This window comes from Myxocyprinus asiaticus, chromosome 19 (genome assembly GCF_019703515.2).
Source record: "Myxocyprinus asiaticus isolate MX2 ecotype Aquarium Trade chromosome 19, UBuf_Myxa_2, whole genome shotgun sequence".
Lineage (NCBI taxonomy): Eukaryota > Metazoa > Chordata > Actinopteri > Cypriniformes > Catostomidae > Myxocyprinus > Myxocyprinus asiaticus.
Window position 1 is genome coordinate 34,970,983 of NC_059362.1, and position 144,179 is coordinate 35,115,161.

The 144,179-nt window shown below is 41.4% G+C and overlaps 1 protein-coding gene, 1 long non-coding RNA gene and 1 pseudogene across 10 annotated transcripts; all 3 read right to left on the reverse strand.

Moving 5' to 3' along the window:
- Positions 1-12,517: 12,517 nt before the first annotated feature.
- On the reverse strand, positions 12,518-93,621 carry LOC127409770 (adhesion G protein-coupled receptor F5-like). Of its 9 annotated transcripts, XM_051644577.1 has the most exons (36): positions 93,503-93,621; positions 92,980-93,081; positions 92,572-92,630; positions 92,329-92,371; positions 76,367-76,513; positions 74,834-74,980; positions 74,499-74,645; positions 74,180-74,326; positions 73,566-73,718; positions 73,222-73,368; positions 72,916-73,062; positions 72,253-72,399; positions 71,917-72,063; positions 71,616-71,762; positions 70,997-71,149; positions 70,666-70,812; positions 70,359-70,505; positions 64,714-64,863; positions 64,440-64,592; positions 48,653-48,799; positions 48,390-48,536; positions 48,201-48,284; positions 39,858-39,974; positions 31,948-32,048; positions 18,294-18,358; positions 18,020-18,156; positions 17,563-17,754; positions 16,903-17,109; positions 16,628-16,771; positions 16,271-16,449; positions 15,993-16,163; positions 14,246-15,589; positions 13,977-14,018; positions 13,585-13,644; positions 13,397-13,457; positions 12,518-13,301 (listed from the first exon to the last, which is right to left on the reverse strand). In XM_051644577.1, the coding sequence occupies exons 2-36, from the start codon at positions 93,011-93,013 to the stop codon at positions 13,213-13,215; spliced, it is 5,649 nt and encodes a 1,882-aa protein (XP_051500537.1). In that variant the 5' UTR covers positions 93,014-93,081; positions 93,503-93,621; the 3' UTR covers positions 12,518-13,212. The 9 variants fall into 9 exon arrangements, with proteins under 9 accessions (XP_051500537.1, XP_051500538.1, XP_051500540.1 ...); XM_051644578.1 differs by lacking the exon at positions 48,653-48,799; XM_051644580.1 differs by lacking the exons at positions 72,253-72,399; positions 72,916-73,062 and having other exon boundaries at positions 71,917-71,994; positions 73,300-73,368; positions 93,503-93,619.
- Positions 93,622-112,647: 19,026 nt separating this feature from the next.
- On the reverse strand, positions 112,648-117,439 carry LOC127409966 (adhesion G-protein coupled receptor F1-like; annotated as a pseudogene).
- A 13-nt stretch (positions 117,440-117,452) lies between these two features.
- Positions 117,453-118,405, reverse strand: LOC127409781 (uncharacterized). Its single transcript, XR_007892044.1, has 3 exons — positions 118,196-118,405; positions 117,690-117,754; positions 117,453-117,551 (listed from the first exon to the last, which is right to left on the reverse strand). It is a non-coding gene; the product is annotated as an uncharacterized LOC127409781 (long non-coding RNA).
- Positions 118,406-144,179: the final 25,774 nt, after the last annotated feature.

Here is a 144,179-nt window from a genome sequence, read left to right on the forward strand (position 1 = left end):
ACCATACTGGAGCTTTAATATAGGAGAAACCACTCAGGACAACCGGGTAGGAGAAAGCCATTTAAAGACTCTCAGTCGCTGCTCACCGCCCGTCTTAGCAAGTTGTATGTACGTGACGAAGTGGCAATATCGTCTGGTTATGAGAAAAGCCAAACCAGACGATATTAGTTAACCCTACAACCACTGACTAAGAACAAAACTGGCTATCCATTTTCGGGAGGTTTATGTAATTTAATAACGGCTGGTGTAAGTCTCCAAAGATCAAAAGGACAATGAATAGAAGAGGATTTAGAGTAATCAATAACCTAAAAATGTTAAATTAAAGGAAAGATCAGAAATTAATTAGAGCTTAAATATAAATTAGAGGTCAACTTAAAATTGGAGTCAGATTAATATAAAATAGGAGTCAGATAAAATGAATAACGGAATTAAATGTGTGAATTAACAATAATTGATTTACTTCAGCGCTCAGAAAAGACAGAACAACGCAGAGACCTTCAAGGGCAATTTACTGAAGTTCCACTCCGGAATGGATAGAAAATTATCTATATCCCTCTTTATTTACACCTTGTTTTTATTGAAATATAAAATATTCAAAAATAAACATTTACACAGTTATGTGGGTAATTGATACGAAATTGTAAGAATTGTCATCAGTGTCCTGCTGTGTGACACTTTCTTCATCAGAATCAGAATGAGCTTTATTGCCAAGTATGCTTCCAGTGTACAACAATACAAAAACAATACAAAAACAGCAGCAAGACATAGCTAATAATAAAAAATATCAAATAAAAAATAATTATACACATACGTACAGACACACACATACATACATACACACATACACATAGGTAGTGCAAATCTAATACAATCTGTTATGTACAGTGCAAATGTTTTTTTTTTATTTTATTTATTTTTTTGTTTTTGTTTTTCAGAGGAATTAAATGGCAGAATAGGTTGGATGTGGTGGATAAATATATGAAAGACTAAACTGTGTATTGCACATAGTTATTGCTCAATGGGGCAATTTAACTGTTCATGAGATGGATAGCCTGAGGGAAAAAACTGTTCCTGTGCCTGATGGTTCTGGTGCTCAGAGCTCTGAAGCTTCGGCCAGAAGGCAACAGTTCAAAAAGGTAGTGGGCAGGGTGAGTGGGGTCCAGAGTGATTTTTCCAGCCTTTTTCCTCACTCTGGAAGTGTATAGTTCTTGAAGGGGGGGCAGGAGGCAACCAATAATCCTCTCAGCAGTCTGAACTGACCTTTGTAGTCTTCTGATGTCTGATTTCATAGCTGAACGAAACCAGACAGTTATTGAAGTGCAGAGGACAGACTCAATGACTGCTGAGTAAAACTGTATCAGCAGTGCCTGAGGCAGGTTGAATTTCCTCAGCTGGCGAAGGAAGTACAACCTCTGCTGGGCCTTTTTCACAATGGAGTCAATGTGGGTCTCTCACTTCAGGTCCTGTGAGATGGTAGTGCCCAGGAACCTGAATGACTCCACTGCTGCCACAGTGCTGTTTAGAATGGTGAGGGGGGTCAGTGTTGGGGTGTTTCTCCTAAAGTCCACAGTGATCTCCACCGTTTTGAGCGTGTTCAGCTCAAGGTTGTTTTGACTGCACCAGACAGCCAGCTGTTCAACCTCCCTTCTGTATGCAGACTCATCGTCATCTCGGATGAGGCTGATGACAGTGGTGTCATCTGCAAACTTCAGGGGCTTGACAGAGGGGTCCTTGGCATTGCAGTCATTGGTGTGGAGGGAGAAGAGTAGTGGGGAGAGCACACATCCCTGGGGGGCACCAGTGCTGATTGTACAGGTGCTAGAAGTGAGTTTCCCCTGTCTCACAAGCTGCTGCCTGTCCGTCAGAAAGATAGTAATCCACTGCCAGATAGACATGGGAACAGAGAGTTGGTGTAATTTATTCTGGAGTATAGCTGGGATGAAGATGTTGAAAGCTGAACTGAAGTCCACAAAAAGGATCCTTGCATATGTCCTTGGTCTGTCCAGATGTTGCAGGATATGATGCAATTCTATGTTGACTGCATCATCCACAGACCAGTTTGCTCAATAAGCAAATTGAAGGGGATCTAGAAAGGGTCCAGTGATGTTCTTCATGTGGGCCAACAGCAGTCTCTCAAATGATTTCATGACCACAGACGTCAGGGCGACAGGTCTGTTGTCATTAAGTCCTGTGATTTTTGGTTTCTTTGGGACAGGAATAATGATTGAGCGTTTGAAGCAGCATGGGACTTCACACTGCTCCAGTGATCTATTGAAGGTCTGTGTGAATATGGGGGCCAGCTGGTTAGCACGGGATCGAAGACACGCTGGTGAGACGCCATCTGGGCCTGAAGCCCTCCTCGTCTTTTGTTTCCGAAAGACGCGGCTCACATCATCTTCACAAATCTTAAGTGCAGGTTGAGTAGCAGGAGGGGGGAGGAGGGGGGTTGCAGGAGGTGTTGGTGTTTGTGTGAAGTGAAGGTCAGAGTGGGTGTGGGGTGTGAGATTGGGCCTTTCAAATCTGCAGTAGAACACATTCAGGTCGTCAGCAAGTTGTTGGTTCCCTACAGGGCTGGGAGTAGGAGTCCTGTAATTTGTGAGTTGTTTCATGCCACTCTATATTGATGCAGGGTTGTTAGCTGAAAACTTGTTTTTCAGCTTCTCAGAGTATCTCCTTTTAGCCACTCTGATTTCCCTGTTCAGTGTGTTCCTGGCCTGACTGTACAAGACTTTATCCCCACCCCTGTAAGCATCCTCTTTGGCCTGACGAAGCTGCCTGAGCTCTGCTGTAAACCACGGTTTGTCATTGTTGAACTTTAAATAAGTCCTAGTAGGAATGCACATATCCTCAGAGAAACTGATATATGATGTAACAGTATCTGTGAGATCATCCAGGTCTGTGGCTGCAGACTCAAAAACACTCCAATCTGTGCAATCGAAGCAGGCTTGTAGTTCCTGCTCTGCTTCATTGGTCCACCTCTTTACAGTCCTTACTACTGGCTTGGTGGATTTTAATTTCTGCCTGTATGTTGGAAGAAGATGAACCAGACAGTGATCAGAGAGTCCCAAAGCTGCTCTAGGGACAGAGCAATATGCATCCTTTATTGTTGTGTAGCAATGATCCAGTATATTTCCATCTCTGGTGGGGCATGTAATGTGCTGTTTGTATTTGGGCAGTTCACGTGTGAGATTTGTTTTGTTAAAATCCCCAAGAATAATAATAACTGAGTCCGGGTATTGTTGTTCCATGTCTGTGATTTGATCAGCCAGCTGTTGCAGCGCTGTGTTCAAACACGTGTTTGGCGCGATATACACACTCACCAGAATAAACTAGGAAAATTCCTGTGGTGAGTAGAAAGGCTTACAGTTAATATAGAGCGCTTCCAAATTAGGACAGCACATCCTCTTTAATGTTGTTACATCTGTACACCAACTTTCATTGATATAAAAGCATGTTCCACCGCCTCTCGTTTTCCCCGTTTACTCCGTGATGCGATCCGCTCTGAACAGCTGGAAGCCCGGCAGATATAACGCGCTGTCCGGAATGGCTTCACTCAGCCAGATTTCTGTGAAGCACAAGGCAGCAGAAGTTGAAAAGTCCTTGTTTGTGCGGGTGAGGAGATGTAGTTCGTCCGTTTTGTTAGGAAGAGCACGGAGATTCGCTAAGTGAATACTCGGCAGCACTGTTCGAAATCCGTGCTGACAGAGTTTGACCAGCGCACCGGCTCGTCTTCCTCGCCTGCGTCTCTTGAACAGCAGAGCTGCGCCTTCAACTAAAATGTCTAGCAAAATGTCTGAATATTCAAAAACCAGGAAAAGATTGTCTGGTACATGCTGTCTAATGTTCAGCAGTTCGTCTCTGTTAAAACTGACTGGAAAAAAGATTACTAAACACAGGACAACAAACAAAAACAACAAAAGAACTGAGGACCTTCACACCGAGGCAGCCATCTGCCGTGCCATCATGATGATTTCCCTAATTTAAATGATCATTTATAGCTAAATAAACATCAGTACTGTGTGTTCATTATCAGTCAGTTGCTGACCATTTAAATAAAGAATAAATAAAAATAAAATAAATAGCTAAACAAACATCAGTAGTACTGTTTAATATCAGCCAAATGCTGACTATTTTAATACTGCCAGTCAATTAGGGGAAGGTTGTAAAATGTCTCCGGTTATGTATTTAACCTCGGTTCCCTGAGATGTAGGGAACGAGACATTGCGTCGCTGACGCTTATGGGAAAAACTTTTCTACGATTTATGTACTCCTATTGGATCAGGGCAATTCAGATGCAACTGAATTGAGCCAATGGTGTTTGTGCCCGCTCAGCCAATGACACTGAGTGTGCAGGGCTCAGCTCTCTATATAATAATGGCATCAGTCAGAATTTAACGACTAAAAGCGGCGGCTGAGCCACCAGATAATGATGTCCAGTAGCATGGCTAGCTACGCGATGTCTCGTTCCCTACATCTCAGGGACGTTCCCTTTTGATCTCGGTCACTTACATTGCGATGCTGAATATAACATTCAAGAGTGAATCTCATTGTAACTACCCCAAGTGTATAGAAGGGGCATGACATGAAACTGTGTCGTACAGATACAATGCTTAGCTTATAGGAAGCATATAAGAAATCAACCTCACAATGACAGTTCTGTGGGGGCGAGGTAACAAGCACATACACATTGCTCAGTAGCGGGATGCTTTGCCTTTAAGAGGGCTTCAAGTGGACCTAGTAGATTACAGCCAGGAGCACAGTCCAGTAGTGAAACAGTTAACTGAGTTCCACAAAGGGAAGCACAGCATATATCTAACTTTTAACCAGAGAATGATTGTCTAAGGCATGACCGAGACACAAGTATATTAATGTATTTGTGTGGGAAACACAGTAAATATATATTCAAGTGGTATGGCCCGAGTGTTGCACCACTTTACATTCGAATATTCGAACAGCTGAGACATAAGAGATATTGCATGTAGTGTAATTAGGCAGTATAAACGAAGTATGACGGCATTTAACATGAAGGGCCGAGTATTGCATTGTTGAATAGAAAACACCTAGCGGATCTAGAACAGCACAGGCGCGTGCAGCCCTGAAGTGAAGTGAATTCATCGAGTTCTTGAAGCGGACCTTAGAACACAATGAATTAATGCTGCTGCTTAGACAATATCTATGAAACCACCAACTGCACGTCAAGGTTGTAAAATCATGCAAAGGTGCTGGGCAAAGCCCAACCCACCGCTAGGCAGATTTCTTGTATGGACACACCATTTTCCCATGCCCAAGAGGCGGTCATACCTCTTGTTGACTACCTGCGCCTTAAAGGGGGTAGAGAACACTTTGGGAATATAATCTTTTTTTGGTCTCAGTGTGGCTCTAGATTAGCTCAGACCGAATTCCAGACAGGAGCTGTACATTGAGAATGCCTGCAGATCACTCACCCTCTTAACAGATGCCAGGGCAAGTAAGAGAGCCGTTTTAAAGGAAATAGAATGCAGATCGATAGTTTTGATCGGTTCAAAGGGGCTTTAGTCAGCGCGTTCAGCACCGAGGCCAGGTCCCATGTAGGGATTGTAGCTGGGCGGGGAGGATTCAATCGCCTCGTGCCTCTTAGAAAGCTGATACGAAACAGTGTCTACCTACTGACATGCCCCTACAGCTGCATGATTTGCCGAAATAGCAGCTACAGATACTTTTAGCGTAGACAGAGTAAGACCTGCATCTAAGCGCTCCTGTAAAAATGCATACTTTCAACCCGCTGGCCATTTGTGAGCTAACACATCCACCCCCAATGGTGCCTGTCCTGTCATGGAATACCACAGGGAACAATGAGAGGTCTCCTGGGAGGCGAATAGATCTATCGTTGCTCTCCTAAACCTGTTCCAGATCTCCGTGACCAACAGGGGGTGGATTTTACACTCCCCTGGGATTACTCCCTGTCGAGAGAGCATGTCTACTCCGAAATTCAGGGCTCTGGGCACATGGGTTGCCCGTAGTGACAGGAGATGCTCGCTGCTCCATTTGAAAAGCTGCCACGTGAATGTCATCATTGCTGGAGATCGCACAACGCCCTGGTGATTGATGTATGCCACTACCGACTTGTTGTTTGGTGCGAATCAGAATATGATGCCCCATCACCTCTGACTCGAATGCTTTTAGGGCTAAAATAACCGGCAACATCTCCAAGCTGTTGATGTGCCAGGTCCGTTTCACATTCGAATGCCGGGCGGCCGACGCATAACACGCCGCAGCCTGTGTTGGATGCATCTGTAGTAACTACTTTGCATCTGGAAACCTGACCTAAGGTGACCCCAGGCTGATAAAACCCCGGAGCTGTCCATGGTGCTATCACAGATAGACAGTGTTTGGTGACTACAACGCGATGGTGCCCATAGCGCCATGCCCATTGAGGAACTTGGCGGTTGAGCCAGCATTGCAGAGGTCTCATGTGCAACAGAACAAGGGGGTGACCGCTGCTGCAGCTGCCATAAGCCCGAGGAATTTCTGAAAGCATTTCAGAGGCAGAGCCTTGCCCAATTTGAAACTCGCTGCCGTGCTGCATATCGAGTGTATTCTCTCGGCCGAGAGTGAAGCGTGCATTTTTACAGAGTTCAAACGCAACCCCAGGAAGGATATTTCCTGACTGGGAATTAATGAGCTCTTCCTCACATTGACCCTTAGGCCAAGTGTATTCCAATGCGTGAGCAGCCTGTCCTTGTGCGAGTGCGCCACAGTCCCTGACTGTGCTCAAATGAGCCAGTCGTCTAGGTAATTGAGTATGCGCAGCCCCTCCACTTTCAGAGGGGCTAAAGCTGCATCCACACATTTCGTGAATGTGCGTGGAGCGAGGGACAGGCCGAACGGCAGGACTGTGAATTGATATGCTGTCACCTCGAATGCGAACCTCAAGAAGCATCTGTGATGAGGAACGATCAAGATATGAAAATAGCCATCTTTCAGATCTATTGAGACAAACCAGTCATTCTGACAGATGTGTGCTATAATCTGCTATTGTGTCAACATTTTGAATGGGCGCTTTAACAGTGCACGATTCAGAAGCCTTAAGACCAGAATTGGACGCAACATGCAGTCTTTCTTTGGGACAAGAAAATAATGTCTGTAAAGGCCCTTTTGACGCTTGCTGAGCTCGACAGGTTCTATTGCCTGTAGAGCTAGCAGGCTGTCGATTTCTGCACACAGAATGTGAGCGTTTTGAGATGACATTGTGGATGGCATCATGCCATTGAAGCGTTGCGGCCGTCTCGCAAACTGAAGTGTGTGACCATGTTTTAGAGTTGTTAACACCCAATTTGATATGCCGGGAAGGGATTCCCACACTTTCATTTGCTCGGACAGCGGGGATAGCGAGATCACTCAAGAGCTTAACACGGCACCCAGCCCAGGGGCAGGGCTGACGGTTTGTGAGATGTGTGTGGGTGCGTGAAGAGGAACATAGCTCTTTTCATGAGTGTTTGTGTATTTTTTTCTTTTCACACTGCCGGCAAGGTGGGCAGAGTGCACATTTTTATACACTTTATTGACACAGATAAACAATTGCGAACAATCTCCTGAACAGGAACGGTGGGAGGAAGGAACAGGGATTCTGTGTGAGTCCGCTTGGGGGCGTAATACTGTAATACAGCCTGCTGCTCTTTTTGGGCTGTCTGGAAGTGCTCCGATAGGGCTTCCACAGCATTGCCGAAGAGACCAGTGGGGGATACTGGCACGTCGAGGAGGGCTGACTTGTCCCCATTGTGCATGTCGGTCAGCGTCAGCCAAAGGTGACGGTCTAGGATGACCAGTGTTCCCATGGAGCGTCCAAACGCTCTGGCGGTGGCCTTTGTTGCTCTTAGCACCAAATCGGTCGCGACGCAAAATTAAACATTGTCGGGTCGGGACTGGATTCATCCATTTTTTTATTTATTTTGGTCTGGTAGACCTGGAACACTGCCATCGTGTGAAGGCGGCACCAGCTTGCCCAGCTGTATTATAGGTGTGTCCCGCTAGTGTCGAATTAAGCCGGCATGGCTTAGATGGGATCAGTGGGTGGGATCTCAAGCCAGTTTGAGTCAAGGGACTGCTACCGCCTGTTCAACAGGGGAAGCGAGCCATATCCCATTTGGTCTCCGCGGTCGACGGATGTAAAGGCTGCTGTATTGGAGAGGTGCAGCCTCGCTGAGCATGGTGAACTCCGTGATTTGGAGAGTTCAGCGTGGACCTCGGGGAAAAATGGGCCAGATCTATGCGGGACGGTCTTAGTTTGGCGGCCAGGCAAAAACCACTCATCCAGCCGAGAACGAGTTGGCTCTAGCGGAGGTGACCATTCGAGCTCCAGCTTATCTATAGCCTTAGTGAGAATGCAGACAAGCTCTGCATCCACCATCGAAGAACGGTCTCCTCCTATTGGGGGAAAAGCAGCGTCCTCCATTGACGCGGACGAGGCGATAGTGTCTGAAGTCATGAGAGATACATCATCATCATTTTCCTCTTCTTTTCCATGTTTACCGCTGCTGAACTGCACGAGGGCAGAAGTTCTGTAGGGCGGGTAAAGACTTTTAGTGAACAGGACGGGGGAAAAAAGTGTGGGGGTGTGGGTGCATGCGGGACCTGAGCCGACGGTACAGCCTCACAATCTGTTTGCTCCATATCCTTGCCTTGAGCATCATCATTCCTCAGGTCCTCGAGGGACAGGGGAGGCAACAGAGCGAGAGCGTTCGGATCATTGAGCTTAAACAGCGCTATCCGAGCGCGGAGCATTTTGAGGCACATTGCCTAACAGTGTGGGCATTCAGCCTTGACCAGCACTGCTTCTGCGTGGGCGTGGCCCAGACAGAATACACAGCTCTTGTGGCCGTCAGACATGGGAACAGATTTCCCACATCTGCACTTACGCGATGGTATTTTGAAAAAGATGGTCCAGTCAGCGCAAGTGTGGAAATTATTAACTCTTTTAGAGCACCAGAGCATGGCAGGGGAGCAGTCGTCTTCAGGAAGGGAAGTACCATCCACTGCAGGTAAATGCGATTCAACTGTGAAATCCAGGAGTGGAGGAGATCAATTCTGACTGATGGCATTATGCCACCCTCTTATATAGAGAGCTGAGCGCTGCGCGCTCAATGTCATTGGCTGAATGGGTGTGAACGCCATTGGCTCAATTCAGTTGCATCTGAATTGGCGTGATCCAATAGGAGTTCAGAAATCTGAGGAAAGGATTTTTTCCCATAAGCGTCAGCAACACAATGTAAGTGACTGAAATCTAAAGGGAACTAGAAGCATTTACACCTGCCGAGTCAAGAGATAAACAGCGGCAGCTGTGTTACATCATATTCTGCTATACAAGTTCAGGGGAACTTTCAACGGTGGAAAACCAGACTTTTAAATATTACATTTTGTAAATGCAACGACTGGAATTGTTCGGTTGAAGGGGGTACCAAACTGCGAATGTTTACACATTAGCTTACACTCAGCTGAAAAGCAATGAAAGTAGCTACGTGGTTAGCTAGTTAGCTATAAGTTCGTTGTCATGGAGAGTAAAAGAAGGACTTTGTTTTTTTACTTTCCAGCATCGCGTCTCACCAACTAGGTAACAACGTAGCCTGAAATCAGCACTCAACAGACACAATCCACCACCGCACCATTGTCTGCTGAGCTGCAAAAAGATGCTCTGACAAACTATAGCTGGCTATAGCCTATGCTGTAGGTTTGACGCAGAAGTATAAACCAGCCTTTAGGATTCAGAGTCAGGATGTGAACAAAAGGGTATCCAGTGATGGGGTCAACTGCTCTGCAGGACACTTTGCCTTCTAAAAACATGCCTGGAAATGGTCTTTTCAGTTTTATCTGATGGCAAAAGGCATTTGCCTATGTAAGGTCTGACCACATTAAGTTTACACATTAAGTCCCTGTAGTGGATGAAAAGGCTTTTGAATGCTATTGTTTGGAATGCTATTGTTTGCTGTCCGATACAATTATATAAGGAACATACATAATATTTATCAGGTTAAGTATCAGGTAAATTTATTGATAACATCTACATGACCTTCAATTATTTTTTTACATCGTAAAGATCTCTGAAAATGAATAAGATATTGTAGCTTATCATTCATATTGAGTGGATTAAGATAATGGAAACATAACATCTAGTTTACCATTGGAGCAACTGTCAGACCTTAGAAATTCTGCAGCTATGCAAATGAATAAAATACAAGCAAGTCTACAATGTCAAGCTTAAGAAAACATCTACCAAGTAAATTCAGAATGAAGAGGCATTCCATTATTGGTGAAACTGTTATATTTAAAAAAAATTATATATATATATATATATATATATATATATATATATATAATTCAGATGGCATAGATTAGAACAACAGGATAGAAGTAATACACCAACAAATTGGACAACAAATCCTTAAGCAAAAACTCTTCTAGCTAATAAAAAAGTTAGTTTTAACAAAGCTGTACAATTGCTTCAGACCCTACTGATATCTTTGTTCTGTTATAAATTAATGTACTATTCTAGCATTATTAATGGCATGGCTTAGATGGGATCAGTGGGTGGGATCTCAAGCCAGTTTGAGTCAAGGGACTGCTACCGCCTGTTCAACAGGGGAAGCGAGCCATATCCCATTTGGTCTCCGCAGTCGACGGATGTAAAGGCTGCTGTATTGGAGAGGTGCAGCCTCGCTGAGCATGGTGAACTCCGTGATTTGGAGAGTTCAGCGTGGACCTCGGGGAAAAATGGGCCAGATCTATGCGGGACGGTCTTAGTTTGGCGGCCAGGCAAAAACCACTCATCCAGCCGAGAACGAGTTGGCTCTAGCGGAGGTGACCATTCGAGCTCCAGCTTATCTATAGCCTTAGTGAGAATGCAGACAAGCTCTGCATCCACCATCGAAGAACGGTCTCCTCCTATTGGGGGGAAAAGCAGCGTCCTCCATTGACGCGGACGAGGCGATAGTGTCTGAAGTCATGAGAGATACATCATCATCATTTTCCTCTTCTTTTCCATGTTTACCGCTGCTGAACTGCACGAGGGCAGAAGTTCTGTAGGGCGGGTAAAGACTTTTAGTGAACAGGACGGGGGAAAAAAGTGTGGGGGTGTGGGTGCATGCGGGACCTGAGCCGACGGTACAGCCTCACAATCTGTTTGCTCCATATCCTTGCCTTGAGCATCATCATTCCTCAGGTCCTCGAGGGACAGGGGAGGCAACAGAGCGAGAGCGTTCGGATCATTGAGCTTAAACAGCGCTATCCGAGCGCGGAGCATTTTGAGGCACATTGCCTAACAGTGTGGGCATTCAGCCTTGACCAGCACTGCTTCTGCGTGGGCGTGGCCCAGACAGAATACACAGCTCTTGTGGCCGTCAGACATGGGAACAGATTTCCCACATCTGCACTTACGCGATGGTATTTTGAAAAAGATGGTCCAGTCAGCGCAAGTGTGGAAATTATTAACTCTTTTAGAGCACCAGAGCATGGCAGGGGAGCAGTCGTCTTCAGGAAGGGAAGTACCATCCACTGCAGGTAAATGCGATTCAACTGTGAAATCCAGGAGTGGAGGAGATCAATTCTGACTGATGGCATTATGCCACCCTCTTATATAGAGAGCTGAGCGCTGCGCGCTCAATGTCATTGGCTGAATGGGTGTGAACGCCATTGGCTCAATTCAGTTGCATCTGAATTGGCGTGATCCAATAGGAGTTCAGAAATCTGAGGAAAGGATTTTTTCCCATAAGCGTCAGCAACACAATGTAAGTGACTGAAATCTAAAGGGAACTAGAAGCATTTACACCTGCCGAGTCAAGAGATAAACAGCGGCAGCTGTGTTACATCATATTCTGCTATACAAGTTCAGGGGAACTTTCAACGGTGGAAAACCAGACTTTTAAATATTACATTTTGTAAATGCAACGACTGGAATTGTTCGGTTGAAGGGGGTACCAAACTGCGAATGTTTACACATTAGCTTACACTCAGCTGAAAAGCAATGAAAGTAGCTACGTGGTTAGCTAGTTAGCTATAAGTTCGTTGTCATGGAGAGTAAAAGAAGGACTTTGTTTTTTTACTTTCCAGCATCACGTCTCACCAACTAGGTAACAACGTAGCCTGAAATCAGCACTCAACAGACACAATCCACCACCGCACCATTGTCTGCTGAGCTGCAAAAAGATGCTCTGACAAACTATAGCTGGCTATAGCCTATGCTGTAGGTTTGACGCAGAAGTATAAACCAGCCTTTAGGATTCAGAGTCAGGATGTGAACAAAAGGGTATCCAGTGATGGGGTCAACTGCTCTGCAGGACACTTTGCCTTCTAAAAACATGCCTGGAAATGGTCTTTTCAGTTTTATCTGATGGCAAAAGGCATTTGCCTATGTAAGGTCTGACCACATTAAGTTTACACATTAAGTCCCTGTAGTGGATGAAAAGGCTTTTGAATGCTATTGTTTGGAATGCTATTGTTTGCTGTCCGATACAATTATATAAGGAACATACATAATATTTATCAGGTTAAGTATCAGGTAAATTTATTGATAACATCTACATGACCTTCAATTATTTTTTTACATCGTAAAGATCTCTGAAAATGAATAAGATATTGTAGCTTATCATTCATATTGAGTGGATTAAGATAATGGAAACATAACATCTAGTTTACCATTGGAGCAACTGTCAGACCTTAGAAATTCTGCAGCTATGCAAATGAATAAAATACAAGCAAGTCTACAATGTCAAGCTTAAGAAAACATCTACCAAGTAAATTCAGAATGAAGAGGCATTCCATTATTGGTGAAACTGTTATATTTAAAAAAAATTATATATATATATATATATATATATATATATATAATTCAGATGGCATAGATTAGAACAACAGGATAGAAGTAATACACCAACAAATTGGACAACAAATCCTTAAGCAAAAACTCTTCTAGCTAATAAAAAAGTTAGTTTTAACAAAGCTGTACAATTGCTTCAGACCCTACTGATATCTTTGTTCTGTTATAAATTAATGTACTATTCTAGCATTATTAAAAAAATGTAGCAATGTTAAATAAAATCTGCAGATTATAACCCTATTTCTTTTGGAATTATATAGATCATAGAAACATTTTTCAGAAATCAGAGACAAAAAGTGCAGTTTACATATATTTGCACTGAAGGACACTTATAAAATGATTTTGTCTGTAGTTAATTAAGTTGTTGATTAAGTATTCGTAAAAGTATTTGAGGCACTGTAGTTGTTTGATGATGTAGCTGCTGAGGAAGCGCTGGCATCAGGTACGTTGTACCCTTCTGAAAATAGTAATTTGCATGTTACTCAAAGTAGTCTAGTGTCATTAATGGTGGCATATTGAATGTATTTCGACTATATATATTCATTTACTTACTTCTCCTCCGTATCCTATCAAAGAAACCCATTCCACTTGATGATGGTCCTGCAGTAGTGCTCTGTAATTAAGAAATTTCAGATGTTAACTAAGTACTTTTATAATCTGGCAACATAACTCTCAGAGTAAAAGCACAAAGCACTAATATTGAGCTCATGGGTGAGGTGCATTGTTTTGTTGTCATGTACCCTGGAACGGTTAGAGCTAATGTTCTTTAGTGACAGCTTTCCTGCTAGAGACTCACGAATCTGCAACAGTAGATGACAAAATTGTTTATAGCACAGTAAACATGTAGAAATGTGCTCAAAGCCTCTGATCATTTTGACAAGTCAGAAACCAAGCAATTTATATAACTGCAAAGTAAAATCATATTCCAAATTTTGTAATGCAGTGTTTGTTTGTTTTTTTATTTTATTTTATTAAAGAATAGGATTTGTTAGCAGAGGCAAAGGAGTAAAAGCATTAGTATGTGATCTAATACTTAGAATGTATATAAAATATACAGTATATGTGTAAGTTTGTTAAAGCCAGAGCAGTTTGCCAAATTACAAATAATAATTAAAAAAAAACATAATCATACCTTGCTGTCTAAAAGAGTTCCAAACACCAAAATAAAGAATCCCTGTAGAAGTGTTACAAAGAAATGCAACTTATAATACTAGTTGTAATACTGTTAAGTTTCAAATAAAACATTGGAAATAGCTTTGTTTTTGCATTTTAATGCATGATTTTTATTTGGTATTATTATTGAATAGTTATAATTAGAGTATTAAAGGATGCATTTAAAATAAGAACAAAATGTAACATTACTATAAGGTTAAAATACAGAGACAAAAGTTAGTACTGTACCTGCAATGAATTTAGGATTGCAAACACCACATGAATGCCTAAGGCAGATGACACCATGGTTCCAATGCCAAATCCCCAAGTAAGACCAAAGATAGGAGTCAGAATGGCTACACATCTGGCAATGACCACTAGGGCATGTTTCTCATCTGGTTGTGTTGTGGCAACAACTCCTCTAATCAACATCTTAAACAGAACCACAATCAAAACCAGAAGGTTGACGGCCACAATAGTCAAAGCTGGAATCACAAATGCCAGCAGGGCCTTAGACTCATTCCAGTTCAGCCAGCATGCATTTGTCTTTGTAATATATTTTTGAGGTCCAGCTGTCGATGCAACAGTAATGACTGCTATGAGCAAAGGTGCACCATAACCGACTATGAAGGCAATGGCCATCATTTTCCGCCTTGACATTTGAGACAAGACCATGACAGTGCGGTAAAAGAGCAAAAGTGCTGAAATTAACATCCAAAAGAAAAGAGCCAGATAAAAAAATTGCATGAAGAAAACTGCTGGACTGCAGCGACCCACTGAGGTAGGCTGCTCTTGTTCTGCAACTGCAGCTCCAATGATAAAACAGATGTCTGCAATCAGCAGAGACACAGCGATGTTGACTATGGAGACATGCCGCATGTAGCTGGTGTCATTTCTTGTCACTGAGTTCCATACAATAATCTCAATAATGAGACACAATATCAAGCTGGCCATTGAAATAGCTACACCAATGTAAGTTATATAGGCTAAGGCATCAATTTTAATGGCAAACGGTGACATCAGGATTGAAAAAGAGGTTGTGTGGTTGCATTCACATTTAACTTTGCCCGATTCATTCAAGGGTCTTACTTCACATCCTGTGGAATCCCATCCGTTGACATAAAAGTTCCAAAAGACACACTGAGGAATTCCCAAAGACTTGTTCGTAATGTCAAAAGTAAAAGAGATGTTGTTAATTGTTTCGTTAACCTTAATCACAACCACATCTCCATTGATCTGGACACCAGATTTGCCAGTCTCATTATTAATATTACGAGTAGGAAGGACATTGTCAAGGGTTGAGAAGACTATAATGGTTATGGCTGTCGGTTGAGGAACATCTGGTATCTCAATAAGAGTTGTTGAGTTTGGTAGTTGAGATGAGCCACTGAATGAATTGTTAATCTGAGTTCTATTCAACTGAATGGATGTTTCATTAATTGTAAAAACTTCATTTGAGAGACGACCACTTATAGTCTCAACAGCTTGCAGGAGTTTAATGTTGGTGTTTTCTGTCGTGTTGACAAGAGTCAAATTTTGCCATGTATTTTTGACTTTATCTGATATAATGTTATCCACTGTCTTTAGAAAATTCTGGAAATTAAAAAGAAAAATATGGTTTGTAAAAATAAATAAATAATAATAATTTAATCAGAAGGGACAGTGGATGTACAATTATTATAATGTGATTAAAATTGACCATTAAAATAAATACAGTATATACAGTACATATACAACATTTATTTTTATATCAGGTTAAAGTTGTGTAAATCAAGAAAGTGGATTTTTATGACAGATTTTTGTATAATACATCAATATAACTGATGAATTTAGTAAAAACTGAAAAGATTAGACTTATCTTTTTTGCTACAGTATTTACTAAGAAAACACAGCACACAATATGTTATAGACTACATGCATTATATCAGTGGATACAACATGCACAAGCATATAATAGCCTTAATTTAAATTTAGACAAAAACTTGAATTTACATACCTTCATCACAGGCTTATTGATTGTAATGTTTTGTGAAATATCAGCAATTTTGGAGAGCATGTCAACGATTGTTTTGACAGTCTCTGTAGACTGTGTTATCTCGTTAATATTCTGCACTGTAGCATCACTGAGGTTAGCTAAAAACACTGGAATATCTTCCACAACCAAGAACTAAATGTCAAAGTACAAAGAAATACAAATATTAGAAGCATTCATTGATACTTTACAAATGTTCCATTGATACTTTATTCTTTTTAAGTCAATGATAAATGGATTACCTTAGATTTTCTTTCAAGTTCTTTGATAACTTGAGGCACACAGTTCTCATGAATCTGTGTCCAATTACCCGACAATTGACATTCATAAGTTATGCTGCCTTCTTTGCCTTTTCCACAGGGTCCTGTCACAGTTGCACCTTGCTGTCCAAATCCAAGCGATTCATTTTTGCAATCAAATTCTGGTGTTGGCAAATATTTGAGTTTCAGAAAAAAAGAAAATCAATTGATTGTTCAGTCTTGCAGATATTACACTTTCTACAATTTGAGTTCAATGTACTGCTAAAAAACGATTAAACTAAAATCATCCAAAACAAACTTGCTGCTGTGTCATGCAAGAATGAGAAACTGAAAACTCACTTTCTGTGCTTGTCTTAACTGTGACACTCTTGCTGCTATAACTGTAGTCAAGTAGTTGTGGCAGATCCTTGAGACGGCAGGTAAAGGTTTCATTCTTACAATTTACCTTCTGTATTCCATGGTTTAATGTGATACAGCCTGACTCTGATTGGGTAAAATGAAAATACATTTGAGTGAAATACATTTAATAATAAACATGTATTATTGATAAACTTTTATTTTTATTTTATACAGTAAACAATGAATGCTCAATAACTTTTATAAAAATGTATTACCTATCACTGAATTTTGCACTGCACCATTCAGGACCCACTCAATATTGTAGGCTGCATCAATACAGCAGCTCAGATGCACAGTCAAATCATCACATGGGAAAAAGCGTACATTCTCACCCACATTGATAGTAGGGAGTTGTTCAATAGCAATGTTTTGCCACAGAATGTAAGGTATTGAATTCCTTTGTATGATACATGAGTATCTACCTGCAAGTGAAACAAATATAAACAAAATACATTTGTCTAATTTAAAAAACAAACAAACTCCAATATTATTTTCTGTTGGATTCTACTTTAATATTTTTTTTCTTAAACAAAAAAATAAAAAATAAAAGAAAACGTAGTAAATGAGTGTATGGTGTTAACTTCAATTTGTTTATGTAACTTCATGGTTTCATAATTATACTGTTGGTTCAATAATTTATGTAAAACCCGAATAAAATGTTGATATATAATAACAAAAATGCTGAAATATGTGATTAACAAAAGATAATGTAATGTCTTCTTTAAAAAGGTTGCAGACATCTAACTGAGACAGTTGGACAAATTTATGGAAGAATTTGACCTGTTATTTGAAACAGGACTCTAAGCTGCTTTTAGTAAATTTGTCATGTAATAAGATATCATAGACAGCAAAAATATAAATCACATGTGACTCACCACTGTCACTTTGACTGGCAGAATTCACAATGAGTGTCCTATTTACAATGGAATATTTTGTGCTATCTGCAGGATCTTTCTCATTCACTGTCCATTTTATTTCTCCCTGAACAGACTCTGGAGGTGCACAGTTCAGCTCCACCTTTTGCAGAGGATATAATTTACCAGTGATGGTTGACAAGGTTGTTTGTTCTGAAAGTAAATCCACAAAGAGCACTTTGAGCTCAAATCATCTTTCTTATCATTATTAAGCAAATGGTGATATTGTCAAGATTTTTACAAGTGATTTGCTTAATCGTAACAAGCAGCTCATGCTTCCTCAGTGAGGCAACAGAGTGATCCATGAATAATAAACCAAAGTGAAAGAAAGACACACAAAAAAGCAACCAGCAACATAATAAGTGTAACAGATTTAAGAAACGTGAATATTTTTGATATAAACACTGACTACACTTACCAGTTTGAGCAAAAGCATTCTGAGCTAATGTGATTCCTGCATTCTTGAGAATGTTGGAAACCTGTGCGTTTGCTGTTCCAAAATCAAGGGTGCTAGTTGTTGAACTAATTGTGAAGTCTGATATAATGCTACCAGCCCTATGGAGCACAAATGAAAAACCACACCATTGAGAAGACACTGTATTAAAACACAAGCATTAAAACAATAATGGAATAGGAACTTTTGAGAGAACCTTTGAACTTTTTTGAGAGAAAGATTAGATTCTAGACCATACCTGAAGCCAGTGACTTTTGCTGAACCTTTAATATAGTTTGGCATGGTTGAGTAACTACTTTCAATCTGTAAAAAGCAACAACACCCAATGTCTACATCAGAGCATACTGAAAATTATAGTTTTTTTTATGCTTCATTTATTTGGGCTGCTTTACTGCAATCAAAAAATGTATTTGTTCATAAAGTATGCACTTGAGATATATTCAAATAGCTTGTGTTTTTGGTGGACATTTCTCTGTTCTATGAAATAATAATTATTGTATTTACCGTATATAGCACATTTTAGCGATTTAGCACAAAGTGCTTCACAAAACGTAAAATCGAAACACACAAAATACAACATATTCACATAGTAATAAAAGCAACACACACACACAGTAAAACAAAATATACACACATACTGTAGCAATAAAAACAAGTCTATACAAATGAGTTTTTATCTGAGACAAAGACTGACCCAGATTCTGCAGATCTAATATTCCAGGGCAGCCTCTTCCATAATCTTTAGGCCTTCACTACAAACGCTTTAACACCTTTTTGCATATGGATCTTGGAACAGCCAACAGTTCACAGCAAGATCTAAGAGGTTTTAACTGTTTCACAAGGACTTAAAAGTTCTGCTAAACGTTCTGGCGCCAACCCATGTGTGGCAGTGGGGGCGTGGTCAAGCATCTCTCTGGAGAGAGAAAGCGGTAAGGGCGCTTACACCTGAGCTAAATTGTCTAACACCTGTCTCTAATTTCAGTGAGCACGGGGAGAGCGGCATAAAGAGAGCGACACAACACTCAGTGGAGAGAGACTGGATATGACAGAGCCGAGCCAGAGCAACGATTCCCGAGTAGTGAAAGTTTATTTGTAGAAACAGTGTGTGTGTTAGGGTTTAGAGAGTGTATAAAGGTAACTGTAAAGTGGTGTCGAGGAAGAGGGGAAATAAAGCGTCACCTGAAGAAGGAAAACTGCTTCTTGCGTCCTCTTTTACACCATGTAATGCCTTATACTATGCAATTAATAACTTTGAAAATCAACCCTAAAATGAATTGGGAGTCAATGCATAGAAGCTAAAACTTGAGTAATAGGATTAAATGACCTAGTTTGTGTCAAAAGTCTAGCTGCAGCATTTTGCACGGAATCTAGCCATGCTAAAATGTGTTGATTTAAAATTTAAAACAGGTAATTATGATAATCAAGGCAAAACAAAATAAAAGCATGTATAAGCTTCCTTGAAACTCAAGACATGTCTAACCTTGGAAATGTTCCTTAACTGATAAAAACAAGACTGAACTAACTTCCAGACATTATATTAAAAATTTATATTACTATCAAAATAGACCCAAATTTTTCACCACCTGCTGATTATTTGGGACCACCTGTATAAGTGCAGACTCAATCTGGCTTTTTATAGAATCATGACCGATTTTAATAATTCTTACTTGGAATTCTTAAAAAATAATTACTTGGGGACAAATCGGGACTGTAACTGTTTCACAGATAAGAGCGGACGAAGGACGGTGTGCAAGAGACAGGAAGCACAGCAGTGTTGAGCCATGAGTTTAGAGCCCACAAATCGTCACTGAGCACCGGAAGAGCCAGAGGCGCAGCAGCATAGTATGGACTGGGTAGCAGATAAGTCCGCTTCCGGTAGCTGTAAGTACTTTTCTGCTTGTGTGCGAGGGTGGGTGTAGACGTGGCTGGCTGTGGGTCCCAGCTACAACACGTGGTGTTGTGAAACGCGATGCGTTGTGGGTGGGAGTGGCTGTATATTTTTTAAAATTTGTAACTCTGCTCAGTCAGGAGCCTGATTTTGATTACTTGTCGGTACCCTTCCTGACGGCCCTTGTTTTTTGTGCCTATTCCCAGAGGCAGATTAGCAGAGCTGCTGTTGCCCTGGTGATCTCTATGCGCCGGATATCTTTGGTACCATTGTTGGAGGTTTCCCTTTTTAAAGACTGAGCCCCGAATATGTGTTTAACGGACTGCTGGGTGTCGCTTGTGCATCTTGTGGACTTCCTCTGAGGACAAAATAGACTGTTTTAATATTGTGTTATATTTAATAAAGAGTATTTTAATGCTTTAGATGTTGTGGATTGCTGTTGTTGCTCACCGCCCAATTATAAAGAACATATTGTATTGTTTGGGAGTTCCCTGGGGCTCTTAAAAACATCCCAGGTGGTGTAGTTGGTTAAAATCTTTTTGTTTATTTTAGCCTCTCATTTTAGGCAGGCTCTGGTGTTACATAATTTGGCGCAGTCGCAGGATTTGGTTTATGTGCAACATTAAGAAATCCACAGTGTTTACTTTTTGTTCTCTCTCTTTCTATTCTTGATTGATTAATCCTTATCGTGATGATGCCTGTCTTTGCTGGTGCACCTTGGTTGCCTAGATTTAGTGGGAAGGATGCCGATCTTAAATATGCAGACTGGAAAGAACATATATAAGGGTTGTTGGAGGTCGCTCAATAAACTGATGCAAAAAAGTTAGTATTACAATGGGAGCTCTTTTTGGGGTAGCAAAGCGGGAGGTTGGTGTGTTAGAAATAAATATTCTAAAATATTTAGTATTTAGATTCTTTATATGGTGATCAGGTATCTCTTCCAGTGTTGTGTTAACAATTTTTTTTTTTTGTAAAAACAAATCTGATAAATCCGTAAAACCTTATGTTTTGCGGTTGAGGGAGTTGTTTTGCAGGCTGCAGAGTCACAGCCCAGACGAAGCTCCATCAGATGCTCAGCTGAGAGATCAACTACTCCTCAGCCTCCGTGAAGATTCCCTACATCAAGCTTTAAAGACCTATGTTCGACGCAATCCAGATCAAACGTTTGCTGCTGTGCATCAGGAAGCCTTGCTGTTGGAAGGCGAATGCAGAGGCCAAAGTCCCCAGCGTAATACATGTGGAATGGTGAGTGAGTCTTATGTTGATTCTCATCCTGAGCATGAAGACATGCCATGAAAAGGGAGATCCTTGATTACCTTAAAGATCAGATAAAAGAATGGATTCAAGAGTTGCTTAAGGAGTTGTGACCTGTTCCAAGTCAACCTGTAGTGTCTGCACACCCGGCGAGTTGTCATCTGGTACAGAGAAGGAGAATTCTGTCTTTTTCCCCCAACACCTGGGACTCTGACGGTAAGCCCATCTGTCGCCATTGTAAACAGGCAGGACATATTACACAATAATGCAGGAGTGGTGTGAAACCTGAGGCGGCTTTAAACTAGTTTCCCCTGCTACTGAGGTCCAAGTGGTAGGGTCAGGACATAATCGAGTACTTGGGACCACAACTACTTCTATTGGAAACTGCCCCACTGTAGAAGTGTGTATTGGTGGTATCAAACTGAACAAACTTTTAGATACAGGCTCTTAAATTACAATAATCCAAGAGAGTACATTTGACCAATATTTTTCCGATTAGTAGAAAAGAGGAAAGACCCAGCTGGTCCTGACCCTTAAAGCTGCGAATGGATTAGAAATTCCATATGTAGGGTATGCCCAAATGGACTTTGAGATTGAGAATGTGAAAATACCAGCTCGGAGGCTTATAATTGTAAAAGAGGAGTTTCTCACCAGCTCTTTGATCATTGGAATGAATATTATATCTGCATGTTGGGATGATGTCTTCCACAGGTCGACTTCACCACCCAGCCATAAATAAGCTGTTAAAAAAGCTTGGGGGCAAGCCTTCGCAGTATTGTTTCTACAGAGCTTGATGGATTTTGGGGTTATGTATGGCTAGCCAGCCGTCAAGGCATTCGTGTACCAGCACAGAGTGAATTGATTGTATGGGGAAGAACCAGGATGGGCCCTCGAGGTAGTGATTACTGTGGACTGGTGGAGGCACTCCTGGGGCCTGATGCATTGGGCGTAGCAAGGACTGCTGCTTGGGTGAGACATGGAAGGATCCCAGTCCGTATTAGAACCCTTAACCCTTGTGGCCTCTTTATAGGTTGCTATCAGAAGCTAGCTCGCCTATGCAGGGTAAATGAAGAGGATATACATGGTGCTGTACTTGTGTTGTCAGTCTGATAAGGTGCTCTGAGAATGTGGTTGAAGTTCACTTCATGCGGCTGCTGAAAGTCAAGATGGCCACACAGAAATGAGCCAAATTCTACAGTGACCAGATTTGTCCCGGCAACAGCAAGAGGAGCTCCAAGCCCTCCTGACAAAGTAGCACAAGGTTTCCTCTATTGATGACGATGACTTCGGCTGCACTAGTACAGCCCAACATCGTATACCTAGTGGCAGTGCACCACCTGTGAGAGAACAATTCCGCCCCCTCCCTCATATGATGTATAAGTCCCTTTTGGCAGGTATGTTGGAGAAAGATGTAATTTGTGAAAGCTCTAGTCCTTGGGTTGCTCCAGTTGTATTGGTGAAAAAGAAAGATGGCAGTTAGCACTTGGTGTTGATTTACAAAGAATCCTTTCCCTTGTTTAGAACTGAAGATACCTTGACTACCATTACCAAAGCTAAATTGTTTTCCACTCTAGACCTTGCAAGTGGCTATTGACAGGTAGAAATGGACCCTTGTGATTGGGAGAAGACTGCCTTTGCCACACCCATTGGCCTTTATGAGTTTAATAGGATGCCCTTTGGGCTTTGTAATGCACCAGCCACCTTTCAAAGACTCATGCAACAGTGCATGAATGGTCAGCTAGCAGATTCTGTACTGGTGCATCTTGATAATGTTATTGTTTATTCTGCAGACTCACTTGCACCACCTTGACAGTGTGTTCGAGAGACTCTGGAAATTTGGTCTAAAGCTTTGCCCCGATAAATGTAAAATTTTTCAGCACCAAGTCAAGTTTCTGGGACATGTTGTGGGGGGCACTGGAGTACAGCCAGACCCAGATAAGATCACAGCTGTGCAAGACTGGCCAGTCCCAACAACAGTCAGGCAAGTCCGAGCCTTTCTGGACCTGGCTGGTTATTATAGAAGGTTCATTCAAGGATTTTCTAAAATAGTTTTATCTTTGCATTCCTTGCTCTCAGGTGTTCCAGTGCGAAAAATGTGGGGGACAAAAATGTAATCTGGACTGAGGCATGCCAGGAAGCCTTTGTAACACTGAAAGCCACCTTGACACAGGCCCCTGTGTTTGCTTATGCAGACTTTGCATTACCCTTTGTTTTGTATACCGATGCAAGTAATCAAGGTCTGGGGGCAGTCCTATCTCAGCTCCAAAATGACAAGGAGAGAGTAGTGGCATATGCCAGACAAAGTTTAAATCCCGCTGAAAGAAACTATTCAAATTATAGCTCCTTTAAATTGGAACTTTTGGCACTAAAGTGGGCTATAACAGAGAAATTCTGGGACTATTTGATGGGATCAAAATTTAGTTATGAATGACAACAACCCAGTTGCACATTTACAGACTGCCAAACTTGGGGCCACAGATCAAAGGTGGGGTGCCCAGCTTGCACCTTTTGACTTCATCAACAAGTATCATTCAGGCAAAGAGAATGCTAATGCAGATGTTTTGTCTAGGTTTCCTTTAGGACATGGTCTCAGCAGACAAGTAGCAGGGGTCAAGACTGTTGGCATAACCCAAGTAGGAATGATGCATCTGACTCTGTTGAATGGGTGAGTGAGGAATGGAGAACCTGCCAAAAGGAGGATCCTGACATCAGGGAGGTGAGGAGGTATGTGGAGAGAGGAGTGATGCCAGGGGGTGCAGAATGCAGATCGTTGCCTTTTGGAGTAAAACGGCTTCTGCAACAAAGGGAAAAGTTGACTGTGTCTAATGATGTGTTGTGCTGTAGAATTGTGGATCTCAACACTTACAAGCTAAGATTCCAGGTGGTGTGCCCAATATCCACAGAGGTTTCATTTATTGGCCCTGTATGGAGAAGGAAGTTCAGAGTTTACAGTCTGGGTGTACAATCTTTAGACTGCAGAAGGACAGGGCAGAAGTGAGCATGCCCCTAAACCCAGTCTCTGTATCCTTCCCCTTAGAAGTAGTGTTCTTAGATTTCCTTACCTCCCGGCCTGATGACTCCTTCAAAAATATTTTGGTTATGATTGATCTCTTCACCCATTATGTGTGCGCAGTGCCTACTCGTGACCAAACTGCTAAGACCACAGTTGAGGTGGTATGGACCCACTTAATTCAACCTTTTAGCTGTCCTATGAGGTTCCATTCTGACCAAGGCCCAAATTTTGAGTCCTCCTTAATTCAGCAATTGTGTGACTTGTATGGAGTTTCTAAGAGCAGAACAACCATTTACAACCCAGCAGGTAATGGCATGGTAGAGAAGCTAAATCAGATACTTTTGAGTATTTAGAATAAGAGAATCAAAATCGTTGGCCTGAGTATCTTCCTGAGCTGTTAATGGCTTATAATAACACTGTCCATACATCTACTGGTTCTGCCCCTTCTTACCTCCTGTTTGGTCACCATCTACATACACCTGTTGATGTTATTTTAGGAGTAAGTACCCCCCAAGAAAGACAGGATAGAGAGGTGTAGGGATTATGAGCAGAAGAATAAACAATTTCTGCGCAGAATGACTTAAATCCAGGATTTACACTGATATTTCCTTCCAAGTTATAAAAACTAAAACACAGAGGCCTGCAGTTGATACTGGATTTCCTCAGGGCAATACATTTAAAGACAAGACAGTGCCCTAAAGTCTGAATCAACCCTGTGGAAATGAGATGAAATGCACTACTCCCTAACCTTAACCAACTTGAGAACAAAAGTAGATCTATGGATGCACCAAGACCCCTCCTTATCCATGTTGTAAATCAGAAATGCCCTAAACGTTAATGGTCATCACATGACTAATATGGCCATCTTGGCCATCTCTGCAGGGAGACCCTCACCCCTAAAGGGCAGAAGTGATGGTCATTATAATCACCATGTGCTAAAAACTCATTACCAAGACACAGAGCTAAAGCAGACTCCTTCAACAAACTGCCTTAATTGCAACAGACAACACATAATTCCAACACTAAAACTTCTTTGTTTTGTTTCATAACCAATTTCAATGCTTAAAATTAAACTAAGAGGAATCATGAGACATCCTCTCTGATTGTTATTCTGCAAACAGCAGCTAAAAGGATCTATGAACTTTGACACAATTGCTGGACTCACTCAAATCTGACTTTACACTTCACAACGCACATAACCAAGTTTTATGGATATGCTAACATGCATCACATGATGCCTAACTGTGGTTAGAATCATAGAATACATTATTTTGACCTTGTGCATACATGATGCACACTTACCGTATACAATGTATAATGATGTATATTCAGATTTTAATGTGAAGCGCAGTAACCACAAACAGGAAGTAAGTCATGTGTCATATGTAAATGCTTGTCTGTTTATGTAGAGAATGTGTAGACGTGGCTGGCTGCGGGTATAACACGTGGTGTTGTGAAATGCGACGCGTTGCGGGTGGGAGTGGCTGTTTTTTTGGTTGGTACCCTTCCTGGTGGCCCTTTTTTGGTGTACCTATTCCCAGAGGTGGATTAGCGGAGCTGCTATTGCCCTGGAGATCCTCTGTGCCCTTGCTATCTTTGGTACCATTGTTGAAGGTTTCCCTTTTTAAAGACTGAGCCCCGAAATTGCATTTAACAGACTGCTGGGTGCCGCTGGTGTTTGTCGCCATCTTGTGGACTTCCTCTGAGGACAAAATAGTTTTAATATTGTATTATATTTAATATAGAGTATTTTAATGCATTATATGTTGTGGATTGCTGTTGTTGCTCACTGCCCAAATATATTGAACCTGTTGTATTGTTTGGGAGTTCCTGGGGCTCTTAAAAATATCCCGGGTGGCATAGTTGGTTAAATTATTTTTGTTTATTGTAGCCTCCCATTTTAGGCAGGCTCCGGTTTTACACATTCACTGTACTTTTGTAACATGGTTAGAAAGTGTAGTTTATTTAGGGTATCAGTGCATTAACATGCACCTTAAAAGTTCAATTTCAGTCATACTAAAGCAATAATTTTTCCTTGCAAAATGTCATGTAAACTCTATAGTCAGACTAAAATCGTACCAATCAGTTTTTTGTGAAACAAGACCTAGATAATGCGATTGTAGCTCGGCTTCGTCCAGCATGTATATACATTAATAAGACCACAACTAGCCTTGGGGTTATGCACATTATCTGAAAAAGTACTTGTCGCTTACCTTGCAACAAGTAATTAACCTGGAATTCGAATGCAACACAAAGCAGAGAAGGATACCAACAACAACACAAAGATATCATGGTGAACACTAGAATATTTTCACAACTGTGGCACACAGATGTGCATCTATTTATTATGCTTTAGTCTGTTTTCTGCCCATTAACCAATCCTCTTATCTATCTAACAAAGTAACACCCATATCACCCACTACCCATCTTTGCAGTTGCATCAAATGTCTTAATTTCAAAACAAGTATAAAAACCTTTTTCATTATCTTACGTGGACTATTTTCACAAATTTCTAGAGTTGGGGTACTCGAGTTCAGACTCGAGTCCGAGTCACGAGTCCAATTTTAATGGACTTGGACATGTCACGGACTCAGATGCATTTTTACTCAGACTCGGGTCTTTGGGACTATGAGTCCAGCCGAGTCTATGGCATTTGTGATGCAATGAAAAAAGAAATTATGAAACAGAAATAAATGAACACATCTCTGTCTGCATGAGGCTGTAGCACCCCTTGATGTTGTAGAGTTGTTTCACCGTGTTTAAGCAAGCACACATGCATATGCATATGCACATGCACAGTCACACTCATTCGTCAACCAATTTGCTTGAATGTTTCTATGGAGACTAATGTATAACATTGATTACCGAAGTGACTGGCACGACGAAAACATAAAGACAGGTATATAGCCAATGTACTAGAAACAAGGCAGTTTCACACGGCCCAGGACCTGACAATTGGTAACATTGCACGTGCTGTTTGTGCAGCCAAGACAGTGCTTGCATCGCAGTTTCATCGTGGTTAAGAACTTCAAATCAAGAACTTCACTTAGACAAGTCACCCACATCATGTCTCTCACAGTTTACTAAACATAGCATTTTGAAATAAAAATACAGAAAGATAGTATTAATATTGGATATGGATATTAAGTCTTTTTAGGCGTAATTATCACACATGTAAGTTTCTGTATTCTCTTTTGGTCCATGCAGTGTTATCAGATTGAACTGGTCCATAATAGCTTGATGAATTAACTGTGTAACTTTTTAAATAGTTGGGGAAAAAAATAATTATTGCTAAAGCAGACAGCAACTCTAAACAGATAAACAGCACCTATTTATTATTGAATTACTATTTTCAGAGCGTTGATGAGCTGCTTAATATATGCTATTTTATAGCATTTGTCCACCATTCACAATATGGTGAACACCATTCACCATTAACAATAAAATATAGGAAATTTTGGGCAGCAAAATGTTTTGTTTATAATTTAATTATAGACTTTAAAATATAGGCTATTATTCAATGGCAGCATTTGTGTATGTAGCTAAACTTCATGTAATGAGTTGAATTTAGTTGGTTATGTCGTTTTTATTTTAAAGTTGTTGTTTTTTGTATTGTAAACCACTGGGTAACTAATGCACCTAGTCATTAAAAACATTCAGGTGGTCAGGTAGACCTGACCAATTGCAGCAACCCCAGATCATAACACTGCCTGTACAGTGGGCACTATGCATGACAGGTGCATCACTTCATGTGCTTGCCTTCTTACCCTGACACACCCATCGCTTTGGAATAGTGTAAATCTGGACTCATCAGAACACATGACCTTTATTCATTGCTCCACAGTCCAATATTTATGCTCTCTAGCAAACTGAAGTAGTTTTTTTTCCAATTAGCCTCACTAACATGTGGCTTTTTTGTGGCCACACAATTCTTTAGTCCCAATCCTGTAAGTTCTTGTTGTATCGTGTGTGTGGAAATAATCTTACATTCACTATTAAACATAGCCGTGAGTTCTACTGTTGATTTTTTACGATTTGACTTAACCAAGCATTTTAACGATCTCCATTCACGATCATTCAAGATTTTTTTCTGACCACATTTCTTCTGCGAACCTGAAGGTTCACCACTATCCTTCCAGGTTTTAAAAATGCATTGGACAGTTCTTAACCCAATTCCAGTGATTTCATCTCCTTAGTTGTTTTCTTTGCTTGATGCAGGCTAATAAATTGCCCCTTCTGAAACACAGTAATATCTTTTCCACAACCATGGGATACGTCTTACGACATGGTTGTTTAAGAAATGAGAAGCTACACATTGCATCAGTTAGGATTAAAAGAATTGTTGCCAGCTGAAACATATTAATCACTGCAATAATGATCCAATCATAGGCTCTTAAGTGTCTGCTTATTTTGGCCAGGCAGTGTAAATAAAAACTTGAAACATAATAACCCTTGTTGTAATGACTAACGCAGCTTTCACTTTCTTGTTTGAGTGGAGGGGAAAAAGCGACAAATAATTGAAAATGTCAATAGAAAGTAATAAGTATTGTGTTGAAGGACAGTTTTGTCTTCATACACCTAAAGCATATGCTTTCATTCTGAAACGACTTTGAAGTTTCTTCAGCAGGATTCTAATCATATAATGTACACTACCGGTCAAAATTTTTTAAACACTTGACTGAAATGTTTCTCATTTATATATGATTTATATTTATATATATATACTAAATATAATATAACTGAAATTAGTTTTGTAGACAAAAATATAATTGTGCCACCATATTAATTTATAAAACTAAAATTTAATAAAAAAAAAAAAATAAAAAAAAATTTTGAAATTGATGACATGGACCAAATAATAAAGAAAAGCATCCAATAAGTGCCCAACATAGATGGGAACTCCTTCAATACTGTTTAAAAAGCACCCCAGGTTGATACCTCAAGAAGTTGGTTGAGAAAATGTCAAGAGTACATGTCTGCAAATTCTAGGCAAAGGGTGACTACTATGAAGATGCTAAAATATAACACAGTTTTTATTTATTTTGGATTTTGTTTAGTCACGACATAATTCCCATAGTTCCATTTATGTTATTCTATAGTTTTGATGGCTTTACTATTATTCTAAAATGTGAAAAAAAAAAAAAAAAAAAAAAGAAATTATAATAAAGAATGAGTAAGTGTTTCTAAACTTTTGACCGGTAGTGTATATATGAAATGCAATAGAGGTGTTTTTGTTACATTTCTATTGACAAATTGTTTTTCTTAGTTGTGAAGGTTAAAATAAGCTTAAAATATTGATGTTGAGTTTACGGTTACAATTTTAATTCAGATTCATGAACAAATTATTTCGGACTCGACTCGGGCTCAGACGTTTATGGACTCGATCTTGAGTCTGACTCGGCCCCTTTTGGACTCGGACTCGACTGTTTAAAGACTCAGACTTGACTCGAACCCAGCACTACAAATTTCATTATGAAACATAATAAAAGAGTGTAACGTCTTGGTTATTATTGTAACCTCCGTTCCCTGATGGAGGGAACAAAACATTGTGTCGATGTAGTGACACTAGGGGTCAATCTTGGGAGCCCCAAACACCTCTGATCTTTGAGAAAAGGCCAATGAGAATCGGCGAGTGGAATTTGCATGCCATTCCCCCGGACATACGGGTATAAAAGGAGCTGGCTCGCAACCACTCATTCAGGTTTTGTGCTGAGGATCCGAGACAGGGTCCCAGACATTTCAGCGAGTAGTACAGCGTTGTGGCAAGAGGGACACAAAGTCTTGTTCCCTCCATCAGGGAACGGAGGTTACAACAGTAGCTATCTGTCACTCACTCGACGTTGTGTTGATGTAGTGACACTAGGGGTCCCTATATAAAACGCCACAACTAGCTGAACTGTGTTATGTGGACTGCCGATGCAGGTGCAAGCAAGCTGCTGCGTGCGTAATAGCAGATGCACTGGTATGCACGTAGCCTCCCCCAACGCCCCAAAAAATGTCATGTAGTTCCCCACATCCCTTGGGAGGGGGGGGGGGGTTGAAGAAACGTAACTAGTATGGGAGCAGGCCGCACCAGCCACGGCCTTTTCTCTCTATGTTTTTTCTCTCCACAGAGTATTTAGATTCAGCTAGGGCCATCTAACGCTATTATTCATGCCGGGGAAGGAGTTCTTTTCCCTTCCTATTCTTTCAGGGAGAAAAGACACCGGAGACCACATCCTGCCCGAAGGGGAGGTTAACATGTGGCAAATATGTCATGTGGGTTCACGAGCCGCACATGGAAGAGGCACAGTGGTACATCCTGCCCGAAGGGGAGGAGCTCTACAAACACAGCGACCGGAGGCAGAGAGGGCTCTGCCCAAGGGAGATGCGGGTCAACCGATAGGGAGACCGTACCATGGAAAATACATCACAGGGTGCTACCGGAGGTAACCGGTGCCTGTGGAGCACCTACCCCAGTACAGGGCACGCTAGCACACGTACTGGGTCTGGCTAGGAATTCCTCCACCGAATTCGCCAGCCACAGGGCTAGGGAGGAAAGACATCCAGGGTTCATGTACTTGTGAACTCGCATGGGAGAAAAGAGCGCACATCTTCACCTCACGGAGGGGAAAGGTGCTGTACGCAAGCGATACACCCGGCCAGCTGTCCCGTACACATACCTGTTCGTACCTGACAATACTTGGGATGAAACCGGCTCAACCTGGAGATTATAAAATCTCACAATGGTATTGGGTGTTGCCCAGGCCGCTGCCCTGCAGATGTCTGCTAGAGAGGTGCCATTGGCCAGTGCCCACGAGGATGCCACACTCCCCGTTGAGTGTGCTCATATTCCCAAAGGGGCGGGCACAGCCTGGACCTAGTATGCCAGCACGATGGCATCCACGGTCCAGTGGGCAAGCCTCTGTTTGGAGACAGCGTTCCCTTTCCGCTGTCCGCCAAAGCAGACAAAGAGCTGCTCAGAGCGTCTAAAGTTCTACGTGCAATCCAAGTAGGTGCGCAAAGCATGCACCGGACACAGCAATGACAAGGCTGGGTCTGCCTCCTCCCGGGGCAGTGCTTGCAGGCTCACCACCTGATCCCTAAAAGGGGTCATGGGAACCTTGGGCACATAGCCCGGTTTGGGTCTCAGGACCACGTGCGAGTCCTCTGGACCAAACTCCAGGCAGGTATCACTGACAGAGAATGCCTGCAGGTCCCCAACCCTCTTGATGGAGGTGAGCGCCATCTTCAAGGAGAGGGTTTTCAGCTCGACTGACTCTAGAGGCTCAAACGGGGCTCTCCGAAGGCCCAGAAGGACCATGGAGGATTATGTTGAGGACTTCTGCGATCTGACCTGCCGGATGGACTTTTTCAAAGACTGTTTCCGTTTTGGATTAAGTGAGCCAATCTCCACTTTGATGCCTGGCGGTCAATTCCCTCAGCCTGGCTCAGTATATCGACCTTGCCCTACAGATTACTGGTTCTACGTTCACTGTGGGGGTTGGCAGATGCCGAGCCGGAGTCCCACGTCATGGTCGACGAGCCAGAGTCACACGTCATGGTCACTGGTAATGTTGTTCATGTTCATGTTTATGTTTTATTCATGTTTATAGTCAGGGTTATTGGATATCACTTATGTAAATAAACTGCACTTGGGTTCATCTTTACTTCATGTCTTCATCATCGTCATTGCCAGCACCAACATTACAGAACGTTACAATAATATAGGAAATCATAATATATGAAAATACTCACTGCTGACTTGATATTATTTGCATAAAATTTGTACTTCTCATCAGTAGGGCTTGTCAGACTGGTATCAAAATTTTCATCTATTCTCATTGACATAGTAATAACTGTAAAAAAGAAGGAAAGAAAGTGTGCATTTATTCGTGCATATACACAATATTCCTCAAAAATATATACTAAACATCATCATGCAGAGTGACACACATGCACATTTTTTAGCTATATGTATATCACATTATTTTTTACAGTATATACCTGCTGTTAGTTTTGGCAGGGTAGAATATTTGAGCAAAATCCAAAACAAACAAACAAACAAAATACCTGTAATACTAACAAATTAAAATAATCTATATGCAACACAATTGTATACATTCCTTTTATCAGTATAATTTATTCAACAGGATGATTCCAACCATCAAATTTAAGTTTTAAAACCAAAATGCATACTTTTTGAAACACAATTTGCATTGATTCATAAACAAGTGAAAGCAACAATCCTCAATATAATATTTAACATTACATACAGTACATTTTGTGATGTATAATGTAGGGCTGAGCAAAATGACAGTCTCTATACTTTTAATATAACTTCTATGTTTTATCACATAATGGTGCCATTACTGGTCTCATTTTGCTGCTTGTAACATAACCAGAAGTGTAATGAAATCAATGGAGATGTCAAGCATCACAAAGTAACAATTAAAACTATTGCTAAAACATGGGTACATACAGATATCCCCCATCAGATGCCTCAAGGTTTAATTAGCTTTCTGTTTTCTTTCAGTTGTCTAGGTATTTTCATTCAGATGGTCTTTGAAGTTGTAACAATTCTCAGAAGGTATAAGAGGGAAACTTGGCAGCTGATCGTGGAGACAGTCTTACATGGCCTCTCCCACAGAACAGTGCATCAACTGTTATTGATGCAATTTTCCTAACATTTTCCATTCTACTCTTTGCATATTTATCATGCAACTTAATTATTAACTTCACTTTGTCTAAAGGTTTTAGAACCTCTCTTTTATCACTATTTATACTGAAAGCTAAAGCAATTCTAACTTTGATTATTCACCCATAAATTACTGAAAATATTGAATTAAGACTATAAATATTTAGACCCTTGTACGTTTAGTTCTAAACCACTGAGGAAGGTCGTCCTCTCCCTCTCTTTTTCACACATTAATGTTACTTGAATATTCAAGTTTAATCCTACGTTTTTAATCTACTTATCAAAGTGCTCTTTTTTCTCTCAATACAATTATATATTTACAACAACTTTAATTGGAGTCAGATTGATTTTAATGGAGTCAGGCTTTCAGCCTTACAATAAAAAAAACTCTGACTAACAGCTGAAGTATGTAACTTTTTCGGTGTTAAAATACTTTCTCCTATCACAGCTTAACATGCAGGGGAAACTATAAGTAAGTAAAGTACTATAAAAAAAACTGTTTGTTTTGAGCGACCTGTCTCAAGAGAGACAAGAACATTGACTTGGCCAATGGCGTGAGTTGGGGGCATGACTATCAGGTTCTTTGACCAACGGCAGATGGGGGGCATATTCAGAAATCTGTTCTGAATATCCACACTTCTCTACTATATTGAATGCCAAAAACATTGTGCCAATGTCCGATAACATAGTATTCATTAAACAGTAAGCGAGAAATACCCGGATGACCTACGATTTCCGGCGAGATTTTGAAGTGCGGACAACCCGATCTCATGGAAATTCTTACATAATTTACTAGTTAGCTATTTTGTATTGTCTCGCACGATGTTGTTCACATAAAGTCGTATGACTTCATTACATGCAAATTCCCGGATGTCTAATGCAGAAGTAAGCGCGAGTTCCGCGCACGAGGCGTTAAGGACATTCTTATTTATTTTATGCCCTAACTCAAACCCCTTATCTAAACTTAACCAATCAGTAGAGTGTGTAAACATGATAGGAAGATGTTGTGTGTGACAGAAGCAAGTAATTGTTGCGTATTAGATGGAAACGATGTCCAGCATCGTAATTGGCTGTAGTGAAAGTTGTAGGAATTCAAATGAGTGCAGTCGCACCATATACGAATTAGCCAAATTTAGAAAAGTCGTACGAATTCTGATGATTTTGCCGTGAGAGTGTGTTGAGTGCGGATCAGCTGGACACTTGATCCAATGATCCCTCGGGAGCTGAGGCAACGTCAGGTTCAAAACGCTGGAACGTAAAAGGAACGGCGGTGAATCGCGAGGCGGACGCCTCTTCTCAACTGTAGTGCTACATATACCAAGATTCTTTCATTGCCAACTATTTCTCATGGAAAGTCACCAAAGGCATGCTGAAATGTCACTAAAAGTAGCTCAATCACGTGATGTCATTTATTACGTAAGACATCAAATTTACATATGTAAATAAATTGGCATTAAGAGCTACGACAATTCTTTAAAGGTTTAGAACCATATATATATATATATATATATATATATATATATATATATATATATATATATATATATATATATATATATATAGTAGTTATTATTATTATTGAACTAATGATTTAACAATTAGTATTTAAATACTAATCATTTAGCTATCACTAATTGAACTTGTCAAACATTTAGACAGTGGGGGATTTCTATTTATTTATTTAATTTGTAATTAAACTGCATTATTGAACAATGACATAGTCCAAAACAATCCAAGCAATAGTAACCAGGGGTAGGCAGCGGTGTAGAGTTGGGGATGTTTTTTATTATGATTTATTTTAAACATGGATCTATATGCCTTATAATGCCTCACGTGGAGCTGTTTTGAAGATAATTTGTAATATATCTTATTATTTTTAACATATCTGTTATGTGATGCTGAACCATCAGTGTGTATTGTGCCAGTGTTACTGTGTCACAATGACTTTTTGAGAGTGACAGCTCATCTGTTTATATCACTTATCTCTACACTTTATTAAAGATCAGGTGTTCATTTCCATTCTCTCTCTCTTTCTCACTCTCTCGCCCTGCTAAATAATTTATCAGTGCTCTTCTATCGCTGTAGGCTGACTTTTCTTTTCGAAACGGAGAGCATGCATGTGAATTGAGACTGAGACTGTCGCAACAAATACCAACACGTAAGCTCGTCAGTCATTCGATTTACAGAATATCCATATGCACATAAATTCAACTCCTAATGGCATGCAGGTCAGTCATATTACTTGAAACACAGGGGGGCGCTAGACAACAGAGAAAAATGAGACATCAGTCATGCTAGAGCAGATGTTTTTTGTGTCACCAGATGTGGAAGAATGTCGCTAAAGCAGACTGCAGAAGTTGCTAAAATTGTGCTACTTGCTAGATGCCTCTTTTTCACGCTTTTACTTTGTTATCGACAAAGTAAAACAAATTTTGCGAAATTTTCCGTCTTCTGCCTGTTTCCATTCAAATGGCCTTTTATCGATAAAAATGGTGTGCGTGATGACGTCATGCCTAAAAAACAAACAAACAAACAAAAAACAAACAACAACAAAAAAAAAATAAATAAATAAAATAAAATAAAATAAAAAATAAAACCACTTTGTCGCAAAAGTTTTGGTTTATGGCAAAAGAAATCTGCCCTTAAGCCGTTTCCATACAGAAATGTGTTTATCGCTAATTCGCCTCCCAGATGTCCCTAATTTTTTCCTCCGAAGTTTTGGTAAAATGGGGAGAGTATTGAGACAATTCGTTGAAATTAGCCAGTTTACTGTCATTTTAATTTCACAAATAAATGCAATCAGACGAGGAGAAATTGCAATCAAAAGGGAACAGTTGCCCTTCTGATAGGACTGTAATATTGGTCCTGATGTTGCGCCTATCGCAGGTTGCCACTGGTTCCAACCCGAAAGCGAATCGTCATGGCCCTGTTCAAGCTGGCAACCTGCACCAAATAGTTGGGGGAACTTTCAGTCTTAGTATAAGGACCATCCATCGATGTGTATATGCTGTGTGCACAGCTATTAAAACAATTATGCGGTGTAATATCATGTTTTACATATGATACATTCCTGATATTCAATAGGCTCTTTTGAACAATCATCTAATCTAAAGCATCGCCATCACAACTGCATTATGTCCTGCATATTTGTCCAGCAACTTTTAACGACCAACTGAACTTGATTGTCATCTAAAATTAATTTGAGCGTCATAATGCAATTTACATTTTCTGAAGAAGCTCAGTAAATGCGATCGGAGGTAAAGAGGTTTAGATTTAAAATATTTAAACGTTTTAAAATGTTCAAAAGCTCATTTTCTGAAAGTGAACTCAGCATTGGACAAATAGTTCTGATAGTTTATAGTCTTGAAAAAAGTGCAGAACATTCTGATAATGTCATTCAGCCGACTTTATTTATTTATTTATTTTGTCTACAGAACAGGGTAAAGCTAATTAAATGTTGTGTGACGAAAAGGCATATACGTCTAAAAATATTATTATTATTATTGTTTTATTTTTTTGGTAATTTATTTTTTTCAGTTAATGCTTTTTTCATTTGGTAATTTAATTTCATACAGGGAATTTTTGCCGGCATTTTTTCAAAAGTAAACTAAACAATAGAATTGGGCTGTTAGTGTTCCCAAAAAGCACACTTATGTTTTTCTCCTAGTATTGTGTATTTATTTTTTAATTTTAAACATCTTTGTGCACAGAAATTATATGTTTTTTGTATTGTGGGCTAATTACGTTACTGCCGTCTATTATTTTGAATGGTGTGGAAAAGCAACTTTAATAAATAAACGAATGGCTACCGCGATTAAATTAATCGCAAACAGTGGCCATTCATTTGTTCTCTGTGCACTTGTCGATGTGCATGATACGAGATATTTGTGTTGGCACTCCTGGAAGTGTCATTTTTGCAGCATCAGATCTATATGCCGTTAAGATCAATCCATAATCAAGCACAATAAATTAGCTTTCAAGGATGTACAGGTGCATCTCAATAAATTAGAATGTCGTGGAAAAGTTCATTTATTTCAGTAATTCAACTCAAATTGTGAAACTCGTGTATTAAATAAATTCAGTGCACACAGACTGAAGTAGTTTAAGTCTTTGGTTCTTTTAATTGTGATGATTTTGGCTCACATTTAACAAAAACCCACCAATTCACTATCTCAAAAAATTAGAATATGGTGACATGCCAATCAGCTAATCAGCTCAAAACACCTGCAAAAGTTTCCTGAGCCTTCAAAATGGTCTCTCAGTTTGGTTCACTAGGCTACACAATCATGGGGAAGACTGCTGATCTGACAGTTGTCCAGAAGACAATCATTGACACCCTTCACAAGGAGGGTAAGCCACAAACATTCATTGCCAAAGAAGCTGGCTGTTCACAGAGTGCTGTATCCAAGCATGTTAACAGAAAAAGATGCACAACCAACCGAGAGAACCGCAGCCTTATGAGGATTGTCAAGCAAAATCGATTCAAGAATTTGGGTGAACTTCACAAGGAATGGACTGAGGCTGGGGTCAAGGCATCAAGAGCCACCACACACAGACGTGTCAAGGAATTTGGCTACAGTTGTCGTATTCTTCTTGTTAAGCCACTCCTGAACCACAGACAACGTCAGAGGCGTCTTACCTGGGCTAAGGAGAAGAAGAACTGGACTGTTGCCCAGTGTTCCAAAGTCCTCTTATCAGATGAGAGCAAGTTTTGTATTTCATTTGGAAACCAAGGTCCTAGAGTCTGGAGGAAGGGTGGAGAAGCTCATAGCCCAAGTTGCTTGAAGTCCAGTGTTAAGTTTCCACAGTCTGTGATGATTTGGGGTGCAATGTCATCTACTGGTGTTGGTCCATTGTGTTTTTTGAAAACCAAAGTCACTGCACCCATTTACCAAGAAATTTTGGAGCACTTCATGCTTCCTTCTGCTGACCAGCTTTTTAAAGATGCTGATTTCATTTTCCAGCAGGATTTGGCACCTGCCCACACTGCCAAAAGCACCAAAAGTTGGTTAAATGACCATGGTGTTGGTGTGCTTGACTGGCCAGCAAACTCACCAGACCTGAACCCCATAGAGAATCTATGAGGTATTGTCAAGAGGAAAATGAGAAACAAGAGACCAAAAAATGCAGATGAGCTGAAGGCCACTGTCAAAGAAACCTGGGCTTCCATACCACCTCAGCAGTGCCACAAACTGATCACCTCCATGCCACGCCGAATTGAGACAGTAATTAAAGCAAAAGGAGCCCCTACCAAGTATTGAGTACATATACAGTAAATGAACATACTTTCCAGAAGGCCAACAATTCACTAAAAATGTTTTTTTTATTGGTCTTATGATGTATTCTAATTTTTTGAGATAGTGAATTGGTGGGTTTTTGTTAAATGTGAGCCGAAATCATCACAATTAAAAGAACCAAAGACTTAAACTACTTCAGTCTGTGTGCATTGAATTTATTTAATACACGAGTTTCACAATTTGAGTTGAATTACTGAAATAAATGAACTTTTCCACGACATTCTAATATATTGAGATGCACCTGTATACTGTGGTCATGATTAACACAGGCTAACGATTGGGGTAAACTCTGTCATGTGACACTACATTTTTGCGTTAATGCCAATTTTCTCGACAAAAAGTGTTTCCAAACCACTTTTTCGCGACATTTGAAGTATCGACATAGAGTTTATGCAGTAGAGTAAAAGTTAAACGGAAAAATATTATGTCAACACTTGTTTCCATCAGCTTTATTTTGATGCGCTAAACCTTTTTTCGCAAAAAAAAAAAAAAAATCCTTGGATGGAAACGTAGTTAATGTCGCTAAGTTGGCAACACTGGTTCCTTGTGCTTAATGGTGCTTGTTTAACAAATCCAAAGCAGATAGTTTTTGCGGTTGTTGTTATTACCATAGATATCTATGGTTATTACCTCATATATTCGGGTAACAAGACAATGCTAACGTTCCCGGATGAAGTATGTCCGAAATCTATTTATACTACTCCTATGCATAGCCTACCTAAAAGAACGTACTGTTTTGCTGGCAGAAAAGGGCGTCCTTCATCAAATACTGTACATACTGTGACAGTACGCTGTTTCTGACGCAGCAAATGTTTATTTTTGAAATTCCATTTGGTTGCGCAGCATTGATGGTATTATAACGTAATATATATCTCAGAGGTTAAAGTCTGCAGATTTCAAAGCGTTTTCAATGGTTTCACCTCATGATGTAAGTGCTGCTTTCACAACTGTCACGTCTGTAACGAAGAGATGTCACATCCGTAACGCTGGTTTTTCCCCATTTATATGAAAACGACAGATAATAAAACATTTAATTCGCAGAGTTTTTACAAAGTGTGTGATCTCCCAAAAACTCATGTCCATTTTTGTCACATCCGTAATGAAAGCTCATTTCCCGATCTAAACTGAAAAAAAAAAAAAAAAAAAAAAAAAAAAAACCTTGCCCAGACTGAAACTTTTCTGATGTGTGGGGTTTTATCTGCAGGGGTCTATGATTATACATAAAAATAGTTTGATATACTGGTAACGAGTCATTTATATATGAAGTTAAATTTCACATTTTCACTGAAAATGTCACATCCATAACGCTGGAATTGCCCAGCCTATTGTCACATTAAATACATACTAAACAATAAATCATATACATTACATTATACGTATATATTAAATTGCGCATGCTAGGCTTTATCCACAGCATCATCTTCTTAAAAGGTGTACAAAAAAGATGTAAGTTGATGTTGGTGTTTGTTGGATCAGTGTGAACACATCTCAACATTCTTATACATTTTTATATATTTATATAATATATTGATTGTTATATATAATATAATATTATATATAACAATATAATATTAAATACAGCCAACTTTAGAATGCTTGAATTTGCCGCTTGTTGCTAATTGTTGGGGCAGAGTGAACTGGCTTTATCTCATAATTGTACAGTATATACATACCTTTTGATATAGCTGTAGTAATAGTTGTTGTTGGAGTAGTTGTGGTTGGTGTTGTAGTTATTGTTGGTGTTGTACTTCTTGTTGGTGTTGTACTTATTGTTGGTAATACTGTTGACACTGAAGATTTTTGAAAAAAACAAAAACAACAATCAATCAAAATGAAACAATAAATCATTTTTATGAATATTTTATTTATTTAATGAACTGGATGAAGACAATGGTCTAAATGTTGGCATTCTAATAAATGTAAAATAAAGACTTTATATGCATTGTTTTACAAGAGTTAAATCACACTAAGCAGTGTAATGTTTCTTTCGCTGCCTTTTTTTTTTTTTTTGCCTTCCTAAACAACTTACAAAACAGCTCCTCTGCTGCCCACACCCATGTGATATGGTGTGCAACATAAGTTAATATTTACTAGAAAATTATGTTTGTGTTCATTAACTTAAAGGTGCTTAAAAAGTGGGAGGGCTTGTTTGAATGCAAGTCAAAGGAATAGATTCTTCAGTACGCTGAATAAACCGCTTTTGTGGAAACAGCTTGTCACTTAATAAATTGACTGTCTGTCCAATAATCTTCAAATTTAATCCCTGCAAACACACACACACACACACACACACACACACACACACACACACACACACACACACACACACACACACACACACACAAAATCCCTGCATTAAAAATAAACATGTCTGATTTTACTAATCAGTGTGTACTAATTTGCTGGCGCAGCATTTTTCTTTCATGCATCCAATGTACACATGAGTATTTCATTGTGCGAGCTGAGATCTTAACCATAGAGATTTCATAGCAGAATAATCGTTCTCAATCCACCGCCTGTTGCTTCCGATTTCTGCTCTGTGATAAAGTGGCCCATAACTGCTGGTCTAGGATCAGTTTCCCAAAGCCATATCAAAACCTAACTATTAAGGAAACGCAGGGCTGGATCATTGGTTTGTGAGGCCCTAGGTGAAATCATGGTTTCAAGATGTGATTTAATGACCTCCATGATGTTGGCACCCCATATAATTAAATAATTACCAAGACTATACCATTTGTTTGTGCTGCGTTTGTCCTGATTTGTGCCACAAAATGAACATTTGTGCTGGTTTGGTGTTTGAGATATTAGACATGATTTTTTTGGCTGTGTGACTTCACTTTCCACTCCATGTGGTCCAAATCACTCTAAATCGGTGCCTTTCGTTTGTGTTCGATTTTGTGCTGGTTTGTGCCATTAAAAGAAACACTAACTATTTCCCTTCCTTAGACATATATATTAGAGGTCAACCGACATATACTGGTTTTGCCGATTCATCGGCACCGATAACAGATTAATGGAACTATCGGTTAATTGCAAAAATCCACACTGATAGTTTTTCCCCATAGCGTCTGGTGCTGGAGCGGCTGGGAAGGGTCCGCTGTCATTATACAATATGGGAGCAGTACTTCACTGATGCCTTGTGCTGTTTGTTTTGACACGTGAGACTACACTCTGCATGGAGTGGGACACTTAAGATGCGGATTTAAAACATCAATAACGAAAAGGTATGTATACAGTACACAACAGTACACATTGTCATATCATTATAAAGTAATTAATTTGTTGACTAGATGCTGCATTAGTAGAGAACAGCAGTACGTTTGCCTACAAGGCTGAGAGGATGCTAACATTAAAGCTAACCTCAAGCAGTTAGAACAATGTGACAAAAATACACGCAAGTCCTACCCAAATGTTTAAATGTCACGATTGTTACCATCTATTACCATCTATTTGCATTAGTTTATATCCAGCTGGTCGCATTTATGCATTCATTAGCCAGCTAAGTTGCATATTTAAAGCTAGTGATGTGAGAAAGCAAATCAATATCTTAATGCAGCAGCCAAAAGTTTAAACAAATCAGAAACGCATCTGATTTCAATAATAATAAAAAAAAATTATCCTCACTGTAATACAATGACTTCAGATTGATCACATTCTTGTGCTAAAAAAGGCTAGACACAGCACAACAAATACAGTTTAACAGAAAGCAGGTGTCTCAAGATGCTTTTTAAAGTTCTTTTTAATTAGACACATCATCTAAAAAACAGTGCTCCTGCATGAGATGCTGAATAAAGAAAGACAAAGGGACACAAAGACTTTAGTCTAGCATGCGTTTATATAGAAAAACAAATGGATGGTTGCAAAAGCGTTCAGTGTGAACAGCCCCTTACAGTAGGTGGAGGTCTTTGGCCGTTGCGTCTTGCTCTCTTATAAGCGTTTCTCAGATTAAGCAATGAGTTGTTTAAATGCTTTGTCAGGAAAGATGTTAAACTTGGAATGTGTGTCTCGAGAACCTAGCGTTCAGTTCCAGTGTTTTGTGTTCCGTCTGTTTGAACAGCCCCTGGCCTGGGCTCATAGTCTGAGCCGCTTCACCATCGAGTTCAGCCGAATACCATTGCTATCTGTGAATATTGCTACTCTACATGCAACTGTACTGAATAAAAAACAATGTGGTATTTCGCTGTTATTATGAAGCTTGAGTCTGGAGTAGTAGAAATCAGTGCAAGTGTAACACCATGTGAACTCTCTATTGAAGCCTTTCCCCCCTCATTTTATTTTTGACTTAACATTTGAGAATATTGACCGACTAAAATGTTTAATTTATTTATTTTATGCACATTAGTTGAATATGAAATGCTCTTTTTTTTAACAGCCTGGATAGAAATGTTCTATGCATTAATATAACGAGGCTGAATGGCTTATGTGTTTATTGCGCCCTCTTGTGGACTAAGGAAACAATGTCAATTTAAAAATCAGCTGACTTTAAAATTAGAATATTAGTTCATATATATTAATATTTATATATTTATTTCATTTTAAAATGTACAATACATTTTCATGGTTCAGTCAGTACTGTTTATTTTTGTAATAAAGTTCAGCACTATTTTACTTTGAGTGTTATTTTTTCATTCAGTATCAATTTTAAAAACTGTTGGTTGATTAATCGGTTATCGGCAGGTACTGCCCAACTTAGTTATCGGTATCGGTAAAATCCACTATCGGTCGACCTCTAATATACAGGTGCATCTCAATAAATTAGAATGTCGTGGAAAAGTTCATTTATTTCAGTAATTCAACTCAAATTGTGAAACTCATGTATTAAATAAATTCAATGCACACAGACTGAAGTAGTTTAAGTCTTTGGTTCTTTTAATTGTGATGATTTTGGCTCACATTTAACAAAAACCCACCAATTCACTATCTCAAAAAATTAGAATATTTTGACATGCCAATCAGCTAATCAACTCAAAACACCTGCAAAGGTTTCCTGAGCCTTCAAAATGGTCTCTCAGTTTGGTTCACTAGGCTACACAATCATGGGGAAGACCGCTGATCTGACAGTTGTCCTGAAGACAATCATTGACACCCTTCACAAGGAGGGTAAGCCACAAACATTCATTGCCAAAGAAGCTGGCTGTTCACAGAGTGCTGTATCCAAGCATGTTAACAGAAAGTTGAGTGGAAGGAAAAAGTGTTGAAGAAAAAGATGCACAACCAACCGAGAGAACCGCAGCCTTATGATTGTCCAGCAAAATCGATTCAAGAATTTGAGTGAACTTCACAAGGAATGGACTGAGGCTGGGGTCAAGGCATCAAGAGCCACCACACACAGACGTGTCAAGGAATTTGGCTACAGTTGTCGTATTCCTCTTGTTAAGCCACTCCTGAACCACAGACAACGTCAGAGGTGTCTTACCTGGGCTAAGGAGAAGAAGAACTGGACTGTTGCCCAGTGTTCCAAAGTCCTCTTTTCAGATGAGAGCAAGTTTTGTATTTCATTTGGAAACCAAGGTCCTAGAGTCTGGAGGAAGGGTGGAGAAGCTCATAGCCCAAGTTGCTTGAAGTCCAGTGTTAAGTTTCCACAGTCTGTGATGATTTGGGGTGCAATGTCATCTGCTGGTGTTGGTCCATTGTGTTTTTTGAAAAGCAAAGTCACTGCACCCATTTACCAAGAAATTTTGGAGCACTTCATGCTTCCTTCTGCTGATCAGCTTTTTAGAGATGCTGAGTTCATTTTCCAGCAGGATTTGGCACCTGCCCACACTGCCAAAAGCACCAAAAGTTGGTTAAATGACCATGGTGTTGGTGTGCTTGACTGGCCAGCAAACTCACCAGACCTGAACCCCATAGAGAATCTATGGGGTATTGTCAAGAGGAAAATGAGAAACAAGAGACCAAAAAATGCAGATGAGCTGAAGGCCACTGTCAAAGAAACCTGGGCTTCCATACCACCACAGCAGTGCCACAAACTGATCACCTCCATGCCACGCCGAATTGAGGCAGTAATTAAAGCAAAAGGAGCCCCTACCAAGTATTGAGTACATATACAGTAAATGAACATACTTTCCAGAAGGCCAACAATTCACTAAAAATGTTTTTTTTTATTGGTCTTATGATGTATTCAAATTTTTTGAGATAGTGAATTGGTGGGTTTTTGTTAAATGTGAGCCGAAATCATCACAATTAAAAGAACCAAAGACTTAAACTACTTCAGTCTGTGTGCATTGAATTTATTTAATACACAAGTTTCACAATTTGAGTTGAATTACTGAAATAAATGAACTTTTCCACGACATTCTAATTTATTGAGATGCACCTGTGTGTATATATATATATATATATATATATATATAAACCGATCAGCCACAACATTAAAACCACCTGCCTAATATTGTGTAGGTCCCCCTCATACCGTCAAAACAGCGCCAGCCCGCATTTCGGAATAGCATTCTGAGATGCTATTCTTCTCACCACAATTGTACAGAGCTGTATTCTGTGTTACCGTAGACTTTGTCAGTTTGAACCAGTCTGGCCATTCTCCGCTGACCTCTCTCATCAACAAGGCATTTCCATCCACAGAACTGCCACTCACTGGATGCTTTTTGTTTTTGGCACCATTCTGAGTAAATTCTAGAGACCGTTGTGTGTGAAAATCAACAGAGAATAGGCAGACTGGTTCGAACTGACAAAATCTATGGTAACTCAGATAACAGCTCTGTGCAATTGTGGTGAGAAGAATAGCATCTCAGAATGCGGATTGGCGCTGTTTTGGTGGCACGAGGGGAACCTACACAATATTTTAATGTTGTTGCTGATCCGTGTATATTGTATGTATGAATGTTTGTGTGTATATATATATATATATATATATATATATATATATATATATATATATAAATACACACACACACACACACACACACACACACACACTACTCGTCAAAACTTTTGAAACACTTGACTGAAATGTTTCTCATGATCTTAAAAATCTTTTGATTTGAAGGTGTATGCTTAAATGTTTGAAATTAGTTTTGTAGATAAAAATATAATTGTGCAACCATATTAATTTATTTCATTTTAAAACTAAAATTTAATTTTAAAAAAGATTTTTGAAATTGATGACTTGGACTAAATAATAAAGAAAAGCAGCCAATAAGTGCCCAACATAGATGGGAACTTCTTCAATACTGTTTAAAAAGCATCCCAGGGTGATACCTCAAGAAGTTGGTTGAGAAAATGTCAAGAGTACATGTCTGCAAATTCTAGGCAAAGGGTGACTACTTTGAAGATGCTAAAATATAACACAGGTTTGATTTACTTTGGATTTTGTTTAGTCACAACATAATTCCAATAGTTCCATTGATGTTATTCCATAGTTTTGATGACTTTACTATTATTCTAAAATGCACAGTGTATCTTAAAAATAAATATATATATATATATATATATATATATATATATATATATATATATATATATATATATATTTATTATAATTGCACATTGACCTTAATTGTATCTTTATTCTTGAAAATGTTTAATGTTCAGTGTTATTTGTCCTTAATTTATCATACTTTTATTGGGAGAAAAACATATAACGGTGTCTTTTTCACATAGATGGACAGACATCTTTGGTTCATCTTTCAACCTTGTTTATTGTAATTTATAATTGGATGACACTATACCATATGCCTAACTAACTCCAGCCTTCCCAGTGGTTGCCTGTAATTTTAAACCCTGCCCCTGTTTGCAATCAAATCATTCCTTTGTCATGTACACTCTTATTTATTTATTTATTATTTTTATAGGCCCTTTCCCACTGCAGGGACTAAAGCCAGTTTTAGGTACTTTTCCCAGGGACTAGTAATTTTCATAGTTTTCGCACCTGAGGAACTATAGTTCCTCATAAGGCCCTTTCCCACCTACAGTCCTGGTACTTTTCCTTTAGTAATTTTCTAGATGAGAACTCTTACGAGGAAAGGAACACCAGAGGAGGCTTTTTCCCTGTTGCATTTGCATTCAAATAGTTGCCACCGTAGTGACATCATCTAGTATCGACCATTTTTCTTCTGACATGGTTGGAACGGGCGATTCAATAACAACAACGAAATCAACAACGCTGAAATCAACAACATCGATGGAGGATGCCAGGATCGGAGCTACACTTTTCTTAGGGCTGTTTTACACAAGCTTTGGCTGCATCTGAAAATGTAGGCAGCTGCCTAATCAGTTAATAGTTTAAACGACAGCATGTTTGGATGAATAGAAACTGGTCTCTGAACAGTCTGTATCTTCAGGTTAAAGTTTAAACTGGGCAGTAGAGCTGTGCAGGCAGAGTGCCGTGCTGCTGAAACCGGAGTGAGAGATGAGACAAGCGGTCAGATGACTATGCTGAACTCAGCTGACAACATGTTGAAAATGCACTATAAACCTATTTATCAACACAATCTTTTACAATAAAGGCTTTTACTCAACATAAATGACTGTACTTAAATACTCACTCATTGACTTAAAAAACACGTCTTGATGCAAGTTACCACACAGTAAGCACGCAATACTTCTGTCATGTAAACAAGATTTCATGATGGTTTAGTGTATAATAGAGTTCAGTTACCCACTCTCGATAAACATCTGATTATTTATATCCATCATCCCAGAAAAAAAAAAAATTCTTAAATCAGAATTATTTTCTGTGTACACACAGTACAAACAGTACAGATGCTATGAAAACTCAAAGCGTGTCCCCCGATGAAGTTACACACATACTGTATGTGAAACGGGTGTATACTTTGTATACTTTTTGGTTTTATTTTATTTCTGTTAAGGCAATTATAAAATTAGTGCAATCCTCTGAGTAGCAGGCTAGCGGCTAGTTGTTTACAAATGGCGGCTGTGGACTCCTCTCCTTTCTCAATGCTTTGTGTGTCATAGGTTTTTGACCAATCACTGGCTGCAGCACATCCCACAGTCTCCTACAGTCTCTCTATGCCCCCAAAGTACCTACTCCAGAGTAGGAGCTAAATATCCCCCTAAAGTAGTTCAGAGGAACTATAGTTCCTTAGGTGCGAAAGTGACAAAGTACTAGTCCTGTGGAAAAGTACCTAAAATGGGCTTTGCCACCGCCAGTGGGAAAGGGCCTATAGCTGTTTTAAGGGACATTTTTAGCTCCTGCTCCAGGGTAGGTACTTTTGGGGGCGTAGAGGAACTGTGGGAGGTGCAGCAACTTGTGACTGGTCATAAACCTATGATGCACAAAGTAATGAGATGCGAGGAGTCAGCAGCCGCTATTTGTAAACAAACTTGTATCTGCTAGCCTACTACACAGAGTGCTAATTTTACAATTCCCTTAACAGAAATAACATAAGACCGACAAAGTATCCAAAGAGAATAGCCCATTTCACATGTTTGTTTGAGGGAAGTGTTAGTGTTGAATGTAGTGTAAGTTTCGCAAATTGATTTTGTAGTCTGCTTCAAAAATGTAAATGAATGCACTCTCACTTTTGTGATAACTTTTAAAAACTTTAAAGTGTGACTCTCGAAACAATTGCAGAGTGTAAGGTGAGGCTGTGGCCAACAACAGCCTTAAATAAACACACTGTTTATGAGATTGCCTTCATGTGTCCACATTGCGATGGTACCATACATTTTAAATCTCTTTTTTGTAAACACCAAATAATTGCAATTTTCAGCTGTCTCTGAACTGCTGTCTGGGGAAACCAGAAATACTATGCACTCACATACTAAACCAGAAATCAAACATTCTGTCAGTAACTAGACAATTTACCCTGCCGCTCACATTTTATCAAAGTTGTGTTGAGAAATATGTATGAAGAGAGAAATATTGTTGTGCAACAACCAGCCTTATTTACAGTATATCTGAAAAATGCACATTTACTGTATATTGATAATCACAGAGAACATTTTCTGATTATTGATGTGTGTAAAAGGCATCAATCCCAAGCCTAGTAACTATTATTAAAGTTAAGAGTAAACACAGATATGAAGCTAGAACCAACCTTTGCATGTGTTATTAACTGCGATGGTGAGATCGAACTTTGGTGCAGTATATGTGTATAAACTGACCAGACATTCATCCACATCTGAAACAACAAAAATAGTGCCCATCAATAAATCATATGTTTAATAGTGCACAGGTTACTATTATTAAAGCAGAGAGTATAAACAGATGTGAAGCTAAAACAAACCTTTGCATGTCATATCAATTCTGATGGTGAGTTCTGATTCAATATATCCAGCCAAGACATACCAAATGTAACCTGCAATATTATTTTTGCATTTGGAATACGAACCACATTGCTGTATAGATAAACTGACCTGACATTTATCCACATCTGAAGAAAAAACAAAAACAAAAAAAGATAGTGCCCACCAGTATTGCATATTTAATAGTGCACAGGTTACTATTATTCAAGATTAGATTATACTTAGATGTGAAGATAGAACAAACCTTTGCATGTCTTATTAATTCCGATAGTGAGTTCTGACATTATAGTAGTAAATCCAACCAAGAAATTGTAAATGTAATCTGCAGTATTATTTGTGCAGGTGGAGTCCAGACCACATATGGATAGATTTAACTGACATTCATTCACATCTGAAAAAAATTAATATATTAGCCATCAATAAATCACACGCTTAATAAAGCATGGGTTACTATGTCATGAAATATTGATCATTGATCAACATGTTATTTTATCAATACGTTTTTGAGTCATCAATATATTAACATTAGCCAACATTGAAATCAGAAGCCTAATTTATAATAGCATTGGGTGACCACAAGAGGGTGATATATCATTTACTGAAGCTGGTGGTTGGTTCTAGGACAAGGCAAAATCCAAACCAAGTTGTTGATCTAGTTGTCACCATACACAAAATGTATAAAAGTTTTTGTACTTCTTCAAGAATGAATAAAGTGGTGTTGATGAGTTGGCAGGTTAGTGTATGAAACTGGTGTAACTGTGCAAACTGAATGATTAGAAAATATTATGCAATTTCTCTGTGTGCCTGAAAAGGTTTCATTCAAGCTGTCAAACCACAAAAAGACATACTTGTAAATGAAAATACATTGTGTAGGCTACATACAGTATATACATATACACTATATATCATCCAGTGATGACTAGAGTAAATAATCTATGTCCTTTGATTATGATTTGGGTCATGTTAACAGTAATGGGAAAACTATGCAGGTTAATCTCTGTGGCGCCGAAGAATTTTGAGCAAACTCCAGAGCTGTCCGCCAGATGACACAGGGGTGTGTGCATGCTTATTTCCGGTCGTATGAGCGCTCATTGAAACTGCGTGACATTACACGGTGTGAACAGGACTTTATTGTTGCTGAGAAGAGACTTCCAAAGGAGACTTGTTAGAGACTTGACAGAAACCATAATGAACATACAGTATTTACAAGTAAAAAAAGAGAGGTGAGTGGTCTATTAGTGACAAGAGATAACATCCTCTTCTTTTTTGCATGCCTCTGCCAGCAGTTAGTGATGGCTGAAAACAAAGCTTTTCGAAACTCTGAGTCAACTGAACTAATTGCTTCACAAAATGATTCACTGTTTCGAAGCGCTTGAAACACCGCAAGCTGGTGACACCTGCTGGTCAAAACAGTATTAATGCAAAAAGAACACAGCCTAAATATGTACAGTATAATGACATTTTGTACAAACCAACTGCAAATGTTTTAATGAAAGTGTAATCTATTAAATGTAATCTAAAAATCATTAAATACCATTAAACCAAGTGCCATAATTTTTAGTGATTTAAATGCAATTTTATTTCTTTTTTATATGGTTTTATTTTTACATCTAGGTAAAATTTTTAAGAAGTTAACGCAAAGGTTTACACATTTTGTTTTAAATTGTATAGGCCTGTGTCTGAAATGGAAATGATTTGACTGTGACAAGGACAAAACAAGACAAATGCAGTGTCATTAGGAAATTTTATTTCAGATTATAAGCTGTTCCAGTATTTTAGCATTTAAATTTTTATTTTTATTTTTATTTTATTTTTTGGTACAGATGTTGCTGGTATTGAGAGGTATTTCTTGCCCCAGTGGAACAGATGAGGGAATATCGTTTGGTGATTTTCCCAGTAGTCAAGTGGATCACTTGTTCTGGTAAGATATGGTTCTTTCAAGTTACAGTGTACTTCAGCAGTTGCATCAGCATTGACACTCTGTGGTTCCCTGTCCAGGAGCACCCATAGGTTTTCATCCCCATCATCTCCCTGTCCTCCTGTTGAAGTGGCTGCTGCTGAAGTTGTTGAGTCAAGCTTCTTGACAAATGTTTTTGTACAACGGGTGCTTTTTTCTCTTTTGTGAGAGCAGTCTTGATTTGAGTAATATACATGTCCCGTTCCCGATGAACAGTATTGGGGAAGAGGGGAGAAACACTGTGTGCCTTGAATCGAGCCTTTTCGGCTCTGGGCCATGAATAACGGCGAGCTCTGGGCTACTCTTCATGGGGCTTGGCATGTTAGGAATGTTTCTGCTGCCCGTCTGGGGTTTTTCCATCGGCGCGGTGTTCATGCTGAGAAGGCGGGTGCTTACGCTTGGGCCATGGTTTGTGTGGCTTCACAGACAGCTCAGCAGTAGCTTTTGGCTGTGCTGGGGCAGCGAGAGATGTATTCTTTTTTGGATGCTGACCGGAATTAGATCGGGAGCGTGCCGGGAAAGGGGAAGTGCTAATATCCTTTGGCAGAAAGTGTTTTATTGCTTTGGACTGCTTGTGTAGCGATGAAGTGTTCTGAATAGCCTTCCACGGCAATGCCAAAGAGACCGTTGGGCAACAACGGGGTGTCAAGGAGGGCGGCTTACTCTGCATCATTCACCTCCATGAGAGATGCCAAATAGGCCAGTCCAGAACCACTATGTTGCTCATCGCTTTGCAGAGGGCCTGATCAGTAGCTTTCGTGGCTTGCAGCGCCAAATCTGTAGCGGTGCGGAGCTCTTTGAATAGCTCTGGATTGGGGCCTTGCTCGTCCATTTATCTGAGGAGCTTAGCTTGAAAAAATCTTGAGCACCAACATGCTGTGGTGTGCTGAACCAGCTTGGCACGCGGCTGTATTAATTCTTCCAGCCAGTGCGGACGTCAGTTGACATGGCTTGGAGAGGTGGGTGGGGAAGCTTTGAGTAGCCATTTTCCTCTGCTTGATTTACTTTAGTGAGGACAGCAGCACCTCCGATCTGAGTGCGTGATGAGCAGGGCACACACCAGATCTTTGTGAGCTCTGCGTGGACCTCAGGGAAGAATGGTGCACTTCTTAGGACCGTGGTCTGTTGACGACGGCCGGTTTTCAAAAACCATTCATCCAGGCGAGACTTTTCTAGCTCTTCTGGAGGGGACCACTGAAGACCGAGCTGTGCGAGTAATAAAAAATAAAATAAAAAATATATAATAATCATACACATCTAAAACTACGCCTCTCTCTCCACGGTCCCTCCCCAAGAGTCCCCCAAAAACATCAAATAACTGCCTCATTTCCCATAAAATGAATCCCAGATCCCCAGCCTTCTACACGACACCTCCTCGAAAGCTGCCACCCTCCCCATCTCCTTGCACCACTCCCGAATTGAGGGCACGCCAGCCGATTTCCATCCCCTTAAAACAATCTGCTTGCCTATCATAGCACTGGTCAGGACCCAATTTTTTATGTATTTATCTCCTAAGTCAATGATCGCCCCATCGCTCAAAACACAGAGTCTGAGGCAAAACAAAACTCAAGTGCCCAACATGTCACACACAAAACTCTGAACCTTCAACCAAAATTCCTGAATCTCAGCACACCACCAAAAAACATGGGCCGTGTCTCCATCCTCCGATTGGCATCGCCAGCAGGTGGGTGTGTCTTTAAGACCAAGCCTATACAGTCTAAAGGAGGTCCAATAGAATCTATGTAAAATCTTGAATTGCATAAGGTGCACCCTTGCATCTCTCAATACAGACTTGATGTTTTTTAGAATCCTAGCCCACACTCCCTCCTCCAATACCAATTTAAAATCTTTCTCCCATAATCTCTTGATAGAAGTTAAAGCTCCATCTGCCAGACTCTGAATTAGCAGGGAGTAATACACTGATGCCTCATGACCTTTTCCAAAAGCAGTAATCACCCCTCCCAGAGTGTCTGCCACTTTAGGGGGGTGTATGCTACTCCCAAAAATAGTACAGTGCAGGTGGTGCAGCTGTAAATACCTAAAAGGATCTCAACACTCCACTCTCATATAGATCACAGAGTGTAGCAACCCCCTCACAATCCACTCTGACCACCAGAATGGGGACTTATTAATACATAGTTTTGGGTTCAGCCATATGCTTGAGGCAACATTTAAGTAAATGTCCGAATTAAACACTCTGGACACTTTTGTCCATAGCGCGAGTAAATGCAAGGTAACGGGGTGTAACTTAACTTCTCCGGTTAGTTTGATAGAAAGGCTGTGCAATGGTGAAATAGGGACAAGAACTTCCTGTTCAATACAAAACCAGGGAGGGGCTCTCTCAGGTGGAAGTGATTAATGAGCCAAATGTCTGAGACCGAATGCATAATAATAAAACAAATCTTGGTTAGGCCTAGACCACCTTTGTCAGTCGGCCTATGTAACTTATTGAAATGTAATCTGGGACACTTACCATTCCAAATGAAGGACTTCACTATGCTATCAAATTGCTTGAAATAAGAGAGGGGGACATCTACAGGGAGAGACTGTAGCAGATAGTTACATTTTGGAATACAATTCATTTTAATAACATTAACCTTCCCAATCATAGATATATGTAATGAAGCCCACCTGCCCAAATCGCTCGAAATCCTTTTTATTAAGGGGTCAAAATTAACTCTAACTTAATCAGACAAATTTGCTGGGAATAAAATGCCCAAATACTTAAAGCCCTGTTTGGGCCACTGGAAGGCGCCCGGCTGAAAAGCCATTACTGGGCAGTATGCTGTCAGAGCCAAAGCTTCGGATTTAGACCAATTGACTCTGTATCCTGAAAACTTAGAAAAGGAATTAATAATTCTGTGGAGGCAAGGCATAGATCTAGTAGGGTCAGAGACAAATAATAAAATATCATAAGCGTAAAGCAAAAGCTTATGCGCCATACCTTCCACCACCACCCCTGGAAAGTCATCTTCCTTTCTTATCGCGGCTGCTAATGGTTCCAGGGGAAGACAGAACAATAATGGGGAAAGAGGGCAACCCTGCCAGGTGCCCCTATCCAGAGTAAAATAATCTGAAATTAATCCATTTGTTTGTACCGCTGCTACCAGGTGTCTATAAAGTGACTTAATCCATCCAATAAAAGTATTCCCGAACCCGTATATTTCCAAAATCTTAAAAAGATAATCCCATTCTACCATATCAAATGCCTTTTCAGCGTCAAGTGTGATGACAGCGACCGGAGTCTGATCATTCGCCACTGACTACATGATATTGATGAAACGCCTAATGTTATCAGAAAAGCTGCGGCCCCGAATAAACCCCACCTGATCAAATGTATAAGAGATGTCATAACTTTACTTAATTGGTTAGCCAGAATTTTTGACAATATTTTAACGTCTAGCTGGATCAGGGAAATTGGATGGTAACTCTTACACTCACTTGGATCTTTGTCCTTTTTAAGTAACAGACTGATCCGGGCTTGTGTCATGGTTGGTGGAAGCTTTCCATTCTTTAATGATTCCATATAAACTTCTAGCAAAAGTGGAGCCAGCTCTGTAGCATAAGATCTAAAAAATTCAGCAGCAAAGCCATCTGGCCCTGGAGTATTGCCTGTAGGCAAGGCCTTAATTACCTCGCCAAGCTCCTCCAAGGTTATCTCAGAATCAAGAGAATTGTTTTCCTCAGTCGTCAGTTTAGGGAGTTCTAATGGATCCACAAAGTTTCTAATATCCACTTCAGTAGACAAAGATGTGGAACAATAAAAATCAAGATATAATTCTTTAAAAGCATTATTAATATCAATGGCCAAGATAAAAATGTCACCACCAGCAGATTTCACTGAGGGACTGGTAGAAAAAGACTCTCTCTGCTTTATATATCTAGCCAAAAGCTTCCCTGCTTTGTCCCCCAACTCAAAGTATGACTGTCTTGCCCTGAATAGCCAAAACTCCACCTTTCACAACAAAATAGTATTATATCTGTATTTCAATTGGGTCAATTCTCTGAGGCCATCAGACAACATTCGATGCTTCAGCTCTGCCTCTGCACTTTTAATAGTCCCTTCAAACTCCACGAGTTCTCGTTCTTTGGATTTTTTGATGAATGAGGCATACTGTATGATCTGACCGCTTTAAGTGCCTCCCAAGCCACGCCCACAGAGGATACTAAGGACCAGTTGATCTCTATATAAACACTGATTTCAGCCTTTAACATTTGTTGGAATTCAGGATTTTGCAAAAGGGATACATTAAAGCGCCAACTATATGATTTATTTTTCTCTGTATGTGGCAACACCTCTAAACTCACCAGGGCGTGATCTGAGACTAAGATGTTTCCAACTGAGCAAATCCACAACAGATGAAATGAGGGACTAGTATGTATATAAAAAAAAACTATTCTAAAATAAATCTTATGGACTGATGAAAAAATGTATAGTCCCTACCAGATGTGTTCAAAAGTCTCCAAATATCTGTAAGACCAAGATTTTTACACTTTTTTGTGGCTTACACTTTTTCAAGGCTTACACACTTTTGCTTCACTATGATCAAGGACCATCAAAAGATTAAAGTCTCCTCCCAATATTATACCATGAGGGATGCCAGAGGCTTGCAGCATCCCTTCAAGATCTATAAAAAAGCCACGATCATCAGCGTTAGGTGCGTAAATATTAGCCAAAATCAACTTTGCCCCTGAATTTCTGTTAAAACAATAATGACTCTTCCTACTTTATCTTTAATCTTTTTGAGACATTTGAATTGTAGATGTTTACTTATCAATGTAATGACTCCCCTGCTCTTACTTGAGCCAACAGTAAAGAAAACATGTCCACCCCATATCTTCCCAACATTTTCAGCTTCCTGCGGGGAAAGATGTGTTTCTTGAAGAAACACTATATCATATTTCTTACAAAGAAATAACCTTCCTTCTTTTTATGGGGTGCCCCAACTCATTCACATTCCACGTGGAGAGGGACAGTCTGCTCATATTAACATTTGACATTTTGACATATGAGAAAAAATAGATTGTGTGTCAAAAATAAAATTATAAAGACCACATTCCAACATCGGTGCAACAATCAACCCCTGAACATCCCCCAGAAAAAAAAAACAAAAAAACATGTGCATTAACTCAGCACACGACAGCACCAACCGGCGTCCATTCTTCCAAACTCAAACGGTCCATGTACGCCTACGAGAGTCCCCGTGATAACTTTGCTGTTGGATTGCTCAAATCCGGTGCTTCTATACAAATTTTGTGAGACAGAATTACACAACAGAATATAATCTATAAAACAAACTCCAGCCAATAGGTGGAATAAGCACAAAGAACATGTAGGTTCATCCACATAACTGTCCTGAAGGTGTGTTCCTCCACAAAACAAACTCCAGCCTCTAGCGGAACCAGCTCAAAAAAAATAAAAAAAATTCAGTTTCCTTGGGCAGTCAAACGAATGTTCAGTGAGCCGGCCCATTCAGCTGTAACATGAGTGTAACAAATGCCCTAATCCCTCTAATGATTTGCAAGAAATATTCCATAAATCAAACTCCGTCCAATAGGAGGCATAAGCACAAAGAACGTGCAGATTCATCCACAAACTGTCCCGAGGGAGTGTTATTCCACAAAACAAACTTCAGCCAGTGGGTGTAACCAACACAAAAAGAAACAAAATAGGCGCTCAGTTTCCTTGGACAGTCAAGTGAATGCTCACTGAGTCAGGCCCACTTGGCTGCATCAAGAGCATCACACAATGACTTACTCCATTGACTTTATAAAGGACATCGCTTGATGTGGGCATGTAAATATTTTGTGGCTGTCCTTAGTATCTATTCTCAATTTGGCTGGGAACATCAGTGCAAAAGCAACCTTCCGTTGATGTTTCTTGCATTCCTTGAATCTATCACGTTTTGCTCGTCGAATTTGCAAAGTCTGGGAACAAGAAAATGCTGTGGTTCTACCAAGAAAATCTTCATTTACTCCTCGCCTCGCATAACACAAGATGTTTATCAGATGATCTCAGAAATTTAGCCAGAATTGATCGGGGCCTATCTCCCTCCACAGATCTCCGAGCTGAAACTCTGTGAGCTCGCTCAATTTCCAGCTTATGGCCTGTTATGTCAAGCAGACTTGGGAAGAGCTCGTCTGGGAATTTCACCATTCCCTATCTATCACTCACTCGACGTTGTGTCGATGTAGTGACACTAGGGGTCACTCTTGGGAGCCCGAGACACCTCTGGTCTTTAATAAAAGGCCAATGAAAATTGGCGAGTGGTATTTGCAACCACTCATTCAGATTTTCTCTTCGGAGCCAAATGGTCATGCTCACTGAGCTGAATTCCCACAACTGTTCATTCACCTCTGCTGGATCTGATGGCGCATTTCAGCAGCTTCTCCCCCCTCTGCACTGGTGCACTGCAGAGAATGCCCCTGGGTGCTTTAGCAGAAATAAAAGAGTATATTTCTCTAAAAGAGTATATTTCTCTAAAAGAGCGGCACACACGGAACGTCTTTCTAAAGATGCATCTTTTTAAAGATGCCTTTCCGTTTGTGTGTTATTCCTGGTTGCGCTCGTTATCTCTCGCCCTCTGACGGCCACGATCACTGTCTTTTGTGTCTGGGCGCTGCTCACATGGAGACAACATTCGTGGATGGGTCATGTACTCATTGCGAGAACATGTCCATGGCAACGATGCGGTCGCGGCTTACCTTCGTAAGAAAGTAAGCCACACCAGAGGCTCCCCACCTCGGTCCTTCTACCCACGGGTATGAGGCCAGTGCGGCTAGCACTGGGGGCGATTTGGGGACCCCAATGGGACCACCTCTACCGGGTATCCCCCCACAGATCTCCCATTCCCCAGCACGCTCGTCTGCCCCGATCGGGCTTCCGGATGAATCCGCCGGCTCATCTCATGGCGAGTTCGACCTCTTATTCAGAGCCCACGAAGGTGATGAGCTCTCGAGCACAGCATCAGAGAGTGGGCTTGTGCAGTCAGATGCGGAAGCCTCAGCTGGGCTCCTCCCTTTGGGTGCGGTCGCCCTGTCGCAGGCTGACGCTGAGATGATGACATGCTTTTCCAGGCTAGAGTGGAACCTTCCGCTCTCCCATGAACCCTCGCAGCTTGATGATTGTTTCCTGGGCTCGTGGCACTGCTCAAAGCCACGCCCCGCCCCCGTTCCTTCCTTCCCGGAAGTGCATGAAGAGCTGACAAGGTCGTGGGAGGCACCTTTTACTGCCCGGTCCCAATCTTTCAGCTTCCCTGCCCTCACTACCCTTGATGGTGGGGCGACCATGGGCTATTTGGCAATCCCCCCGGTGGATAAGGTACTCGCGGTGCACCTATGCCCGTGGAGCGCTGCCACCTGGCGTGGGCGCCCAGAGATCCCGCCAAGGCCTGTAGGTTTAGGTCGTCCCTGACGGCCAAGGCCTACGGTGCCGCTGGACAAGCCGCCTCCGCCCTGCACGCCATGGCTCTCCTGCAAGTCCACCAAACCAAGGCGCTAAAGGAACTGCACGAGGGTAGTTCCACCCCGGGATTGATGCTCTCTGGGTGACGAAGGTCACGGCGTGGTCTCTCGGGCGGGCGATGTCCACCTTGGTGGTCCAGGAGCACCACCTTTGGCTCAACCTGGTTGAGATGGGAGAGGCCGACAAGGCACGGTTCCTTGCTGCCCCCATTTCCCAAGTTGGCCAGTCCGGCGACACCATCGAGGACTTTGCCCAGCAGTTCTCAGCGGTGAAGCAGCAGACGGAGGTTATCTGGCACATCCTGCCCCGGCGCGGCTAGAGATCTCGCACCCTGTCTGCTCGTCGCCAAGGGCGTCCCCCTGCAGTGACTGCACCGGCTCCTCTGCAGCCCGCCCCTGCGGCCCGGCCCCGGCGTGGAGCCCACCGCATGAAGCAGATGCCACCCGTCTCACGGCCGCCAAGAATCCGCGAAAGGCTTTGAAGCGCCCATGAGACGGGCAAGGCAGGGACAACGAAACCCGCTGCTCTGTAGCTGGTAAGCAGACCACTCCATCTCCCGGTGGAGGGCCGGGAGGAGAATCTTTTATTACCTTTGCGTTTAATTGAGCTGCATGCCCAAGTGGCTGCGGTACCTAAGAGTTCAGCAAGAGTGGTTTCCTTGTTCCCTGGGTCACATACCCAGTGTGCATGGCCGGCATCATGACCACCGTCCACCACTTCATTTTTGGGCAGGTTTGGCACACTAGCGGCGGTCTCCCCGCCCCTGAGCACCCAGCTTTGGCACAAATCCGCCCCGACGAGCCTGTCCCTCTGTCTGAGATGAAGGAGGGGTTTTACAGCCCCTACTTCATTGTACCGAAAAAAGGTGGTGGGTTGCGGCCAATCTTGGACCTGTGAGTACTGAACTGGGCTTTACACAGACTCCCGTTCAAGATGCTGATGCAAAGACGCATTCTAGCAAGCGTCCGGCATCCAGATTGGTTCGCGGTGGTAGACCCGAAGGACGCGTTCTTCCACGTCTCGATTCTACCTCGACACAGACCCTGCCTGCGGTTTGCATTTGAGGGTCGGGTGTATCAGTACAAGGTCCTCCCTTTCGGTCTGTCCTTGTCCCCTCGCGTCTTCACGAAGGTCGCAGAGGCAGCTCTTTCCCCGTTAAGGGAAGTGGGTATTTGCATTCTGAACTATCTCAACGATTGGCTAATCCTAGCTCACTCTCGGGATATGTTGTGTGCACACAGGGACCTGGTGCTCTCGCACCTCAGCCGACTAGGACTTCGGGTCAGCTGGGAAAAGAGCAAGCTCCTCCCGGTTCAGAGCATCTCTTTTCTTGGTTTGGAGTTGGACTCAGTCTCGATGATGGCGCGCCTCACGAACGAGCACACACAGTCGGCGCTGACCTGTTTGAAGGCGTTCAAACAGAAAAAAGAGTTTCCACTGAAACTATTTCAGAGGCTCCTGGGGCATATGGCATCCTCAGCGGTGGCCACTCCGCTCGGGTTGATGCATATGAGACCGCTTCAGCACTGGCTTCAGACTCAAGTCCCGAGATGGGCATGGCACCGCGGGACACATCGCGTGGCCATCACGCCGATCTGTCACCGCCTCTTCAGCCCTTGGACCGACCTCACGTTTCTACGGGCAGGCGTTTCCCTAGAGCAGGTCACCAGGCGCGTCGTGGTTATGACAGATGCCTCCAAAATGGGCTGGGGCACTGTTTGCAATGGGCATGCAGCTGCCGGCTTATGGACGGGCCCACGGCTGCTTGGCACATCAACTGCCTCGAGTTGCTGGCAATTCTGCTCGCCCTGCGGAGGTTCTGGCCATTGATCCAGGGCAAGCATGTGTTAGTTCAGACAGACAACATGGCAATGGTAGCATATGTCAACCGTCAAGGCAGTCTGCGCTCCCGTTGTATGTCACAACTCGCCCACCGTCTCCTCCTCTGGAGTTAGCAGCACCTCAAGTTGCTGCGAGCCACTCACATCCCAGGAGACCTCAATACTGCAGCGGACGCACTCTCATGGCATGTTACCCTCAGGGGAGAGTGGAGACTCCACCCTCAGGTGGTCCAGCTGATCTGGAGTCGATTCGGACAGGCACAGGTAGACCTGTTCGCCTCCCAAGAATCCTCCCACTGCCCGCTCTGGTACACCCTGACTGGTAGAGACGCGCTGGCACACAGCTGGCCCCCTGAACTTCGCAAATATGCTTTTCACCCAGTGAGCCTACTTGCAGAGACCCTGTGCAAGGTCAGGGAGGATGAGGAGCAGGTTGTCCTGGTAGCACCCTGGTAGCAGTCTGGCCCACCCAAACGTGGTTCTCAGACCTTACGCTCCTCGCGACAGCCCCCCCTGGCGAATTCCCCTGAGGAATGACCTTTGTTCTGAGGTATGGGGCACCATCCGGCACCCGCGACCAGACCTCTGGAATCTCCATGTCTGGCCCCTGGACGGGATGCAGAAGACCTAAGCGGTCTACCACCCACAGTGGTAGATACGATCACTCAGGCTAGGGCCCCCTCTACGAGGTGCCTGTATGTCTTTTAAGTGGCGTCTGTTCACTAAGTGGTGTTCTTCCCGACGCAATGACCCCCAGAGATGCACAGTCGGATCGGTGCTTTCCTCTCTGCAGGAGAGGTTGGAAGGGCGGCTGTCCCCTTCCACCTTGAAGGTGTTTGTAGTCGCTATAGCAGCACACCACGACACAGTGGACTTTAAGTCCTTAGGGAAGCACGATCTGATCATCAGGTTCCTGAGAGGCGCCAGGAGGCTGAATCCCTTCAGAGGATGGGCTGAATCCCTTCATGGGACCTCTCTGTAGTTCTTCAGGGTCTACAGAGAGCCCCCTTTGAGCCCTTGCAGTCAGCTGAGCTCTAGGCACTCTCCTTGAAGACTGCCCTCCTGACTATGCTCACTTCCATCAAGAGGGTAGGAGAACTGCAAGCGTTCTCTGTCAGCGAAATGTGCCTGGAGTTCGGTCCGGGCTACTCTCACATGATCTTGAGACCCTGACCGGGCTATGTGCCCAAGGTTCCCACGATCCCTTTTAGGGACCAGGTGGTGAACCTGCAAGTGCTGCTCCAGGAGGAGGCAGACCCAGCCCTGACGTTGCTGTGTCCGGTGCGTGTTTTACGCATCTATTTGGATCACACTCAGAGCTTTAGAGTCTCTGAGCAGCTCTTTGTCTGCTTTGGTGGACAGCAGAAAGGAAGTGCTCTCTCCAAGCAGAGGATCGCCCACTGGCTCATTGATGCCATAACTATGGCATATCACGCCCAGGACATGCCGCCCTCGGTAGGGCTTCGGGCCCATTCTACCAGGGGTGTAGCGGCCTCCTGGGCCTTGATCAGGGGCTCCTCTCTAACAGACATTTGCAGAGCAGCGGGCTGGGCAACACCCAACACCTTTGCGAGGTTCTACAATCTCCGGGTGGAACCGGTTTCATCCCGTGTAGTGGCACGCACAAGCAGGTAAGTCCGGGACAGCTGGCCGGGTGTATCGCTTGTGCATAGCGCCTTTCATCTCCCCTGAGCTGGAGGTGCTCCGCATGTGGTGTTCCCCGTAGGTAACCCCATGCGACATATATCTCCCGCTAATTCATTTCCTTGTTGGCAAACTGCGTCTTCCATGGGCAGAGGCCCTCTGCCCCGGTCACAATGCTTGTAGTAACTCCTCCCCCGTAGGGTAGGACCTACCATGGGACTTCTCCACATGGCATACTTCCGACATAGCTCGGCAAGGCCATGTGACGTATTTCCACTTAAATTGCCAGTTGCGGCATTTCGTATAGGCACCCCTAGTGTCACTACATTGACACAACGTCGAGTGAGTGACAGATAGGGAACATCCTGGTTACTTGCGTAACCTCCGTTCCCTGATAGAGGGAACGAGATGTTGTGTCCATCCTGCCACAACGCTGAACTACCCGCTGAAATGGCCGGGACCTTGTCTCGGCTCCTCAGCATAAAACCTGAATGAGTGGTTGCATACCAGCTCCTTTTATACCCGTATGTCCGGGGAGTGGTATGCAAATACTACTCGCCTATTTTCATTGGCCTTTTATCAAAGACCAGAGGTGTCTCGGGCTCCCAAGAGTGACCCCTGGTGTCACTACATCGACACAACGTCTCGTTCCCTCAATCAGGGAATGGAGGTTACACAAGTAACTAGGATGTATTCTTCGTTCTCAGGAATTCCAACAATTCGGACGTTGTTTCAGCGATTATGATTCTCAAGGTCTTCCAACTTTTCCCAAATGTGCTCCAAGTCCGCCATAGTCGCTAGCGGGTTAGCAGCTAATTCCCTCTCTGATGACTCTAGATAATCGATCCGTTTCTTGATATCCCCCACTCTTATAACCAAGTAAATTTCGTCTCCATGGCAGTGATCGATCGACGTATTACAGCAAGATCCTGCAAGTCAGCAACGACCTTCGTCAGCATTGCCGACATGTTCAACAGTTGATGCTGAATCTCTTTCACCGCACTGGCCAAATTGAGTCCTGGGCTTTCAGCCTGTTTTTCAGGGGCTTCAGCTTGAGCATGTAAGTGTCTTTTAATGTCTCCAGAGCCCGGGGATTTTGAATTCTTTGACATATTGTCTTCATAGAACAGTTATGAAACAGAGTGTATCGAATCTCACCAGTTTTTGACACAAAAAGTATTAAAACTAGCAAAGTGTGCAGAGCTCGCCATTCACACATCCGAACCTCGCATGGCGCCATGCGACTCTCTTTAGTTTTGCATCTTGATCTTGGAACAGCCAACAGTTCATGACAAGATCTAAGAGGTCTAACTGTTTCGTAAGGTCTTAACATTTCTGCTAAATAATCTGGCACCAAACCATGTAATGCTTTATGTAATTAATAAAATCTTAAAATCAACCTTAAAATGAACTGGTAACCAATGAATTGCTAGAGGAGTAATATGATTACATGAGGCAATATATTATGAATGAACAATAATTTACTATAAACTATAGTAAAATTAAATTAAAAATTAACCTAGATTAATGCTGTAAAACGTTTTTCATTATTAGTTCATTATACCAAATGCATTAACCAATGTTTATGAATTGGACCTTATTGTAAAGTGTTAAAAAAAATTGACAAGTTGCATTTGTGTAATCAGAAGTAAGGCGTTAGCAGAAATAGAAATTTAATAAAACGTGTTGGTTGTTGTCCAGCAAAGGATTTCTATAACATTATTTACCCCGCAGTTGTATATACTAACCCTAACTTAAAATTTTATTTCTAACCAAATCTGTATCCAAGCCTACACTGTACAAAATTGCCAGGAATTTACCAGATTTAACAGTAATTTTTTACAATAAAATACTGTTTTCAGTATTTTACCTTAAATCAAATCTAGGCTGTTTTATGTCAAAATACAACAAATTACTGTGAAAAAAGAAATTAGAATATCACATTTACATTTATGCATTTGGCAGATGCTTTTATCCAAAGCGACTTACAGTGCACTTATTACAGGGACAATCCCCCTGGAGCAACCTGGAGTTAAGTGCCTTGCCCAAGGACACAATGGTGATGGCTGTGGGGATTGAACTAGCAACCATCTGATTACCAGTTATGTGCTTTAGCTCACTACGCCACCACCACTAACATCACACTGCATTATGGAAAAATGGTGTTTCATTTTAAGTCACCATCATAGTGTTTAGTGTTCCCTTTGAATGGGACATTATCTTATTTATTTCTAATACATTTTCTCCTAATTGGTGCAATTGTTTAACAAAACACAATTTATTGTACTTTGATGGAGAAACATGTTATGGAGAAAATAAGTAAATTTAGCGGTTGAGTTTATGTCGGACCATAATGCATAGTTTACACTATATGATGCATTTGGAAGTAAAGAAATAGTATTATTTTAAATGAACAATGAGGAAGGGATGTTTGTTAAGCTAGGCTATAATATGGTTTTATCACTCATTCATTTTTTATCATGAGTTGTCTGTCAGGCACACAAGATATCAACACAGCATACAAATCTCAATGATGATGACAATTAACAAACACTGTAAATAAAATAATTAAGATGATCATTGTGATTCTACAACACAGCACTGCTACATTACAGTATTTTCTTGGCCCTGTTTACTGTGAAGTCACAGTATACAGTTGTCTTTTAATTTTAATAAATTGTAGAAATACTAATGTAAAATATTCTGTGAAAGTAATGCAACTATAGTAGCCAGGTATTTACTGTAAACTCACACTACTTTTTTTTTTTACAGTGTAGCATTATTATTATTTATTAATGCTCACAGAAACTTAGATGAGCCACTGTTGTTTCTGATATTTATTTCTATGGTTATCATTTCTTACTTTTATAGTCACTGATGTCTTATTCCACTAGCCAATTTACCCTGCTGCTCACACTTTACCAAAGTTGTGCTGAGAAATATGTATGAAGAGACAAATACTATTGTGTAAAATGCAGGCCTATTTACGTCTTAAAAATGTGATATATATAAATAATCATCTGGAACATTTTCTAAATATTGATGGGTGAAAAAGGTATCAATTCCAAGCCTAGTTACTATTATTAAAGTTGAGAGTATATGCAGATGTGAAGCCAGAACCAACCTTTGCATGTCTTATTAATTCCGATGGTGAGGTTTGACATTGTTGCAGTAAATCCAGCAAAGAATTTGTAAATATAACCTGCAATATTATTTGTGCAGGTGGAATCCAGACCACATACTTGTATGGATAAATCAACCTGACATTCAAAGACATCTGAAAAAAAAAAAGAAAGAAAAAAAAAAGAAAGTAGCCATTAATAAATTACATGTTTAATACTGCATGGTTTACTATTATTAAAGTTGTGAGTATATGCAGATGTGAAGCTAGAACAAACCTGTGCATGTCCTATTAATTGTAAAGATGAGTTCTGGCATTGCTGCATTGCTTAATCCAACCAAGAAAATGTAAATGTAATCTGCAATACCATTTGTGCAGGTGGAATTTGGACCACATATAGATAGATTGACCTGACATTCATTTATATCTGAAAAAATAAAGAGAATGCACATCAATGAATCACATGCTTAATAATGCATGGGTTACTATTAGGCATGTCATAAAATATCGATTATTGATCATTAAGTTATTTTATCGATAGGTTTTTGAGGCATCGATATATTAGAATTAGCCGACATTTAAATCAGAAGCCCAGCTTGCGTGCTTTCCAATTCACTGTAAAGCCTTCTGTTTAATGTAGTCTGGTGTAATAGCGTTGGGAGACCATAAGAGGTTGATATAACATTTACTGAAGCTAATGGTGGATATTAGGACAAGGCAAAGTCCAAATTAAGTTGTGGATCTAGTCGTCATCATACACAAACATTACAAAGGTGTTTGTACTTCTTAAAGAAGGAAAAAAGTTGCGTTGATGAAACTGTGTAACTGCGCAAAATTAACGATTAGAAATTATTATGAAATTTCTCTGTGTGCCTTGAAGAGGTTTCATTCAAGCTGTCAAACCACAAAAAGACTTTCTTGTAACTGAAAATAAATTGTGTAGGCCAGCGTTTTCCAACCGGAGTGCCTGGCAAGATCAGGTGTGCCATGTGAAAAATCTTGCAAACATTTCTAAAATCCAAATATGCATTTATGCAACTGGATAGCTTTGACTTATTACAGGGATACCACTGAACCTTTAAAGGAATAGTTGACCCTAAAATGAAAACTCATCACTTACTCACCTTCATGTTTTTGCTAACACATATGGCTTTCTTTCATCCGTGGTACTCAAAAGATGTAAGGCAAATGTTAGTCTCAGTCACCATTCACTTTTATTGTATGAAAAAAAAAGATGAATGAAAGTGAATGGTGATTGGGACTTAAATTCAGCCTAACATCTCCTTTTGTGTTCCACAGAAGAGCAAAACTCATATGGGCTTGGAATTACATATGGTCGAGTAATTATTACAGAATTTAAATTTTTTGGGTGAACTATTGTTTTAACTACCTGTAAAAGTATTTGTTAAAGGTGTTTGCAGAGAACAAAAATATACTTGTAAATCAAATGATTGCATGTCTTTCTGGAAAACATATGACTGAAGAGAAGGGCCATAGGTTGCATAGTAAAATCATTCCATTTGAATAAAACTAGAGGTAAGAATTGAGGTGAGTAGTCCACTGTGAGATATAGATAAGATTATTGTTAAATTTTGGATGTTTTAGTATAATGAGTTTTATTTCTTCTGACCATATATTTACTGGTGAATCGGTTACAATCATTGAAGGTGAGATTACACACTGATGTGAAGCTAGAACCAACCTTTGCATGGGTTATTCTTGTTGGTGGGGAGATTTGACATAGTTGCAGTAAATCCAGCCAAGCATGTACAATTGTAAACTCCAATTGTATTAGTGCAAGTAGAATTTGGACCACAAATGGACGGATTGAACTGACATTCATCCACATCTGAATATTTAGACAATTTCTATCAACGAATAACGTTTACTAGTGCATGGTTTGCTGTTAATGAAGGTGACAGTCAGTGCTCAGTAGTAACAAATTACTTGTAATCTGAAATCTGATTACAAAAAAATCAAGTACATTAAATTAGATTAGATTAAATGTTGTAGATTAAATTACATTTTAAATATTCGTAATAATTTTAGTTAATTTTTTAAAGATTACATTATAATATATAAAGTCAACGGCAAAAAAAAAAGGTCCATAATTACACTTCCTAGCGATTGACGCATGCGCAGAGCACTAGATGGCGCTATAGGAAGTGAAATCGAGCTTGAAATCATGACGAATGTTTGGAGATTGCTGTCAAGATGTACAGTGAAAAAGGAGTTACATTTTGGTCTCTTCTCACCCAAAACCAACTGGATCGCTTCAGAAGACATTGATTAAACCACTGGAGTGTTGTGGATTACTTTTATTCTGATTTTATCTCCTTTTTGGAGCTTTTGGAGTTCAGGTCACCAATCACTTGCATTGTATGAACCTACAGAGCGCAGATATTCTTCTAAGAATCTTTTCTTGTGTTCAGCAGAAGAAAGGAGCATCGGTGGAGAAAGTCAGCAGCTTCAAGTTCCTGGGTGTCCACATCACTGAGGAACTCACATGGTCCGTCCACACTGAGGCCGTTGTGAAGAAGGCTCATCAGCGCCTCTTCTTCCTGAGACAGCTGAGGAAGTTTGGAATGAACCGCCACATCCTCACACGGTTCTACACCTGTACTGTAGAGAGCAACCTGACTGGCTGCATCTCTGCCTGGTGCGGCAATAGCACAGCCCACAACCACAAAGCCCTGCAAAGGGTGGTGCGAACTGCCAGACACATCATCGGAGGTGAGCTTCCCTCCCTCCAGGACATATATACCAGGCGGTGTGTGAAAAAAGCTCGGAGGATCATCAGAGAGCCACCAGAGCCATGGGCTGCTCTCACTGCTACCATCAGGCAGGCGGTATCGCAGCATCAGGACCCGCACCAGCCGACTTCATGACAGCTTCTTCCCCCAAGCAATCAGACTTTTGAACTCTTGATCTCTCACGATCAAATACATCAGCACTGCACTTTATTACTCTTATTATCTCACACCGGACTGTCATAAATTATATTCTCTCTTAACAACGCACTGGCAACTTACTATCAACTGACAGCCTGATTGTCAGTACAGTACAATACAACCTACTGTATATTTTATTTATACTATATATACTATTTTTATTGTATAATGTGTATTCTATATTGTGTTTATTGTATACTGTACATTGTATGTTATTATTTGTATATTGTGGTGTGTGTAATTATGTGTATATTAGATATGTAAACTGTGTTGTGTAAATCCGATGTTTATTGTAAATTGGTACATGTCTCATCACTGTCACGACTACTATGTTGCTCGGAATTGCACCCAAGAATTTCACACACCATTGCACTTGTGTATATGGTTGTGTGACAAAAGTGATTTGATTGATTTGATTTGAAAGTCTGGGATGGCATGAGGGTGAGTAAATGATGAGAGAATTTTCATTTTTTAGTGAACTCTTTAATCTTGTTGATGTGAGATGTGAACACTAGATTTACAAAAATAATTTCATGTTTAAGGAGACACAGAGCAAAAACATTATTGTGCAGTGTAAACTCTGCCTTCTAAAACTTAATATCCTTCCCACTGCAACAATTTCACGACAAATCTAAAGAAGCATTTGGAGGTGAACTTGCATGTTTTCTCAAATATCAGTATCTACACTGGATATCGTGAACACATTTTGATTATTATTTGAATTATTTGAAGTGTTTCATATAACCACGTGCCACAATGTCTTTAGAAGTGTCCATCAAACGCATCCATATGCACAAATAACCGTCATTTCATAATCTGAATTTTGTACTCTGATTAAAAATGTAATTACTGTAAGTGCTTTTACTTTTGTGATAACTTTCTGAGACTATAAGTAGTCTGATCTGTTAACATTGCATACAAGGATGGTGTTGTAATGCCGAAATTGCAAGAGCAAGACCACGTTAGTTTAACCACTGTCCATAATTCTAGAAACTCTCCCATAAGAAATACCTATGAAACTCAAACATAATATTTGAGCCTATAATTGATGGAGGGTCTAGAGCTATATCAGCATCATGAAGGAAGACTTGCAATGTAGCTTTCTTGATATTCTAACACCATGTATATTTGTGTTTGTGAATAGGCTAATATAGATTAACTCTTTATAATAACTACACGGTACAAGTATTTGTAAAGCATTAGTTTGTAGTTAATTGATCATTTATAAATTATTGTTCCTACATTATTAATACATTAATAAGCCACATATAAATAGGATGTTATTTGTTTCTATTCACTTTAGCCAATGATTTATTGTATAATAATTTCATATATATAGGCAGTTTGATCATGTTTTAAAAAATTTTTATCCTTAGTAAATAACTTGTCAGTCATACCTAACTGATGTATTTTAGTTGATGCAAACCAGTAGTAAAAAAGTGTTTATGAGATCATTAAGGAAGTATAAATTCATAGTTAATAAAGATATTAAATATGTAATGAATTGGATATACATTTCTGCTTAATTAATGTATGTGTATATTAATGTTTTAGGAACACTTACTATTAAATCAATTAATGCTTAATAAAGGTCATAATAAAGCACTTACTAATGGCTAGCTAAGCATTTTAACCTAATCTAAAGTGACAACTATATATGCCTAATTAAACATTTATTAACATGGTTCAACTGTAAGTATGGCCATGAACTCTTTATGAATGCATTTGATTCATCATATTTTTGATAAAAAAAAAAAAAAGTTAATCTTTTAAATATGGAATTCAAAAAAAACATTAAAATGGAAAACAGAATTTGGGAACATAAAACAGAGTTAGGGGGAAAAAAAATCATCAGGTCCTATTTTTTAAGCCTTGCAAACATTTTTTTTTTTTTTTTTTTTTTTTTTTTTTAAGTAATATAAGTTGGTAATGTATTGAATATCTAATTTTGCTCATTGAAACTTGTCATCAAAGTGGTGATTTGGCTAAAACTTGCTTTCTATGAGAGACAAATGTGTCTTCCTGAAGGTGGTGCCTCCCGGCCCCATTCAGTAACCACAAACTACTGTTGTTGTTCCATCCAGCCCAATGCCAAGTAAAGTAACATGTATAGCATGACAACGTTGCTCATACACTTCAGCAGAATAGTAAGGAAATGTTCACTAATGAAGTTTAATTTACTGATTTGGCAAAATATCATGTAAAGTCAATAATATAATGTTACATGCTCTTTCCTATCTTTCCTATTTCTGTTTTGTGTGTGTGTGTGTGTGTGTGTGTGTGTGTGTGTTTTCCCATTTCATTACTGTCATTTGACCGACTGTTTCAAGTTTTCAGAGTACAGATCATTAATAAATGTTTAATTAGGCATATACAGTTCTCACTTTAGATTAGGTCAGCAAATAGTCAATGCTTTATTACAACCTATATATTAAGTATTAATTGATTTAATAGTAAATGTTACTAAAACAGTATCAAATACGTTAATAACATTTAAATAAAAGTGCAATTAATTACATATATAATTTCTTTATTTACTATGAATTCATGCCTTGCTCATGTTAAAAAAAATATTACCAAAAATATTACCAAACTGCCTATAAATGAACTTATTAAACAATAATAAGTCATTTGCTACAGTGAATAAAAACAAATAACAAATTATTTGTAAGTAGCTTATTAATGTAGGAACAATAGTTTATAAATTATCAATTGACTATAAACTAATGCTTTATAAATACTTTATACCGTGTAGTTATTATAAAGTGTTACCCATAGATTTTGCTCTAGATATACCTGCTGCTGCTGCTGTTTAGAAAAACACAAAAACAAACAAATAGGAAATTAAAGATGTGATTAGCCTCAAATGTATGTTTTTCTGTAGCTGAATCTGTTTGTCTGTTTCTTGTTTTCATTTTTTCTTTTTTGAGAATTTTTGCGTTCACTTTAGAACTTCAGCTGTCAATCATACCTCTGCACTGGTTACTGCTGTTAATAGGGAGATTTGGGTCTGTTACATGATATCCACTCATGCACGAGCAATTATAATTCCCAATAGTGTTGTTGCAGATTGATTTTGGACCACAGACATCTGGTATCTCAACACATTCATCCACATCTTCATTGAAGGGTGTTATGATAAAGAAAAAAAAAAAAGAATAGTTTGATTTGAACATGCATTTTTATTAAACAAAGGATTTGGTCAATTATTTGTGTCTATAAAATCTCTTCAAAAATAAACTGAGAAATCAGATTTGGGAATACAAAAGTTACTGTACCTCTACATGTGTTATTGATGCTGATAGTGAGATTTGAGTTTGTTGCAGTGAATCCATCCAAACATGAGCAATTGTAACCTCCCATTATGTTTCTGCAGGTTGAGTTTGGACCACATAAAGATGAACTGACCAGACATTCATCCACATCTTGGGAAAAAAAAAAAAAAAAATGTATGATCAGAAATTATTTAACACAATCTGCAACAACCTAAAGATAAAAAATTTGTTTAAGCATGAGTAGCTTCCGTTATGGTAACAGCAAATATTTGGCATTAATGGTCCAATTAGCAATATCTTTAAACAGTGAAAAAGCAATGAATCCAATGCTTACCAGTAGGCCTACATGGGTTACTGCTACTAATTGTTTCATTCATCTTTGCAACATTATATCCACTCCAACAAGAGCATGTGTAGTTTCCACTGAAATTGTAACAGTCAGCGTTTGGCCCACACACCAATGATGAGTTGAGACACTCGTTGTCACCTGAAATAAAATAATTGATAAAAAAATATTACAGTTGACAGAATAAAAATGTTCAGTCTGATTTAATGTATTTTGCCTTCAAACCTTTAAATAAAATTGATAAAAAGTAAAAAAAAAAAGTGTTAAGCTAAAATGTTTGACAAATTTAATGCAACCGCCAGAGTGGTTTGTGACACTGCGAAATTAAACAACTAAATAGAAAATGTACTCGCATTTGTCAGTTGACAGTGATATATTTTTAATCCAATACTGATTGTTTGACTATTTTTGTTTGTAAATAGGCTAACATAAATTTTGCTCTTGATAAACCTGCTGCTGCTTTTTAAAATACCAAAAACAAACAAGCAAATAGAAAATGAAAGATGAGATTAGCCTCAAATATATGTTTTTCTGTAGCTGAATATGTTTGTCTGTTTGTTTCAGATATTTTGTGTTCTCAGTTGAGAGCTTCAGCTGTCAATCATACCTCTGCATTGGTTACTGCTGTTGATAGGGAGATTTGGGTCTGTTACATTATATCCACTCATACACGAGCAATTGTAATTCCCAATGGTGTTGTTGCAGATTGAGTTTGGACCACAGACGTTTGGTATCTCAACACATTCATCCACATCTTCATTAAAGAAAGTTATGAAAAAGAAAAAAAAGAATAGTTTGATTTGAACATGTATTTTTATCAAACAAAGGATTTGGTCAATTATTTGTGCCAATAAAATCTTCATAAATGAATGAACAAATCAGATTTGGGAATACAAAAGTTACTGTACCTCTACATGTGTTATTGATTCTGATAGTGAGATTTGAGTTTGATGCAGTGAATCCATCCAAACATGAGCAATTGTAACCTCCCATTATATTTCTGCAGGTTGAGTTTGGACCACAAACAGATTGACTGACCAGACATTCATCCACATCTTGGAAAAAATAAATATTAAATAAAAAATTAATGAACAGAAATTATTTAAACACATTTTGCAAAAACACAAAGATTACAACTTTTTAAGCACAAGTAGCTTCCGTTATGGTAACAGCAAATGTTTGGCATTAATGGTTCAATTAACAATATCTTTAAACAGTAAAAAAGCAATGAATCCAATGCTTACCAGTACATGGGTTACTGCTACTAATTGTTTCATTCATCTTTGCAACATTATATCCAATCCAACAAGTGCATGTGTAGTTTCCACTGAAATTGTAACAGTCAGCGTTTGGCCCACACACCAACAATGAGTTGAGACACTCGTTGTCACCTGAAATAAAATAATTGATAAAAAAATATTACAGTTGACAGAATTAAAATGTTCAGTCTGATTTAATGTATTTTGCCTTCAAAACTTTAAATAAAACTGATAAAAAGCAAAAAAGTGTTAACCTAAAATGTTTGACAAATTTAATGCAACCGCCAGAGTGGTTTATGACACTGTGAAATTCATCAACTAAATAGAAAATGTACTCACATTTGGCACTTGACAGTGATATATTTTTAATCCAATACTGATTGTTTGACTATTTGTGTTTGTAAATAGGCTAACATAGATTTTGCTCTAGATAAACCTGCTGCTGCTTTTTAAAATACCAAAAACAAACAAACAAATAGAAAATGAAAGATGAGATTAGCCTCAAATATATATATATATATATATATATATATATATATATATATATATATATATATATATATATATATATATTGTAGCTGAATATGTTTGTCTGTTTGTTTCAGATTTTTTGTGTTTTCAGTTTAGAGCTTCAGCTGTCAATCATACCTCTGCATTGGTTAATGCTGTTAATAGGGAGATTTGGGTCTGTTACATTATATCCACTCATACACGAGCAATTGTAATTCCCAATAGTGTTGTTGCAGATTGAGTTTGGACCACAGACATCTGGTATCTCAACACATTCATCCACATCTTCATAAAAGTGTTATGAATAAAAAATAAAAAAAAAGAATAGTTTGATTTGAACATGCATTTTTATTAAACAAAGGATTTGGTCAATTATTTGTGTCTATAAAATCTCTTCAAAAATAAACTGAGAAATCAGATTTGGGAATACAAAAGTTACTGTACCTCTACATGTGTTATTGATGCTGATAGTGAGATTTGAGTTTGTTGCAGTGAATCCATCCAAACATGAGCAACTGTAACCTCCCATTATGTTTCTGCAGGTTGAATTTGGACCACATAAAGATGAACTGACCAGACATTCATCCACATCTTGAAAAAAAACAAAAAAAAAAAACAAAAAAAAAATGTATGAACAGAAATTATTTAACACACTTTGCAACAACCTAAAGATAAAAAATTTGTTTCAGCACGAGTAGCTTCCGTTATGGTAACAGCAAACGTTTGGCATTAATGGTCCAATTAGCAATATCTTTAAACAGTACAAAAGCAATGAATCCAGCACTTACCAGTAGGCCTACATGGGTTACTGCTACTAATTGTTTCATTCATCTTTGCAACATTATATCCACTCCAACAAAAGCATGTGTAATTTCCACTGAAATTGTAACAGTCAGCGTTTGGCCCACACACCAATGATGAGTTGAGACACTCGTTGTTACCTGAAATAAAATAATGATCAAATAAAAATAGTATAGTTGACAGAATTAAAATGTTCAGTCTGATTTAATGTATTTTGCTTTCAAACCTTTAAATAAAATTGATAAAAAGGAAAAAAAGTGTTAAGCTAAAATGTTTGACAAATTTAATGCAACCAGCAGAGTGGTTTATGACACTACGAAATTCAACAGCTAAATAGAAAATGTACTTGCATTTGGCACTTGACAGTGATATATTTTTAATCCAATACTGATTGTTTGACTATTTGTGTTTGTAAACAGGATAACATAGATTTTGCTCTAGATTAACCTGCTGCTTTTTAAAATTCCAAAAACAAACAAACAAATAGAAAATGAAAGATGAGATTAGCCTCAAATATATTTTTTTCTGTAGCTGAATATGTTTGTCTGTTTGTTTCAGATTTTTTGTGTTTTCAGTTTAGAGCTTCAGCTGTCAATCATACCTCTGCATTGGTTACTGCTGTTAATAGGGAGATTTGGGTCTGTTACATTATATCCACTCATACACGAGCAATTGTAATTCCCAATAGTGTTGTTGCAGATTGAGTTTGGACCACAGACATCTGGTATCTCAACACATTCATCCACATCTTCATAAAAGTGTTATGAATAAAAAAAAAAAAAAAAAGAAAAAAAAAAAGGAATAGTTTGATTTGAACATGCATTTTTATTAAACAAAGGATTTGGTCAATTATTTGTGCCTATAAAATCTCTTCAAAAATAAACTGAGAAATCAGATTTGTGAATACAACTATACTGTACCTTTACATGTGTTATTGATGCTGATAGTGAGATTTGAGTTTGATGCAGTGAATCCAGCCAAACATGAGCAATTGTAACCTCCCATTATATTTCTGCAGGTTGAGTTTGGACCACATAAAGATGAACTCACCAAACATTCATCCACATCTTGGAAAAAATAAATATTAAATAAATAATAACGAACAGAAATGATTTAAACACGTTTTGCAACAACATAAAGATTACAACTTTTTAAGCACAAGTAGCTTCCGTTATGGTATCAGAAAATGTTTGGCATTAATGGTTCAATTAACAGTATCTTTAAACAGTAAAAAAGCAATGAATCCAATGCTTACCAGTACATGGGTTACTGCTACTAATTGTTTCATTCATCTTTGCAACATTATATCCACTCCAACAAGAGCATGCGTAGTTTCCACTGTAATTGTAACAGTCTGCGTTTGGCCCACACACCAACAATGAGTTGAGACACTCGTTGTTACCTGAAATAAAGTAATTGATAAAACAATATTTCAGTTAACAGAATTAAAACGTTCAGTCTGATTTAATGTATTTTGCCTGTATAGCATTAAATAACATTGATAAAAAGGAAAAAGCGTTAACCTAAAATGTTTGACAAATTTAATGCAACCGCCAGAGTGGTTTATGACACTGTGAAATTCAACAACTAAATAGAACATTTACCCGCATTTGGCACTTGACAGCGATATATGTTTAATCCAATACTAATTGTTTGACTATTTGTGTTTCTAATTAGGCTAACATAGATTTGGATCTAGATAAACCTGTTGATGCTGCTGTTTAGAATACCAAAAACAAATAGAAAATGAAAGATGTGATTAGCCTCAGTTATACCCTCATTGAGAACTTTATTCTCAGTGATAATAAAGTCATAATAAAGTGCCCTACGTGGTCTTCTGCTGTTGTAGCCCATCCGCCTCAAGGTTTGATGTGTTGGGCACTCTGAGATGCACCATTTTTTGGCACCATTCTGAGTAAACTCTAGTCTAGAAACTGTTATGCATGAAAATCCCAAGAGATTAGAAGTTACAGAAATACTCAAACCAGCCCTTCTGTCACCAAAAATCATGCCATGGTCAAATCACTGAGATAATTCCCCCCCCCCCGACCCATATCTGCATGATTTTATGCATTGCACTGGTACCACATGGTTGGCTGATTAGATAATCGCATGAATAAGTAGGTGGACAGGTGTTCCTAGTAAAGTGCACAGTGAGTTTATGTTTTTCTGTAGCTAAATCTTTTTGTCTGTTTTTTTTTTTTATTATTATTGTTTTTTTTTTCTCGATTTATTGTGTTTTCAGTTGAGATCTTCAGCTGTCAATCATACTTCTGCATTGGTTATTGTTGTTAATAGGGAGATTTGAGTCTGTTACATGATATCCACTCATGCACGAACAATTGTAATTCCCAACAGTGTTGTTGCAGATTGATTTTGGACCACAGACGTCTAGTATCTCTACACATTCATGCACATCTTCATTAAACACATTTCGCAACAACCTAAATATTACAACTTTTTGAGCACGGGTATTCCGTTATGGTTACAGCAAGCATTTGGCCCACACACTGATGGTGAGTCATTCATCAATATCTTTAAAGGCCTGATCACTATTAACTTACATTATATGGACCTACAGAGCTGAGATATTCTTTCAAAAATCTTCATGTGTGTTCAGCAGAAGAAAGAAAGTCAGACACATCTTAGATGGCATGAGGTTGAGTAAATAATGAGAGTGTTTTCATTATTGGATGAATGATCCCTTTAAGCTATAAGACATTTACGAATAACTATCTAATTAACAGTATCTTTAAACAATGACAAAAGCAATGAATCCAATGCTTACCAATACATGGGTTACTGCCACTAACTGTTTCATTCATCTTTACAGCATTATATCCAATCCAACAAGAGCATGTGTAATTTCCACTGAAATTGTAACAGTCAGCATTTGGCCCACACACCAATGATGAGTTGAGACACTCATTGTTACCTGAAATAAAATAATTGATCAAATAAAAATATTACAGTTGACAGAATAAAAATGCTCAGTCTGATTTAATGTGTTTTGCCTTCATACCATTAAATAAAATTGATAAAAAAGGAAAAAGCGTTAACCTAAAATGTTTGACAAATTTAATGCAACCATTAGAGTAGTTTGTGACACTGCGGAATTCACCGGCCAAATAGAAAAGTTACCCACGTTTGGCACTTGACGGGTGTCAATTTAGGACCCTGTTTGCAGGTTAAAGGCATAGTCATAATTCCAGAATGTTTCTTTTTTCTCTTTCTCTACAACAGTGGTTGTAGTGGTCTACCAACCTTTCTTGGATTAATACCTCCATACTTCATTCCCTGAGCCCAGCCCCAGCTGACATTTCCAACAATATTACCAGAACGGATGTGTGGTGCAATGAAGACCTCTGCCAATTAATACTGCATCATTTTAACAGAAAAATATCTGCCTTATTATGCTACAATAGCAACATGCCTCAGTGTTTGCTTAAAAACAGAAGGACCCCATCTAGGCCATACCTGCACTTTTCTGAGCATACTAATCTATGCAGGGGAGATGTCGGCGTAAATGTCATGCATGCCCTCGCAATATACAGTGGTGTGAAAAAGTGTTTGCCCCCTTCCTGATTTCTTATTTTTTTGCATGTTTGTCACACTTAAATGTTTCAGATCATCAAACAAGTTTAAATATTAGTCAAAGATAACACAAGTAAACACAAAATGCAGTTTTGAAATGAAGGTTGTTATTATTAAGGGAAAACAAAATCCAAACCTACATGGCCCTGTGTGAAAAAGTGATTGCCCCCTAAACCTAAGAACTGGTTGGGCCACCCTTAGCAGCAACAACTGCAATCAAGCATTTGCGATAACTTGCAATGAGTCTTTTACAGCGCTGTGGAGGAATTTTGGCCCGCTCATCTTTGCAGAATTGTTGTAATTCAGCCACATTGGAGGGTTTACGAGCATGAACTGCCTTTTTAAGGTCATGCCACAGCATCTCAATAGGATTCAGGTCAGGACTTTGACTAGGCCACTCCAAAGTCTTCATTTTGTTTTTCTTCAGCCATTCAGAGGTGGACTTGCTGGTGTGTTTTGGATCATTGTCCTGCTGCAGAACCCAAGTTCGCTTCATCTTGAGGTCATGAACAGATGGCCGGACATTCTCCTCCAGGATTTTTTGGTAGACAGCAGAATTCATGGTTCCATTTATCACAGCAAGTCTTCCAGGTCCTGAAGCAGCAAAACAGCCCCAGACCATCACACTACCACCACCATATTTTACTGTTGGTATGATTTTCTTTTTCTGAAATGTGGTGTTACTTTTACGCCAGATGTAATGGGACACACACCTTCCAAAAAGTTCAACTTTTGTCTCATCAGTCCACAGAGTATTTTCCCAAAAGTCTTGGGGATCATCAAGATGTTTTCTGGCAAAAATGAGACGAGCCTTAATGTTCTTTTTGCTCAGCAGTGGTTTTCGTCTTGGAACTCTGCCTGCAGGCCATTTTTGCCCAGTCTCTTTCTTATGGTGGAGTCATTATCACTGACCTTAACTGAGGCAAGTGAGGCCTGCAGTTCTTTGGATGTTGTTGTGGGGTCTTTTGTGACCTCTTGGATGAGTCGTCGCTGCGCTCTTGGGGTAATTTTGGTCGGCTGGCCACTCCTGGGAAGGTTCACCACTGTTCCATGTTTTCGCAATTTGTGGATAATGGCTCTCACTGTGGTTCTCTGGAGTCCCAAAGCTTTAGAAATGGCTTTATAACCTTTTCCAGACTGATAGATCTCAATTACTTTCTTTCTCATTTGTTCCTGAATTTCTTTGGATCTCGGCATGATGTCTAGCTTTTGAAGATCTTTTGGTCTACTTCACTTTGTCAGGCAGGTCCTATTTAAGTGATTTCTTGATTGAGAACAGGTGTGGCAGTAATCAGACCTGGGTGTGGCTAGAGAAATTGAACTCAGGTGTGATAAACCACAGTTAAGTTATGTTTTAACAGGTGGGGCAAACACTTTTTCACACAGGGCCATGTAGGTTTGGATTTTGTTTTCCCTTAATAGTAACAACCTTCATTTAAAAACTGCATTTTGTGTTTACTTGTGTTATCTTTGAATAATATTTAAACTTGTTTGATGATCTGAAACATTTAAGTGTGACAAACATGCAAAAAAATAAGAAATCAGGAAGGGGGCAAACACTTTTTCACACCACTGTATTTGTGTTCCCTCAAAATACATTTTGTGTGCCCTCGCAATAGTTTTGCATTTTCTTCGCTATAAATTTATCGTGGTTTTACAAAAATAACCATATTTCATCCTTGATATTTGTAATAGAACTATAGTACTAATACAGGAAAACAAAAAAATATGTTAATAAAAAACATAATTTTGTGGTTATTTTGATTTTACTACAAATACCATGGTATACAAGAGTAACCACAAGAATAACCACATTTACATTTACTCATTTAGCAGACGCTTTTATCCAAAGAGGAACATTGCAAGCAGTTTGTCATACAAAGTTCAACAATATTGCAGTGTACTGTCAAGTTGTCAAGGTGGCTTGAGTATTATAGGCGCTAGCGCAGGAGACTGAGAAGGAGTTTTTTTTTTTTGTACAGTAAGTGCAAGTTAAGTTCAATAGTAAGTGCAATTAGTGTAGATTGGTTAAGTGCTCGCAGAACATTCGGTTACGATGTAACCTTTGTTCTCTGAGTGAAGAGACTATCACTCCACTCCGTTATATATTCTATATGTACGGGGAATTGAGCCACTGGATGTGATGATATGGATACTCTTTAAGACACACCAGCTGTGCCGGTCACACCCTAATTAGTGCCCTATAAAACACCCATAGTGGCATGAAATCATTACTATTTGTTGATTGGAACGTGTCCCAGAGCAGCCTCAAGGTGGAGAGAAAGTCTCTTCAATCAGAGAACAAAGGTTACATTCTATATGAATGGGGAACTCTGTAAGACACCCCATGAGGGACAGCACATTTGGAAAGAAGGTTGGATTAGGGCACAGATTAACCCTGCATGAACCTACAGCAGGTATAATGGACCAAGAGAGCCTGGAGCTCTCCAATTCTCTTAACAGAGGTCACTGCCAGGAGAAAAGCCGTCTTGAGTGACAGCCATTTTAAGTCCACAGACTTGAGGGGCTCAAAGGGAGGGTGTTGGAATGCCTCTAGGACCCGATTTAAATCCCAATGGGGCACGGTAGATCTTTTTCTACATGCTGTGACTCTTCGAGCACCCTTGAGGAATTGCAAAATCAGGCCACAACAGTGCTCCGATAGCTTATGGACCCCACTAGAACAGCTTTAATTGCAGCCACCATGCCTCTGAGGGTGGTGGGAGATTTTCCTATATCCAATTGCTCCTGCAAAAATTTCAGTATACCACAGGCTGTAGATGTGAGGGGATTCATCTTATGTGTTTTACACCAGGTCTGAAAAACCTTCCATCTAAAAGAATATGCTGCCCTTGTTGAAAGTGCTTGCGCATCCTCCAGAGTCTTAACTACCCATTCAGGTATTCCCATAGCTATGAACCCAGCACTTTCAGGGTCCAGGCCCATAAATTGAGACCCTGAGGGAAGGGATGAAACAGCAGGCCTCGTGCCTGAGACAGTAGGTCCCTCCTGACTAGGAGTTCCCAGGGTGTCCTGTGTAATAGAGGCAGAATGTCTGAGAACCAGACCATGTGGGGCCAATTTGGGGCCACCAAGATTAGTCTCACCTTCTCCACCTTCATCCTCTAAGAGGTTAGAGAAGGCTGAATGGGGAAAGCATATAGCTGTCCCCGAGGCCACTGGTGTGCCAAGGCATCTGTTGTCCCTCTTTATGGAGAAGAATAGCGGACAGTGCGTCGACTCCTTGGAGGCAAACAGGTCCACCACTGCTGACTTGAACCGATGCCAGACCTCTGACCTTAGGGACAGGAACTGCACTTGAGCCCATATCAATATTTTGTGTGCTAACTGACATAAAAGAGGAGAACCAAGGCCTCCCTGTCTGTTGATATAAGCTGCAGATACTGTGCTGTCCATTTGGACCAACACATGATAACCCTGAAGCCATGGAAGGAAGTGTTGAAATTCAAGATTTGCTGCTTTCAACTCAACTCAACACACTGATGTGCTGACATGCCCATCGGCTTGTCCAACATCCTTTGATGCCCCAGCCTGCATGGATTGCTCCCCAGACGATCAGAGAGGCATGCGTTGACACCAATTGTCGAAGGCATACTGGGTCCAGCATGCTGCCTCAGGCAAGGTTCTCCCCTTTTTTTACCAACAAAGGGTGATCCAAAGTCTCAGTGTGACTCACACCTGAGTTGACAGAGCTGCCTGAGGATGTAACCCTAGACAGAAGAGACATCACTGAACTGGTCGCATGTGTAAAAGGCTAGTGGCACAACCTGCACTGTGGCTGCCATGAGACCCATAAGGCGGAGTCACAACCCCCAGCTGACTCTCGACCCCACTCGAAAGTGAGATAGGCATGCCTTGATGGTCTCCTGTCTCACTGAGGTCAAAATCACCATAGCCTTCCTGGAATCTAGAATCAAGCCCAGAAATTGAGTGACTTGAGAAGGCTCCAACCTGCTCTTTTTCATATTCAGACGTAGACCCAAGTGTTGAATATGCTCCAGTAGCACAGACACATGATGCAGGCACATTTGTTCTGTCTGGGCACAGACTAACCAATTATCTAGATAATTCAGAAATCTGATGCCTAGACACCAAAGAGGTGCAAAGACTGCATCCATGCATCTTGTGAATGTCCTGGGAGCCAGGGCAATACCAAAGGGGAGAACTCTGAATTTGTAGATCCTGCCCTCAAAAAGAAACTTCAGAAAGCACAACTGGCCTTTCCAAATAGATATCTGGAAGTAGGCATCTTTGAGGTTGCCTTAGTTTGTCACCCGCCACATCCTTGGAACTGTCAGCATCTTGCATTTCAGGGGCCAAAGGTATTTGTTTAACCCCCTGAGGTCCAAAATTGGGCATAGGCCACCATCTCATTTGGGAATAAGGAAGTAGCGAGAGAAGAATCTGGCCCGCCGGTCACCCTTCTCCACCTTCCTAATGGCCCCTTTTTCAAGGAGTGAAATTAGCTCTGCCTTCAGTATTCCCTTGTGCTGTAGATTTATTGCTGTAGACTGTGGAGGAACCCTTGTCAGAGGATGTACATGAAAGAAATGCAACCAGTACCCCTAAGTCATAGTTGAAATGACCCAGAGGTTTGGTCTCAGCGCTGTCCATGCTGCAACCCATGTTGAGGAGGAGCGAAGGCAGCCTGGGTCCCATGCACTGTCAAGAGCGAGACGGTGGGAGCCAGAGCCCTTGGCTCCTGCCTGCCATTCTTCTTACCCTGCTGCTGAGCCTTATGCCTGCAGGCTGACTCAAGCTGGGGTCTAAGGTCTCTGGAACCCACTGGGACTGGCCTGGGAAACCCCGAGGCTGAGTCTGTCTTGGTCTATACCGACGGGCCTCCTGGGCCTGCTGTACTAAATGGTGTGCATCTGGCCCAGACATGGCAGAAGGCTCAACCGGCAGCCTAGAGAGACAGTCATGGTCATCCTGCTGGATCCGAGACAGTGGCAGCCACAAGTGATGTCTCACCACCCAGAGGGATGCCATGGCCTTTCCTGCTGCCTCTCCTTGCTCTTTCATCACAGTTGGAAGCAAGGAGGAAACTTCTCTAAGATCATCCAGCAAACTAAGTGCCTCCTGCTCCTCATGAGCCTTCTGGCACAGTTCATGCAGGTATAATGAGAGAATGCCACCCATGTTTGCAACTTTTTGTCTGAACTGCCTTGGCTTTATGCATTTTTGATAGCAAACATCCATGACTCTGCAATTCTTGCTGGGACAGCCTGCACTACCCAAAACTGATTTTGATGAGGGGGACACGAAGGCCACCAATTGTTGGTGTGCTGAGGTCAATGGCCCACAACAGTTTTTTTTTTGCCCCAACATATTAGCCAGCCTTCTGCTGGAACCAGACCACTGGTGAATGGTTGTGGGAGCAGCAAATGCTTTTGTACCACAGCCTCAAAATCTGTGAGGAGGGGTACCCTAACAGGGCCAGGCCAAGCCTCCTTGTCCTCTTCAAATCTCGAGGGGGGGATCGCTAAGCTTATCAGATACAGGGATATCCAAAGCCTTAGCTGCTTTTCTAATAACCTCTCTTATTTGAAAAGATGGTTCCCCTGCCTCTGCGGTCTCTTCAGCATGCAGTGCAAAATTGCAAGCTCTACAAACATGTGCCAAAACTATATCTATGTGTATATATACTGTATATATATATATATATATATACTCTTATTTTTGTATTTTTGTATTTGTTTTTATTTTTTATTGCACGAGTGGAATCGAACTCCAGTCATTCAAACTCAAACTGGAAATGACGCCCTTCCGTGTTTACACTGCCAGGACCAGCATTGCTATAGAGTTGCAAATTAGTCAACACTCAACACTGTATCTGTCTGGATTAGCCACTTCGCAGCACCCCAGTCTATGAGATGAGAGAAGTTCACAGACTGTGTGAAGGTTGAAAGCTTATTCCACCACAGAGGAACAGAGAAAATGAATGATTGTGAAATAGACTTTGAGCCTCTTTGTGATGGGACCACCAGGTGCCGCTCATTCATAGACTGCAGAGAGCGAGTTGGAGCATAGACCTGGAGAAGTGAATTGAAGTAATTGGGTGCAGTTCCATGGGCTGTCCTGAAGGCCAGATTCAAACCCATGAATTTGATGTGGGCAGCTACAGGTATCCAGTGGAATGAAATCAAGAGTGGGGTGACATGAGCCATTTTTGGCTGATTGAAGACCGGACACGCTGCTGCATTCTGGACCCACTGCAGTGGCGTGTGTTAGCTGGAGGCAAGCCAACAAAGCATTACAGTAGTCCTGTCTTGAAATTACCAGAGCTTGGACCAGGAGCTTTGCAGCATATTCAGACAGAAAAGGCCTGATTTTCCTAATGTTGTAAAGCATGAATCTGCAAGACCGGCAGATGATGAGATGTGGGCAGTAAAATGAAGCTGGTCATCAACCACCATTCCCAGGTTCCAAACTGTTCTGTTTGGTGTTAGTGTAGTTAAACTAAGATGACTAGTGAGGTTGTGATCAACAGATGGATTGGCTGGGATTGAGGAGTCCTGTCTTGGCAAAGTTGAGCTAAAAGTGACATTCCTTCATCCACGACAGGCGGAGATACGAGCTGAGACAGTAGGGTCATCAGGCTGGAATGACAGGTAGAGCTGCGTATCATGCATAGCAGTGTTAGGAAAAGCCATGTTCCTCAATGATCGGTCCGAGTGATGTGTATACTGAGAAGAGGAGGGGTCCAAGCACTGATCTTTGAGGAACACTAGTGAACAGCTAGTGTGACTGGGACACCTCTCCTCTACAGGAGACCTTCAAATACCTGCCAATGAAGTATGACTCAAACCATCCAAGCACAGTTCCTATGATGCCCAGTTTAGAGAGGGTGGACAGGAGGATATTGGGGTTCACTGTGTCGAAAGAAGCAGACATCTCAAGGATGATGAAGGCGGATGATTTGAAGTTAGCTCTCGCCAGTCACAGTGTTTTAGCTATTGACAAGCAGGCAGTCTCTGTTGAGTGTCCTTTTTTGAAGCCGGACTGGTTGAATACGACCCTTTCAATAGTTTTATACAGGAAGTGTAGGAGAGAGACCGGTCGATAGTTGTGGACTGCTGTGGGGTTATGTGTGGGTTTTTTGAGCAGTGGGGTTACTCAAGCCTGCTTGAATGTATTGGGAAAGAGATGTGTTGATAACCATGGTTAATCTATAGTAAAACCATGTTGCTATTTGGATCCAGTATACTGTGTACTGTTTACAGTATACTGTATTAAAACCATGGTTTCTGCCAAGAAAACATGGCTACTTAACTTACTTTTCATAGTTACTACAATATTACTATAGTGAAACCATGGTTTCCATAAAATAAATAAATAAATAACAAAATTATTATTTTATTACAAAAGTTTTCATTTTCCTGTATTATCACTATGGTTTCAATATGAATTTCATGGTTAAAATATGGTTACTGTAGTAAAACCACGGTAACTTTAATGTGAGGGAATGCAATACTATTGCAAGGGCATGCATAACTTATTGCGATGGAGCGCAAAATGTATTGCGAGGGCATGCAAAACTATTTCAGGAAAAAACGTAGTGAAACCTACAAGCTTAGCCTTAAAAAGAATAATGTGACAGTCCCATAGACATTCTGTGGGTGGTACGCTGGCTAGAAGATGAGGTCATTTTTTTTTATGGATGTCTATGAAGGAGATGCTTCATTATGCTGAATAAACTGCTTTTGTGAGGAAACAACTCATCATTTAATGAACTGACCATCTGTCCACTATCTTCAACGTGTTTTACACTAAACAATCCTTTTGGAATTAACTGACTGGAGTTTACTATGAAAAAAATGCTGTTTTATAAGAGAAGACAAACAATTTTTTAACAGGTATGTGTCAGTTTACGGCTCTCCCCATTCATTTGTATGGTATCTGCAAACAGTGACTTACTGTTGTAATATGCTAGTTGACCATTACAAACATGGAGGTTTATATCTCGATATAGAAGATCTCTGACTACTCTCAGTAGAACGTTGACTCACATAAGACACAGGTGGAGCATATCCATTTATAGAGCCATACAGGTGCATTAGCGCAGGTTGATACCATAGATATCTATACGTAGCCGTCTTATTAGCAGCTGTTTCTAAATAGTCTCTAAGTGTGTTTGACTTCATGTAGCACTGCACAGACTGATCGGCACTGGACTTGAAAAAGTGCATGTCGGTTAGAAATTTTGGAGTGCTACAGGGATCAGTTTTAGGGCCTCTGCTTTTCTCCTTATACATGCTTCCCTTGGGAGATATTATCAGGAATCATGGAATAAGTTTCCACTGTTATGCTGACGATACCCAACTTTATATTTCTTCGAAACCCAACGAAAATTCACAATTCTCCAAATTAGCAGAGTGTATCAATGAAATCAAAGATTGGATGGCCATACATTTCCTTCTACTCAATTCCTACAAAACAGAGGTAGTAATTATTGGACAAAAAAAACTCTAAAAATAAGCAGCTAAAATATAATTTGACTCTCTATGAATGTATTATTATGTCGTCTTCTGCAGTGAAGAACTTAGATGTTATATTTTATACCAATCTGTCCTTGAAAATCAAATTTCCAATGTTTGTAGAACAGCATTCTTCCACCTCAGAAATATTGCTAAGTTATGACATATGCTCTCTGTTGCTGTTGCCGAAAAACGTCATGGGTACTTGTGTAACCTCCGTTCCCTGATGGAGGGAACGAGACGTTGTGACGATTTAGCGACACTAGGGGTTACTCTTGGGAGCCCGAGACACCTCTGGTCTTTGATAAAAGGCCAATGAAAATTAGCGAGTGGTATTTGCATGCCACTCCCCCGAACGTACGGGTATAAAAGGAGCTGGTATGCAACCACTCATTCAGGTTTTATGCTGAGTAGCCGAGACAAGGTCCCAGCCATTTCAGCGGGTAGTTCAGCGTTGTGGCAGGAGAGACACAACATCTCGTTCCCTCCATCAGGGAATGGAGGTTACACAAGTAACCATGACGTTCCCTATCTGTCACTCACTCGACGTTGTGTCAATGTAGTGACACTAGGGGTCCCTATACAAAACGCCGCAACTGGCTGAACTGTGTTACCTGAACTGGCAGTGTGTGATGGGCAGACAACTGTGTGCCTCGTAGCCAGCACTTCAGGCTGGCACGTAACCTCCCCCAACATATTTATGAGTGTCAAACGGCTCTTTGGGGACAAGTCGACTACCCAAAAGATAGAGACAGGCTAGCCCAGTCGTGGCCTCTTTTCCCCTTCTTTTTTCCACTCCATAAAAAAGGGGGATTATCTGACTGGGCTGACCAGGTCTAGTTGGGGTGTGTCCCTCCCAAGGGAAGGACACCGCAGAGACCACATCTCGCCCAGAGAGAGGGGGGGATATTTAAGTGGGAATACGTCACATGGTCTTGCCGAGCTATGTCGGAAATGTCATGTGGGGAAGTCTCATGGTAGGTCCTACCCAACAGGGGAGGAGTTACTGCAAACATGGAGACTGTGGCAGAGGGGCCTCTGCCCAAGGAAGATGCAGTTTGCCAACAGGGAAACAAATTAGCTGAAGATATACATCGCATGGGGTTACCTACAGGGAACCGCCACATGCGGAGCACCTACCCCAGAACAGGGCTTTTAGTTATCACGTGTACTGGGCTGGCAGCAAGTCTCTCCAAAAACTCGACTGCCACAGGGCTCGGAGGAAGTCAACCAGGGAACATCGTTTGTGAACACTACTGGGAGTTAATGGCGCACATCTTCAGCTCAGGGGAAGTGAAAGGCGCTATGTGCAAGCGATACACCCGGCTGGCTATCCCAGACTTATCTGCTTGTATTGCATGCCACTACACGGGACGAAACCGGTTCCACCCGGAGGTTGTAAAACCTCGCAAAGGTGTTGGGTGTTACCCAGCCCACTGCTCTGCAAATGTCTGTTAGAGAGGCACCCCTGGCCAGGGCCCAGGAGGCCGCTACATCCTGGTAGAATGAGCTCGTAGCCCTACCGGGGGCGGGTATGCCATAGCTATGGCGTCAATGAGCCAGTGGGTGATCCTCTGCTTGGAGACAGCGCTTCCTTTCCGCTTTGCACCAAAGCAGACAAAGAGCTGCTCAGAGACTCTAAAGCTCTGTGTGTGATCCAAATAGATGCATAAAGCGCACACCGGACACAGCAATGACTGGGCTGGGTCTGCCACCTCCTGGGGCAGCACTTGCAGGTTCACCACCTGGTCCCTAAAAGGGATCGTGGGAACCTTGGGCACATAGCCCGGTCAGGGTCTCAAGATCACGTGAGAGTAGCCCGAACCGAACTCCAGGCACATTTCGCTGACAGAGAACGCTTGCAGGTCTCCTACCCTCTTGATGGAAGTGAGCGCAGTCTCCTACCCTCTTGATGGAAGTGAGCGCAGTCAGGAGCGCAGACTTCAAGGAGAGTGCCTTAAGCTCAGCTGACTGCAACGGCTCAAAGGGGACTCTCTGTAGACCCTGAAAAACTACAGAGAGGTTCCATGAGGGAACGAGGCATGGTCTGGAGGGATTCAGCCTCCTGGCACCTCTCAGGAACCTGATGATCAGGTCATGCTTCCCTAAGGACTTACCGTCCACTGTGTCATGGTGTGCCGCTATAGCGGTTACATATACCTTACATATGTGAGCAGCACCAGACATGAAAGACAGTGATCGTGGCCATCAGAGGGCGAGAGATAACAAGCGCAACCAGGAATAACACACAAACGGAAAGGCATCTTTAAAAAGATGCTTCTTTAGAAAGACATTCCGTGTGTGCCGCTCTTTTATAGAAATATACTCTTTTAGAGAAATATATTCTTTTATTTCTGCCGAAGTGCCCAGGGGCATTCTCTGCAGTGCACCAGTGCAGAGGGGGGAGAAGCTGAAATACGCCGTCAGATCCAGCAGAGGTGAATGAACAATCATGGGAATTCAGCTCAGTAAGCATGACCGTTCAGCTCCGAAGAGAAAATCTGAATGAGTGGTTGCATACCAGCTCCTTTTATACCCGTATGTCCGGGGGAGTGGCATGCAAATACCACTCGCCAATTTTCATTGGCCTTTTATCAAAGACCAGAGGTGTCTCGGGCTCCCAAGAGTGACCCCTAGTGTCACTACATCGACACAACGTCGAGTGAGTGACAGATAGGGAACTTATTCATGCATTCATGACCTCAAGACTAGATTATTGTAATCCATTACTGGGAGGATGTCCAGCAAGTTCAATAAATAAACTTCAGCTGTTTCAAAATGCAGCTGCCAGAGTGCTGACTACAACCAAGAAATATGATCATATTAGCCCAATTTTATCATTGTTACATTGGCTACCTGTTAAATTTTGTATTCATTTTACATTTCTGTTAACTACATACAAAGTTTTGAATGATCTAGCTCCACATTACTTAAGTGACCTTCTGACATGCTATATTCTGTCACATTCATTATGATCACAAAATTATGGCTTGTTAATAATTCCAACAATATAAAAATCCACAAAAGGAGGTAGATTATTTTCCTATTTGGCTCCTAAACTATGGAAAATTCTCCCTCACTCAGTTTAAGTCTAGACTAAAGACTCATCTATTTAGCCAGGCATTCACCTAATTTATCCATCAACTCACAATTAGGCTGATTTAGTTAGGCCTGCCGGAACCAGAAACATCTATTATGATCTATAATTCTGCATAAAATTCAATGGCATCTATGCTAATATTATTCTATTTGTTTCCATATTTGATTCATATCCCGAGGTTACCAGAGCCGGCCAGATCCAGCTCCGTTCCTGCTTGGTGTCGGACTCCACTGCTATGTGTCGCTGAATGATGATGACAAACTACAGCTGGTGCTTGCCAGACATCACTTCAGTCATTTGACTTTAGAGGATGAACTGATGCCAACTCCAACTGTAAGACATAGATCTGTAAGATACTTCATATGGCATTGCCTGAACCTTGGACTTAGGATGGACTCCGCCCAACCTTAGTGAAATGACCTGCCGGTTGAACTGTGATGCACCTCATTGATCTCTGCCTGCATCACCTTTGTCTACTGATAGACTACACTCTTGAAATGGAGTACATAGACTTCAATTACCAACAAAAGCTTTCATCAGCCAACTAACAAAGGACAATGCATCTATGTGAACTTCTGAAATTAATTCAGGATGGACTTCAAAGTCATTAGTAATTAATCTTAAAGTTCATAAATGTTTTTTTTTGTTTGTTTTGTTTTTTTAAACACTGGACATTAACACTTACTTAATTTACAAATTTTAAACCATGACTTGCACTGCACACAAATAACTAATATTGGCATTATATTCATGTTGTTTAGCCATAGGGAAACTGGCCCACACAGTGAGCCTGGTTTCTCCCAAGGTTATTTTTCTCCACTAACCAAAATCTTATGGAGTTTTGTGTTCCTTGCCACAGTCGCCTTTAGCTTGCTCACATGGGTTCTAAATACAATTGTTATTAAATTATTTTTTATACACAATTTATAATCATATTTAATCAAACTACACAATGATCAAGACTTTATAGATATTACAGTTAAATTTTGTTAATGCATGATTTCCGGTAAAGCTGCTTTGAAACGATGTGTGTTGTGAAAAGCGCTACAGTGCATCTGGAAAGTATTCACAGCGCTTCACTTTTTCCACATTTTATGTTACAGCCTTATTCCAAAATGGATTAAATTCATTATTTTCCTCAAAATTCTACAAACAATACCCCATAATGACAACGTGAATGAAGTTTGTTTGAAATCTTTGCAAATTTATTACAAAAAAAAAAAAGAAAAAAAAAAAAAGAAAAAAATCAAAAATAAAAATCACATGTACATAAGTATTCACAGCCTTTGCTCAATACTTTGTTGAAGCACCTTTGGCACCAATTACAGCCTCGAGTCTTTTTGAGTATGATGCTACAAGCTTGGCACACCTATTTTTAGGCAGTTTCTCCCATTCTTCTTTGCAGGACCTCTCAAGCTCCAACAGGTTGGATGGGGAGCGTCGGTGCACAGCCATTTTCAGATCTCTCCAGAGATGTTCAATCGGGTTCAAGTCTGGGCTCTGGCTGGGCCACTCAAGGACATTCACAGAGTTGTCCCGTAGCCACTCCTTTGTTTTCTTGGCTGTGTGCTTAGGGTCATTGTCCTGTTGGAAGATGAACCTTCGCCCCAGTCTGAGGTCCAGAGCACTGTGGAGCAGGTTTTCATCAAGGATGTCTCTGTACATTGCTGCATTCAACTTTCCCTCGATCCTGACTAGTCTTCCAGTTCCTGCCGCTGAAAAACATCCCCACAGCATGATGCTGCCACCTCCATGCTTCACTGTAGGGATGGTATTGGCCAGGTGATGAGCAGTGCCTGGTTTCCTCCAGACATGACGCTTGCCATTCAGGCCAAAGAGTTCAATCTTTGTTTCATCAGACCAGAGAATTTTGGTTCTCATTGTCTGAGAGTCCTCCAGGCGGGCTGTCATGTGCATTTTACTGAGGAGTGGCTTCCGTCTGGCCACTCTACCATACAGGCCTGATTGGTGGAGTGCTGCAGAGATGGTTGTTCTTCTGAAGGTTCTCCTCTCTCCACAGAGAAATGCTGGAGCTCTGTCAGAGTGACCATCGGGTTCTTGGTCACCTCCCTGTCTAAGGCCCTTCTCCCCCGATCACTCAGTTTGGCCAGGCGGCCAGATCTAGGAAGAGTCCTGGTGGTTCCAAACTTCTTCCATTTACAGATGATGGAGGCCACTGTGCTCATTGGGACCTTCAATGCTGCAGAAATTTTTCTGTACCCTTCCCCAGTGTGCCTTGATACAATCCTGTCTCGGAGGTCTTCAGACAATTCCTTGGACTTCATGGCTTGGTTTGTGCTCTGACATGCACTGTTAACTCTGGGACCTTATATAGACAGGTGTGTGCCTTTTAAAATCATGTCCAATCAACTGAATTTATCACAGGTGGACTCCAATCAAGTTGTAGAAACATCTCAAGGATGATCAGTGGAAACAGGATGCACCTAAGCTCAATTTTGAGTGTCATGGGAAAGGCTGTGAATACTTATGTACATGTGATTTTTTTCGTTTTTTATTTTTAATAAATTTGCAAAGATTTCAAACAAACTTCTTTCACATTGTCATTATGGGGTATTGTTTGTAGAATTTTGAGGAAAATAATGAATTTAATCCGTTTTGGAATAAGGCTGAAACATAACAAAATGTGGAAAAAGTGAAGAGCTGTGAATACTTTCCGGATGCACTCTATATTAATAAAAATGACTTGACTCTTTATATGCTTGTCATTCTGTTTTTTTTTTTTATTTATTTATTTTTGTTTTATAATACAGAATATCAGTGTAAATGTGAGGTCTATTTGTTTGGCTGACTGATATCTTATTCTTTGTCTTTAAGTAAAGATTTTTGCCAGTTTTGACATAGAATGGTTTGACTATTTGTTGTACCATGAGATCCAATGCTACCAAAGATTATGCACATTCATTATGTTCATAATTAAGGTCTGCTGTGATGCTATATCTAACACTGAAAGCTTTTTCAAAAGCAAAGTTACTTGATATCCTGTTATACTGCTTCTGCATCTATGAAGAGCACTTTAAGAGCATTTACATAGAAATATGTAGCAGTACAGGAAAATTCTTTCACATATCTAAGCAGTACAGGAACTTACTTTCACATATCTAAGATAAAGCACAGGCTTCAGATGGTTTTTCCCATTTATGGTATGTTGTCACTGGTGAAATGCCACCCATAAACCAAGGCAAGCAAAATAAGATTGTTTGTTCTTGATGCACTATTTTGCCAATGTCTCAATGCCAGTTTCTATGCTGATTACACAATAAAAACATCAGAATTTTCCTTAGCTGATCAATGATGGCAATATCCTTGGGTTTTATCTAAATTTCAAACAAATATTTAGTCAGTGACTGTTGAATAAAATGTACATGTATGTTCATCTGGAGGAAAGAGCAAAAGTGCATGAATATTGCTTTCTGAAAATCATATCAAATGTAATTTTGAATAATTGTTAAAATGTTGTTAAATGAAATGTTATCTAACTAACCTTGAAATACTTTATAATTGGGACAATGCGTATGGGTAGAGAATGAATCTAACCTGCACGTGTTATAAGCTGCAGTGGCCCATCTTTGCAGTTAAACTGGAATAAAAATAAAATGTAAATAAGTTTAAATGGCTTCTCATGTCTTTTTTTGGCAATAATAAAAAAAAAAAAATACAACATTTAATTTTATGTTTTTGCAAAAAAAAGTTTAGCATGTTAGTTGACATTGTTTTGTGGTTCTGTTTGCACATAATTAGTGTGTCTGAAGAATGAAAGTTATATTATTTAAATCTTACGTAGATAAGCAGGATAAGTATGGAGAATCCCAACAGGTATTTTAATAATGTCCGTGCATCTGAAAAATTAAGATTACGATTTAAGACATTTTTGAAACAATAATTTTCAGACAAACTAAACATATCTGAGAAACTGGTTTGATGTTGTAAGATATCTAAATTACCTTGTGTAGTGGTTTACAAACATAATTCACATGATTCAAGGCATGCTAAACAACATGCATACTGAATCTTGCTCTTTTGAGTGTGATATAGTGCACAAAGATGTACAGTATACACTATATCTTAAAGCAAGTGACATAACATAACATAACTAAAAACATCCTACAAATCTTCTATTAATTACCTTAAAAAAGTGAAGAAAAAAAAAAAGATTTCTAGCATAAATGGAAATAAAAAATAATGTACCATTTATTGTATCTCCTCTGGCCATGTTTCTCATTCAAGAATAAAGTGAAAACTAATTCAGCAGATTTCTTCAGCTCATGAGACAATTATGTGGCACCAGGTCTGTGAATAATGAAATTCTAACATAAATGATCAATCAAAATACAACTGTGCAATGGGGGGGCTGGAGGGGGTTGTTATTTTACAATTATCGATATGCGATAAGTCAGAAAATAAAATAGGGTAATTTAAACTAAATTATAATGACAATTGCCCCAACTAAACACTATTTGTCCACAGGCAAAATCCTTTATTTTTATACTAATAACACACTACATTGGGACAGGTTCAAGCAATTCAAGCATTAGCAGTTACAGGATATGCATCTCCATTTCAACCAAAGTTATAAAAGTATTCAGTACATTGCATACCAACTGAGTGTAATTGTAAATTTCTATATTTATTTGAAAATGCTTAAAAAGCAGTTTACAATGTAAGCATTTTCACAATTTAGAGAAAGAACAAATAGATTTGTCAGTCTTACCTTGTCCCTGAAAAACTCTCTTGTGGTGACACTAGTAATCTAGCAACTAGTTTCATAGGGAATGTTTTTTTTTTTAGTTAAATGAACCACTGAAAAAAATCTGAGATAACACATCACAAACAGTAAACTTAGTCTCTATCATGTCCTCCACACTTTCGGTTTCTTCCTCGTAATGTAATCTGTGATGAATCTTTATAACCACACAATCATAACACATGGAAATTTTTTCTGTGACTTGTACTCATAATACTTATACAACATTGCCATATTATAGCAAAATCTTAAAGGGACAATTTACCCCCTAATTTAAACTTTTCATCATTTAATCAACCTGGGGTGTGTTTCCCATACAACAACGTAACTCACAACTTAACTACCATAGTACGATTCATCATTAGAGAAATGAACTAGCTAGTCACGACTGTTTCCTGAAACCCTAGTAACTATGTAGCACATCCATCGTTCGACCATGTTGGTTCAACAATGTGGCTGTCGCGAGTAATACCTTTTGCAGAGATCAAATTGATATCAAATTATAACAACTCATTTACATGGACAAAAAGCCATTTATTGTGAAAAAACTGCTTAAGACACGAAATTGACATTTATGTTTATATGCACTTTGTAAGTGGTGTACTCTTTACTACAGTATACAAGTGGTTTGATTAGTAGGCAGCTCCATAGCAACGTTTTTCCCTGTGACGCTGCTGTAAATAGTGAACATGGCATCTGGGGACTACTTCTGTTATTTTTTTCAGACACTGTGGAGACCACACCCCACCCAAAAAGGGGGGGGGGGTATTTTGAGTGGAATACGTCACATGATCTTTCCGAGTCTTATCGGAAGTATGTCATGTGGAGAGGTCCCATGGTAGGTCCTACCCGAGGGGGGAGGAATTTCTACAAAGCATGCGACCGGGGGCAGAGGGGCCTCTGCCCAAGGAAGACGCAGTTTACTGACAGGGAAACTTTATTTTCGGAATTTTTGAGGAAGATATCACATGGGGTCACCTTCAGGGGGAACCAGCACATGTGGAGCACCTACCTCAGTACAGGGTCTCATTAGCACACATACTGGACCGGCAAGTTTCTCCGCAAACTCAACTGTCAGAGGGCTATGGAGGAAAGTCATCCAGGGATCACAGTCATCCAGGGATCACATCCGCTGCTCTGCAGATGTCTGCTAAAGAGGCGTCACCGGCCAGGGCCCAGGAGGCTGCCACACTCCTGGTAGAATGGGCGATCCTCTGTTTGGAGACAGCGTTTCCTTTCCGCTCTCCACCAAAGCAGACAAAGAGCTGCTCGGAGCTTCTAAAGCTCTGTGTGCGATCCAAATAGATGCGTAAAGCTCACACCGGACACAGCAATGCCAAGGCTGGGTCTGCCTCCTCCTGGGGCAGTGCTTGCAGGTTCACCACCTGATCCCTAAAAGGGGTCGTGGGAACCTTGGGCACATAGCCCGGTCGGGGTCTCAGGATCACGTGAGAGTAACCCGGACCGAACTCCGGGCACTATTCGCTGACAGAGAACGCCTGCAGGTCCCCTACCCTCTTGATGGAAGTGAGCGCAGTCAGGAGGGCATTCTTCAAAGAAAGTGCCTTAAGCTCAGCTGATTCCAAGGGCTCAAAGGGAGCTCCCTGTAGACCCCAAATGACTACAGAGAGGTCCCACAAGGGGACGAGGTGCGGTCTGGAGGATTTCAACCTCCTAGCGCCTCTCAGGAACCTGATGATCAAGTCGTGCTTACCCAAGTACTTACCATCTACTGCATTGTGATGAGCAGAAATAGCGGCTACATACACCTTCAAGGTGGAGGGGGACAGCCGCCCCTCCAGCCAGCCCTCCAGCTTCTCCTGCAGGAAGGAAAGCACCGATCTGACTGCGCATCTCTGGGGGTCTTCGCGTTGGGAAGAGCACCACTTAGTGAAAAGATGCCACTTCAAGTCATACAGGCGCTTCGTAGAGGGAGCCCTAGCCTGAGTGATCGTGTCTACCACCGCGGGTGGTAGGCCACTTAGGTCTTCCGCGACCCGTCCTAGGGTCAGACGTGGAGATACCAGAGGTCTGGTCGCAGGTGCCAGATGGTGAGGAGCATGATAGGAGAGGAGGAGCGTGAGATCCGAGAACCACGTCTGGGTGGGCCAGTAGGGTGCTACCAGGATGACCTGCTCCTCGTCTTCCCTGACCTTGCACAGGGTCTGTGCACTTTCTGGGCTCACTGGGGGAAACACATATTTGCGTAGTCCAGGGGGCCAGCTGTGTGCCAGCTCATCTATACTGAGGGGTGCCTCGGTCAGGGCATACCAAAGTGGGCAGTGGGAGGATTCCCGGGAAGCAAACGGGTCTACCTGTGCTGGACCAAATCGACTCCAAATCAGCTGGACCACCTGAGGGTGGAGTCTCCACTCTCCCCTGAAGGTAACCTGATGTGACAGTGCGTCCGCTGCGGTGTTGAGGTCACCCAGGATGTGAGTGGCTCGTAGCGACTTGAGGCGCTGCTGACTCCAGAGGAGGAGACGGTGGGTGAGTTATGACATGCAACGGGAGCGTAGCCCACCTTGACGGTTGATGTATGCTACAGTCACTATGTTGTCCGTCCAGACCAACACGTGCTTGCCATGGATCAACGGCCAGAACCTCTGCATGGCGAGCAGTACTGCCAACAACTCTAGGCAGTTGATGTGCCAACGCAGCCGCAGGCCAGTCCAGGAGCCTGCGGCTTTGTGCCCGTTGCATACGGCACCCCAGCCTGTCTTGTAGGCAACTGTTGTAACCACGACGTACCTGGAGACTTGCTCTAGGGGAATCCCTGCCCGTAGAAATGCAAGGTCGGTCCAAGGACTGAAGAGGTGGTGACAGATCGGTGTGATATCATATTAGCGGGGCAAGGGCTGCCTCTGCGACCTTCGTGAAGACGCGAGGGGACAGGGACAGGCCGAAGGGGAGGATTTTGTACTGGTACGTCTGGCCTTCGAAGGCAAACCGCAGGAAGGGTCTGTGTCGAGGTAAGACCGAGATGTAGAAGTACGCGTCCTTCAGGTCTACCGCCGCGAACTAATCTCAATGCCGGATGCTCACTACAATGCGTTTTTGCAGGATTGGACGCAACCCACCGCCTTTCTTCAGTATGATGAAGTAAGGGCTGTAGAACCCTTTCTTCACCTCGGCTGGAGGGACAGGCTCTATCACACCCTTGCGCAGAAGGGTCGTGATCTCCGCATGCAAGGTAGTGGTATTCTCGCCCTTCACCGAGGTGAAGCGGACACCGCTAACCCTGGGCGGGTGCCTGGTGAACTGAATCATCCGTGTCAGCCATCGCGACAGGTTTGAAAGCGCAAGCCACGCACCCAAACTTCGTGCGAGTGGGACCAAGGGAATGATCACATCGGACGTACCGGCGGGTGGGGCCTCGCGGTGGGGCGGAGCTCGAGGTGCCACATCGAGGGGACTCGAGCCCCGTGGCCGTGCTGAGTCCAGGGACATCGAAGCACTTACCTGGCTCCTGCCACCCACCATAAGATTGGCCGAGGAGGGGGGAGAGGGAATCTCATCCCCGTAGCCCATCGGAACCAATCCCATGTGGGCATGTTTGTGCCACATCTGGGTGCACGGGGCGGTCCGCCGCTGGAGCGCCATACCTGCCAAAATGGGACGGTGGACAGTGGTCATGACGACAGCCGTGTACACCAGACATATGACACAGGAGATGAGGAAACCATTATTTTGCCAAGCTTTTGGGTGCCGCAGCCTCCTGGGCATGCGGCGACAAAAGATTCTCCTCCCTGCCCTCCACCAGGGGATGGAGTGGTCTATCGACCAGCTCCAGAGAAGCGGGTCTCCTTGCCCCTGGGTTGCCCGTCTTGCCCGTCAAAGCCTTCCTCGGGTTCTTAGCAGCCGGCCGTGAGACGGGTGGCATCTGCTTCCTGCAGAGGGCTCCACGCCGGAGCCACGAGTGCAGTTCCTGCATCAATCAAGGGTCAGAACTACCCTTGTGCAGTTCTTTTAGTGCCTTGGCTTGGTGTACTTGCAGGAGAGCCATGGTGTTCAGGGCAGAGGCAGCTTGTCCAGTGGCACCGCAGGCCACAGTCATCAGGGACGACGTAAACCTACAGGCCCTGGATGGACACAAGTGCACCGTGAGCGCCTTATCCACCTGGGGGATCACCGAATCCCCCCTGGCCGCTCCACCATCAAGGGTATTGAGAGCGGGGGAGCTGAAAGAGCGGGACTGTGCAGTAAAAGGCACCTCCCATGATCTTGTCAGCTCCTCATGCACTTCTGGAAAGAAAGGGACCGGGGTGGGGTGTGGCCGTGGGCAGCGCCCTGAGCCTAGGAACTGATCATCGAGCCACGAGGTTTCAGGGGAGAGTGGAGGGTTCCATTCTAGCCCAACACTTGCGGCCGCCCGGGAAAGCACGTCCATCATTTCCATGTCGGCATGAGACTGGGCGACCATTCCCGAAGGAGGAAGCCCAGCCGAAGCCTCTGTCTCAGACTGGACAAGTCCACTCTCTGATGCTGCGCTCTATAACTCATCGTCTTCCTGAGCTCCGAACGAGAGGTCGAACTCACCCTGAGATGAGCCGGCGGTCTCGTCCGAGGGCCCGACCGGGGCAAGCGAGCATGCTGGGGAATGGGAGGTCTGTGGGGGGATACCCGGCGAAGGTGGTCCCATTGATGTCCCCAAATCGCCCCCAGTGCTAACCAAATCGGCCTCAAACCCATAGGTAGAAGGACCGGTGCGGGGAGCCACTGGGGTGGCTTGCTTTCTTACGAGAGCAAGCCACAACCACAATGTTGCCATGGTCATGTTCTTGAATGAGGACATGACTCATCCACAAACAACGTCTCCGTGTGGGCAGTGCCCAGACACGTAAGACAGTGATTGTGGCTGTCAGAAGCGGAGAGATAATGACCGCAACCAGGAATAACACACAAACGGAAAGGCATCTTTAAAAAGACATTCCGTGTGTGCCGCTCTTTTTGTGAATGAAAATAAACTCTTTTAGAATATACTCTCTTATTTTCGCTTTGCCGAAGCGCCCAGGGGCATTCTCTGCACTCCACAGGTACAGAGGGAGAGAAGCCTCTGAAATGTGCCGTAAATCCAGCAGTTTTGAGGTGCGTCTTTGGAGGGAATTGAATTCAGTGCACTGAATACAACCGCTCGGCTCCGAAGAGAAAATCTGAATGAGTGGTTGCATACCAGCTCCTTTTATACCCGTATGTCCGGGGGAGTGGCATGCAAATTCCACTCGCCAATTCCCATTGGCCTTTTTTAAAAAAAGCAGAGGTGTTTGGGGCTCCCAAGAGTGACCCCTAGTGTCACTACATCGACACAATGTCGAGTGAGTGACAGATAGGGAACCCTTCACAATCTGAATTTAAATTCAAAATATAATATCCCATTTGATGACCACAAATACTCATTTTTAACATGTGTTTTGAGTTAGTGCTTTTATAATACACTGGGAATTCATCCAGTAGTTTAACATGTAGAAATAAGCACATAATAGGTGATACTTGTGACTTGGTGCATCACAGTAGCATTGAAATGCTAGATCAAATGTAAGCAATTATTGTGTGAATCATGTCATGCAGTGTCATTATTTCATCATCAACTACCAGAGTAATGTCATTAATAAATTATATACTGTAAGTGTGATTAAGAATCCTATGTATGGAATGAAATACAAACCTTTATTGTTTTGCAGTGGTGATGACCCACCATCACATACACTACAACAGTCAAGTAACTAAAGCTGGCTATGTAAAGATTTTCTCAATACACAAGATAATAGCCATGAAAATATAAGCCAAACATGACACAAAACACATCCTTTATTTAAATCCTCAGACAATTCTAAAGAGAGGCCTTACTTCTCATTTTTCCCAAGCCACAGCATGAAAACTATGAGAAAAAAAAACAGGGGGAAAAAAAAAAAAAAGAAAAAAACCAGCATGAAAGCAGCCTATTTTAAAACCAAAAACCCATTAACAGATGAATACAATAATTTGATAATCAAATTAAGCTGTGCCCTATAACTGTCACAAATCATTGATGAAACACTCACATTTAGCTAGTTAATTTAGATGATTATTAGCTACCAAGGTGTTTCTATCCATTCTTCAGGTGCATCAGCAGGTGTATTAATGACTCTCCAAACAAACACAGTATCTATGTGTGTATCAAATGCTCAATAATGGCGGCTTTACAAAGAATCCTACAGACTGAGCACACAAGGCGATCAAGAAGTCAGGTAGTGTATATAAATGCCTACATAAGGACAAATTTCTCCCCACTTGACCCTCTTTCTGATGGTGACATCATAAGAAAATTCCGGATTCCAAGGACCAAGATACTTGAATTGCTGCAGGTTTTGAAACCATACCTTCAGAGGACCACAAGAAGAAACTACGCCTTAAGTCTAGCAGTGCAGTTCTTAGCTGCACTGCATTATTGTGCTGTAGGACATTTTATGGAGGTGGCTGGTGATGGCCTGTGGCTCAGCCAGTCTTAGGTCAGCAAGGCTATGAAAGCAGTAACACCTTTACTGTTACAGCTTATGGACACCATGCTGACTTTCCTCAAAACTCCTCAAAAAATCCAGTCACAACATTGCAGTCATGGAAATTTGTTCAAATTCAGCACATGCTCTCTGTTGCTGATGCTGAAAAACATATTCATGCATTCATGACTTCAAGACTAGATTATTGTAATCCATTACTGGGAGGATGCCCAGTAAGTTCAACAAATAAACTTCAACTGGTTCAAAATGCAGCTGCCAGAGTGCTGACTACAACCAAGAAATATGATCATATTAGCCCAATTTTATCGTTGTTACATTGGCTAACTGTTAAATTTCGTATTTTTAAATACTGTTAACTACATACAAAGCTTTGAATGGTCTAGCTCTACAGTACTTAAGTGACCTTCTGACACAAAATTCTGGCTTGTTCATAATTCCAAGAATATCAAAATCCTCAAAAGGAGGTAGATCCTTTTCATATTTGGCTCCTAAACTATGGAATAGTCTCCCTAACACTGTATATAACAGATTTGTATTTGCACTACATATGTGTGTGTGTGTGTGTGTGTGTATATATATTGTCTTTTGTGTATTCTATATATACTTTATTTTCTATTCAATTTTTATTTTGTATTCAATTTTTATTTATTTATATTTCACTATTTGTTATTATTAACTCTGTCTTGTTACTGTATTGTTTTGTTGTGCACTGGAAGCTCCTATCACCAAGACAAATTCCTTGTATGTGTAAGCATACTTGGCAATAAAGCTGATTCTGATTCTGATTCTGAAGACATCGAATACTTCATATGCCACTGCCTGAACCTTGGACTTAGGATGGACCCCACCCAACCTCACCGAAATGACCTGCCAGTTGAACTGCGATGCACCTCATTGATCTCTGCCTGCATCACCTTTGTCTATTGATGGACTACACTCTTGACATGGAATACATAGGCTAATAATTGCCAACAAAAGCCTTCATCAGCCAACTAACAAAGGACAATGCATCCATGTGAACTTCTGCAGTTAATCCAGGATGGACTTCAATGACATTAGTCATTAATCTTAAAGTTCATAAAAAATCTTCTTCTTTTTTTAAACACTGGACCTTAACGCTTAATTTACAAATTTTAAACCATGACTTGTACTGCACACATATAACTAATATTGGCATTATATTCATGTTGTTTAGCCATAGGGGAACTGGCCCCCACAGTGAGCCTGGTTTCTCCCAAGGTTATATTTCTCCATTAACCAACATCTCATGGAGTTTTGTGTTCCTTGCCACAGTCGCCTTCAGCTTGCTCACAGGGGTTCTAAATACAATTGTTATTTAATTATTTATTTTTTATACACAATTTAAAATCCCGTTTAATCAAACTACACATTACAGTTTAATTTTATTTTAATTTTATTTTTTTGTTAATGCATGGTTTCCTATAAAACTGCTTTGAAACGATGTGTGTTGTGAAAAGCGCTATACAAATAAAAATGACTTGATTTTATATGTTTGTCACTCTGTTTTTTTTTCTTCTTTTTTTTCTTTTATAATACAGAAAATCAGTGTAAATGTGAGGGTCTATTTGTTTGGCTGACTGATATGTAATTCTTTGCCTTTATGTAAAGATTTTTGCTGGTTTTGACATAGTATGATTTGACTATTTGTTGTACCATGAGATCCAATGCTACCAAAGACAGTGCACATTCATTATGTTCATAATTAATGTCTGCTAAGGTCTGCTGTGATGCTATATCTAACACTGAAATCTTTTTCAAAAGCAAATTTGCTTGATAACCTGTTATACTGCTTCTGCGCCTATGAAGAGCACTTCTATTATATAGAAATATGTTGTAGTACAGGAAAATTCTTTCACATATCTAAGCAGAACAGGAACATACTTTCACATATCTAAGATAAAGCTCAAGCTTCAGATGGTTTTTCCCATTTATGGTATGTTGTTCCTGGTGAACTACTTGCAAACTTTTATGTTTTATGGTGAGGTTGGGTGGGGTCCCTGTTCAGCAACCACTTGCATGATCAAACTGTTTGATAATGTCAAAGTAAGAATATTTGTGGCACAATTTCAAAAGTAGTTCTTTGGGAATATGATCTGTAGAAATGCCACCCATATGGCAAGGCAAGCAAAATAAGATTGTTGGTGATGGCCTGTGGCTCAGCAAGTCTTAGGTCAGAAAGGCTGTGAAAGCAGTAACACCTTTGCTGATACAGCTTATGAAAACCATGCTGACTTTCCCCAAAACTCCTCAAAAAATCCAATCATAGCATTGCAGTTACGGAAATTTGTTCAACATCCTGAGGAGGAAGAGGGGATCACGCTGGTGCTGCTGATGATTAAGATGCTGCTGCTAATGATGATGATGATCCACTGAACCCACATCAAGGCAGAATACATCCTGCAGGAGCAGAAATCAAAGAATATTTATTTCAGAAAATGTTTGGTTACTTTTTCAATTTTAAATACAATTTGGTAACTGTATTTTGTATTATTTCCTCTGACTGACATAACTTGTGTTAATAAACATTTTGTGTAATTTCCTACCTTGGTCTGTTTTTTTCCCCCCTGCAAACATGAATTGAAAGACTACTGCAAACAAGAATATACATTTGTTTTCTTTAACAAAGCCTACTGAGAATATTCCATATTTTATTATATTCTACTTCTGTGAATATCTCACAAAAAAAAAAAACACAAAACCACTTACAAAGACATGTTATCCCAAACACAAATCAGATATATGGCCATACATGTATATTTCTACAATTATTGTTCATTTATTTGGGCATATTGGCTATATAAAATTACACTGTGATGTGGGAAATTATGTTTTACATATATGAAAGTTTAATATTTTGAAATATGTAAATTAATTAATTTTACACTTACATAGCGCATTTCTGACACTATACTCAAAGTAATGCAGATATGTTGCATATACTGATAACTTTTTATATCAGTGAAAACCAATAACATGCAAATTGTGTTCCTTATCTGTCACTCACTCGACGTTGTGTCGATGTAGTGACACTAGGGGTCACTCTTGGGAGCCCCAAACACCTCTGCTTTTTTGATAAAAGGCCAATGAGAATCGGTGCTTTCCTTCCTGCAGGAGAGACTGGAGGGGCGGCTGTCCCCCTCCACCTTGAAGGTGTATGTAGCCGCTATTTCGGCTCATCATAATGCAGTAAATGGTAAGTACTTGGGGAAGCACGACTTGATCATCAGGTTCCTGAGAGGCGCTAGGAGGTTGAATCCCTCCAGACTGCGCCTCGTCCCCTCGTGGGACCTCTCTGTAGTCCTTCGGGGTCTACAGGGAGCTCCCTTTGAGCCCTTGGAGTCATCTGAGCTTAAGGCACTCTCTTTAAAGACTGTCCTCCTGACTGCACACTTCCATCAAAAGGGTAGGGGATCTGCAGGTGTTCTCTGTCAGCAAATCGTACCTGGAGTTTGGTCCGGGTTACTCTCAAGTGATCCTGAGACCCCGAGCAGGCTATGTGCCCAAGGTTCCCTTGACCCTTTTTAGGGACCAGGTGGTGAACCTGCAAGCGCTGCCCCAGGAGGAGGCAGACCCAGCCCTGTCGTTGCTGTGTCTGGTGCATGCTTTACACATCTATTTCGATCACACACAGAGCTTTAGGATCTCTGAGCAGCTCTTTGTCTGCTTTGGTGCACAGCAGAAAGGAAGCGCTGTCTTCAAGCAGAGGATCGCCCACTGGCTCATTGACGGCAACACCCAACACCTTTGTAAGGTTCTACAACCTCCGGGTGGAACCGGTTTCATCCCAGGTAGTGGCATGCAATACAAGTGGATTAGCCAGGGATAGCTGGCCAGGTGTATCGCTTGCACATAGCGCCTTCCACCTCCTTTTGAGCTGAAGACTTGCACCATTAATTCCCAGTAGTGTTCACAAACTTTGTTCCCTGGTTGACTTCCTCCGAGCCCTGTGGCAGTCGAGTTATCAGAGAGACTAGCTGCCGGCCCAGTACACATGCTAACTAAGAGTCCTATTCTGGGGTAGGTGCTCCGCATGTGGTGGTTCCCTGTAAGGCTAACCCCATGCGATATACACTATATTGCCAAAAGTATTCGCTCATCTGCCTTTAGATGCATATGAACTTAAGTGACATCCCATTCTTAATCCATAGGGTTTAATATGATGTCAGCCGACCCTTTGCAGCTATAACAGCTTCAACTCTTCTGGGAAGTCTTTCCACAAGGTTTAGGAGTGTGTTTATGGGAATTTTTGACCATTCTTCCAGAAGCGCATTTGTGAGTTCAGACACTGATGTTGGACGAGAAGGCCTGGCTCGCAGTCCTCGCTCTAATTCATCCCAAAGGTGCTCTATCGGGTTGAGGTCAGGACTCTGTGCAGGCCAGTCAAGTTCTTCCACACCAAACTCGCTCATCCATGTCTTTATGGACCTTGCTTTGTGCACTGGTGCGCAGTCATGTTGGAACAGGAAGGGGCCATCCCCAAACTGTTCCCACAAAGTTGGGAGCATGGAATTGTCCAAAACCTCTCGGTATGCTGAAGCATTCAGAGTTCCTTTCACTGGAACTAAGGGGCCAAGCCCAGCTCCTGAAAAACAACCCCACACCATAATCCCCCCTCCACCAAACTTCACAGTTGGCACAATGCAGTCAGACAAGTACCGTTCTCCTGGCAACTGCCAAACCCAGACTTGTCCATCAGATTGCCAGACGAAGAAGCGTGATTCGTCACTCCAGAGAACGCGTCTCCACTGCTCTAGAGTCCAGTGGCGGCGTGCTTTACACCACTGCATCCGACGCTTTGCATTGCACTTGGTGATGTATGGCTTGGGTGCAGCTGCTTGGCCATGGAAACCCATTCCATGAAGCTCTCTACGCACTGTTCTTGAGCTAATCTGAAGGCCACATGAACTTTGGAGGTCTGTAGCGATTGACTCTGCAGAAAGTTGGTGACCTCTGCACATTATGCGCCTCAGCATCTGCTGACCCCGCTCTGTCATTTTACGTGGCCTACCACTTCGTGGCTGAGTTGCTGTCATTCCCAATCGCTTCCACTTTGTTATAATACCACTGACAGTTGACTGTGGAATATTTAGTAGCGAGGAAATTTCACGACTGGACTTGTTGCACAGGTGGCATCCTATCACAGTACCACGCTGGAATTCACTGAGCTCCTGAGAGCGGCCCATTCTTTCACAAATGTTTGTAGAAGCAGTCTGCATGCCTAGGTGCTTCATTTTATACACCTGTGGCCATGGAAGTGATTGGAACACCTGAATTCAATTATTTGGATGGGTGAGCGAATACTTTTGGCAATATAGTGTATATCTTCCGCTAATTCGTTTCCCTGTTGGCAAACAGAGCCCCTCTGCCCCAGTCTCTATGTTTGTAGTAACTCCTCCCCCGTTGGGTAGGATCTACCTTGAAGACTGTCCACATGGTCGGAAAGACTATGTGAAGTATTTTTCCACTTAAATACCCCTCCCCCCCTTTGGGCGAGGTGTGGTCTCCATGATGTCCTCCCCTTGGGAGGGACACCCCCCGACTAGACCTGGCGGCCCAGTCGGATAATCCCCCTTCTTTTTTAGGGAGTGGAAAAAGAGAAGGGGAAAAGAGGCCATGACTGGGTTAGCCTGTCTGTATCTTTTGGATAGTTGACTTGTCCCCAAAGGGCCGTTTGACACTCATAACTATGTTGGGGGAGGTTACATGTCGACTTGTTGTGCTGGCTACGAGGCACACAGTGTTCTGCCCATCACACACCACCAGTTCATGTAACACAGTTCAGCCAGTTGTGGCGTTTCGTATAAGGACCCCTTGTGTCACTACACAGACACAACGTCGAGTGAGTGACAGATAGGGAATGTCCTGGTTACTTGCGTAACCTCCGTTCCCTGATGGAGGGAATGAGACGTTGTGTCCCTCCTGCCACAATGCTGAACTACCCGCTGAAATGGCCGGGACCTTGTCTCGGCTCCTCAGCATAAAACCTGAATGAGTGGTTGCATACCAGCTCCTTTTATACGCGTATGTCCGGGGGAGTGGTATGCAAATACCACTCGCCAATTTTTATTGGCCTTTTATCAAAGACCAGAGGTGTCTCGGGCTCCCAAGAGTGACCCCTAGTGTCACTACATCGACACAACGTCTCGTTCCCTCCATCAGGGAACAGAGGTTGCGCAAGTAACCAGGACGTTTTGGTGTCCAGCTAAAAAGAGTTCATAGGGATCATTTCAAAGAAAGTCTGTTCAAGCACCTTTGTCTTTAGGGTTTGCATCTTATTTACACAAAGAACAGGGGGAGGGGGGGATTGGGGGGGTTTGTGTTGCTTCAACAGATCTACTTGTGTTTTTAAGGCAGTTGAAATTACAGATGAAGGTTTTTTTAGCTCATTTATGGCCGGCGATTCCAGACTTCTTGGCACCAGTCTGAATTCCTTGCTGTTTTATAGTTTAGTTAAGAATCAGTGTGGATCACGGGTCCTCTCTATGTAATTCTCTTAATTTTCTTCTGCCTCCTAGCACTATATGATTAAGAAAAATTAACGCGTTAAACTTTTTAATTTAATCGCAAGCGTTAACACGTGAATTCTGACAGCTCTAATAATAACACAGCAAATAGCAATGAAAATGTGATGCCAGTAGCGAAGCTGGTACGTGTGGTCTGGCAGGCAGTTTTATTGCTCCTGGTATGGGGTGAATGGTGATAAGGGGGTGGTGACGTCAGCGGGTAAATGATGATTGACAGGTGAATGCATCAATAGCGGAGATCTAAGGAAGTGAAAGTAAAAGGAGAGAGAAAAGGGGAGAACACATACAAACACGGCACAAGGACATTACATCCACATTGGAAGGGACTTCTCATTGGTCCACGGGTTTCTTAGTGCCAAAATACCTGGTCAAGAGACTCCTTTGACACCCATCCTAAGCTAAGATGGTGATAAAAAATTCCTTAGGACCTCCAGATGCAGCATGTACTTACATTTGGACTCAGAAGTTTACATACACTTAGGTTGAAGTCATTAAAACTCATTTTTTAACCACTCCACAGATTTAATATTAGCAAACTACAGTTTTGGCATGTCGTTTAGGACATCGACTTTGTGCATGACACAAGTAATTTTTCCAACAATTGTTTACAGACAGATTGTTTCACTTTTAATTGACTATAGCACAATTTCAGTGGGTCAGAAGTTTACATATACTAAATTAACTGTGCCTTTAAGCAGCTTGTAAAATTCCAGAAAATGATGTCAAGCCTTTAGACAATTAGCTAATTAGCTTCTGATAGGAGATGTGTACTGAATTGGAGGTGTACCTGTGGATGCATTTTAAGGCCTACCTTCAAACTCAGTGCCTTTTTGCTTGACATCATGGGAAAATCAAATAAAATCAGGCAAAAAAAATTGTGGACCTCCACAAGTCTGGTTCCTCCTTGGGAGCAATTTCCAAATGGCTGAAGGTACCAAGTTAATCTGTACAAACAATAGTACGCAAGTATAAACACCATGGGACCATGCATCCATCATACCTCTCAGGAAGGAGACGCATTCTGTCTCCTAGAGATTAACGTAGTTTGGTCGAAAAGTGCAAATCAATCCCAGAACAACAGGAAAGGACCTTGTGAAGATGCTGGAGGAAACAGGTAGACAAGTATCTATATCCACAGTAAAATGAATCCTATATTGTCATAACCTGAAAGGCTGCTCAGCAAGAAAGAAGCCAATGCTCCAAAACCGCCATAAAAAGCCAGACTACAATTTTCAAGTGCACATGGGGACAAATTTCTTACTTTTCTGAGAAATTTCCTCTGGTCTGTTGAAACAAAAATTTAACTTTTTGCCCATAATGACCATTATTATGTTTGGAAGATAAAGGGTGAGGCTTGAAAGCCGAAGAACACCATCCCAACCGTGAAGCTTGGGTGTGGCAGCATCATGTTGTGGGGGTGCTTTGCTGCAGGAGGGACTGGTGCACATCACAAAATAGATGGCATCATGAGGAGGGAAAATTATGTGGATATATTGAAGCAACATCTAAAGACATCAGCCATGAAGTTAAAGCTTGGTCGCAAATGGGTCTTCCAAATGGACAATGACCCCAAGCATACCTCCAAAGTTGTGGCAAATTGGCTTAAGGACAATAAAGTAAATGTACTGGAGTGGCCATCACAAAGCCCTGACCTCAATCTGATAGAACATTTGTGGGCAGAACTGAAAAAGCATGTGCGAGCAAGGAGGCCTACAAACCTGACTCAGTTACACCAGTTCTGTCTGGAGGAATGTACAAAATTTCCAGCACCTTATTGTGAGAAGCTTGTGGAAGGCTACCCATAACGTTTGACCCAAGTTAAACAATTTAAAGGCAATGCTACTAAATACTAACAAATTGTATGTAAACTTCTGACCCACTGGGAATGTGATTAAAGAAATAAAAGCTGAAATAAATAATTCTCTCTGCTATTATTCTGACATTTCACATTCTTAAAATAAAGTAGTGATCCTAACTGACCTAAGACAGGGAATGTTTTCTATGATTAAATGTCAGGAATTGTGAAACTGAGTTTAAATATATTTGGCTAAGGTGTATGTAACCTTCTGACTTCAACTGCAGCTGCTTTTCTGGCAACATTGGCTAAAACAAAGAAAAACAAATTCATCCATACATATTCTTGGAATCCTTAAAATGGGCATCAACTGCAACACACCCACTCCATGTTCATTCACAGAACTGTTTATGTCAATTTCAGTTGTTTTATTAACACAATAATTTGTTGCAGTGGACCTATTAACATTTCAATGAATATATGGCTGATAGTTCCACCTTTTAGTATCATATTTAGACTCAACGTTCAGCACAATGCCAATAGTATTCTGAAAGTAGTTTGGAAAGTGAACAGTGCATAGGTAAAGCATTAAAGACCCTGTTCTAACTGTGAACTTTCGACTATGCAAATTAATTCCACGCTGAGAAGGAAGATTGGGCCACAGCCACTCAGATCACAGGAACAGATATGTGCCAAAATGCAATCTCCTCCTCATGAGAAAATTTGATTTTAACGGACATACGCTGTTCCTAGACACCGGCCTGGGCGGTGGGAGACACTGACAGAATAACACAAAGATATGTGTCTCCGGCAGACGAGCCGGGAGGCATTTACAGAATAACACTCCATGTCCGAGTCTCCCATCCAGAGAGAAAATAAAAGATGGACCAAGTAAAAAGTCTCACTAGTAGAGACAATTGCAATGCCAAGTTCGGGGTCACCATACCAGGCACACAGCTACAGAAACACCAGCGACAATGTTAAGCTCTTGCAAATAAACCTTTTCTTCAAGTTTTTCCATCTGTGTGTTTCAGATGTAGGAACTTCTGCACCGATATCAGGGCTTTATCTACGTGTTCCAGATTGCAAAGACCCTCTCATTGCCCCATCACCAGCTCACCACTCGATCAAACGTATCACTATCCAAAACTCTTTTCAGAGACCTTGGCATTAATGTATACAATCAGTGTACGATTATCTAATGTTCTTTAGATATTGCATATATTTGTATCAAATGACTAGCAAATAATCTTTGAATTATTTGTTTAATTATAAATAAGGTCTTCAATTTATTAATTTACAGATAAACAGCAGTTTATCCTTCCATAAGACAATAGCCATATCCTGCCATAGCTAAATCCTACTCAGCCTTTTTAAAGTTGTTGTTAGCTATTCTTGTTTATCATGTTGTATATAAAATTACCTTTATTACAATTGTGTCTTCCTTGTGTTGACAATACAGTAAAGGCTCTAAAGGTTAGGCAGAATCTTACAAATCCTTGAGATTATTCAAATGACCAAATCCCTCCAATTTACATATTTCTTATTTATCGAATGGTCTGTTTGGATCATTCTAAATTCCCAGCACACTCACAGAGAATTTCTTCTTCTATGTTCCAAAAAGAAGTTCTATAAAGCTGAGCAATGACATATTGTTTGAGAACATTCAGACACCGGCAACACCATTGGAGAAGGTGTTTAGAGGACCATGTAAATACTCTGTGGACACACAAGTCTACATGTTAAACCTTAACTAAAGTGACATTAAAATGTGTTATCAATGCCTTTGTGCATCATTCTTGGGTAGAATTCACATGAATGTAAACAAATTTAACCACTCGATGATGATTTAAAGTAATAAAGTATATGCAGTATGTAGAATATGAGTAATTTGTCTTGTTTACATTCTGATTTTATGGCACGGGCTAAAGCCATATGGGTAAATGTAAATTTATAATCTGGCAACATATCGGTCAGAGTAAAAGCACCTGGCACTATATTGAGCTCATGGGTGAGGTGCAGTGTTCTGTTGGCATTTACCCTGGTATGGTTAGAGTTAAGGTGCCTTAAAAACAGCTTTCCTATCAGTGACTCACAAATCTGCAACCATAGATGTCAAAATGGTTTAAAGCACAGTAAACATGTAGAAATGTGCTCAAAATCAGAAATCATACTAAAGGGGCGGGTTTACACCTTTCTCTTCGGCCTATTGCTGAGTTGAATACATGCACTAGCAATTGTTATAATCAAAAGGTATTCAAAGTGGTTTTAATCATGTGCATTTATTCAGGTTATGTTTTAATTTATGAATGGTACAGGTCATTCATGTGTTTGTCCTCTGAGGTGTGACTGAGGGTCTATCAGGAATGCAGTAACTGTGCTTGCTCATTTAGCCTGGCTCCCAGAGAACAGTTAACATGAGCTGTAATTAATTCACTGGTCACTGATCAAAGTAATTAAGAGTTTTATTGTGTTTAAGTTTTAGGTCAAGAATGAACCTTCTGTACCTTTTTACCTAGAAATATTTAGGCCTTAAAAGTGTGTATGTGCGAGCTGTGATTTATCTTAATGTTTGTTCTGTTTTTTGAACTGTAAGATTAATGAATAAAGTCTTTGTTAGGGATGCCCAGATCAGGATTTTTACAGCCGATACGATCACCGAACTTCTTGTCACCTGATCGGCCCAACTCGCGCTGTTTTCACTATGCCCCTCAAATGTCGAGAAAAACAAGTTTGAAAACAATGGAGAACAACAAAGTAAACATAAACGACTTGACTTGACAGCATGAAAACTAACACAACGTTACACCAAAACAATACTTGTCAAAAGACAATGGTAAACATGAGGGCTTAATTGACATGGGCAAACACATGACAATGACAACCAATAACAAGACTAAACTAATAACAAGATAACAAGACTAATAAACTTTAACCAATGAAGGGACAAGACTGCTAACAATATAACAAGACAATAAACCAATGAAAACAAGACACATGAACATGGAGGGAAACAGGATAATCACACGACTAGACAAAGAAGTGAACAAATTTCAAAATAAAAGACATGAACACAAAACATGAACAAAAACACATTAAACCTTTCACATCCTTTTCTGTAGTGGTTATTTTGAAATGACATTATCTTAATTTGTTACTAAAAAAGCATCTAGTTGTCTCAAAAGTATTTGCATAAGTTGACAAATTGTGCACTATAGGCCTAACTTTTGCCCCGGTATGTACTCTACTGTATATCACTATAACCCACCCTAGGCTCCCTTACCACCTGGTAAGGGTGGTATAGTGAAAACAGCGCGAGTTGAGCCGTTCAGGTGACAAGAACATCGGTGATCGTATCGGCTGTAAAAATCCTGATCTGGGCATCCCTAACAAAGATTTTAGTCATTAATCTTACAGTTCATAAAAAGTATTTTTGTTTAAACACTGACTCCTAACACTTACTTAGTTTACAAATTTTAAACCATTACTTCTACTACACATAAATAACTAATGAGAATGAGTACATCAATGCTTTTCCAATACTTGCAACACACACACACACACACACAACTTTTCAGGAGTTTGGAATCACTAAGAATGTTTTATCAGGGGGGCCTGGGTAGCTCAGTGGCAAAGACACTGGCTACCACCCCTGGAGTTTGCTAGTTTGCATCCCAGGGCGTGCTGAGTGACTTCAGTTAGGTCTCCTAAGCAACCAAATTGGCCCGGTTGCTAGGGAGGGTAAAGTCACATGGGGTGATCTCCTCGTGATTGCTATAATGTGGTTCGTTCTCAGTGGGGCGCATGGTGAGTTGAGCGTGGATGCCGCGGTGGATGGCGTGAAGCCTCCACACGCCCTATGTCTCCGTGGCAACACGCTCAACAAGCCACGCGATAAGATGCGTGCAACTGGGATTCATCCTCTGCCACCCGGACTGAGGCGAATCACTGTGACCACGAGGACTTAAAAGCACATTGGGAATTGGCCATTCCAAATTGGGAGAAAAAACAAGAAAAAAAAAAAAGAAAAGTGAATTTCAACAAAGCTATGCAATTGATCTAGACCCATATTACTGATTTTTCTGATATAAATGAAAGTGTGCACTCTCATGCCACTAATCATGGCATTATTAGAAAATGTATCAATGAAAAATAAAAAAAACCCAAAAAGAATATGACCCTGTTTCTTTTGGAATGATCAGAAATCTGTGTCAAAGTGCAGTTTACATATGTTTGCACTGGAGGAACACTTTTGGGAAAATTTCTTGTTTGTGGTTAATAGTTGATTAAGCATTCATTAAAGTGCACTGTAGTTGTTTGATGATGTAGCTGCTGAGGAAGCGCTGGCATCAGATACGTTGAACACATCTGAAAATATTTATTTGCATGTTACTCAAGATACTATTGTCTGGTGTCAGTAATGGTGGCATACTTAATGTATTTTGACTATATACTGTATATTCATTAACTTACTTCTTATTCTATTAAAGACGTAATTTGGACGTAAATTAAGTACATTTATAATCTGACAACATAACTGTAAGAGTAAAAGCACATAGCACTAATATTGAGCTCATGGGTGAGGTGTTCTGTTGACATTTACCCTGGTGCGGTTAGAGCTAAGATTCCTTAGTGACAGCTTTCCTGCCAGTGACTCACATTCAAAATGGTTTATAGCACAGTAAACATGTAGAAATGTGCTCAAAGCCTCTGATCATTTTTATAAGTCAGAAACCAACTTTTGTAATAACAAAGTAAAATCACATTCCAAATTTTGTAAATTAGTGTTTGTTTTTTATTTTATTTTTTAATGAATAGAATGTTAGCAGAGGCAAAGGAGTAAAAATGATTCAAACTATTGGTGTAGCACTGCATGATCAAACACATAATGTATATTCTCTAATGTATTACATTTGTTAAAACCAGAAATCAATTCATACCTTGCTGTCTAAAAGCGTTCCAAACACCAAAATGAAGAATCCCTGTAGAAGTGTTGCAAATATGCAAGGAAAATATTACTTGTAAAACTGTTTAATTTCATATAAAACATTGGAAATAGCATTTAATATTATTTATTTATTTATTTATTGTGTTGTGCTATAATTGTTGCACTTAAGGACACATTTAAAAAAGCACACAAAATGTAACATTACTATAATGTAAAAAATACAGAGACAGAAAGTAGTATTGTACCTGAAGTGAATTTAGAATTGCAAACACCACATGAATGCCTAAGGCAGTTGACACCATGGTTCCAATGCCAAATCCCCAAGTAAGACCAAAGATAGGAGTCAGAATGGCTACACATCTGGCAACGACCACTAGGGTGTGTTTCTCATCTGGTTGAGTTGCGGCACCAACTCCTCTCCTCAACATCTTATACAAAACCACAATCAAAACCAGAAGGTTGATGACTACAAAAGTCAGAGCTGGAATCACAAATGCCAGCAGGGCCTTAGATTCTTACCAATTCAGCCAGCATGCATTTGTCTTTGTAATATATTTTTGAGGTCCAGCTCTCGATGCAATAGTAATAACTGCTATGAGCAAAGGTGCGCCATAACCAACTATGAAGGCAATGGCCGTCATTTCTGACCTTGACATTTGAGACAGGACCATGACAGTGCGGTAAAAGAGCAAAAGTGCTGACATTAACATCCAGAAGAAAAGAGCCAGGTAAAAAAAGTGCATGAAAAAAACTGCTGGACTGCAGCGACCCACTAAGGGAGGCTGCTCTTGTTCTGCAGCTGCAGCTCCAATGATAAAACAGATGTCTGCAATCAGCAGAGACACAGCGATGTTGACTATAGAGACATGCCGCATGTAGGAGGTGTCGTTTCTTGTCATTGACTTCCATACAATAATCTCAATATCAAGCTGGCCATTGAAATAGTTACACCAATGTAAGTTATATAGGCTAAGGCATCAATTTGAATGGCAAACGGAGACATCAGGATTGAAAAAGAGGTTGTGTGGTTGCATTCACATTTAACTTTGCTCGATTCATTCAAGGGCCTTACTTCACATCCTGTGGAATCCCATCTGTCAAGATCAAAGTTCCAAAAGACACACTGAGGATTTACCAAAGACTCATTCGTAATGTCAAAAATAAAAGAAATCTTGTTAATTGTTTGGTTAACCTTAATCACAACCACATCTCCATTGATGCGGTTGACATCTGATTTTGTGCTGTCATTATTAGTAGTATTTCGAGTAGGCAGGACATTGTCAAGGTTTGTGAAGATTATAATCGTTATGGGGGTCGGTTCAGAAACCTCTTGTATATCAATAAGGGTTGTTGAGTTTGGTAGTTGAGATGATTGACTGAATGAACCTTTAATTGTAGTTCTATTCAGCTGAATGTATTTTTCAGTAATTGAAATATTGGCAACTGAGAGACAGTCACTTATAATCTCAATAGCTCTCAGAAGTTCAATGCTGGTGTTTTGTGGCATGCTGCTACTGGTCAATGTTTGCCATGTATGATTGGCTTCATTTGATATAATGATATCCATTGTTTTTAGAAAATTCTGGAAATAAAATAGAAAAATATGATTAGTACAAAAATGTATGTAAACAGATGGGACAGTGGATGTACCAGTGGCATGCAGTCAGCCCCTTCAAACCCTTCAGAGAAGGGGTGACATAAATGGAGACGGAACGGGTACCCGGTTAATGTACTGCAAACCACTGGAATGTACACTTATAATAATGAGATTAAAATTGCCAGAATTTGATTTATATACCTAGATAATTTTGATAATTTAATAAAAATAAAACATAAATACTGTATATAATATATATTTTATATTAGATTTAATTCATGCCAATAGTGAGAGTGACTGTTTTATGAGAGATGTATGTATGATGCATCAATATAACTGATGACTTTTTAAAAACTGACAAGATTTGCATTATCTTTTTGCAATTTACTGAGAAAACACTACACTGCATGTTATAGGCAACATGTATTAAAGTTAGTGGATACAACAAGCATACAATACACATTAAATGTACTCACAAAAAATAAATAAATATACATGCCTTCATCATAGGCTTATTGATTGTAATGTTTTGTGAAATATCAGCAATTTTGGAGAGCATGTCAACGATTGTTTTGACAGTCTCTGTAGACTGTTATCTCGTTAATACTCTGCACTGTAGCATCACTGAGGTTAGCCAAAAACACTGGAATATCCTCCACAATCAAGATCTAAACTCCAAAGTATTAAGAAATGCAAATATTAGAAACATTCAAAATGTATAATTGATTCTTTCTTTTTTATATAATACATGATCAAATAGATTACCTTAGCTTTCAAGTTCTTTGATTATTTGAGGTACACATTTATCTTGAATCTGTGTCCAATTATCTGACAAGTGACATTCATAAGTTATGCTGCCTTCTTTGCCCTTTTCACAGGGTCCTTTCACAGTTGCACCTTGCTGTCCAATTCCAAGAGTTTCATTTTTGCAGTCAAATTCTGGAGCTGGAAAATATTTAAATGAGTTTCAGAAAAAAACAGAAAAGCAATTGACTATTCAGTTTTGCAGACATTACACTTTCTACTATTTGAGAATTACTGCAATTCAGTAGCAGTCCTGTACATAAAGAATAAATAAATAAATAAATAAATTGCAAGGTATTTGCACACTAATTAGATCAAAGTCAAGTTAAAGTCATCCAAAACAATTGCATAATAGTATAAAGGATCTTGCTGCTGTATCAGAAACTGAAGGCTTACTTTCTTTGTTTGTCTTAAATGTGACACTCTTGCTGCTATAACTGTACTTAAGTAGTTGTGGCAGATCCTTGAGACGGCAGGTAAAGGTTTCATTCTTACAATTTACCTTCTGTATTCCATGTTTTAATGTGATACAGCTTGACTCTGATTGGGTAAAAATGTGAAATACATTCACTGATTAACATGTGTTAAAATAATGCTCAATAACTTCTATAAAACTGCATCACCTTTATCTGAATTTTGCACTTTGCCATCCAGGACCCACTCAATATTGTAGGCTGCATCAATACAGCATCTCAGTTGCACAGTCAAATCATCACACGGAAAAACACGTTCATTCCCACCCACATTGATATTGGGGAGTTGTTCAATAGCAATGTTTTGCCACTGAATGTAAAGTATTGAATTCCTTTGTATGATGCATGAGTATCTACCTGTAAGTGAAACAAAACAGAATACTTTTGCCTTATTTTATTAACAATACAATACAAATGAGGGTATATGGTGTTAACTTCCTGTTTGTGTAGCTTAATTCTGATGTGGTTTCATAATCAAACTGTTGCTTTCAACATTTAATTTATTAAAAATGTTAATATAACAGAGTGATGTACAAAAAATAATGGCATTTCTTTCAGCAGAGGTTTCAGAATCCTGACCTAGACAGTTGGACAAATGTAACATCATAATGCTGAATAATAAATTAACTTTTTAAGACAATTTGACAATAACCTGGTTTTGATATAGGACTCTATAAGCTGCTATCAGTCATTTGTCATATAATAAGATATCATAGACAGCACAAAGATAAATCACATGTGACTCACCACTGTCACTTTGACCGGCATCCTTTAGAATGAGAGTTCTACTGCCATTTACAATGGAGTATTTTGTGCTGTCTGCAAGATCTTTGTAATTCACTGTCCATTTTATTTCTCCTTGAGCAGACTCTGGAGGTGTACAGTTCAGCTCCACCTTTTCTAGAGGATATATTTTACCAGTGATGGAGAACAGGGTTGTCTGTACTAAAAGTGAAATATATTACAGAGCATTTTGAGCTCATATCACCTTTCTTGTCATTATTAAGCAAATAGTGATACTGTCAAAATGTTTACAAGTGATAAGTTTGATCATAATAACAAGCAACTGATGCTTCCTGAGTGAGGCAAAAGAACGATCCATGAATAATAAACCACAGGGGGAAAAACTCACACAAAAAGCAACTAGCTACATAATTAGTGTGACAGATTTAAGAAATGTGAATATATTTTAAATAAACACTGACTAAACTTACCACTTTGAGCAAAAGGATTCTGAGCTAACATGATTCCTACATTCTTGAGAATTTCGGAAACCTGTGCATTTGCTGTTCCAATATCAAGGGTACTAATTGTGCCAACTGAACTAATTGTGAAGTCTGCTATAATGCTACCAGCCCTGTGGACCACAACAAAAATCATACCAATGAGAAGACACTGTTTTAACAGGAGTGTGAAAACAAAAATGGAATTGGAATTTTTATCATCTACTGTATTTCTGCACCTTTTGAGAGAGAAGTTAGATTCTAGACCATACCTGAAGCCAGTGACTTTTGCAGAATCTTTAATGTAGTTAGACACATTTGAGTAACTTCTTTCAATCTGTAAAAACAGTCATCAATGTCTACATAAGAAAATCATATAGACATTTAAATATGGATTATATCAACAAGTTTGCACAATAATCCAAAATAATCCTAATAAATGATAATACTAAAAATCATCATTCAGTTCATACACATGCCCATTTTATAGCTATTTATCACATATTGTTTTACAATAAATATCTGCTGGCGCATAAGGCAGAGTAGAATATTTGAGTAAAATCCAAAACAAACATACAAAAATTATAATTATAAACTAAAAATTATAAACAAAAATTATATAATTATAAAATATTATAAAATTATTAACAAAGAAATTATAATCTATGTGCTATTGTAAGCAATCCATCAATTTTATACATTCATTTTATCAGTATAATTTCTTCAATCCAACCATCAAATTAAAGTAAAAAAAAAAAAAAGAATACAATATACACACCTTTTGTCATTGGTGTAGTTGTTGTAATAGTTGTTGGTGGTGTAGTTGGTTTTGCTGTAGTTGGTTTATTAGTAGTCATTGTAGTAGGTTTTGTTGTAGTTGTTGTTATAGTTGTCATATTTCTTGACGGAGTAGTTGTAGCTGTTGTACTTGTTGGTGTAGTTGGTGTTGTTGTTGTAGTTGTTGTTGTTGGCAAGCCCGTAACCATGTATTTGGTCCCCCCTTGAACATTTTGGGGGTGGGGGGTCACAGGTGTTGAGTTCACAAATATAATGGTCCTCTTTGGTCCTTTAATATAGTAAAGGTGATAAATGCAATAATGTTCTAAATTAAAAGCTTGATTTGCGATAAAGGCCCAATATTTTATAATATTTGGTTTTAAAAGATACATGTATTTTTAAAGTTCACACAGTACAAGACAAACACTGTGTCTGCATTACTAGCAATTTGCCTGTTTCAGTCATCTTTTATTTCTTTTTTGTACTGTCTGAAAAAAAGATGAATATCATCTGAATTTCTTTTCATCATTGATGTATCTGTAAAATGACATGGCTGTGTCAGCGGATTAGCAAAAAGGAAGTTACTCCCCTCAAGTTGTCCCTCACTGAGTTTTTCTCCCCAGTAGAATCTTAACACAATGTTTTCTTCAAGAATCCTAACGCTGCTCTTTGCCATACAAAAACAGTTCATAATGACCACTGCTGTCAAGGTCCAAAGACAAAAAAATAAAAATAATAATAATGATAAAATATCATAAAAGTAGTCCATACAACACACAGCTGCTGTATGGCCCCAGAAAGCTTGGAATAAAGTGCACAAGTCATATGGATTACTGTTATGATGTCTTTATGCTGAACCTTTAATAGTGCTTTATAGTATTTGTCCTTTATGAAGGTTGACAGCTCCTGCTCACTATAAACTGTTATTCTATGGAACAGAGCTGCTTAACATATCTATTTTTATGTTCCAAGAAAAAAAACAATCATATGGGTTTTGAACAACGTAAGGGTGAGTAAATGAGTGAGTAAAAGTACATTTTTAGGTGAACTACTCCTTTAACTGGTGGCTCATTTTTGAGCAATAAATAAATAAAAATAACAGCCCATCTGGCACCAAGGATCTTCCATGCGATTATCTAATCAGCCAATTGTGTGGCAGCAGTGCAGTGCATAAAACCATGCAGATACAGGTCAGGAGCTTCAGTTAATGTTAACATCAACCATCAGAATGGGGGAAAAATGTGATCTCAGTGATTTGGACCGTGGCATTATTGTTGGTGCCACATGGGCTGGTTTAAGTATTTCTACAACTGCTGATCTCCTGGAAGCACAACAGGCTCTAGAATTTACTCCGAATTGTGCCAAAAACAAAAAACATCCAGTGAGCGGCAGTTCTGTGTACGGAAACGCCTTGTTGATGAGAGGGATCAACAGAGAATGGCCAGAATGGTCCGAAATGGTCCTGACAAAGTCTATGGTAACTCAGATAACCGCTCTGTACAATTGTGGTGAGAAGAATATCATCTCAGAATGCTTTTCTGAGATGCGGGATGACGCTGTTTTGGCGGCACGAGGGGGACCTACACAATATTAATGTTGTGGCTGATCAGTGTATGTTATTTAGTTGTATGATCTGGATGAAGACAACAATCAAATTTAAGCTTCAAAATTGGCATAAAAGGAATCAAAATATTGACATTCTAATTGGTGAAAAATAAAGTCTTCATTATATCTGCATTTTTTAACAGGCCTTAATCGCACTAAGCAATTTAATTTAATTTAATTTTATTTAATTTAATTTATTTATTTATTGCTGCCTCTTTTTGGCTTTCTAAAGGACTTACACAACAGCATTTCCCTATCTGTCACTCACTCGACGTTGGTGTCGATATAGTGACACTAGGGGTCACTCTTGGGAGCCCGAGACACCTCTGGTCTTTGATAAAAGACCAATGAAAATTGGCGAGTGGTATTTGCATGCCACTTCCCCGGACATATGGGTATAAAAGGAGCTGGTATGCAACCACTCATTCAGATTTTCTCTTCGGAGCCGAACGGTCATGCTCATTGAGCTGAATATCACTGTTCATTCACCTCTGCTGGATCTGATGGCGCATTTCAGCGGCTTCTCCCTCCTCTGCACTGGTGCACTGCAGAGAACGCCCCTGGGCGCTTCGGCAGAAAAACTAGAGAGTATATTTTCTGAAAGAGCGTTTTTCCCCTCTAAAAGAGTATATTTCTCTAAAAGAGCGCACACACGGAACGTCTTTTTAAAGACGCGTCTTTCTAAAGATGCCTTTCCGATTGTGTGTTATTCCTGGTTGCGGTCGTTATCTCTCAACTTCGGATGGTCATGATCGCTGTCTTTCGTGTCTGGGCGTGACCCACACTGAGGCTGCGTTTGTGAATGGTTCATGTTCTCACTGCGAGAACACGACCATGGCAACATTGTGGTCGCAGCTTGCTTTCGTAAGAGCAACCAGCAGCAACCCGCCTTGGTCCTTCTACCTACGGGTATGAGGCCAGCACGGCTAGCACTGGGGGCGATTTGGGGACCCCAATGGGATCGTCTTCGCCAGGGTATCCCCCCGTGGACCTCCCATTCCCCAGCACACTCATCTGCCCCAATCGGGCTTCCGGATGAGTTCGCCGGCTCGTCGCACGGTGAGTCTGGCTTCTTGTTCGGAGCTCGCGAAGATGATGAGCTCTCAAGCACAGCATCGGAGAGCAGGCTTGTCCAGTCAGACGCAGAAGCCTCAGCTGGGCTTCCCCCTTCGGGGACGATCGCCCAGTCACAGGTCGATGCCGAAATGACGGACATGCTTTCCTGGGCGGCCGCGAGTGTCGGGCTAGAGTGGAACCCTCCACTCTCCCCTGAACCCTCGTGGCTTGATGATTGGTTTCTGGGCTCGCTGCGCCGCTCAAAGCAGCCGTGCCCCGCTCCAGTGCCATTCTTCCCAGAAGTGCATGAGGAGCTGACGAAGTTGTGGGAGGCACCTTTCACTGCCCGGCCCCGACTCCGCAGTTCCCCCACTCTCACTACCCTCGATGGCGGGTGGCCAAGGGCTATACGGTGATTCCCCTGGTGGATAAGGCACTCGCGGTGCACTTATGCCCGCAGAGTGCCGCCACCTGGCGTGGACGCCCTAATGTCCCGTCCAAGCCCTTTAGGATCACGTCGTCCCTGATGGCTAAAACCTACAGTGCTGCTGGACAAGCCGCCTCTGCCCTGCACGCCATGGCTCTCCTGCAGGTCCACCAAGCCAAGGCGCTGAAAGAACTGCACGAGGGTAGTTCTGCCCCAGATTTGATGCAGGAACTGCGCTCGGTGACCGACCTCGCCATCCGGGTGGCGAAGGTCACGGCGCAGTCTCTCGGGCGGACGATGGCCACACTAGTGGTCCAAGAGCGCCACCTTTGGCTCAACATGGTCGAGATGTGCGAGGCCGACAAGACACGGTTCCTTGCTGCCCCCATTTCGCAGGTGGGCCTATTCGGCGACACCGTTGAGGACTTTGCCCAGCAGTTTTCAATGGTGAAGCAGCAGACAGAGGCAATCCGAAACATCCTGCCCTGGCGCGGCTCAAGATCCTGCACCCAGTCTGCTCGTCGCCAAGGGTGTCCAACTGCAGTGACCGCACTGGCTCCGCCGCAGCCCGCCCCTTCGGCCCGGCCCCGGCATGGAGACCACCGCAGGAAGCCGACGCCACCCTTCTCACAGCCGGCGCCGAAGAACCCACGGAGGTCCTCGAAGCACCCCTGAGATGGGAAACCCAGGGACGAGGGAACCCACTCACTTGGAGCTGGTAGGAAGACCACTCCATCCCCCGGTGGAGGGCCAGGTGGAAAATGTTTTGTTGCCTTTTTTTTTATTTTGCCGCACGCCCAAGTGGCTGCGGTACCCAACAGTTCAGCAAAAGAGCGGCTTCCTTCCTCCCTGGGTTACATACCCGGTGTGTACGGTTGTCACCACGACTACCGTCCACTGGCTTTTTCTTGCAGGATTGTTGCGCCAGTGGTGCCCTTTCTGCCCCTGAGTGCCCAGCTATGGCACACAGCCGCCCCCGATGTGGCAGCCTCCACGGGTTACGAGGACAGGCCTCTTCCTCCGCTGTTCTGGCGGTGGTCACAAGGAGCCAGGTAAGTGCTTCGATGTCCCTAGACTCAGCACGGCCATGACCTGCTGTGGCACCTCGCGCTCCACCCCGCCGTGAGGCCCCACCTGCTGGTACGTCCAACGACATTGTCGCCTTGGTCCCCTCACGTGGAATTTGGACGCGTGGCTTGCGCTTTCCAATCCGTCGCAGTGGCTGATTTGGACCGTCTGACTTGGCTACGCGATTCAGTTCGCCAGGCGCCCGCCCAGGTTCAGCGGTATTCACTTCACCTTGGTCAAGGGCGAAAACGCTGCCACCCTGCGCGCGGAGATCGCTACCCTCCTACGGAAGGACGTGATAGAACCTGTCCCTCCAGCCGAGATGAAGAATGGGTTTTACAGCCCCTACTTCATCGTACCGAAAAAAGGCGGTGGGTTGTGGCCAATCTTGGACCTGCGAGTACTGAACCGGGCTTTACACAGACTCCCTTTCAAGATGCTGACGCAAAGATGCATTCTGGCGAGCGTCTGGCATCAAGATTGGTTCGCGCCGGTAGACCTGAAGGATGCATACTTTCACATCTCGATCCTTCCTTGACACAGACCCTTCCTGCGGTTCGCGTTCGAGGGTCAGGCGTATCAGTACAAAGTCCTCCCTTTCGGCCTGTCCCTGTCTCCTTGCGTCTTAACGAAGATCGCAGAGGCTGCCCTTGCCCCATTAAGGGAGATGGGCATTCGCATTCTCAACTATCTCGATGACTGGCTAATCCTAGCTCACTCTCGAGACGTTTTATGCGCACACAGGGACCTGATGCTCTCAAACCTCAGCCGACTAGGGCTTTGGGTCAACTGGGAAAAGAGCAAGCTCCTCCCGGTTCAGAGCATCTCTTTTCTCGGTTTGGAGTTGGACTCAGTCTCCTTGATGGCGCCTTACAAATGAAAGACCTAAGCGGTCTACCACCCGTGGTGGTAGACATGATCACTCAGGCTAGGGCCCCCTCTACAAGGTGCCTCTATGCCTTATGAGAGCTTAAGGCACTCTCCTTGAAGACTGCCCTCCTGACTGCACTCACTTCCATCAAGAGGGTAGGTGACCTGCAAGCGTTCTCTGTCAGCGAAACATGTCTGGAGTCCGGTCCGGGTTACTCTCTATGTGCCCAAGGTTCCCACCACCCCTTTTAGAGACCAGGTGGTGAACCTGCAAGTGCTGCCTCAGGAGGAGGCAGACCAAGCCCTGTCGTTGCTGTGTCCGGTGCGCGCTTTACACATCTATTTGGATCGCACACAGAGCTTTAGGATCTCTGAGCAGCTCTTTGTCTGCTTTGGTGCACAGCGGAAAGGAAGCGCTGTCTCCAAGCAGAAGATCGCCCACTGGCTCGTTGATGCCATAACTATGGCATATCTCGCCCAAAACATGCCGCCCCCGGTTGGGCTACAAGCCCATTCTACCCGTGGTGTAGCGGCTTCTTGGGCCCTGGCCAGAGGTGCCTCTCCAACAGACATTTGCAGAGCAGCGGGCTGGGCATCACCCAACACCTTTGCAAGGTTCTACAACCTCCGGGTGGAACCAGTTTCATCCCAGGTAGTGGCACGCAATACAAGCGGATAAGCCCGGGATAGCTGGCCGGGTGTATTGCTTGCACATAGCACCTTCCACCTCCTTTTGAGCTGAAGATGTGCGCCCTTAATTCCCAGTAGTGTTCACAAACTTTGTTTTGGAGAGACTCACTGCCAGCCCAGTACACGCGCTAAGAGCCCTGTTCTGGGGTAGGTGCTCCGCATGTGGCGGTTCCCTGTAAGGCTAACCCCATGCGATCTATATCCTGCGCTAGTTCGTTTCCCTGCTGGCAAACTGCGTCTTCCTTGGGCAGAGCTCCTCTGCCCCAGTCTCCATGTTTGTAGTAACTCCGCTACCTTGAAGGCTCTCCACATGGTTGGACAGACCATGTGACGCATTTTTCCACTTAAATATCCCCCCACCTCTTTGGGCGAGGTGTGGTCTCCGCGGTGTCTTCCCCTTGGGAGGGACACCCCCCGACTAGAAATGGTGGCCCAGTCGGATAATCCCCCTTCTTTTTTAGGGAGTGGAAAAAGAGAAAGGAAAAGAGGCCATGACTGGGTTAAGCCTGTCTCTATCTTTGGGTAGTCGACTTGTCCCCAAAAAGGGCCGTTTGACACTCATAACTGTGTCGGGGGAGGTTACGTGTCGACCTGGTGTGCTGGCTATGAGGCACACAGCAAGTCTGCCCACCACTCGCCAATTTTCATTGGCCTTTTATCAAAGACCAGAGGTGCCTCGGGCTCCCAAGTGTGACCCCTAGTGTCACTACATCGACACCAACGTCTCGTTCCCTCCATCAGGGAACGGAGGTTACACCAGTAACCACGACGTACTCCTCTGCTGCAGTAATGGTGTGGAAAATAAATTAATATTGCTGTAAAATTAAGTTTGTGTTAATTAATCCAAAAGAATGGCACACAGAAAAGTCCTTTTTCAAGACATATACTGTATCACTGAAATTTTGTGTTTTGTTCATTTTATGTTTCACATAACAAATAAATGTACATTGGTTTGGAACGACATGAGGGCAAGTAAATTCTGACAGACTTTACATTTTTGGATAAACTATTCATCTAACAGTTTGCCTGAAAGGGCCTCACAATATATAAATATATAAAGTCCTCATAAATGTATGTACAAAGGAAGTACAAATGTACATGTTGTTTTGGATGAGAATTAAATTATCACACAACTCCTTTGTTTATAAAACCAACAAACCAAAAAAAAAAAAAAAAAAAAAAAAATTCTAAAAACCTTTACATTTATAAGCACACTGTATCAAAAACAGATTAAAGCAACAATCATTACATAAATAATTTTGTGGAATGTCAGAATTTGTTGTACAGTACATACTTTACCTGTTGTTATTGCTGTAGTTGTTGTTGTTGTTGGTGTATTTGTTGTTGGTGGTGCTGTTGGCACTGCAGAGTATTTGCACAAAGCAAACAAGGATCAAACAAAATGATCCAATAAATCACTTTATAAATATTTAATAATTTTAAAAGTATACGCACAAAAACGACAAATTTAAAGGCGTCAATTCATATGGGAATTAAATTACCACACAACCCTTGTGTTTTCAAAAAACAATATGCAGGAATACTTTCCTGTGTGTTAGGAGAAAAACACTGACATTTCCTGTTCAGACACCACATGTCCCAATGTGTAAAACATTTTTGTCCACTGATATGACTAGAGTGTTCTGAAGTGAGTTTACTTCATTGTAAACATACTTGTCAAAATTATTATTTATTTTGTTGTTTATTTATTTTATTTTTTTAAGCTTTTTACTTAATGCACTTTAAATGACTATCATCAGACATACAGTGTATCTCAACTTATAAGGCTGTAAGAACCTCAGAAACTTTGGTCTCATGAGAGATGGACAAAACACATACAGTAAATTAACATACGACATTTGTCTCCACACAAAACATAGTGAATGAATGAAAAGTTATTTTCTCATCTGTTCTCTCTCAACATTTGTCTCTTCTCCCCCACTACTCTTTCCTCCACTTCATTTTCTTTTGGCTCAAGTCACAAATTTTGTGTATGCAAGGGATTCTTTTTTACAATTCATGCTTGGTATCATTCAAACTGACTGACTGTGATTTGTACAATAGTCTCTATTCCACAGCGGTAGACTTAGTCATAATAAAGATTTTAGAATTTAGAGAAATTATATCTCTGCTGAAGAGGTGTATCTTTCTGGGGTCTCCAATGTAAATTATCACCAGGACATTGGAAGTTGTGACCTCCTGAGTCACTGGATTCCAAATTTCTATTAATTACCATTTGGCCTATATATGATGTTTATTCTGTCTGGATATCTAAGGCAGGCTTGCAGAAGGATCGGGGGGTTTCTATTCAAATGAGCCCCATAGAGTAGTGAGTTTTAGAACTGTTAAAAATAATTTAAAGACTTGGTTATTTCAACTTATTTTTTGGGTTGACATAAATTCTCAGAAGTCATCTAGACAACTCTGTCTTCAACTTGGTTTCTAAGAAGTGTTGAGGAGTAGCTAACTAGTAACTACATTTTCAGTAGCTTGACAGTGTAGCTTTTCAGTAGCTAAATACTTTCTCCAGCAAGTAGTGGTGTAGCGCAACATCATCATGTTATGGTTAGATTTTAACCAGCATCAACTCCCTAGTGTGGCACCATCTTAGGGTGTTTTCACACTAACACTTTTGGTGCACACCCGGGGTCAAATTATATCAAAGTTTGGCACTGGTGCTCACTTGGCTCGTAAATAGAGACAGAGAGAAGGACAAAAGGCCTACTGTCTGTGGCCTAACTACTCCTGAACACGAAAGGGGACCCATCTGGACTATTTTGAATTATTGTTGTATATAAACATGTAATACACTGATGTCTTTGTCTCTATGGCATGCTTGTAAAAGACGCACCCTGCATCCAAAACCGTGTACTGTCACATTATGTACTGTATACGATGAAGGACATACTTATCTGCCAGAAAAACAGTATGTTCTTTTAGGTATGCATGCGAGTAGTATGAATAGATTCCGGACATACTTCATCCGGGATGTGGGCATTGTCTCGTGACCCGCATATATGACGAAAGAACAACAACCATGAAAACTAGCTGCTCTGGTTTTGTTAAACAAGCACCATTTAAGCACAAGGAACAATTATCTTGGTATTCAGACATACTAATCCATTGGCATACTGTTCTTGGCATACTATATATAGTAGGGAAGTATGGATATTTGAACGCAGCGGCAGTATCAAGTCTGAAGATGTGTTTAATCAGCCATTGATTCTCAATTTGAAAATGCACAGTAATATAGGAATTCTAAAGAAAAAATGTGCTGAAGTACACATTAGTTTACATTGTATTTAACAGCGTGGAGTTTCACAATAAATCACACAAATCATTTAAAAAATATATATATTTAAATGGCATATTGGATGAAAATAGAGAATCTAATCTTTTGACTCAAAAAGGTTTCAGTGTAAAAACATAATTAGGTTTCTTACCAGATGTAGTTTTGTTGGTGTTTCTCCCAAAGACAAACTCTGCTGTGTGCAGCACCGTGTTCTTTTGTCACATGGTTTAACCCTTTATTGACAGCACAGAGTCTCCTGAACTGAGATCAGTCGGTTTAAATTAATTAAAATTATGCATTGCGTATAGTGAAGCCAAAATACAATGTCCATGCATGTATATGCAGGGTTACACAAGGTTAACTTTAAACTATGTTTGTTTTTTTTTTTTCACACAGGGCCATGTAGGTTTGGATTTTGTTTTCCCTTAATAATAACAACCTTCATTTAAAAACTGCATTTTGTGTTTACTTGTGTTATCTTTGACTAATATTTAAACTTGTTTGATGATCTGAAACATTTAAGTGTGACAAACATGCAAAAAAATAAGAAATCAGGTAGGGGGCAAACACTTTTTCACACCACTGTATATATATATATATATATATATATATATATATATATATATATATATATATATATATATATATATATATATATATATTTTTTTTTTTTTATGACTATTAAAGTTTCTCAGTATCTTTATTCAGGTAAATTATTGTCTGACCTCTTCTGAAGCACCGTTTAAACGTGGTACCTGCTACTTTTCTCAGCACTGCTCAGGATGCACCAATCTCAGTTGTTTGTGATTACAGCATACACATTTTTGTTTTAATAATTTTCTGGAGATTACACAGGCGGATTTCCATTTGTATTTTACGTACAATCCTTGAAATTAATAGATTTAAATACTTTTTTGTATACAAATCTTTCCTGAGCAACTCAAAAAAGTGTACTTAGTTTTGCATGAAACTCAATTATTGGAGGATTCTACTTTTACAGCCTGTATGCGCCCTCTTAAGGAAGACACTTCTGAATTTGATTTGCTGTGCCAGGTTGGGGGTGGATTAGAGGTGCAGGATTTTAAAATGCTAGTGCAACTGCGCAAAGATATGTAAGGGCAGCATAGTTCTAGACAAGCAGCTATACATAATCGCACCATTAGCTAGGTAACTCCTAGCCAATCACATGTAAGCCATTGCCTTATAAGTCTGCTCACAATCTGTCACATTGCTGCTTCAGTGTGCTAACACGGCAACATCATTCTTTAGCACTGTCTGACATCGAGTCTAATTCGCTCTTCGACTAGCTAACATCCAGCTATGGACATGGACTGCTCCTTACCTTATCCAGAATCAGCAGCTCCTCGCAACCCATGTCTGCAAATTTCCGGATTCTCGTGGGATCGCACCCTCTTGGAATGATAATAGACATGTTCTGACCTTTCCAGACCACAAGCGAAAGAGTGCCCACCTCCCCTTCCCATGACACCATCACACCTCCCCTTACCATGACACATCACACCTCCACTTCCCACGACACCATCACTTCATCTCAACTTCTACCCGCATCAAAACCATGGGGAGTAAACAATCAGCAAACCCGGATCTTCATCCATATCTTATTCACTTAGGAGATCTCCCTCAATCGAGCCACCACATCCACATCAATCGGAATGCACAACCCGGCACGGAAGGAGTGCACTCCTCGCCAAGTCTGTCAAAATCATCGGCCAGGCAGCAGCTGATTCACATCAGAAATAAGCTAAGTTCTTATCATAGCCAACAAATGCATTCAGATTTAGTCATGGGTCTAGGCCTTCTGTTGCCTATGCTGTCTGTTCATCATAACACATCTTCATCAATATCAAAAGCTAATATTTCATGTCAACAGCACATTCACTCTCATAGTAACGGCAGGCAATCACGTGTTCGCAGTGTGATCACATGAGGGTAACCCGGTCAAGGTTCACTGACATGCCATTCACCATGTTGCATGCCCGAGTGTTCCCCATCAGGGAATTAAGATCATTATTCAGGCATGTCATGATGTACAGTGCTCATTGAACGGGGTCTCATCACTCCATTCAGTAAGATATCCCTCTTTTGTTGGTTGCTTTTTCCTCTAAATCACGTTGTGGGCGAATTGAAATACAAGGTATCATCCCTATGCCCTACTTACTACAAAAGACAGAGCTCAAGATGTGGGCACTCCGAAGGGAGGATGGCATCACAGTTTAAACGTAGCTTCACTAAAGTCTTGTGAAAGGGTCCTTCGTGAAATAATTAACTTATTTTGTTTGGTACAACATTTCGAGTGGTGTTCCCTACCCAAGCGCCTCAAGGGCGCATCAATGCCGCTTCGGAAAACGTCTTGGTTACTTGCGTAACTGATGGAGGGAACGAAACGTTGTGTCGATGTAGTGACACTAGGGATCACACTTGGGAGCCCGAAACACTTCTGGTCTTTGATAAAAGGCCAATGAAAATTGGTGAGTGGTATTTGCATACCACTCCCCCGGACATACGGGTATAAAAGGAGCTGGTATGCAACCACTCATTCAGGTTTTGTGCTGAGGAGCCGAGACAAGGTCCTGGCCATTTCAGCGGGTAGTTCAGCGTTGTGGCAGGAGGGACACAACATCTCATTCCCTCCATCAGGGAACGGAGGTTACACAAGTAACCAGGACATTCCCTATCTGTCACTCACTCGATGTTGTGTCGATGTAGTGACACTGGGGTCCCTATACGATATGCCGCAACTGGCCGAACTGTGTTATGTGAACTGGCGGTGTGATGGGTAGACCACTGTGTGTCTCATAGCCAGCGCACCAGGCCGACACGTAACCTCCCCCAATGCTGTTATGAGTGTCGAACGGCCCTTTGGGGACAAGTCAACTGCCCAAAAGATAGAGACAGGCTAGCCCGACTGGGGCCACCAGGTCTAGTCGGGGGGGTGTCACTCCCAAGGGGAAGACACCGCGGAGACCACACCCCGCCCAGAGAGAGGGGGGGTATTTTGAGTGGAAATATGTCACATGGTCTTGCCGAGCTTTGTCGGAAATATGTCATGTGAAGTAGTCCCATGGTAGGTCCTACCCTACAGAGGAGGGGTTTCTACGGGCATGGTGACTGGGGCAGAGGGGCCTCTGCCCAAGGAAGATGCAGTTTACCAACAGAGAAATGAATTAGCAGAAGATATACATCGCATAGGGTTACCTACGGGGAACCACCACATGTGGAACACCTACCCCAGTGTAGGGCTTATTTAGCACATGTACTGAGCCGGCAGTGAGTTTCTCCACAAACTCATCTACCACAGGGCTCGGAGGAAATCATCCAGGGAACACAGTTTGTGAACACTACAGGGAGTCAAATGCGCACGTCTTCAGCTCAGGGGAGGTGAAAGGCGCTATGCGCAAGTGATACACCCGGCCAGCTGTCCTGGACTTACCTGCTTGTGGGTGCCACTACACAGGATGAAACCGGTTCCACCCGGAGATTGTAGAACCTCGCAAAGGTGTTGAGTGTTGCCCAGCCCGCAGCTCTGCAAATGTCTGTTAGAGAGGCACCACTGGTCAAGGCCCAAGAGGCCGCTACATCCCTGGTAGAATGGGCTCGTAGCCCTGCCGGGGGCGGTACGTCCTGGGAGTGATATGCCATTGTTATGGCATCAATGAGCCAGTGGGCGATCCTCTGCTTGGAGACAGTGCTTCCTTTCCGCTGTCCACCAAAGCAGACAAAGAGCTGCTCAGAGACTCTAAAGCTCTGCGTACGAACCAAATAGATGTGTAAAGCGCACACCGGACACAGCAACGTCAGGGCTGGGTCTGCCTCCTCCTGGGGCAGCACTTGCAGGTTCACCACCTGGTCCCTAAAAGGGGTCGTGGGAACCTTGAGCACATAGCCCGGTCAGGGTCTCAGGATCACGTGAGAGTAGCCCGGACCGAAGTCCAGGCACGATTTGCTGACAGAGAAGGTCTCCTACCCTCTTGATGGAAGTGAGCGCAGTCAGGAGGGCAGTCTTCAAAGAGAGAGTGCCTTAAGCTCAGCTGACTGCATGGGCTCAAAGGGGGCTCTCTCCGCAGATCCTGAAGAACTACAGAGAGGTCCCATGAGGGAACGAGGTGCGGTCTGAAGGGATACATCCTCCTGGTGCCTCTCAGGAACCTGATGATCAGGTCATGCTTCCCTAAGGACTTACTGTCCACTGTGTCGTGGTGTGCTGCTACTGTATAAGGGCTACATACACCTTCAAGGTGGAGGGAGACAGCCGCCCTTCCAACCTCTCCAGCAGGAAGGAAAGCATCAATCCAACTGCACATCTCTGGGGGTCTTCGCGTCGGGAAGAACACCACTTAGTGTACAGACGCCACCTAAAAGCATACAGGCCCCTTGTAGAGGGGGCCCTAGTCTGAGTGATCGTGTCCTTCGAGTGAAGGGGAATTCGCCGGGGGGGGGGGGGGTGCTGTTGCGAGGAGCGTGAGGTCCGAGAACCACGTCTGGGTGGGCCAGTAGGGTGCTACCAGGACGACATGCTCCTCGTTCTCCCTGACCGTGCACAGGATCTGTGCAAGTAGGCTCACTGGGGGAAACGCATATTTGCGAAGTCCAGGGGGCCAGCTGTGTGCCAGCGTGTCTATACCGAGAGGTGCCTCAGTCAGGACATACCAGAGCGGGCAATGGGAGGATTCTTGGAAGGCAAACAGGTCTACCTGTGCCTGCCCGATTTGACTCCAATCCAGCTGGACCACCTGAGGGTGGAGTCTCCAATCTCCCCTGAGGGTAACCTGCGGTGACAGCGTGTCCGCTGCAGTGTTGAGGTCACCCGGGATGTGAGTGGCTCACAGCGACTTGAGGTGCTGTTGACTCCAGAGATGGAGACAGCGGGCGAGTTGTGACATACAACAGGAGCGCAGACCGCCTTGATGGTTGACATATGCTACCGTTGCCATGTTGTCTGTCCGAACTAACACATGCTTGCCCTGGATCAACGGCCGAAACCTCCATAGGGCGAGCAGAATTGCCAGCAACTCGAGGCAGTTGATGTGCCAACACAGCCGCGATCCCGTCCATGAGCCAGCAGCTGCATGCCCATTGCATACAGTGCCGCAGCCCATTTTGGAGGCATCTGTTGTAACCACGATGCACCTGGACACTGCTCTAGGGGAGCGCCTACTCATAGAAACGTGAGGTTGGTCCAAGGGCTGAAGAGGCGGTGACAGATCAGCGGTGCCATACCCATCTCGGGACTCGAGTCTGAAGCCAGTGCTGAAGCGGTCTCATATGCATCAACCCGAGCGAAGTGGCCACCACTGAGGATGCCATATGCTCCAGGAGCCTCTGAAACAGTTTCAGTGGAACCACTGTCTTCTATCTGAACACCTTCAAACAGGTCAGCACCGACTGTGCGCGCTTGTTCGTGAGGTGTGCCGTCAATGAGACTGAGTCCAACTCCAAGCCGAGAAAAGAGATGCTCTGAACCAGGAGGAGCTTGCTCTTTTCCCAGTTGACCCGAAGCCCTAGTTGGCTGAGGTGTGAGAGCACCAGGTCCCTGTGTACACACAACACATCCCGAGAGTGATCTAGGATTAGCCAATCATCGAGAAAGTTGAGGATGTGAATGCCCACTTCCCTCTTAGCGGGGCAAGGGCTGTCTCTGCGACCTTCGTGAAGATGCAATGGGACAAGGACAGGCTGAAAGGGAGGACCTTGTACTGATACGCCCGACCCTCAAATGCAAACCGCAGGAAGGGTGTGTGTTGAGGTAGAATCAAGACGTGGAAGTACGCATCCTTCAGGTCTACCTCCGTGAACCAATCTTGATGCTGGACGCTTGCTAGAATGTGCTTTTGCGTCAGCATCTTGACCTGGAGTTTGTGTAAAGCCTGGTTCAGAACTCGCAGGTCCAAGATTGGCCGCAACCCACCGCCTTTCTTCGGTACAATAAAGTAGGGGCTGTAAAACCCCCTCTTCATCTCGTCTGGAGGGACAGGCTCTATTGCATCCTTCCGTAGGTGGGTAGTGATCTCCACGCGCAAGGTAGTGGCGTTTTCGCCCTTAACCGAGGTGAAGTGGATGATGCTGAACCTGGGCGGACGTCTGGCGAACTGAATCACGTAGCCAAGTTGGACGGTCTGGACCAGCCATCGCGACGGGTTGGAAAGCGCAAGCCACGCGTCCAAGCTCTGGGCGAGGGGGACCAAGGGGACAATCTCATCGGACATACCAGCGGGTGGGGCCTCGCAGTGGGACGGAGCCTGAGGTGCCACGCCGTGTTGTGGCAGTGCTGAGTTCAGGGACATCGAAGCACTTACCTGGCTCCTAGTGACCAGCCTGCGACGGGGGAGGAAGAGGCCTGTCCTCGTGACCTGTGGAGACTGTCACATCGGGGGCAGATTTGTGCCACATCTGGGTATGCAGGGGCAGGGAGACTGCCGCTGGAGCAACGAACCTGCAAAAATTGGAATGCTGGACGGCGGTCGGGATGACGGCAGAGCACACCAGGTATGTGACCCAGGGAACATCGAAACCACTCTTGCTGAACTCTTGGGTACCGCAGCCACTTGGGCATGCGGCGCAATTAAATGCAAAGGTAACAAAAGATTCCCCTCCCGGCCCTCCACCGGGGGATGGAGTGGTCTGCTTACCAGCTCCAGAGCAGCGGGTTTCGTCTTCCCTGGGTTGCCCGTCTTACGAAAGCAAGCTACGACCGCATCATTGCCATGGACATGTTCTCGCAATGAGTACACGACCCATCCACGAACGCTGTCTCCGTGTGAGCAGCGCCCAGACACGAAAGACCATCATGATCGTGGCCATCAGAATGCGAGAGATAACGACCGCAACCAGGAATAACACACAAATGGAAAGGCATCTTTAAAAAGGCGTTCCGTGTGTGCCGCTCTTTTAGAGAAGTATACTCTTTTAGAGAAATATACTCTTTTATTTCCGCTGAAGCACCCGGGGGTGTTCTCTGCAGTGCGCCAGTGCAGAGGGGGGAGAAGCCGCTGAAATGCGCCGTCAGATCCAGCAGAGGTGAATGAACAGCCGTGGGAATTCAGCTCAGTGAGCATCGACCGTTTGGCTCCGAAGAGAAAATCTGAATGAGTGGTTGCATACCAGCACCTTTTATACCTGTATGTCCGGGGGAGTGGTATGCAAATACCACTTGCCAATTTTCATTGGCCTTTCATCAAAGACCAGAGGTGTTTCGGGCTCCCAAGTGTTACCCCTATTGTCACTACATCGACACAACGTTGAGCGAGTGACAGATAGGGAATGCAGCTTTTTTTATTTATTTTTTATTCTATACATACTTCCACGTTCTCATCGAAGCACCACTGTTGTGGCGCACCTCTGACACCTAGCGGTAGGCTCTGCACTGCATTCCCTTATTCATCAGATACATTTCATTACCAGCATAATGCATTTCACCTATATGATCAGGGTTGGGAGGGTCACTTTTTAAATGTTTCCATTACAGAATACATGCTGTAAAATGTAAATTGTAACATATTTCATTAGATTACTCAAGGTCAGTAACGTATTCTAAATTCTTTGGATTACTTCAGCACTGCTAGATTGTTTTTTTTGTTTGTTTTTTTTTCACTTGTTTTGACTATAAAAACTTTGCCAGTACAGTAGTTGGTGTTCTCGAAGCAGATACCAATATTCAGTCCACTGGAGCTGCACGTAATGGACCATTCATGGTCTGCTGCTTTTACGGGCTAATATAATTTTTTTAAAATTCCACGTCCTCAATTTTTTTCTGCCGTTATGCTCTATTTCCCACAGATGCAAGCTTCCCCACCTCTCTATCTACTAGACCTATCATTAGTTCACATTTCCTCCTTCCAGAGCAGTTCCAGTTTCACATTCAATCTCCCACCCCTTGGGCCACCTCATTTCGCATGCATACCATTCATCAAGGCCACTCCACCTCTTGCCTCACACTAGCATTTTGTCGATAACACTCTGACAATGTATCTGTTGACTACCACTGCTGATCGGACCTCAATTTGATCTCGTGGCTAATCACTGGAACAGTTTCCCCCTTTTCCATAACAAAACCCTGAAACCCCCCTTTTCATGCATGCGCACCCTCCGAAGGTCCTGAGGCAGCCAATTAAGATCATGATTTGCAGGTAAATGGCCAAACAAAATTTTAACTCACGCCAGCTCCCCTTCATCCGCATCTTCGAAATCACACCATCGTCATCGCCAACGTATTATGGGGTCCCCCACTGACACTCAAACGTATCATTTTTGAGACTCAACTACCGCCATCGTATCAAGGCTGTCCTTCTCTAGGTTCCTTAGCCCCTACTGAGACATTTGACATGGCAGAGCTCCAACTGAACCCCATTCTCTCAGTCAAGCACATTCCCAGGTTTTCAGTTCTTTGTTACCCTCTAACTCGTTCGGGAGTTCCATCGACATGTCCATTCGCCAGCAACTACTTATCCTATGCCCAGAACTTTCAAACCTTCTGCCGGTCTATGCCCCTCACTTTTTCCCTTAGATTCCGCTTAAACTCATGCAGAAAGGACTTGCCCAGCCCACGTGCATTTCACCTCTTTTTTCTAACACTCCTAAACTTCCAACGGGGATGCAGTTGTAGCATAACATTTTCTATAACCTCCAGCTCCTCCTGCCCGATACTCCCCACATATTCGGAAAACTAGCTCACAATTCGCATCTAATCCCTCAAATATTGCAGCCCCTCCCCTAGTCTCGAGGCACACTGTCAGAATTGGTACGGCCACAACGGCTGCTCATCAAGGACTATCAGAACCCACAATCAGATACTCAGGTGCTGGTCTTCCTCATCCTCCAGAAATATACTTGACCCAACCCTCCAACATTACAAATGCTCAAGCCTCCTCAGCCATAAGTTTTCATACCTATCTGGTGGCGGTCGGGGCCTCACTGCCCATCCATATCTTTCCCACACTTATCAAATTTAAGACATCTAGTGTCCTGCCAAGGACATCGCATTACCACATCCACCCTCCTCACCAAGGCTTTCAGAATCCCAGCATGGTTTTCCTTTGCATAGGTACTGCACAAGCCTAGCTCGCCCTCTATGGAAGGCTTATAACCAACATGGGATATCTTTCAACAAAGGGTATTGCACAACAACATCGCCATTATCGTATGACTTTATGCATGCTGTTCGCATTTTGGCAAATATAATCTTAAACAATGGCCACCCTCGTTGGAGGGATCGAGCCTCATGGGATATCTTTCAATGAAAGTTATTGCACGCAACGTTGCCATTATCATATGGCTTTATTCTATGTTGTTCATCTTTCAGCAAAGATATCTCAAACAACGCTGCCCTCGTCGGAGGGTTCGTAATCAAATGTTGTCTAACAAAGAAACTGCACAACAACGCTGGCCTAACGTAGGGCCTCATACCACGCTGTTCATCTTTGGCAAGGATTCTACACAACCTGGGGCTCCTCAAAAATGGGCCCAAAATCGCACTCAAGGAAAAAAAAAGCTCTCTGTCATAAAAGCATCTGTAAACGCAAGCGTGGCTTTTCCTACTGCAAAGGTATTGCACAACCATGCCAGGGATACAGAATTTTTCATGCCAAGTGTCAATTCTAGATCTTTACATTTCCTTTTTCTCTCCTCTAGATTGAATGCCAAACACAAGACCTGGTTCATAACCTGACCGGATCTTCTCTTTTGGGGGTAATATTTCATTTCTCTCTTTTAGGGTAGGCTCCTCGCCCCTGCCTCCTATCTCTGGCAGGATCTGATGGTTCCGAGTACAACAACGCCAAAGAGAGACATTACATTCCTGTTTTATATTCATCAAATAAATGTTATCTAAAACTTTACTCAAATCTGTGAGTCTTCCTGATAGAACAGATTGCTATCCCAAATTAAGAATATTAGTGGTGCACAGTAGAGCTGCATGATTAATCAAATTTTGCGATATATATATATCGCAAATTAACTTGCGGTTTGATTTTATTGCATCCATCCGTACAGTTTATTAAGATACAGAGAGCAGACAATAGTAGGCACACTTCTGATTAGGTGAGTCGAACAAGCAGCTTGTCAGTTTAAAAATCAGTCAGTTTATGTCATTGCAAGAATTTAGCATTTTTAACTAATATAAATATTTTCTGAACATACTGTATAGCAGACATTTAGCCAATGCATGCTTTATTTTGCACATTGGAAAAGAAATTCAGGGTAGGTTTGAAAAACATGTTTTATCAATAAAATATACAATAAAGTCAGGCCTATGTGATCTAAATAGTAATTAGTTGTAAACCTGAGTTCAGGTTTAGTGAACTCTAGGTACTTAGTTCAGAAGGCCTACTTTTATGGATTAAAATGTAGCTACATACAAAAGACAACATGAGAATATATTATGTGGGAGTGAGGGTAGTTGGAATGCAGAAAAATGTAAAGTGGTGTTTTTAAAAAAAAAAAAAAGAAAAAGGCTAAAATGTAATGTGGTGTGGCAGAGAAATAGGAAATTAGACTTGTCATATGAGGAAATAATGTTATTTTGCCTATATCACCGGACTGACTTTATTGCATTTTCTTAGACCTTTAGCAAACTGAAGTCACACTGGCAGGAAAAACAACAATTTAGTCACAGTCTAAGCCCTGTGTTGCTTGTTTTTACCCACTATGTCATGTGCAATATCTTGAATGAACTGGCTTGTTACCTCCACGTCTGGCTCCTGGACAGGACGTGGAAGACCTAGCGAATCTTCTGCCAGCGGTGATAAATACGATCACTCAGGCCAGTAAAAAAAAAAAAAAAAAAAAAAAAAACAGAAATCAAAATTAGGAACACAAAAGTTTTGTTGTGTGTTGCAGAGTAAAAAATATATATATATTTTTAGTATATAGAGAGCTGTAGATGGTGTGTACCTCTACATGTGTTATTGATGCTGATGGTGAGATTTGAGTTTGTTGCAGTGAATCCAACCAAACATGAGCAGTTGTAACCTCCCATTTCATTAGTGCAATTGGAATATGGACCGCATACAGATGGACTGACCAGGCATTCATCCACATCTTTCAAAAAAAGAAAAAAAAAGAAAGAAAGAAACAGTGATTAAATAAAAACATGTTGCTATGACCTAATGATGTACAAACTGTAACAAACTGTTCAGAGCTTCAGCTGTCAATCATACCTCTGCATTGGTTACTACTGTTTATAGGGAGATTTGGGTCAGTTACATGATATCCACTCAGTGTTGTTGCAGATTGAGTTTGGACCACAGATGTCTGGTATCTTAACACATTCATCCACATCTTCATTAAAGGAATTTAATGGAGTTTTCATTATAAAAAAGAGAAGTACAGTCAGGAATCTACTTTTCACTCTGCTTTAATTAGCAAGAAAATCAGCCTAAATTCAAATGGGAGAACATAAAGTGATTGCAGTGGTCTGGACTTTGGTGTTTAGAGCAGATTATTTTATTTACCTGTTGGTGGTTGCACACATGCTGTGATATCTTCTGGGAAAAGGATGAGAATTAATTAGAAATCATTTGTCTTGTTGATTGGTTGACAGAATTGACCATCACTTGGTATAGAGTTGATGCAGCCACATGTGCCATTAGTAATAATGTCACAGCTCCCATATTCTTCGCACTTAACACAAGGCCAGAAAAACTGATCTTCACATATGCACTGGTGTCCGGTGTCACTGAAATTGCACACTAAGAATGGATAATATATACATGTAAGTTCATTTTGAACACATCTTGATTGGAGTGCAAAAGTACAGTATCAGATTCTAAAGTCATGACTATTATGTTTCTCGGCAGAAGGTACTTTCAGATGTAATATTCTTCACCTGTTGTGATGCCCACGTCTAATAACTCTGCCCTTTCATTTAATAATGGATAGGTGAAGTTCTCCAGATGTTTCTTCAGCTCATTGATCACTGAAATGCCTGATGACTCCATCTCAATTTCAAACAAAATGTCTGTGAATGGTAGTTCTATGAAAGAACCAACAAGCACATCAGTGTAGGCTCACTGTTTTGATTACATTTCATACATTTATTAAAAACTACATATTACATTATTATTAGTCAATTCCTATGTATGCACAGTAAATACACAGTAACATAAATACTAATGTAAATCAGCATAATCTTTTTTGAGTGCATTTGCAGTTGGATTTGCTGTTTGGACATCATTCTTACCACTCTGCAACAAACACAGGTCTCCATTATAGGGAATGCCACTGATACATCTGCATGACCCGAAACTTATGTTATCACAGGTCTCAATAGTCTTGCAGTTGTTGAAAGACCATGCATAACCATTCCCACATATGCACTGGTATGCGGTCGCATTTGGTTGGCACACTAATGGAAACATTGGTCACAGAGCCAGTGCTTATATAACAACCTCACCAGGTAACTGTGTGACTAGAATGGTAGAAATTAAGTATTAAGAATGTGTTTTTAAAAGACTCACCTGTTGTAATGTTCATAGCAGTAATTTCAGTATTGTTGCTAACTTGCAAAGGAAATGCGGAGGAAGCCAAGGAAGATTTGATCTCTTCAGTCATTACAGCTTGGGATATATTCACTTCCACAACCACAAAATATTCCGATAGCTCTACAGATATAGATAATGAAAGTGATTTTAATGAGCATTTAGGCAGGAGTAGGCCTTTAGTCTTCCAGTAAAAGGACAAGACAAAGGCATTGACAGACAAAAGCAAAAACAATGACATGACACTCTTAAAACACATTCAATTAAATATTTTACCCAAATTATTTTCTAAATATCATTAAACTGCTATTATTAGGACAGTGCACAGGTAGAGAACATAACAGTGAATCAGACCTGTGCTTCTTCGTCTGATATGATGCACTGGCCCATCTGTGTAGTTAAACTGAAAATAAAGTAAACCAAAAAAAAAAAAAAAAAAAAACAATAACAACTTTCATTGCAGCCTTTAAGGGAATGTTTTGTCTAATAGCCACATTAAAGGAATTTATTTATAAATGTTAATTAAAAGAGCTGCATTTTTTTGAAGTAGTATACCATAAATTAGTGACTTATAACTAAATAATTTTTTTATAATTTAAACGTGCCTTTAATAGGAACACAAATATAAAACCATTCTTAGATTTTAGCATGAAAGTGACAGGTATATATTTTTCTTCATTTTGTGTGCGTGTGTGTTTCTTTCTTTTTTATTTTTTTATTTTTTTATGTTTCTGCAGTGTAAATAAACCTTCTCTTACCTGTAGAACCATATTTGTTTCTGTGAAATAAAGGGTTTCCACAACACATACATGGTAAGGCAGGATGGTGAATCCTAAGAAGTACTTTAATATACAGTATGTCCTGTAAATAAGAAACTGAGAAATTATCCTTTTAAATAAAAATAATTGCTTAACAAACCACACATTTATCAGCTCTTGGTCTGGAAAGCAAAGATCTTTCACAAGCTTAATCACATGACTTTTATCAATACAAATATGTATATTTAAAAAAACCTTGTGTAGTAGGCTACACCAGGACAAGGGTGCTCAATCCTCATTGTAGAGGCCCTGGATCTTTTATTTAGTATATTATTAATTCCAAAACCAAATGTTTTTATTTTTTTATTTTTTTTTACCTTCATTTGCCATGTTTCTCATTGCAGTTTTAAGTGTAAATCACTTTAAGATATTTCTTCAAAACACTAGACAATTATTTGGCAGATCCACACACATTGTTTAAATCTGCAAAACAGGAAATATTATGTAAGTAAAATCACAGAACAATGGCTTTAGCTGTCATATGTGCACAAGACAAAAACATAACAATAAAAAACACTGACTAATGATCTGATCATGAACATAGTGTTTAGATTCCAGTGATTGCCATCACTCACTGAAACTCACTGAAAGGATTTTAAGCTGACATTAACTCACTGTCATGAATGTATTTTCTCACTGAAACCATGAATCCTTTTTTTTTTTTTTTTTTACAACAGTGTAGATTTAAGTGGACAAAAACATGCTAAATGAACATTTACAACAAATATTCAAAGTATGCTACTGCTAGGGACTGCTTTAATTGGGACTTCCATGTACAGTTGAAGTCAGAAGTTTACATGCACCTTAGCCAAATACATTTAAACTCAGTTTTTCACAATTCCTGACATTTAATAGTAGAAAACATTCCCTGTCTTAGGTCAGTTAGGATCACTGCTTTATTTTAAGAATGTGAAATGTCAGAATAATAATAGAGAGAATGATTTATTTCAGCTTTTATTTCTTTCATCACATTCCCAGTGGGTCAGAAGTTTACATACAATTTGTTAGTATTTGGTAGCATTGTATTTAAATTGTTTAACTTGGGTCAACTATTTTTGGTAGCCTTTCACAAGCTTTTCACAATAAGTTGCTGGGAATTTTACCCATACGTCCTGACAGAACTGGTGTAACTGAGTCAGGTTTGTAGGCCTCCTTGCTTGCACATACTTTTTCAGTTCTACCCACAAATCAGACTGAGGTCAGGGCTTTGTGATGGCCAATCCAATACCTTGACTTTGTTGTCCTTAAGCCATATTGCCACAGCTTTGGAGGTATGCTTGGGGTCATTGTCCATTTGGAAGACTCATAGCTTTAACTTCATGGTTGATGTGTTGAGATATTGCTTCAATATATCCACATAATTTTCCTTCCGCATGATTCCATCTATTTTGTGAAGTGCTCCAGTCACTCCTGCAGCAAAGCACCCCCACAACATTATGCTGCCACCCCCATGCTTCACGGTTGGGATGGTGTTTTATTGGCTTTCAAGCATTCACCCTTTCTCCTCCAAACCTAACGATGGTCATTATGGCCAAAAAGTTCCATTTTTGATTCATTAGACCAGAGGAAATTTCTCAGAAAAGTAAGATCTTTGTCCCCATGTGCACTTGCAAACTATTATCTGGCTTTGTTATGGCGGTTTTGGAGCAGTGGCTTCTTCCTTGCTGAGCAGCCTTTCAGGTTATGTCGAAATAGGACTTGTTCCCTATCTGTCACTCACTCGACGTTGTGTCGATGTAGTGACACTAGGGGTCACTCTTGGGAGCCCGAGACACCTCTGGTCTTTGACAAAAGGCCAATGAAAATTGGCGAGTGGTATTTGCATGCCACTCCCCCGGACGTACGGGTATAAAAGGAGCTGGTATGCAACTACTCATTCAGATTTTCTCTTCGGAGCCGAACAGTCATGCTCATTGAGCTGAATATTACTTTTCATTCACCTCTGCTGGATCTGACGGCGCATTTCAGCGGCTTCTCCCTCCTCTGCACTGGTACACTGCAGAGAACGCCCCTGGGCGCTTCGGCAGAAAAACTAGAGAGTATATTTTCTGAAAGAGCCTTTTTCCCCTCTAAAAGAGTATATATTTCTCAAAAAGAACGCACACACGGAACGTCTTTTCAAAGATGCCTTTCAGATTGTGTGTTATTCCTGGTTGCGGTCGTTATCTCTCAACTTCGGATGGTCATGATCGCTGTCTTTCTTGTCTGGGCGCAACCAACACGGAGGCAGTGTTTGTGAATGGTTCATGTTCTCACTGCGAGAACATGACCTTGGCAATGTTGCGGTCGCAGCTTGCTTTCGTAAGTGGCTCCCCAATTCTACCTACGGGTATGAGGCCAGCGTGGCTAGCACTGGGGGCGATTTGGGGACCCCAATGGATCGTCTCTGCCGGGTATCCCCCAATGGACCTCCCGTTCCCCAGCATGCTCGTCTGCCCCGATCAGGCTTCTGGATGAGTTCGCCGGCTAGTCTCACAGAGAGTCTGGCTTCTTGTTCGGAGCCCGCGAAGATGATGAGCTCTCGAGTGCAGCATCGGAGAGCAGGCTTGTCCAGTTGGACGCAGAAGCCTCAGCTGGGCTTCCCCCTTCGGGAACGATCGCCCAGTCACAGGCCGATGCTGAAATGACGGACATGCTTTCCTGGGCGGCTGCGAGCGTCAGGTTAGAGTGGAACCCTCCGCTCTCCCCTGAACCCTCGCGGCTTGATGATAATTTTATGGGCTCGCGGCGCAGCTCAAAGCAACCATGCCCCGCTCCAGTGCCATTCTTCCAGTGCATGAGGAGCTGACAAAGTCGTGGGAGGCACCTTTTACTTCCCGGCCCCGACTCCGCAGTTCCCCCGCTCTCACTACCCTCGATGGCGGGGCGGCCCTGGGCTATACGGCGATTCCCCCGGTGGATAAGGTGCTCGCGGTGCACCTATGCCCGCAGAGTGCCACCACCTGGTGTGGACGCCCTAAGCTCCCGTCCAAGCCCTGTAGGCTCATGTCATCCCTGACGGCTAAAGCCTACAGTGCTGCTGGACAAGCCACCTCTGCCCTGCACGCCATGGCTCTCCTGCAGGTCCACCAAGCCAAGGCACTGAAAGAACTGCACGAGGGTAGTTCCGCTCCAGATTTGATGCAGGAACTGCGCTTGGCGACCGACCTCGCTCTCCAGGCAACGAAGGTCACAGCGCGGTCTCTCGGGCGGACGATGGCCACACTAGTGGTCCAGGAGTGCCACCTTTGGCTCAACCTGGTTGAGATGGGCGAGGCCGACAAAACACGGTTCCTTGCTGCCCCCATTTCCCAGGTGGGCCTATTTGGCGACACTGTCGAGGACTTTGCCCAGAAGTTCTCGACGGTGAAGTATCAGACGGAGGCAATCTGGCACATCCTGCCCCAGTGTGGCTCAATATCCCACACCCCGTCTGCTCGTTGCCAAGGGTGTCCCCCTGCTGTGACTGCACCGGCTCCGCCGCAGCCCGCCCCTTCGGCCCGGCCCCGGAATGGAGCTGACGCCACCCATCTCACAGCCGGCACCGAAGAACCCACGGAGGTCCTCGAAGCGCCCTTTTGATGGGCGACCCAGGGACGAGGGAACCAACTCACGTGAACTGAAGACTGCCCTCCTGACTGCGCTCACTTCCATCAAGAGGGTAGGTGACCTGCAAGCGTTCTCTGTCA

Coding starts and splice junctions, on each gene's coding strand:
- LOC127409770 (XM_051644577.1), bottom strand. CDS start 93,013: ATGAGAAACATGGCCAGAGGAGATACAATAAATG. Junction 18,157..18,293: donor GCAAAAGTCACTGGCTTCAG/GTATGGTCTAGA, acceptor TGTGCTCCATAG/GGCTGGTAGCATTATATCAG. Junction 17,110..17,562: donor TGCCAGTCAAAGTGACAGTG/GTGAGTCACATG, acceptor TTTCACTTGCAG/GTAGATACTCATGTATCATA.